Raw genomic sequence first — 105,742 nt, forward strand, 5'->3', positions numbered from 1 at the left:
AATCATATTTGTGAGAAAATTTCTTCATCATAAACAATTTTTACCCCCACATTATGTAGAAGCTGCTCATATACGACGTCACAAATAAAATAATAAAATTCTAATAATTTTTCATTTTCTGGTGGAGTTCACTAACTTTTGAGCACCACATGTAGGCCTATACATTGCTATTTTTACAATAAACTTTTCGTCAGGGTGCATAGGAAAAGATTCTTTGAGGATTTTATCTATACATCCCACATGTTTACGATTTTTTTTTCTCCAATAGACTGAACATTTATTGAACATTAATTCTCACTTTGGTAAGTGATTATTATTCATTATGTTATAAGGGACCATTATCTTGATGACATAGGCCTGATCACATTTTTTTGGAAAAAATGTGGACTACTTTATTCCTTTCTCTCCGTCTCCTACCAGTGAGTAGGTGAGTATTTCTATATCAAAACGTTTTAATCCTCATTTGATCGCTATTACGTGGCACATGTTTATTCCTTTCTTTTCTAAAATGGCATTTTGCTATCAAGTTATCAACAACAAAAACATTCATGGTATTAACACAAAGTATTGTTGCCCTTCATAAAGATTTGACAATGAGATACAAGTTGTTAATATGGATTCAAAAATTACAAAACTGCACTTCCAACAAATTTACGAAAAATGGGGGGGGGGGGCCACTTCCATTCCCGAGTGGATACCATGCGCGACCATGGGGTCTCGAAATGCACCCTAAACACGTAATTTCCATATTCTGAAAAAGCACCGGCCCTTAACAAGTATTGGCGTGTGAAACCCTACCCTTAACAAGTATTGGAAACAAAACGATACTCTTGGCAAATATTCCCTGAAATGAACCCCTAAACAAGTACAGGAATGTTTTATTGTTACGGGTCCTTCGGTTGTCGGCTTTACCTTATTTGGTTTAGTACGACCCATCTACACCTCGCGCAAATCGGACTCTAAACACGAAGTGTTGGGGCAAAATGGACATCCTTTATAAAACATTTTAATTTTGTTTTATCATTCCCGCAAATTCGACCCTAAACACGTAATTTTCCTAGCAAAATAGACACCCTTTTTTCATTATTTTTGTGTTTTTGACACCCTTATCACGTTACGTACGTAACGTGCCCTATCGTGAAAAGGACATCCTTTTTACGTGTTTTTTTGGTCGCGCATGGTATCCACTCGTCAATGTAAGTGGCCCCCCCGGGCGAAAAATACATCTCCCTCGGGGCTCTGGGAACGATTCTTTTAAAGAGGGGTGCGGGTTAACCCCTCCCTCAAACTGAAGGTTTCATTCCTAAGAAGAGGTGATCATTGGCGGCGGAAGCCAACAAATTTAGGGGGGTCCACCTGAAATTTTTGGATGGACACAGGTAAAAAATTGGACAAGCAAGAAAAAATCATCAACATTTTTAGGGGGACCACAAAAATTTAGGGGGGGGGGGGAACCAGAAAACAAAATTGACAAGCAAGCAAAAAAAAAGGTTATCAACATAAATTTTAGGGGGGGTCCATCCCCCCCCCCCCTCAAATTTAGGGGGGACAGGACCCCCCCCCCCCCCCACTTCCGTCGCCTATGGAGGTGATTACGGTGATTTTGGGTTAGATCTCCCTTCTTTTTCGCACATCGACCTGATTTGCAGAGGGTTCTGCCTATCCCCTGCAACCCCGGTTCCCAGGACCATGCCCCCTCCTCATCCTCCCGAGGTGCGACACAACAATGCGATCCCACCCCCCCCCCCAAAAAAAAAAAAAAAAAAAAAAAAATGAACCGACGTCATAAATATTCCGATTCTTGAGGACGGTAGATGGCGCCAGAACAGTTAATAAGGTCAATTCATTAATATCCTAAGGTCAAAACCCAAGCGGACAACCCGTGGGGTCGTTAATATACCCATACTGAGAAGAAAATAGATTGAGTAAACACTTCCCGTTTGCTTGTCACGTTATCATATGCTACATTTGTTACTCGTTATGTTATATTTTTGGAAAACAGACCATAATAAGCCGAGGTATTTCATTTGTCCTATTGTAGTCAGTAATGATAGGGATGATGGTAATCACGAAAAAAAAATTGAAAAGTCCTCATGAGCTAAACACAAAATTGAATATTTGCACATCAATTCCACTCAACCAAAGAGTCAGTTTGAATGAAAATACAAAACTTTAATAAATATGACTATCTAATCAAAATCGGATTTGAAATAAAACTTTAACATTTCAAAGTTTCGCCTTATTTCGGAAATTGGTTTTATACTACTAAAAAAGATGACTTCACATGTACTTCTTTTGTACCAAGAACTAAAACATTTGGATTGACATATCATAAGTGCTTTAGTTATTTTTTGCTGCAACTTATTTCATCATAATGGAGACACATCATTTACATATTTATGAAAAAATGAAACAATTATGATTTCATGTAATAACATAAAAAAAGGAAAGTGGAGAGTGACATCATCAGCCCAACTAATGAATATTCAATAAGACATGCCTAGAACTGTTTCACCAGAATAATGCAAATCTTTGACTGTTTAAAATTCAATAACTTCATTATTTGTTATAAGACTTTGATGAAATGTTTAGCAGTTTGCTCTGTGAATTTTACTCTATTCATTTAGATATAAATATATTCAGCCTGGAGCATCCCTTAAAAGTTGCGGTTTAACTATGGATAGCAACACCCCCTTGCCATTCTGAGATAGACGATGGGGCCTCTTCGTCAATTTATTGTTCCATTCAAAATATTACATTATCAGGAGTAGGGGATTGGTGAACATGAAATAGCCTAGAAAATGACATAGAATTCATTGTACTATAATATCCATGCCATTTTTTTCCGCCCTCAACTAAACTTGAAGTTTAGAAGTACAGGAATCATGCGAGTTTTCGTGGTCATTTTGTTCGTGGCTCTAGCTTCCGGCACCCCAGTGTTTCGTGCTCGAGAACCAATCCCGAACAGCTACATCGTTAAATTAAATGTAAGAATCATTTTTAAAGACATAACACAGAGGATTACTGGGGAGGGGGGGGGGGGTGGAAAAATGTTAAATTTCCCACTCTGGAAAGTAGGGGCGGATCCAGGAATTTTCCAGGGTATTGATTTGGTTATTGAGGCCATATTACGCTATCATACTCTGTTAATTTTTCTCTAACTATTGTCTGGATTTGTTTTGAAAACATCTCTGACTTTGAATTTAAATGAGTTATTAGTTTTTATATAATTTTGGTTGAAGGTGCATGACGTTGCGATATATATGACTAGAATTAAGCTAGAATTAAAGGAGGGGGGAGTGGGGGTCCGCAGTAGAACGGCAGAGGGGGGGGGGGGAGCAGGGGGAAAGTGATCCCTGACAAATTTATTGAAAATTTCTCCTCTTTTCTTATTTGCAGAAAATGTTTTGACTAGGAAGCCGTTAGCTTTTATTTTCCTTATCACTGAGATAATGTTTGCCTCCACCGCCCTTCCCTGGCAAGATTAGACTTCAGTGTATTACAAGAGGTCTACTTTGTCAAACTTTACAAATAATTCAAACTTTACAAATAATTCAAACTTTACAAATAATTCTCGACTTACTGGGAGACAAAGCTAAATCTATAATGTGACAACCGTAGGCCTGCAATGTATGTTGTCGATCGGAACTCAATATATCATTGACTTTCGCCATCTGAAAGATACTGGCAGTATATTGGTTTACCTCATATTAGGGAGTCGAAATTTGAAGTAGATTTTTAAAACTATTTTTTTTAATGCAAAACTTGTTTGCAATCAATCCTGCTATAGGATGGGGTGGACCTGGAGAAAACGATTTCGACCGTAAAACGAGCAGGGGGCAATATCGGTATTGTCTTTAGAAGGGCAATCAAAGGATTCCAGGCTAAACTTTCCGACAAAGCTCTTGAGCTGGTAAGATGAATTCAATTATTAGGGTGATCATGATGACGATGACAATGGTGACGACGATAATGATGATGACGGTAATAATGATGATGAAGATAATGGTGATGATAATGGTAATAATGATAATGACGATACTGGTGATGATAATGGTGATGATGATGATGACGATACTGGTGATGATAATGGTAATAATGATGATGACGATACTGGTGATGATAATGGTAATAATGGTGATGACGATACTGGTGATGATAATGGTAATGGTGATGATGACGATACTGGTGATGATAATGGTAATGATGATGATGACGATACTGGTGATGATAATGGTAATGATGATGATGACGATACTGGTGATGATAATGGTAATAATGATGATGACGATACTGGTGATGATAATGGTAATAATGATGATGACGATAATGGTGATGATAATGGTAATAATGGTGATGACGATACTGGTGATGATAATAGTAATAATGATGATGACGATACTGGTGATGATAATGGTAATGATGATGATGACGATACTGGTGATGATAATGGTGATGATGGTGATGACGATACTGGTGATGATAATGGTAATAATGATGATGACGATACTGGTGATGATAATGGTAATAATGATGATGACGATAATGGTGATGATAATGGTAATAATGGTGATGACGATACTGGTGATGATAATAGTAATGATGATGATGACGATACTGGTGATGATAATGGTAATGATGATGATGACGATACTGGTGATGATAATGGTAATAATGATGATGACGATAATGGTGATGATAATGGTAATAATGGTGATGACGATACTGGTGATGATAATGGTAATGATGATGATGACGATACTGGTGATGATAATGGTAATGATGATGATGACGATACTGGTGATGATAATGGTAATGATGATGATGACGATACTGGTGATGATAATGGTGATGATGATGATGACGATACTGGTGATGATAATGGTAATAATGATGATGACGATAATGGTGATGATAATGGTAATAATGGTGATGACGATACTGGTGATGATAATGGTAATGATGATGATGACGATACTGGTGATGATAATGGTAATGATGATGATGACGATACTGGTGATGATAATGGTGATAATGATGATGACGATAATGGTGATGATAATGATGATGATGATGATAATGTTGATGATAATGGTAATAATGATGATGACGATAATGGTGATGCTAATGGTAATGATGGTGATGGCGATAATGGTGGTGATAATGATGATGACGATAATGGTGATGATAATGGTAATGAAGATGATGAAGATAATGGTGATGATAATGGTAATAACGATGATGACGATAATGGTGATGATAATGGTGACGAAGACTGTGATGGTGATGTTACTCAGGCTGATGATGAGCCAGAGCCTACTAGGAATTTTTTTTTTAAGTACGATACGGCGATGGACGAAAATGATGTCGTGGATGATGTCGATGATGATTATGCATTATGATTCTACCCATAATGGTGTGGTGATGATGATGATGATGAATATATGCCACACTAAACATGTATGCCAGTAAAGAAATCTGGAATAGAAGTTTTTTTTCAGTATTTCCGAAAATGGGTTTCAAGTTGGTTGGGTGACACCGTTGAGGGCGAGTTTCATGCCTCAATGACATCTTGTGAATCTCTCTCTCTCTCTCTCTTCATCACGCTCTCTCACCCCATTTCTGTTTAATACGATGCTAATTAAACATCGTGTTATAAACTTGTTTTCTTGCTTTTTTAACCTCTCTAGGTCGGAAAGCTCCCAGGAGTTGAGTACATCGAGGAGAATGGTGAAGTTCGATCTCAGTCTGCCGGATCATGGGGCCTTGATCGTATCGATGCCCACAGTACACTATACGGCCCAGTTTTAGATAATAACTATTCGCCTTTTTGTAAGTTGGACTAGTTTCAAAGTTAAGTCACTATGTAGGTCTTTTATAGTGGTAGCACAAAAGGAAGGGGGTTAGGGGCACATCCCATAATTTACCCATATATTTTTGAAACATGAAGGAGAAAATGTTGAGTAATCCTCACTTGTCCCCTAATATTTTCATTCACAGTACACTCCTTGCACCGCCACTGTGTCACTGGGTCTGTGATTTCAAGTCCGGTGTTGGCCTTGGTGTTAGTGTTGGTGTTGGAATTTGGATTGCTTCCCCTAGCTCCAAAATATATTCTGAGTTTGTAAAACTCATCCAGATAACATTATTGACATCTCAAAAACTAGTGAGTGACTTTTCAGGACCATCTTCATTTTATGTTTGGTGTTATACTCGTGTAAAAATTGACCTAACACCAACACCAATAGGTCAACACTGAACTCGAAATCACCCAATGTGTATAGGAAGATGGAAAAAAATAGCATGCTTAAAATTCGCGATGATTAGCTTTATCGCCATTTGGACCCCCCCCAAAAAAAAAAAAAAAAAAATTATGTAGTCAGTCACAACACTGAGTCAGAACCATAGAGTTATATAAATTAGTACGTATTTAACTCTATGTTCAGAACCCAATCATGCAGAGGCTTGGTCCCACTGCACTTACGGATGCAGAGGGGATGTAAAACGGGAAATTATCATGCCATCCGTTGGGAAACGTTATATATCCGTTGTGTACTCTTTGCATACGTGTTTCATACGCTCTACATCCATCGAGCATCCGTCCACTGCACATGATTTCAATGTTCGCCCATTTTGTCCATTGTATGGAGCGGATGAAAACGGATGGAGCCACCCCGAAATTTTGCTTTTCTGCTGTATCTGTTATGCATACGTTTTGAGTCCGTCAGCCAGTGGGACCAGCCTTTACCCTTCTGAAAAGAACATACTTAGTATATCACACTGTAAAAATTGTGGTGTTAGAACTGGCACCAGTTGGTGTTAATAGAGGACCACAACCTGAGGTGCTAACATTTCACCTTAGACATTGAACATAACACCAAAGAGTGTAAATGTAACAACCAAAAAAGTTGTAATAACAGCTATAGGTGTTAAACTACCACTGTCAATTTAACACCGGTGTAAAATAACTAATGTGGTCCTCTATGTACACCGGTTAACACCATATGTGCACAGTGTGCGCCACAGTAGAGAGTTTTCGCAATCACGACTCTCTACAACGTACCAAGTCCTTTGAAGATGCAAGTCAATTCGCAATGGAGAGCTTGGAGGCTTTTTGTTGATGTTGGTGGACCGGGACAGCATATCATCCGAAGATTTGCACCGGACGAACAATTGCAAATATATCATTGTCCAGAGTCACGAGACGACGTTGCTGTCTCGGTCCACCAACTTTCGACAAAAGCTTCTCGGCTCTCCATTGTGATTTGACATGCATTTTCAAAGGAATTGGTGCGTAATTGTAAAGAGCGGCTGCGTAGTCATGGTAGTGACTACAACTCTCTATTGTGTTCACAGTGTGAAATCACCCTCACAGTGAGTATTTTAACAGTGTGAATCACATCTTCACATAGTCAACCATGTAAACACGCTATGAACAGTCACACTGTCGTGGTGTCCACAGGGTGAAAATATATTCACACTCACTGTTGAATTTGAGCATTTTAACAGTGTGAATAGGCTACTAGTCCACTATGTCATGTATGAGAATACACTGTGTGACAAGCCCCTCCAGCAATCGGCCTGGAGTCGGCAATGTTGATTTCATAGACAGCGATCGGACAGAGTAAAACTTCTTCTCATTGGTGCCAGTGTTCTTCTATCAAGGAGCTCATTGATTCTACTTGACGAAGAGATTATCTTTCATCTTGTTATACCTATACTTTAGTTTAGATAAATTCTCCCAAAATGCTCCTGTCACCATTCCAATTTACTGCATGTACCTTCTCCTGTGATCAGAGGATATGGGATAAAAATATGCTAAGCAATCAATTTTATTGGTCGAAATGGCGACATGGGATATGTTGTGAAGTCCAATTCTAAAATGAATGTAATGTCATTTTGCCATTGGCGAGATGTCCTGACCGATTTTGATAATGTCATACGAGCTTGCCGAAAGAAGAAATTATGCAAATACTTTGATATCCGATCCTCTTTTTCACAAGAAACCTAAGGTATGGTCCATGTCTATCTTGTATCCCTTTTTGTTGCTTTATCCTTTGTAGTGACTGGAGCTGGTGTAGATGTGTATGTGATTGATTCAGGAATCTTAGACACCCACGAGGACTTCGGTGATCGAGCAACTCAAGGCTTCTGTGCTTCCGATCTCTTTGACTTTTTGGGTGGTGGAAACGTAATGACACTTGTTTTTTTTATTACGATAACACCTATTACTTTTACCATTTATATCTTATTATACTTTTAAAACATTATTTTGATGTTCTAATATGATAAACACAGAAAAACATACAATAGCAAATTCACGGTCTTCGTTTTCATTACGGACTTTAATTGTCGCATTTCTCATCAATTCATTTATTAATGTTTTCATAATGGTGTCTCTAAATTGAAATCCTGACTAATGTATCTTTGTAGGTGGACTGCTATGGTCACGGAACCCACTGCGCGGGTACTGTCGGCTCCAAAACTTACGGTGTAGCTACTGGTGTGAATCTTATAGGGGTCAAGGTCATTGGTTGTTTAGGTTCCGGGTCAATTGCGGGAGCTATTGAAGGTGAGTTGTGATGTCACTTCCGTTTGCGATAGGTGCTAGCTGGGGCAGGGGATGGATGTACATGTATATAAATAAATCGGTGCGTAGGTCTTCGATTATTCTTCGGGTCAAAGAACCAATTACCGAACAAGTCAAGGTGGGTCAAGTTTTGGAGGTAGGGGCCTATGTAGTAGCGTTATTAGACAGTCGTAGTGGTATCGTTCAGCACATTTACCAGGGGTCAGGATTCATGCGTTGGAGAGAGCACATCGAGACGAAGTTTGGCTTACTCTAAGAAAAGACATGCCTCACACCCCAGCTATAGCAAAAATTTTACACATATTTGTAATATTAGATCGTTATGCCATTAATACTTGACATTCGACAAGGCAGATATGTGGTTTATCTTCTTGATGAAACATGCTAACCTATTTTTACGTGTCGGTCTATTTTCATCTACAGGAGTGAACTGGGTTATCGAACAAGCTACCCGCTTGAAAGCTCTCCGACGGCCATCTATCGCAGCCATGCCTTTAGCCATGTTTTACTCCAGAGCTTTGAACGATGCCGTGGACGCCATGGTCGATGCTGGAATCGAAACCGCGGTCGCTGCCGGCAACGATCAAGTAGATGCGTGCGACTACTCACCAGGCAGTTCTACGAAAGTAAGACGTCTAATTGGAGAGTGGGAGGCGGAGTAAGGGTGCGAAGATATGATTGTGATAGCCTTGATGATGTCGATGAAAATGATGATGATTGGCCAATGCTATGACGATAACGCTGACGATCGCAAGATTGGAGAGGGGGGAGGTGGTGGAAGAGTGTGACGATGCGATTGTGAAATGACGTTTATGATGTCAATGATGATGATTGGGCCAGTGATGACGATGACGATCGCAAATTATTGAGGATGAGGATGAAGGTGGTGATTACGAGGAAGAAAGTTAACAAGGAGGATGTTGCTCTTGATCGCAGTCAAATAAAAATAAAGAGCGTATTGCATTAAGGTAGATTGGATCTGATAGATAGATGGAAAGTAATACAGTATAGAGAGTAGGAGAGTAATTATCTTACGAATACTGATACTTCGATAAATCTACAATCGATCCATGTTAAACCCTCATTCCACAGAAAGCAAGACTAATGGAAAACCACTAAATATCATGGAACTTGCTTGATCATTTCGATTTTCTTTCAATTAACTTACATTGATCTCCAAGGTCTTGCACAATCCTGACTGGTATTTCAGTGGTCTTTGATCAGCAATATTTAGCGGTCTCGATATAGGTCATTAGGTAATCAATGGTCCTTCGGCAATCTTTCATTATTCAGGAAGTACTTCTCAAAAAGCTGTGCGCACCAGAATCGGTAGACTAGCTTATCCGGGGTAATATCATGAATATAGGAGCGCCTTGAGCACCTAGCAAGGTGGATACGTGCGCTATACAAGTCCTATATTATTATTGTTATCATTATTATTACTTTCTTGAAAGGAGATCACTTGAGATCACTGAAGGACTGCTGAGAGATCATTATCACATAGGCCTAGAATCGATGAAAGACCTGTAAAAGACATGCATGGAGATCACTAAAAGATTTTGTTGAATATAAGATATCCCGAAAGACCACTTAAAGAATATTAAAAGAATCTGCCATGACTGTATGGGATGAGGGTAAATTCAAGAAGACAATAAAATAAATATTAATCAGTCTAGACTGATCTTCCAAAAGATCTTTGGCAATATGCCAGATGATCTTTCAACGAACCTTTAATGGTCTTATTAGTCTCTCATTAAACTTTCAGCTGTCCCCACTCTTCAAGGTCCCTTCAGTGATCTTGCTGGAAAATTATTGATCTTGCACAGGTTTTCGGAGCCATTCCAGAAAAAACAGGAAATTTGGCTGAACTTGGACATGTTGGAGACTACTGAAAAACCTTTGCCAATCTTTAGCCTTTTGATGTTCTTTCAAGGGTCTTGGTTCTGTGGAGTGGAGACCGAATGCCAAAACTCTTTCACGTTTCAGATATGCCTCTTACTTTCAATCAATGCTTCGAACAAACTGTTTCATATCCGTCTTATTGATTAGGTAATAACTGTAGGCTCAACCTATGATGATACAGATGTCCGTATGGTCACATCCAATTACGGTAAATGCGTCAACATCTTCGCCCCTGGCGCCTTCACCAAGTCAACATGGATTGGTAGTAGCAACAAAGCAACCGAAACTCTGAGTGGTACCTCTATGGCTTGTGCTCACGTTGCGGGTATGTTTATTTCACTTGATACCAGAAAAGTTTTCTCCTCCTGACATGCCTGATATGTCTCACAAGCTCTGCCTAATCCCATTTCTACCATTCTTCCCCGGGGAGCATTTTGTTGTTACCCTTTAGTTGGGAATATTCCCGAATATTGATGTAAGGAACCAATTTCTTGAATCAATATGCTTCTTCTCACGAATAAAGGAACTTTGGCCTCATTGACCATGTTGAATTAAATCACATTCTGCCTCTAACATCGCACCTTAAACTAATTTTCGTCATTTCCATCATCGTGATCATCGGAAGCCTTGTGCAGAGATAGATTCGATGTGAAAACTCTAATTAGACGAATGTTTTAATCATTTGTCTTTCATCTGCAATACAGAAACACAACCAAAAATAATAATAATAAAAAAAGATTATGTTTATCACAAACTAGCATTCGTCTCGTTGGTAACATCACAGGCCAGTGATTAATGAGTTTCGACCAATCCCAGCTTTAGAATCTTTTCTGTCTTTATCAAAGCCCAACGAGTGGATCGAGGTAATCTGCATGAGAAAGATTTTTTCCAGTATGAATTGATGAAAATATTTAGAAATAAACATACAACGGGAATGATAATATAAGAAGAAGAAAAAAAAAACGAAGGAGAAGAAAACTAAGAAGAAGGGGATAAAAAAGAGGAAGAAGTAGAAGAATAAGGGGGAAAAAAAGAATAGAAGAAGAAGAATAAAAAACGAAGGAGAACAAAGAAGAAGAATGGGAAGTAGTAGTATTAGCAGTAGAAGAAGAAGAGAGAGAAAAGGCAAGAATGTATTCTTCAGGAGAAAAAGTCGCTTTCACGTGTCTTTTGGTACCGAGGTAGATGATAATTACGTGGTGATGATGACGATAATGATGTCGATTTCGATGGACGATGAAGATGATAATGACCATGGTGAGGACGACGATGAAAATGATGATTTTGATGATGATAAAGATGACAATGATCATAACGACGATGACGATAATGGCAATGACCCTTTTCCTCAGGTGCCCTGGCTCTTTACCTTACTGAAGAGGAACTAATGCATCAGAGTACAGCTAGTGTAGTGGGAGATGCAGGTCTTGGGTCGCCAAACAGATTCCTGTATGTCCATAAGAAAAGGTAAGACGAATTTAGGTTTGGTAGAAAATTTTAAGGACCATGCTGGAAGTGGGATGGGAAGGGGGCTCTAATTCTTTTTATGAATTTACATGCAATTATCAATCCCTTTGCACTGACTCCCTATTATACAACGAATTATTTTTAAGCTACTTTTTGTGATATAGAAATCACTTAATTACACAGCCCCATAATATTTTTCTGATTGTTTAGAAATATAATTATGTCCCAGGTAGAAGAACTAGATCATCTGAAGACCCACTTAAGTTGGCATATCTAACTAAACGAAAACAAACCGGAAATACAACCTTCACTGTTGCATCCTCAATAAAATGAAACAAACTCCCTTTCACATTAAGACAATCCCCAACAATCGAATCATTCAAGAAGTCTTTATTTCTTTTTTTAGGCATATGTTTGTCACTGTGTATTTGTTTTTATATATATTAGGTAAATTGAGGTTATGAGCGCACTTGACCTTTTTGTAAAAGCGCCGCGTTTTGATTGTTCGGTAATATTATAAAAAAATCTAGTCAGGTCCGTTAAGCATTCGTCAATTACGAGCATATGACAATCACATGTACTAAAATTAAATGAACCTTCTATTTTTCTATTCTTTCATCTTCTCATTTCCTTCTTCGTCGTTCGCACCCTCCGCCTTTTCCTCTATTCTGCACATTATTCTTATTTATTATTATTATCATTATTATTATTATTTTTATTATTACTCTTTCGTAAGGCAGCTCGACAAATTCAACAAGTATTTCTGTACATTTTTACAAACCAAGCGAAGTAAAGTTATTATTCTGATTGCAGTGTCCTATATTTTTTTGCCATTCAATAGAAAGTTCGGTGAATTTTGTAATTGATTACCAAATCATTGAGTGCAGCAATATTTAAGCAATTGTATTTCTGAAATATGTTGGCAAATCTCTTTCACTTTTGTTTGTATCTATCCCATTCTCCAATTCTTTTCTATTTTTATACAGATGAGGAACTTTACAAGACAAGACTTTGTAACTTCAAAAGTATCCGCAATAATAGTAGAATGATGGAGCATTGTAGAAAAGAAAACAAAAAAACTAAACTAAACTATAAAAAAAACAAAAAAACCCGTTGTTGAAGTGAGAAATATTTAATTCCGCATAGTGTATATATATGATAGACCGATATGATTCATATTATCACCATTTTTATGTAAAGCTCAAGGGAATGTGGAGGGGGAGGGGGATTTACATGACACAATGACACCCGTTCGATTGGTTTGGAATATGAGTTTCATCAATCATTTTTTTTCTTCTCTTAGTAATTATCAATGCATATGTGATACTTCATAAAATAGCGAAGAAAGCAAAATTAATGGACTGTATTTTGAAGTATTAGTTCTGCACTGAATAGTTGAAAGTAGAATAAACAGGCTAAAGAATATTTCATTTTTTTATGTCTTTCTTTCTCAACTGAGCCATGAAATTGCGACATTTTCTTACATTTCATTTACAGAACGGGGACGTCCCTAGTCCAGGCAACAAGGGACTTGAGACTACCATCCACAGTTTGTCTCATTTTAAACCGTTTGATGATTTGTAACCAGATTTGTGACCGTTTAGTGAGTCAGGTGGAAAAATTCTAATACTTAAGATTTCATTACACCGCACACACGCGTCCCCGCTTTGCGGATTAATGATAATCAGGCCCCAGTTATCAAATTGGGTGAGTGTGTCTCTCTCTCCACAAACGCACCCAAGTGCATCCGTTGTCCTGGGTTATTACAGCTCTTTTAACCGTCCACGGTTGACGCCGTAGCAATATGTGTGTGTGTGAGGGTGGGTAAGTGGGGTGGATGGGTGTGTGTAATTTAGAGAGAGATAAATTAAGAGAGAGAGAGAGATAAAGGTGTTGCTTTTGTTTTCAGTCGAGTCCAGTCTGGACCATCCAGATGAGTGTTTTGATGCGAGTCTAGTGTTGAATGTCTCCCTCTATATTTGGCTTCGGGAAAATAGATTCTTGCTCGAAGATTCCTGACTGGACCACTTCAACAGGGTCCTGGGAACGATATTTTGACTGGGGGTGCTGTAGATTTGAAAAGAAAGGGAAAAAGGTCTTCACTACAAAACGAAGGTCTTTTTTTTTAATATATATTTTACACATCTTCCAAAATACCTAGGGGTGCTTCCTATCATGCCTATGGAGAATAATACACGCAGCACCCCCGCTTCCAAGGGCCTCTTATATGTGCATTTCATCTTCCTGGTCATGTGTTTTAACAAAAGTGGGCATCCTATATTGATAAAGAACATATCTTCCAAAATACCTAAGAATGACGGAAGAAGGCGGGAAGGAGGGGTCGGCGGGCGTGGAGGTAATCAGAAAAAAACAAACAAGCATAACACTGAAAATTTCATCAAAATCGGATGTAAAATAAGAAAATTATGACATTTTTAAGTTTTGCTTAATTTCACAAAACAATTATATGCACATCCTGGTCGGTATGCAAAATGAGGTGACTGATGACGATATCCACTCACGATTTCGTTAGTATTTTATTACATGAAATATGAAATATTCTAATTTTTCTCCTCATTGTCAAGTGAAACAATGATTAATTCCTCTCTGAACTTTTGGAAATAGCATTGTTTAATACTATATGGTTAAGTCAAGTAGGTCCCTATTGTCAAATATGTAAAAATTGAAATATTGTATAATTAAAATAATAAAAAAGAAATTGTGAGTGAAGGACATCATTGACTGTCTCATTTACCTGTCCCTGAATTGTGCATATCACTGTTTTGAGAAAAATAGGCGAAATTTTAAAATGTCATAACTTCTTCATTTCACATCTGATTTTGAGGAAATTTTCAGTGTTATGCTATTTTTCATTTTTCTCTATTTATTCAAATCAAAATTTTTCTGGGGTGGACTTGACCTTTAAGTTATAATTCCCAGACAATTGTGAACAATTTGAGTGTCATAAGAGTTTCATAAATTGGATGTGACTGTACTGTTATGGATTTGTGCCCCAAATGGCTATCCATAGACAAACCACAACTTTAAATCATGGTGTCATTTAAACATTTAAATATGGGCCGTTATTTCCTTGCATCCTCACTATGTAATATCTCTCAATATTTTTATATAATAACGACGCCCTTGATTGAATCGTGATAACTTAACAATTGATATTCCACACGTTCTAGAAGAAAAACAAGGCCTTTTCATATAATGTCAAATCATGCACCTCTTATCATGCATAATTATAGAAATGATAGATAATATTGACTTGACGATCGAACCCTCGGGCAAATTGTCGTAGAATGCAACAATATAATCCTGATAATTGTATGACATATCAATTTGCTCTCTTATTAATCTCATTACCTGATTACCATTTAGTATGGCCCACTAGCGTACCTAAGGGGGGGGGGGCAGGGGGGCAGACTGCCCCCCTGACGAGTCACAACTCATGCAAATGTCATTTATATGTGGATGAAGACCTTTTTTTTTTTTTGCTTGTCAAATTTTTTTCTGGTACGAAATCCTTTATTTGCGGTTGAAGACCTTTTTTTTTATTTTGCTTGCCAATTTCTTTTCTGTTACGAAATCCGTTATTTGTGGTTGAAGATCATTTTTTTTTTTTTTGCTCGTCAAATTTTTTCGCGGACGAAATATCCTCCAAAAACTTTACCCCCCCCCCTTTTGGAAAATCCGGGGTACGCCACTGCTATGGCCCGTTAAATCTTCAGGTTTAATCGCTCGAAGCAAGATCAGCCTTTATCTTGATAATAATCTTTCTTTGCATACACAAGATTTTGTGCCTTCGTCGTCAACAGGGCCGTCTGTACACATAGTCATTTTTTCTTGGAGGGTGGAGGCAAGACGCCCCTCTAAAAAGGTAACATAAACTCGAAAGTGATAAAGCGAAGCGACAAAGCTTGGCATGGAGTGATTTTGCATTTTCTATAGTTAAATAATTGAAGGATATCGTGCACACTTTTGTGAAAAATTCTCAGTAGAGAAATTTGGATGGGGGGGGGGGGTAACTGTCCCCTAGCCCCCTTGCTGCCAACGGCCATGTTCGTCAACACTGCAAGCCCTCTTCACGTGTAATGATAGGTTCTTCCAATAGAATGATAAAAGGGAAAACGAAATGGAATGCTGAAGAATACAAACAAATATTTGGATTGTATAACTTTATCACATCCAAAGTCTGGTAATAAAAATGCTGTTAGATTTTCAGTATTGTTGCTCCCCTACCCTTATATTTATTTACTTTCCAGCCGCCCTGGATTTCATCTTTAACTGGGCATAGTAGATCGCCCGTCTCATGAACGGGAAGTCGTGGGTTCGATCCCTAACCGAATCATACCAAAACCGAATCATACCAAAGACACGCTGCAAGTGGAACAAGTGCAGTCTTTGCCTGCAACACGCGATTCAAAATATAGCAGCAGTGCTGACTTTGAAAACAACTACTGAATTTTTTTTTCTCACAAAAACACCATTTAAATTATGATTATAAAATTTTATGTTCATTGACCCTGAATGACCTTTGACCTTGATCATGCGATCTCAGACTCGTGCAAGACGATCAGTGATACTTGATTACTCTTATAGCCACGTTTCATAAACTAGAATCAATAAACTTTCAAAGTTATGATGGTCATTCAACAAATACCCCCAGCATGTCCAAAGATCATAGACCTTAAATTACCTCTGATCTTGGTTATGTGACCCGAAACTTAGGCTGGCTATTTATTGATACCTGATTAAATTTGTGTGCAAGTTTCATGAGCTAGATCCATATACCTTCAAAGTTATGACGAAATTTCAAAACTTAACCTGGGTTAAGATTTCATTGTTGATTCCTCGACATGGTCTATGAAGTTCATCATTGACCCTAAATAAATTTTGATCTAGGTTATGTGACCTGAAACTCTTGCAGGCTATTCAGTAATCCTTGATTGACCTTATTTCTACGTTGTGATGATTTTTCAAAAACTTAACCCGGGTTAAGTTTTCAATGTTGACGATGCCGCCAATGCCGTCGCCGCCATCGGAAAAGCGGCGCCTAAAGTCTCACTCTGCTATGCAGGCGACACAAAAAATATGGGACCTTTTCCCTTCATGCTAGGCGCTCAGCATTTGTATTGGAGAAGGGTAATAATAACATATGTTATGCAGACCCCGCTGGTAGAGCATTTTTTTAACTTAAGAGGTTACCTTTGGTGAATAAAATCGTTATTAGTGTCACATGGAGACTCAAATGATAAATATTCAACACGTGCCATTAAGCATAAAGAACAATCATCAGTGTTTATTTAGCACAATTAGCATTAAGTGAATATATTGTCTCACTATCCATACATATACCTCACTCCAACAATGATGGGATTAGGCCCTGAATTAGCCTATCTATCCTTCACCATTTGGCATATAAGTCTTGTACTTATAGGAATGTTTAGATTGTCAGTCAACTCTCAATTCGAATATAATGAGCTCTCTACACCGGTTAAACGAGTTGAAACGGACACCAGAACTGTGTCGAGTTTTAACTCCTACAATCAACTTCTACAATTTGTTCAGTGCACGAACTCGAATACATAGGTCTGCTGGCCTGGGCCACTCGCCCTTCAACAATGAAAACATCGACGAAAAAAACATTAAAAATATTGTCTTAACTGACAATCGAAACAGAGTTATAACGTCTCAGTTCAGGTTTTCTTCATAAAATTGACATCTTTTTTCTGTATAACAGTTTCATTTCAAGCATTATCTGGTTTTGTGATACAGATCACCAGTTCAACGATTGATGACAGTCTGCCTTTAAATCGAAGGTTTGGAACTGCCGTGCGGGTGACTTGAATTCGATGTAGTTCAAACCGCCAACTCAGTCATCCAGATCATGTATTTCATCCAAAGTTCAAAGATCACGTGCCATCGATGGCTTGAGTTTCACAGGCTTGAAAAATTGTTAAGTATTTACACTGATGTAACCGTGCCTGAGGCTAACTCTTCTGCATTTGGATTAGAAAAATAAGTAGTTCTTGCATAATATTAGCAAGTTCAAGAAAAAAGACAAATTATCTTCAACTGTGTTTTCAGAGCAGCCAGAACCAACTCTCCTTTCCTCATGGCGTTCAAGTTGAGGTGTCCACTCTCTGTACACTAGCAATTCACATACGATGTATAAAACCCAAATAGATGCATTGCTATGCCTCCTATTCAAAAGACACAATGCTAGGCCAAGACAGTTATGTCTTGCACAGCTGAATATACTCCTCACCATCAATGGCACACTCAATAGATAACTTTCTCTCTCCCTCTCTCTCACTGACTTTGATTCAACTTACACTTTTGTAAAAGTAATTAATAGATTTTAGCCATTTAAATCAAAGATATCGCATTTTCAACGTGACAATTAGTATTATCATCATTAGCAATCATTAAGATAATTATTGATTAATCATCATCATCATCATCATCATCAGTATTGTCATTTATTATTTCTATTGTTATTCTATTGTTATTCTATTATCATTATCATTTATTATTATTTTTTATTCAATTTATTAATAATCTTTTTTTTTTTTTGGGGGGGGGGTTTGGTTGGGTACTGATTTCCTTAGATATGTACATGCATTTTACAGATTTCTTGTCCGGAAATTTATCAATATTGACAAAATAGCCCCACCCCTTCCTACTTTTACTCCATATTTGCCATAGTTACCACACTGTTCAAAGGGCTTCTGATATCTGCATCAATATTTAAATCATATTTGATATACGATGCTATTGACACGTAAACAGTTATGTACATACACCTTTGACATTCATAAGATTGTACGTAGCTAAATGAATTGTCAGCAAATTTAAGTCAAACTCCGGACGCACGGCTGGATTGGTAAAGCTAGTGCGCCATGTTGTCAAGTATCTGAGTTTTACAAGCCTCATTGATCTTTTGACAGTTGTTGGACGGTCTAATTGGTCACCATTTTAGATTGAATTTATCATACAAAGGTAAGACAAAATCTTTATCATTGGTGTAATTAATGTGTACAAAAGGCCTTTATGAACATGATGAAGAACATATAATTGTAAAACCAGTTTGAGCATGTTTAGGCTCTCTCTGCTATTATACAAATGATGCATGCACTTGAGTTCATTAGGCGATCTATCCTCACGCGAGTTGAGGCTCTGTTCAATCCACTGCACGAAGCCGTTAGACTGAGTGCAATGGGGTGAACACAGCCTCAACGAGAGTGGATAGGTCGCATAATGGACAAATGAAAGCATGCATCATTTGGTTTATACGACGAATTTTCTAGATTTTGTAATTTGACATTAGATAAGAAAAAACCAACAAAAGCAGATGGAATTAAAACATATTTTACCTTTGTCTGACACTTCCTTTTCTCTGAAAATATTTTTGTTTTCCCGTATTATGAAAGCAGTTAATTGTTTGTGTTATGTTTACCGTGTTTACACTTAATCGGCATTTGAATCGGCTCGCGGTTCTGAACCGCGAGCTGTAACAACGTGTAAACGCAATCCAAATGCCGATTCTGCATCGGCATTTGGTTCAGAACCAATTGCCGATTAAGTGTAAACACGGTATTTGTGACGCACTTTGATTCATGAATCTCAGTGCGCACAGCCAGCCTTGTTGATGCGCTTACTTCGATGCGCACAAACACACACATACAAAATGTACGTATACACACATGCTTAGTGGTACACACTCAAGGAGAGAGCTCAACCGTGCAATGGAAAAATACAAAATGCACGGTCGCCGTGCAATGGAAAATAAAATTTGCATGCAGCACAAAATGGATCAAATATTGAATGGCTTTCAACCAATCAAATTACAAGAAACTTTGTATGAGTTGTATAATATACAAATAATGAATGTGTATGCGTGCAATGGGAAGAATATTTTCATGAGATGAAAGATGTAAAGTTCCATTCAACGAGGCGTTAGCCGAGTTGAATGGAACTTTTAATCTTTCATCGAATGTAAATATTCTTTCCATTGCACAAATATTTACATTCATTATTTGTTTTATATAACTCATATAAGTTACAAAGTTTTTAAAAATGTAAAAAAAAGGAATAAAAAGATAAAGATTAGGTTGGCCTATTTCCAGCAACTAATTTTTCTCTGATAATTGCTAGTCGGTGGATAACACCATGTATCGACAGCTCATCAGCCCTTTGCTTTCATGTTTGTGACGCGCATTGCTTTATGGAGCTGAGTCGAGTGCGCACAGTCAGTTTGATCTGCGCTAACTTCATGCGCGCGAACACACACACACACACACATACACAATAAGTAGACATACACATGATTATACTGAGGGAGCGCTAGCGCGCGTACCGTGCAATGGGAAAATAAAAAATGCACGGTCACCGTGCAATGGAAAATTACAAAATGCACGCAGTAAAAAGTGGACCAAATATTGAACACCTTTCAACCAATCAGATGGCAAGAATCTTCGTTTGAGTTATATAATGTGTATTGCCATTGCCATGATTGTATTGAATAGTAATAAAAGGATACTACTATCTCATCCCACACCTTAGGAAGAAGATAATAATTTTTACTTATATTTTTTCATATTGTTCTTAAAATTATGAAAAGTGGGGAAATGTTTATGACTGGCACATAATAAACCATAATTAAATAATGTGACAATAGCAATTAGATGGAATAGGCAGTCAACCTAAACCAATTATAGCCAGGGACCGAAACTACTTGTTCCTGGGAATAAAACAGGGTGTCCCCCTTCACAGCCCGTGAAGATGGAAGCTAGGATTGCCATCCCCAGAGGGAGCCCAGTCAGCTAGAAGCCAAGCTAGACAAGCTAGTTAGTTACTTTGACTTCTAAACCCCCCCCCCCTATTTAATTCAATCCTCAATATTTGATGGGAACTTTAAAAAGGCCCGAATCGCATCGGGAAGCCCAGAGAATTATATTCATGATATTTTTCATCACAGATGAAGGGAAATCGGTATGAAATAAAATAATGGCCGAGACAAACCGTGATCAATTCATCTATATATGGAAATTGCAAATCTCTTGTTCGTGAATTTAAGGATTTGGCAAAATTCAACTGAATCTATTAGGACAAGAAAATGCCACCCTTTCTCTTCGTTCGTCTGTCCTTCCACTCCCAACAAAATTATACCCATCTTAGCGAAATAAATCTGAGTAATATAGCCAAGTCTCTGAAAGCAAAGAGCATTTATAGAAACAGAAGAGAACGTTTTCATAGAAAATGAAAGCAAAGTCTAAAAAATCAATTAGTGGCATATTTGGTGGTAGTAGCAAAAAGAAAAAAATTAGTGGCATATTTTGTTATAAATAGTACGAATGTTCTGATGATAATAGTTATATAAGACGTAATGTGTATAGCGTATGTAAAAACATTTTGGTTCAGGCATGTTTTTGCTGTGATGATCAGGGGAGCGTTTCATCAACATTTCTGTCCGACAAGTTGTCAGATCTGACAACTTTCCTTGATTTTGATTGGCTGACAAACACTGTTACTATGGTAACTGTCAGATAAAACAGGACATGTCGGATAAAACGTCTGACAAGTGCTTTCATGAAACGCTCCCCTGGTCACTGATTACAGTAGGCCTACTATGAAGATAAGCCGAAATAATAAATAAAACTGCAAAGGTATTTGATACAAAGTTTGCAAGCATCAGCAACAGAAAAATAAATATATCAATACAGGCAATATGCCTCTTCAAGTTTAAAAAGAACACGTCGTCACATATGTGGATAGAAAGAACAAGGCAGAAAATGGTCAGTTAGCAATCCGTAAAAATACCATAATGTAAATGGTTTACAGATATTCAAAGTCTTCCTCAACTTGTTTTTTCCTTCTCAACAGTGCTATCATACCACCATCCATGCAACAAGCCGATTTGATCTTCTCATGTTCTTGTTTCAACAATACATGACATAGATGCTACTCGTATGATCCATGGTTTCAGTAAGTCGTGACTTCTATTAGTCAAAACTTCCACTAGATACCATCTGTTGTTTTCCTTTGACATGTTTGAGGTGACTTATCACGATGGCATGTGAATTCAGCTCAATAGAGGGCGTCGTTTGTGAAGAAGCCGGCTGTGAATCAATTACTGACGTCACGTTCTTTGTGACGGAGAAGAAGAAGCTCTGTCATGACTGTGCCTTGAAGAAAGAATGCATCGGATTAGAAAGAAGAGGTCGGCTTGCTCTGTATTGCGAAAAACATGATAAAACCATGGACTTGTATTGTAAGACGCATGGCGAAGCTTTATGTGTTTCATGCGCTATGATAGATCATCGCCAACAACAATGCAAGCAACAGGGTATAAAGGACGCACTCCTAGAAAACAAAGCGAAGCTCAGCATCCTCAAGGAATATACGGTGGACAAATTAGAGCTATTCCAAGACTATGGAAATGAGATTCATCAGATTAAACCAGTTGCCGACGACCATCTTCAGACTATTAGGAATGAGGTTGGTTCCGAAGTAGAAAGGGCTATTGAAAGAGACAGAGCCAGGCAAGGGGAAGACTCTGATAAAATTGACCAGGAGATCAATGATAAAAATGAACAACTTCAAGAAGAGATTCAAAAGCTCCAGAATAAAATTCAAAAGAACAACGACGAAAGAGAGAAGCGGCATGAAGAAAATCGTTCGAATTCAGAGAAAAGACGAGAAACAATCAAGGATAAACAACGCATTCTTCATGCTGACATTCAGAACATCGCTCAAGAGATCGAGATAAAGATTGGAGAGCTTGAAAAAGCATGGCAAGACGACACAAATGCAAGAAAAAAAGCAAAAGAGACACTGGACAAGATTCTTGAAGACGATATAAGTATTGTGAAAGATGGACATCGTGTGAATGCATCAGTGAGTGAGAAACTGAAAGAGCAACTGAACGGGGGTGAGGTGAAAGAACTGATTCGTGTTATATCAGGTGTGAAGTTTGTGAAGGGTGTTGGGCGAGAGAAGTATGATGGAAGAATTGATGGGTATGATGGAGAGTGGAAGCTCATTGATACAATCGATGTCAGAGATACAATCAAATACCCACGCCTTGTTGGATGTATAAGTAAAGATCATGTGATGATCACAAATGGACCGACTAGTGAAGAACATTGCAATACCTACACATTAGATTTGAACAGTAAAAATACCCAGAGAGTGATCATCGGTAATCGAATGTCTTGGGTTATTACTTGTGCAGTGCTGAATGGTGGCACGGTGGTATGTGGTAGATACATCAAAGGTTGTAGAGGACGCAGTTTACCTGGATGTATCAGTGTATACGACAGACAGTGGAATCACATCAATGACGTCACAATACCAAGGAACACAATGCACGATAGTACATGGGTGTGTGTTGAAGCTGATCAGGATGGAACGATCATCGCAGCCGAGGGGAATCAGCCTAAGATATATGCCATCAACCTAGCTGATGCTACCATTATCAATACGATCACGTGTCAAGAGGATATGAGAATGAGCTGTGTGCTGTCATCAGGTCACATCATCACTCGAAAAACACCATTTGATCGTAGGGTGCGCATCATTAACAGGGGCGGTGATCATACGGAAATCTCCCACACTGACATCATTTACAATGTGTGCGTTGATCGTATGACAGACGACCTCTACGTCGTGACATCTGATGATGAGTACAAGACGTGTGTAATTGATCAGGTGACGAGTGGGGGTGATGTAATAAAGAGAAGAGTAACATAATTTCCTTTATCAATTAGACTCACACTGGCTACGAGATCCGCTCACATTGTCGCGTCTCGAGTGACGATGACGTCATCGGGAAATATGCTTGCATGTGATGGCGATACTATTCTCATATTCAAAAAGCGCTTTATCCTTTAGATCGATGGTATCACAATTATGATATTACTGAACATGTATGGTTTAATTTGGGAGAACCACTAGGAAGAATGATTATGATTTAACTTTGTTTTTTTGTCGATCATTATACATAATACTTAACAATATTCAAACCTAAGCTCTTACATCCAGGAACCTAGATATTTGTGAGGGATAGTGAATGGCATGGTATTGTGTGCGACATCAAAAATTGTTAACACCAATACAAGTAAGAAGAGGAAGAGGTAGAAGGAGTGTGATATGTATTAATTTGATAGTATTACCAATGATAATGGGCTTGACAATATTCTACCTTGAGAAGCTTGAAGACGTTTTGTTCTAGACTCACGTGCTGGCATAGGCAAGTCGGGACTGCGTCACTCGAAACAGTATTCCATTGTTTCAACAATTTTAAAACCAAACTATACCGGAATACTTTCTTTGTTTCAGTTAAAATTAATCAAAATGACTGCCGAATAGGATGATCATCGCATTTCATCGTGTATTATTCAATTTATTTTATACCTTTGTATGACTACTTGCGTTCCTCATTAAACAGTTCATTTTGTATCATACTGCATTATTATTTTACCCTTTATACTCTACCACGTGATGATTAAATGAAGCATTTCTTTCTTTTTAAAATTGATTTCAGTGTTATCTTTATATAGTAGTGAAAATGTAAAATACAAAAACTATAAATAACATAACTATAGTATAGGACTTTCGATGACATTTATTCATTGAAACTTACTTTTACAAGCATGAAAATAATTTATCTTCTGTATCTACAGTATATCAAAGAAAGATAAAGCGGTTTGAAAATTTGAGAGTTTTGTAAGGTATACATGGTAAAGAGAATATACGGTATATTACATTTACGCATTTAACATGTCTGATGATTAATTTCAATGATATCTTAAGTTGTGAACTTAAGTGAGATTAAAGGCTACAATTACTGTCTATTATTCTTTCTTTCTTATTACTTGTATATTTGTTTGTTTATATTCATGAATTTTGATAAAATATTATTACAAACAAACGAACTGTACCGTTGGTTAAAAGGTACAACATAATATCTGACCATGGAGTTGCATAGTTGCTTGTTGCAAAGAACATAAACGTATTTTTGGGTATAATAATTAAATTTTCAACGATTGACTTTAGGCATGGCTGGTGAAACTTTCTTGTTCGCAAAACTTTACGAACTGCCTCTCGAAACGTCCGCTGTTCTGCTAATGGCAACTAACACTGTTTTCTTCTTTTAAAATATATATTGTAATCGCTCAATCAGTTGGAAATATGTAATCGATATAGCAATCAATTCGCTTTTGCAAAGATCTTTTAACTTTTTATCTTGCTTTAACTTTTACGAATTGTATATAGGTCCTATACAAGTTCAGAAATTCATAAAGGCTTGCGTTATCATTAGCTATGTAAACCAAAAGTGGGATACCAAGATTTTAAACGGTTTCACTTTCATGATCGTCATCAATATTCATTGCTCATTGACATCTTCCCAATTGCGAAACTATTCACTAATTCTTGTTTAAAAAATGCACGATTTTGTATTTTGAATAGTGTTGGAATACGAAGAGGGGCGGATCCATGATTCCAGATGAGGGCAAAAAGAATGCCTAAAGAATGTGACAATTCCCCCAGAAGCGAGGGGAAAATGATTATTCCAAAATATATACTATTTCCTCTCTATCTGTCTGTCTGTCTCTCTCCCACTCTCTACAAAAAATGACAAGCAAAGAAAGAAAGAAAGAAAGAAAAAAAATGGTAAGGTCTATCACTGTTTTCATTCTCACTTCCAACGACAGCAAGGGGGGGGTGCTCCTTTATGTGCCCCAACATGGATCCGCGCCTGACGAAAAAGTTGACACTGTTGAATAGGCCTAAATCTTGGTAAAAAAAAAGATGTATTGCTCGTTCTCGTCAGTTTCGTGTATTATTTGTACAACAGTCTTGATCCATTTAGTCTCCGACAACATAAATTCATAGACTTTGCATGGTGCAAGTTACACTCAAAATCAATATATTATATAAAATCCTCTCTGCGTGCTTAGTATGTGTTTTCATTTTCAATAAAGGTATTCCCCATTCCATAATATAAGCTGTATAGTCTCGTGATTTCTTGGAGTAACAATAATTGTGAATGAATGACGTCAGTGTCGACCAAAATAAGAGAAAAAAGAAAGGGGGTATATTTTGTGGCAGAGAGAGAGAGAGATGGGGGGGGGGGCTTTGGAGATTTTAGGCTGTAAAATCAGAAACTCGATTACATACCTTATTGTAAGACACCAAGAGGAAAGGGGAGTGAGAGAGAAAGAGAATTGGTAGGTTTGCGAAGGTGGGTGTGTGGGTTATCCTCTGTGCGCGCACTGGGCGGGTGTGTTGGGGTGACTGCGTGTCAGGGTGTGTTTATGAACTAATTATGTGAGAGGGAGAAACAGTGTGTGGTTTGGCAAGGATGTGGGTGTTCCCGGGTGCGCGCACGTGTGTGTGTGTGTGTGGGTGTGTTTGGGGTCGTCTGTGTGCGTTTGTGAGGTAATAATGATTATGTGAGAGAGTGTGTGTATGTTTGGGTAAGGATGTGGGCGTACCTTTGGGGCGCTCACGCGTGTGTGCACTGTAAAAAATATTGGGTAAAATTTCAACCAGCACGAAGGTAGGTATGTGTCCAATTAAGTTGGGCTAGTATTTTACCCAATGCGGGAAGAATATTGTCCAGTAAGGTTAAAAAAAATAAGCAGCAATTACTTTAGAATGGGCACAATTTTCATCACACAGAATGAATAACAATGCCCAAAAGAAATGCTCAATGTTGGTTGTAGTAGGTCCATGGTTGGACACATATAAATTACCCCCATGGAGCATTTTTACCCAATATTTTTAGAGTGTGTGGGGCGGGTGTCTGGTTGTGGAGGTGTGTTTATCGTTCGTTGCTACTATGTTATGCTTAAGTTATATTATTTTTTTCTTATGTTTCTTTGTTTTGATGATGATCCTTCAATGTCACGATTTTATATCAATAAACTTTTGAATTTGAATTTGTGTTTATGTTGGTGAGGGGGCACGTGTGTGTATGTATGTGGCGAAGAAAGTTGCCTGAGGTTGAGGATATGCGTTGACTTGGAAGGAAGATGAAGAGAGAGCGAGGAAGGATACGTACTTTTGCTGCCATATTGTGTGCTTTGTTGTCTTTACGAAAATGATCCGTATCACTTATTAAACAGGACACAAAGAGATTTCAGATGCATTTTTTTAGGTATCTAGCACCCTCTGTGGGCAGTGTTTCTTTTATTTTGTTTCTGCTCGAGTACCTTTATGTTTCATCGTCAGTGTATGAATATCGGAAAGCTAGTAAATAGCTTGCTGATATTGTCAGCACACTCGATGCTTCAGTGGTTTTGTACAATAAGTCATTATAGATTATCCACGCTATTGTTTTCAGGAATTGTGTGGGGTTTATTTTTAAAATAAAACTTTGAGTTTAATTTTTGTTAAATAAATCAGATTGCATATCAATCCAATTATTGGCGTTGGTTTCTCTTATTGTATTGTCCATTTAAAAAGAAATAATTTATTATCAAAAGAAGGCGGTTTGAGGAGCGAAGGGGGAGGGGTAATTGCTTGCGAGACGTGTGTACGTGTGGAGCTACGAATATGATTAAATCCCCCCCACTCAGGGTGTGAACCATACACGTACTATGATTGTTCCTGTCGTGTTGAAATTAATTAGGTAAGGGAAGCTGCGTGAATATTACCCTTTATTACAGATTTTTGAAGGGGGAGCTAGCAAAATAACCCCCTTTTCACAGGCTTTTGGACCATATTCGGGACCCTACCTCGAGATTTGGCCCGCAAAAACGTAAAAAGTATCCCCTAATAAAAAGAAAGCTTTCCCCTAACCCCCTTGCTGCCATTGGCCATGTTAGTCACCATTGATTTCCACGCCCTCTTCACGTGTAATGAAAGGTTCTTTTAATAGAATGATAGAAGGGAAAACGAAATGGAATGCTGAAGAATACAAAAAAAATAGGTGGACTGTATAACTTTTTTTTTCTTTTAAACCCTTCCACAGGGTTCCTCTATTGAAATCACTATAATACATATTTTTCGACAATACATAATTGAATGACACAAAATTTAAGTATGTACAATACAATATTCCATGAAATTGTCGTGACATTTGTATAAAAAAAGAAAAATCAAAGTGCAAAGGAAAGGAAAAAATCCATGCAATATATATATAAAATATATACATGTGTGAAGTTATACATGTACAAGAATTAATCTTGGCGATGTACGTGTACGGGTCTCCTTCATAATTATATTTGAGATCAAGAGTATGAATACATAATAATATAATAATGTTATTATTTCAGTTCTTGTCTCTGTGAGCTTTATTGTATCCCTGAGGAAGACGTATGTTTAACGTCGAAAATTTGGAATTCAAAATAAACTGTTGGAACTAAGTACAATGCATTACCACTTTGCCTCATTAATATATATATATATATATATATATATATATATATATATATAAATAATATATAAATGTGTGAAATTATACATGTACAACAGCTTTGGCAACTCTTCTTTTATTTAAATATTTTGTGAAAGAAATGGTCTAGTGGTTAAGGCACCGGCATTCAAAACTGGGGGCCCGGGTTCGATTCCCGGCAGAGACATTTTTTCGGCATCACCAATTTTTCCAAAGGGTAGATAGCTCTGGGGAACCTTGATTTTAACTACGCCTACCATTGTTCTCTTCATCCATTTCTTTCACAAAATATTTAAATAAAAAGAGTTGCCAAAGCTGTTGTACATGTATAATTTCACACATTTTTATACTTTCTCCCATACGTGTACTGTATCAAAGCAATAGCTTTGATCCAGCTGAGGCATGGCGGCTTGTCATTGTTCAAAACCCACGTACACCCGACAAAGGAAATTATAATTGGTATAGTGTCGAAAATCTGTCTATCTGACGGTCAATCGGATCGGGGTCGCCCTAGCCACTAACCCGTCTCTGTGGTCTAGTGGTTAAGGCACCGGCGTTCAATATAAAAAAAAACAGCCCCCACCCCTTCCTAATTTTACCCCATAATTGTCATGGTTACCGCATTGTTCAACTGTAGGGCTTCTGATATCTGTATCAATATGTAAATCATATTTGTTATACGATGCTATTGATACGTGAACAGTTATGTACACACACCTTTGACATTTATATGATTGTACGTAGCTAAATGAATTGTGTGCAAATTTAAGTCAAACAAACTCCGGAAGCACGGCGGGGCTGTAACAGTTATGATGCGCCATGTTGTTTTGTATCTGAGTTTTGCAAGCCTCATTGATCTTTTGACAATTGTTGGACGGTCTAATTTTAGATTGAACTTATCATACAAAGGTAAGAAAAGAATCTCTATCATTGGTGTCATTGATGCGTGTATGAGGTCTTTATGAAGAACATATAATTGTACAACCAGTTTAAGCATGTTTGGGCTCTACGTTTCATCTGCAAATGTATATTGCCATTGTATTGAATAGTAATAAAAAGAAAACCCCATGCACTATCTCATCCCCTACTTCAGAAATGGGATATTATTTTTATTCATTTTTTTCAGATTGTTCTTTGGGCCTGATATTGCCATCATAAAATGATGAAAAGTGGAAAAAAAATATGAATGCCACATAATAAACCATAATTAAATAATGTGACAATAGTATTTAGATGGAATGGGCAGTCAACGCAAACCGATTATAACCAGGAGTATTAGTAGACTTGTTAACTGCAAAAAAAGGGATGAACGCTGCATTTTTTAGTACAAATGTCCCACTTGGCACAAATGTTCCTTGAGTCAAAAGAAAAAGATTCATCCAAAGAGACACGCTGTATCTATGCAAATAAGCAAGTAATTTGCATAAATTTGCATATTATGTCGATATAGTGAAAACAAGTATTTAAGAATATACATTTAACCAGAACTGCCCTAAAATTGGAAGTAAAGACTAAGGGTAAGAAAGGGAAGAAAATTGTCATAAAATGATTGAGATATCCTTGTTTATTATTACCTAATTTGCATAAATTATGCAAATTATAATTCAAAACAGAGTATTTTTTCATGAATCCTCAACTGTTTTATAAATAACAGCAATTAATACACAATGTCAACATTCTACATGAAAGAGAATATATTAGCGAAAACATCGATATGCTTCATGACAGTATTGGTGTCTTAATTTGCTTAGAAAGAGGGCAGATATGTCAAAATGTATGACGTGATATTGTGCTAAAACGAGACCAAAGCAACCTCTATGTCCAGTCACACTCACGAATCCGACAATAAAGCGATCAATGGTATGTCGTTCGAAATAACACAATCCCAACACAATAGCTTCCATCTGCTTCTCGTATCGCTTTTGTTGGGTGTGTCTGCCACACCGTAATCTATGATATATACGGGCAAAATGCATTTCGGTATCACCATTTGTTTTATTTGTTTCTAATCTGTTCCCCTTGGAAAATTAACAGGAGACATTGCTTTGCAGGTTACTGCTTTAATGAAGCTCTGGACCATGAATCATGACGAATGTACCCCCACCTCAATCCATATTTTAACTTTATTGAAATATATATCTTTTGGAGACCCCGAGGTGGCAAAACTGCATTCCTCCGGCATTCCCGCTACTTTACAAAACCAGTTTGACTTGTATCATCGACTTGGAAAAGAAAGATCTATGAGACACCAGTCAACATGTTTCCTGAAGAAAATTTTTGTGTTTATTTCAGCCTACGCCCACGGGAGCCCTCTGAATTTAGCCCATCCCTTCTCCTTATTTCGACACTAAATAAAAAATATCGTGTTTTAAAGCCATCGGCAACGCAACTTGCGTTTATTGGTATAATAAAGCAACTTTTTATGTCTATATTTTATATTTATCAAAATTAATATTATTATTATGATTATTATAATTATTATTATTAATATTATTATTATTATTATTATTACTATTATTATTATTATTATAATTATTATTATTAATATTATTATTATTATTATTACTATTATTATTATTATTATAATTATTGTTATTATTGTTCTGCAGTTTGTAATAATGCTCTAGCACAGTAAAGGCTATAACACAACAGAAGCATGCCTATGATACCCTTTCCCCTTTTGGTTGTATGCATTCAAAAATAGTTTATTGTCTTTAGAACTCTTAAAAGATTACTTTTGTTTGTATTGATATCTTGGAATAGATTAAGTAGAAAATACTGTACAATTGACATGTAGAGGAGCTGTGGTACATTGAAGAAAAGCCACACGTAAGCTCCAAACTACTCAAAGCCCTTTATTGATTCCACTCTATGTTAAATTCAAATATTTTTAGAGCCCAATCGGAAGAAAGATGCATTTCTATAAACTGCACAGTAAAGCCGCTTTACGTTCTCCTCTTGGAAAGAAAAATAGAAGGCATTGTTTTATATCGCATAAAATAAGTTCGTGTATATGACCATGATGACGGTGGCCTGTCGAAGTTGCCCAATCCTTTATTTTGTTTTGACAATATATATTTAGAATATCGTCTAAATGAAGCCCTCATTCTGGAAAAGGGCACTTATTAAAGGCAGCATCTACATTACAGGCCCTAGCACTGGGAAGCGGGGGCTGAAGGGCAGTTTATAATCACTCGCGTCGCGTTCTGGTTCGTAATCACTCGCGTTTTGGATTTTTGGCGATTTTTTTTTAACGGTGTCTTCAATGAAACAGACATGCAGGGAAATTTGAGTTTCGTTTTAAGCCGGCAATTAAGTGCCTTAAAATAAAATGTACTCGACTACTGTTTTAAGTACCAAGAATAGATAACAAGCTTGATCCGCCCCAGACAGCTGGCAGCAGTCTGTTTTGAGGAGTTTTTTTCAAACATTTTTAATTTTTTTTAAATTTCTCTGAATTTGTTCTTTTAAATTTCTCTGTATTTCTCTGTATTTGTTTTTTTAAATTTCTCTGTATTTGTCCTTATTGTTCATCTCCCTTCTCACTTCTTCCTTTTCTCTTCTCAGTCTTCCCCTTATTTTATATTCTCTTTCTCTTCTTCTACATCCTCTCCTCAATTTTCTCTTTTTAATTTTATTTTTACCCCCTTATGTCCTCCATCTTCTTTTTTCTTCTTCTACTTCTCCTCCTCCTTCTTGCTTTTCTTCTTCAGCACTTTTTTCCTCCCTGATTTTTACGTTAGTGTAGAATAATTCACAAAGAAAGGAAGAAGCAAATAAATAGTGATATTATGAAATTGTAGCACCTCACTATGCTTTATAAAGAATACCACAGACTTCAGGAAAATCCTCCAAAGGCAAAGCTAAATCGAGAGTAGCCTTTCCTCCTTTTTCTTCTTTATTCCTTTTCTCCTTTCTTTCTCCTTTTTTCCTTGCTTCTTTCTTTCTGTCTGTCTTTTTTCTTTCTTTCTCTTTTCTCCCTCTTTCCCTTCCTTTCTCCCCCCCCCCTCTCTCTTTTTTTAGGGGGAGCCCCCCCCGCTTCCGCTGCCTATGGCTCTAAGATTTAAGATGTGGAATGTGATTATGTTAAAACAGTAGTCAAAATTTGCTTGTTATCTTAAAACAGTGGTCGAGAACGTTTTATTTAAGGCACTTACCAGCTTAAAATAAAACGAAACTCGAATTTCAATTTCATTTTATTTTTCCAGTACGTTTGTCCCATTGAAGACACCGTTAGAAAAAAAAATCGCCAAAAATAAAAAACGCGTGTGATTACCAACCCGACGCGAGTGATTACGAACGCGAGTGAATATAATAAGCCGGCTGAAGCACCCGCAAGATTTTCGGGGGGGGGGGGGGGTGTGCTACGTGTATTATTCTCCATAGACATCACCCCCTGGAATTCCGGCAGATGTGACAAAACGAAAAAAAAAGAAACGTTACCAAAATTTGTAGTGCAATCCTTTTTGTATATTTGTTTGTTAAATTTCTTGATGTAAATTTGAAATGCAAATAAGGTTCATTGTAAAATTTTGGTCCCAGGAAATTTAACAACCAAATAAATAAAAAGGATTGCACTACAAAATGAAGGTTATTTTGGTAACGTTTTTTTTCTCGGTTTTGTCACATTAGCCGGAATTCCAGGGGGTGCTGTCTATGGAAAATAATACATGCAGCACACCCCCCCCCCGGAAAATATTGTGGGTGCTTCAGCCCCCGCTTCCAAGTGCCAGGGCCTCCTCTATATAATGTAGATGCTGCCATTAATAAGTGCCCTTTTCCAGATGAGGGCTTCATTTAGACGATCGACATTCCAAATATATATTGTCAAAACAAAATAAAGGGTTGAGCAACTTCGACAGGCCACCTCATGTACACGAACTTATTGTATGCGATATAAAACAATGCCTTCTATGTTTTTTTTTTTGTTTTTTTTTGGGGGGGGGTTATGGGAGAACGTAAAGCGGCTTTACTGTGTAGTAGAAATGCATCTTTCTTCCGATTGGGTTCTACAAATATTTAAATTTAACATAGAGTGGAATCAATAAAGGGCTTTGAGTAGTTTAGAGCTTACGTGTGGCTGTTCTTCAATGTACCACAGCTCCTCTACATGTCAATTGTAGAGTATTTTCTACTCAATCTATTCCAAGATATCAATACAAACAAAAGTAATCTTTTAAGAGTTCTAAAGACAATAAACTATCTTTGAATACATAAAACCAAAAGGGGAAAAGGTATCCTAGGCAAGCTTCTGTTGGGTTATAGCCTTTACTGTGCTAGAGCATTATTACAAACTGCAGAACAATAATAATAATAATAACAATAACAATAATAATGATTATAATAATGATAATAATGATGAATATAGATTTAAAAATGTATAGATATAAAAGTTGCTTTATTATACCAAAAAACACAGTTTGCCTTAATTGCTGATGGCTTTAAAACATGATATTTTTAATTTAGTGTCGAAATACGGAGAGGGAATGGGGTAAATTGGGAGGGCTCCCATGGGCGTAGGCTTAAATAAACAAAAATCTTTCTTCAGGAAACATGTTGACTGATGTGTCATACATCTGTCTTTTCCAAGTCGATAATACAAGTCAAACTGGTTTTGTAAAGTAGCGGGAATGCAGTTTTGCCACTTCGGGGTCTCCAAAAGATATATATTTTAATAAAGTTAAAATATGGATTGAGGTAGGGTACATTCATCATGATTCATGAATTCATGGTCCAGAGCTTCATTAAAGCAGTAACCTGCAAAGCAATGTCTCCTGGAGATTTTCCAAGAGAAACAAATTAGAAACAAATAAAACAAATGGTGTTTTACCGATACCGAAATGCATTTTCCCGCATATATCATATATTACGGTGTGGCAGACACACCAACAAAACGATACGAGAAGCCGATGGAAGCTATTGTGTCGGGATTGTGTTATCTCGAATGACATACCATTGATCGCTTTATTGTCGGATTCGTGAGTGTGACTGTGACATAGAGGTTGTTTTGGTCTCGTTTTAGCGCAATATCACGTCATACATTTTGACACATTTGCCCTCTTTCTAAGCAAAATATGACACCAATACTGTCATGAAGCATATCGATGTTTTCGCTAATATATTCTCTTTCATGTAGAATGTTGACATTGTATATTAATTGCTGTTGTTTATAAAACAGTTGAGGATTCATGAAAAAATACTCTGTTTTGAATTATAATTTGCATAATTTATGTAAATTAGGTAATAATAAACAAGGATATCTCAATCATTTTATGACAATTTTCTTCCCTTTCTTACCCTAAGTCTTTATTTCCAATATTAGGGCAGTTCTGGTTAAATATATAATCTTAAATACTTGTTTTCACTATATCGACATAATATGCAAATTTATGCAAATTACTTGCTTATTTGCATAGATACAGCGTGTCTCTTTGGATAATTTTTTTTCTTTTGACTCAAGGAACATTTGTGCCAAGTGGGACATTTGTACTAAAAAAATGCAGCGTTTAACATCTTAACAAGTCTACTATATAACCAGAAGCCGAAGCCACTTGTTCCTGGGACTAAAACAGGGTTTCCCCCTTCACAGCCACTAAAGACATGAAAGATGCAAGCTAGGGTTGCCATCCCCAAAGGGAGCCCGGTCAGCTAGAAATCAAGCTAGACAAGCTAGTTACCTTGATTTCTAACCTCCCCTATTCAATTCAATCCTCAATATTTGATGGAAACTTTTAAAAAAGGTCCGAATCGCATCGGGCAGCCCATAGAATTATATTCATGATATTTTTCATCACAGATGAAGTGAAATCGGTATGAAATAAAGTAATGACCGAGACAAACCGTGATCAATTCATCATAGATCTATGGAAATTGTAAATGTCTTGTTCCTGAATTTTAAGGATTGGGCAAAATTCAACTGAATCTACTAAGACAAGATAAATGCCACTCTTTCTCTTCCTTCGTCTGTCCTTCCACTCCCAATAAAAGTATACCCATCAAAGCTAAATGAATCTGGGCAATAAAGCCAAGTCTCTGAAAGCAAAAATCAATTATAGAAACAGAAGAGAACGTCCTACAAAGAAGATAAGATGAAAGCAAAGTAAAAAAAAAAACAATTAGTGACATATTTTGTTACACCCTTTTAAATCGTACAAATGTTCTCATTATACTGTTATAATACTCAGATAAGACGTAATGTGCATCACGTTTTGGTTTCGGCATGTTTGGGCTGTGAAAATCAGGACTCCGTTGAGCGCAGTACTAAAGATAAGCCGAAAGTACAAATAAAACTACACGGGTATTTGATACAAAGTTAGCAAGCATCAGCAAAAGAAAAATAAATATAACAATATAGGCAGTAGGCCTATATAAAAACAACACGTCATCATATACGTGGATAGAACATGTAGAAAGAACAAGTCAGAAAATGGTAAGTTGGCAATCCGTAAAGCTACCATAATGTTATTATATAAATGGTTTACAGATATTCGAAGTCTTACTCAACTTGTTTTTTTCCTTCTCAACAGTGCTCTCATACCACCATCCATGCAACAAGCCGATTTGATCTTCTCATGTTCTTGTTTCAACAATACATGACATAGATGCTACTCGTATGATCCATGGTTTCAGTAAGTCGTGACTTCTATTAGTCAAAACTTCCACTTGATATCATCTGTTGTTTTCCTTTGAGGTGACTTATCACGATGGCATGTGAATTCTGCTCAATAGAGGGCGTCGTTTGTGAAGAAGCCGGCTGCGAATCGATTGCTGATGTGACGTTCTATGTGAAGGAGAAGAAAATGCTCTGTCATAACTGTGCCTTGAAGAAAGGATGCATCGGAACAGAAAGAAGAGGACGGCTTGCTCTCTATTGCGAAAAACATGATAAAACCATGGACCTGTATTGTAAGACTCATGGCGAAGCCTTATGTGTTTCATGCGCTATGATAGATCATCGCCAACAACAATGCAAACAACAGGGTATAAAATACGCACTCCTAGAAAACAAAGCAAAGCTCAGCATCCTAAAGAAATCTACGGTGGACAAATTAGAGCTATTCCAAGTCTATGGAAATGAGATTCGTCAGATTAAAACAGTTGCCGACCACCATATCCAGACTATTAAGAAAGAGGTTGGTTCCGAAGTAGAATGGGCTATTGAAAGAGACAGGGCCAGGGAAAAACAAGATGCTGATGGAGTCGACCAGGAGATCGATGTGAGAAGCCAAACACTCCAAGAGGAGTTTCAAGAGATTCAGGAGATCCAAAACAACAACGAAGAGGGAGAGAAGCGACATGAAAAAAATAATTCAAATGCAGAGAGAAGACGACAACTGATCCGTGATAAACAACGGATTCTCCAGCTAGAGAAATCAAGGCAAGACGACACAAATGCAAGAGAAAAAGCAAAAGAGATAGTGGACAGAATTCTTGAAGACGATATAAGTATTGTGAAAGATGGACATCGTGTGAATCCATCAGTGAGTGAGGAACTAAAGAAGCAACTGAACGGGGGTGAGTTGGAAGAACTTATTCGTGTTATATCAGATGTGAGGTTTATGAAGGGTGTTGGGCGAGAGTTGTATGATGGAAGAATTGATGGGTATGATGGAGAGTGGAAGCTCATTGATACAATCGATGTCACAGATACAATCAAATTCCCACGCCTTGTTGGATGTATAAATAAAGATCAGGTGATGATCACAAATGGACCGGCTAGTGAACAACACTGCAATACCTACATATTAGATTTGAACAGTAAAAACATCCAGAGAGTGATCAACGGTAATCAAATGTCTTGGGTTATTACTTGTGCAGTGCTGAATGACGGCACGGTGGTATGTGGTAGATACGTCAAAGGCTGTAGAGGAGGCAGTTTACCTAAGTGCATCAGTGTATACGATAGACAGTGGAATCACATCAATGACGTCACAATACCAAGGAACACGGTGAATAATGGCACATGGGTGGGTGTTGAAGCTGATCAGGATGGGATGATCATCGCAGCCGAGGGGAGTCAGTCTAAGATTTATGCCATCAACATGGACAACCCAGCTGATGCTACCATTATCAATACGATCACGTGTCAAGAGAAGATGAGAATGAGCTGTGTGCTGTCATCAGGTCACATCATCGCTCGAACCACACCATTTGATCGTAGGGTGCGCATCATTAACGGGGGCGGTGATCATAGGAAAATCTCCCACACTGACATCATTTACAATGTGTGCGTTGATCGTATGACAGACGACCTCTACGTCGTGACATCAGATGATGAGTACAAGACGTGTGTGATTGATCAGGTGACGAGTGGGGGTGATGTAATAAAGAGAAGAGTAGCATCATTCCCTTTATCAATTAGACTCACACGGGCTACTAGACCCGCTCACATTATCGCGTCTCGAGTGACGATGACGTCATCGGGAAATCTGCTTGCATGTGATGGCGATAATATTCTCATTTTCAAAAAGTGCTTTATCCTTTAGATCAATTGTAGATTAATCACAACCATGATATTACTGAACATGTATGGTTCACTTAGGAAAATCACGAGGAAGAATGATTATGATTTATTTCAAACTTTGGCGCTTCATTTTGTCGATTATTATACACAATCCTTAACAATATTAAAAACCTAAGCTCTTACATCCAAGAACCGAGATATTTAAGAGGGATAGGGGACTGGGAAATGGCATGGCATTGTGCGCGACATTTTAGCACCAATACAAGGAAGAAGAGGGAGAGGTAGAAGGATGCGACATACATTCATTTGAAAGTATGTTACTATAAACTATAGTAGCAGGGACAATGGGCTTGACAATGTTTGGAGACATTTATATTTTATGCTATGCTTGGGCCCCTGGTGATAAGCTCTTAGATTTTAAGGGGCCCACACCTTATGCATCAATGCTTGATTTAATTGTACACATTGTAAATATACATTTTTATTATTTTTACACATGAAGGTGGAATAAATGAAAATAAAATTTATTTCAAAACTCCCAAGCTGGTATGGGCTTAGTCCAGATTGGACCTTGGTGTTTGGAAGTTCTCTTTCCCAAAGCTAACATAGAGGGCACATGACTCCCACTCTCGAATCAGCGCCAATCCACTCATCTTCCCTCTTCAGATGAGTGTATTGGCGCTGATTAGAGAGTGGGAATCATGTGCCCTCTATGTTAGCTTTGGGAAAGAGAACTTAGAGAGTGGGAATCATGTGCCCTCTATGTTAGCTTTGGGAAAGAGAACTTAGAGAGTGGGAATCATGTGCCCTCTATGTTAGCTTTGGGAAAGAGAACTTAGAGAGTGGGAATCATGTGCCCTCTATGTTAGCTTTGGGAAAGAGAACTTAGAGAGTGGGAATCATGTGCCCTCTATGTTAGCTTTGGGAAAGAGAACTTAGAGAGTGGGAATCATGTGCCCTCTATGTTAGCTTTGGGAAAGAGAACTTAGAGAGTGGGAATCATGTGCCCTCTATGTTAGCTTTGGGAAAGAGAACTTAGAGAGTGGGAATCATGTGCCCTCTATGTTAGCTTTGGGAAAGAGAACTTAGAGAGTGGGAATCATGTGCCCTCTATGTTAGCTTTGGGAAAGAGAACTTCCAAACTCCAAGGTCCAATTTGGACTAGTATAGGCTTGTCCTGTGCCACTCAATCCAGTATTACATTGTATCAAGATTTTTTTAAACCAAGCTATACCGGAATACTTTCTTTGTTTTAGTTAAAATTAATCAAACATGTGATTTGCAGACTGCTGAATAGGTTGATCATCGCGTTTCATCGTGTATTATTCAGTTCATCTTATACCTTTGTATGACTACTTGCGTTCCTCATTGACCAGTTCATTAATTTGTATCATACTGGTTTTAAACATTATTATTTTACCCTTTATACTCTGCCACGTGGTGATAAAATGAAACATTTCTTCTTTTTTTTTAAATTGGTTTGAGTGTTATCTTAATTTAGTAGTGTAAATGTAAAATAAAAAAACTATAAAATAAATAACATAACAGTAGCATAGGACTTTCGATTACATTTATTCCTTAAAACTTACCTTTACAAGCTTGAAAACAATATATCTTCTGTCTCTGTATCACATAAAGGTAAAGTGGTTTTAACATTTGAGAGTTTTGTAAGGTATACATGGTAAGAGAATATAATAAATATGGTATATTACATTTACGCATTTAACATGTCTGATAATTAATTTCAATGATATTTTGACACTTTAAGTTATGAACTTAAGTGAGATTAACGGCTACAATTACTGTCTATTATTGTTTGATAATATTACTTGTATGTTTTTTTGTTTATATTCATGAATTTCGATAAAATATTATTACAAAAGAACTATACCGTTGGTTAAATGGTACAACAAAATAACTGACCATGGAGTTTCATAGTTGCCTGTTGCAGAGAACATAAATGTATGTTTTGGTATACTGATTAAATTTTAACAAAATCGAAGCCGCTTGGGACTTTACTCCTGCCACAACGCTTGTAGTGAAGCAGAATTCTATTTTAAGTATTCCAAGCATTTTCTTTCAACTTTCAAATATAATATAAACCACAATTCGAAAAAAAAAAAATGCGTCGAATCGGAATATGTAGTGGCTCCTGACGTGTATCTTGATTGGTGTCCCAGTGTCCTCTGTAAACAAAGGACCTAAAATATTAACTCTTGCGAGTAGCTTTATGAAATATTGTGATGTATATCTGATGGGTGTTTCAAAAAGCAGTACGTAAGTTACGATTGATTGACTTTAGGCATGGCTGGTGAGACTTTCTTGTGGCACATGACATATTTCCACTGATAAGAACATGTTCCAGTTGAGTACGCAAAACTTTCCGAATAGCCTCTCGAAACGCCCCTTGTTCTGCTAATTGCAACTGACAGTGTTTTCTCCTTTCAAAATATATATTGCAATCGATCAAGTATTTGGAAATATGTAATCGATATAGCAATCAATTCGCTTTTGCAAAGATCTTTTAACTTTTTATCTTGCTTTTACTTTTATGAATTGTATATAGGTCCTAAACAAGTTCAGGAATACATAACGGCTTGCGTTATCATTAGCTATATAAACCAAATAAAAAGTGGGATACCAAGATTTTAAGCGGTTTCACTTTCATGATCGTCATCAGTCCATTGCTCGTTGACATATTCTCAATCGTGAGACTTTCCACTAATTCTTGTTGTTTACAAAATGCATGATTTGGTATTTTGAAAAGTGTTGGAATACGAAAAGGGGGGAGGATCCATGATTCCAGATGAGGGCACAAAGAATGCTTAAAGAATGTGACAATTCCCCCATAAGCGAGGGGAAAATGATAATTCCAAAATAGATACCATTTCCTCTTTATCTGTCTGTCTGTCTCTCCCACTCTTTTTACATAAAATGACAAGCCAAAGAAAGAAAGAAAGAAAGAAAGAAAGAAAGAAAGAAAGAATGAAAGAAAGAAAGAAAGAAAGAAAGAAAGAAAGAAAGAAAAGAAAGAAAATGTTAGGTCTATCACTGTTTTCATCCTCACTTCCAAGGATAGCAGCGGGGGGGAGGTGCTACTTTATGTGCCCCAACATGGATCCCGCCTGGCAAATGAGAACGAAAAATTTACACTTTTGAATAGGCCTAAATCTTGCAAAAAAAAAAGATGCATTGCTCGTTCTCGTCGATTTCATGTATTATTTGTACAACAGTATTGATCAATTTAATCTCCGACAACATAAATGCATAGGCTTTTGCATGGTGCAAGTTACACTCAAAATCAATATATTATATAAAATACTCTATGCGTGCTTAGTATGTGTTTTCATTTTCAATAAAGTTATTCCTCATTCCATAATATAAGCTGTATAGTCTCGTGATTTCCTGAAGTGAACAATACTTATGATTTCAGTGTCGACCAGAGAAAGAGAAGGGGGGGCGGGCGGGTCGAGGGGTTTGGAGGGGTCTTAATGGAGCATTGCAAGAAACTTGCGATCAATCGCAAGTCTATTTTCATTCCTGAAATCAAGCACATGCCGTGCAATTAATTGCAAAGTTGCGATATATTGCTATTCTGCTCCATGAAACAAGGAGTGTAATCTGATTTGCTAAAGTTAAAAGTGATCAATCAACTGTAAAATTGCAACAGAATATTTGCGATTGATCGCAAATATTTTCTTGCAACACCTCCTTAGGCTGTTAAATCAGAAACTCATTTATATACAGTCAGTCCGCAAGCCCCTGAGTTAATGAGCAAATGAGCAAGATTTATCCAAGTCCTCTCGTGGCTGAATTCATGTCCCTGCAAAATCTCGTGAATTGTGAGACTTTCTTTCTCAAAGAATTTAACCACTTTCTTCTTGAGTAATATTGATTATTTTTGTACCATGGGCAAGAGTAAATGTTACCCTTTTATATTGGTCATTTCTTTTGAATGAAATATTTTTATAAATAAGTGAATTTTTTACCTGAAAAGATGCATCAAACATAATTTTCTTCCTCTGTTTTCACTTGCAAATTGTGCAACATTTTGTGTTTTAGGCACCAACATTATTTATATCATCAGAAAGCTCAAACTCTATACTTTCTTACATTGTCACTCTTGATATGTGGCATCTTTTAGATGGGTCAGCAGCCAGTTATTTCCATCAAGATGCAAGACGAGGTTTCTGAAATTTCTGAGTAACATAAAATCCAGAGTTCTGATTGGCTGAATACTGTTTTCAAAACAAACAGGCGCGGGTAATTTGAAGAGATTACCACATGGTGAGTGTGACCTTGCAGAGGCCCAGTGTGGGGAACATTGGAATTTGCGTGGGTGTGTGGAGTCTATAACCAATCAGAGCGCAGTATTCTTGTTTTTGAGCTGCAAAATGTACTTGGCCTACGAAAAGCTGGCTGCTGACCCATCTAAAATATATCTTCTTATAAAAATTATATCATATTAAAGCTTAGATCTTCAGCTTTATCATGATTTAAAAATCATTTGTGCCCAAACAGAAATTAAGTGTGAAAACAACAACTTTTGTTGCATGAAAAAAAAATATTTTGTTTCATGTTTTAGATCAAAAGTTTTTCCTATATTACAACATTCTTTTAAAAATCCAAACACATGACCTAAAAGAATGATTCTTCTTCTTTACAAAGATACCAAAAACATGAAATTTGGTCGATATTTAGAGCAGCAATGGCCGAATAAAAAGAGGGGTTTTGGTTCGCACCAAGCTTATTAACTATGCAAAAACCCTCTTGTCATGAATATCACTTGGATAAAAGAAGCTACTCTTTCAGGGCTTGCGGACTGACTGTATACCTTATTGTAAGAGGTCAACAAGAGAGAAAGAGAGAGAGATAGAAGGGGTAGGTGTGCGAAGGTGGGTGTGTGGGTTTTTCTCTGTGCGCGTACTGGGTGGATGTGTTGGGGGCAGGCCCCCGAAGCTCCGCCATTTTGTCGGAGACATTTGGGCAAATCCTAAGCCCCCATTTGCATATACATGAATAATTCATCAGTTCGCTGCTCCACACATCCCAATAGACTCATTATATGACGAAGCAGAAAGTGGAGATCAGCGTCACGCATGCGCATTGAGCGAGGTCAACTTTGCGTTAATTATTCATGAAATTTAATATATTCATCACGTGATTAATCTACTTCTTACTACTATTGACCAATCAGCGTTCTTCACTACAATGAGTCATCATGCATGCATCGTTTTTCAATCCGGCCGTGCATAGAATGCAGTTTACATGCAACGTACACTAGCACCGCAGCCTGACACTTTTCTTAATCTTGTTTAACCTGGAGATGGGGGGGGGGGGGGGGTGAATCAGCCTGTTTTTATCTTCTTTTTAACATCGGTGTAAACGAAAGGGGAAGATATTTACGAACTAGTTTATTTCACAATAACAATACGCCAATATAAATAATAACAATGTATTTCAGTTTGAACGTTTCACTTACTGGTTTTGTAATTTGGTTCTTTCATTTAAAAAAAATACGACCTTTCTCTGCTGTTCTCCAGATCAGAATCACTAGAGGCATGTTTCACATCGCAGTGTATGTTAGTAATGATATAGTAAAAACAAATTCTGAATCCAAAATTTCTTTAGAAAATAGGATTGGATTTAATTAGAACCTATTTATTTTCTGTAATTAATTAATAGTGTGTTTTTTACGCTAAGCCTTTCCAATTATTGATAATGATCATTTAATTCTTTTTTTGCAGGGGGGGGGGTAATCTAATTTCTTTGTGTTCACTCTTTTTAAGAGCACAGATAAGTGACATGTCATTACCAAACTTCATCAGTTTCAGGCAGGGCGGATCTAGGATTTTTCCAAAGGGGGGCACATTTTCTCAAGGAAAAATTTGAAAAACAAAAAAAAGGGGGGGTCTTCACTTTCAGAAGGGGGACACACTTTACATTACAATTTTTAATTGAGCCTGTCAAATTGGGGGGGCGCACTGATCGGCTTTGCCCCCCCCCCCCCACACACACACACTCTGATTGGCCTAATTTTTGTCTTTAAAAGTCATCTCTATTCATCTTATTCCTCTTCCCCACTCTTTATAAATTGTTTCTCCCTCATTTATCCCCGCCTCCTCTCAAAATAAATAAAGAATAAAATGGCCCTTTATGGTTTCTCCTTGTGGGTAAATTGTCAATTGGCTCTGTCCACTCTCTTGTGCACCCTATGCCCCTTCACATTATCATTATAATACATTATCTATTCTTTTAATCTCTCTTCAGCTCTCTCTTTGCCATATCGCACTCTCATTATTAAACCACACACACAACTCTTTCTCTTATATTTTCCACCTCTCAGCTCTTCTCGCAATTCATTAAAAAAAGAAAATACACTGGGTGATTCTAACTTTGGCGTTGGTGTTCGTAGCACAATTTAGTTCTTCCTTCCTCCAAAACCCAATGTGAGTTTACAAAAATAATCCAAATCACATTAATAGCTCAACATCAAGTGAGATGAATCTATGAATCAATTTGATTGTAATTTTGGTGCTGTGATGATGATGTAAAACTTGTAAGACGCCACACCAAAAGTTCAACAGCAAACTTGAAATCACCCATGTATCTTTCTCATTAAAAAAAAATATATATTTAGAAATTCTCTATCACATCTACATAACAGCCATGGATCAAAAATTCTTTAAGGGGGGGGGGGGTCTTTTGCCCTCCACCTTAAAGGTCCTGGTTCTCAAAAGGATTGTTTTCTATTTTATTTTCAAATTTATTCATTTTTTAAAAATATCTTTATATATTATTTGTTATGTTTTTTAATGGGGGTGATTTTTACAGAGAAAACCTGCAACTACCACCCCCTCCAACCTTGATCCATGGCTGCAAAATGTAGGTCTCATTACTCTTAAATTTATGCTGCTTGTTCACTATTGCTCGTCCATTAATTCTACTAGTACTTCCAGTGTCTCCTCAAATAACTTGATTCACCTAAACTCTCAGCTAAAAAGAATTATAGAAGACTTGTTAATTCAGTGACAATGACAAAATTATTATTTCAATTCATTTTATTCCAAATACATAAATCAGGTAACAATTATTTTCCTCTTGAGTTTAAAGATCAAATTTTGATCAGAGCTCGTTCCCATCTGCTTAAGATGAAATGGTGTGAAAGAGACTACTGTCCTCACAAACACAGATGCAATGTCACATGCCCCCCCCCCCCCCGAATTCATTTATCATTATTTTTGTTAAAAATTCTTCATTGCCAAAATTGTTACACAATTTCATGTACATATTATAGTGCTGAATTATCATATTTATTCATCATTACTGTTATGTCATCGTAATGAATTTATTATTCTAAGTATTATTATCATAAACATCATCATTAACTACATCCATATTTGTAAAAACTACTGCTACAATCAGCAAGGATAATTACCCCTAAAATAACCCTATCCCTCTTAAATTGTTTGTGGGTTTTGTTTGGTCAGTGGTGAGGGGGAAGCAGTTACAATACTCTATTGTAAATACATGCAGTAATTCAGTTTGATATAGGATGTTTGGCATATTGTCAATGCATTATTCCCTAATTCTTCCACCAGAAAATTATTATTGGAATTAAAAAAACAAACCCTTAATTTGGTCTTGTATTTCTTGAGTCTCTAAAACAAAGGATGTGAAGCAGAGTCATGTTCCATGTCTGTTGAAAAAAAAAAAAAAAAAAAAGACAGAAATGTTAGCAATTCAATCAAGCCATCATCAAAATAAAAAGAAATAAAAAAATATATAAAAGCTTAATGAAATCACAAGCCGAATGAGTCGCCTTTACAAAATCTGGGGTGGATTGAAGAATTCATGAGTGGGTAGGAAGCAAATAAATTGATTACAAATGACTTTCCACTTGCTTAGCCTATAGTATAGTATATTCTGATTTTCTTATTTAATTTTGACAAGCTAGATCTACCGGTAGGTGATATTAATTGTCCCGTGAAAATATGACAGGTGAAAATGAAAATGGAGCCTGTCAAAACGACTCCAGCCTAGTCTCTGAGCTGATTTTCTTTTCATTTACTCAATAAAACTTAGATCTTGGTCTACCGTGTGAGCCCCCCCTCCCCCCCCCCAAAAAAAAAGGGACACCTCACAAAACCCCAATTTAAGGTAAAAATATGTCATGAACGCATATTATACCACTAGAAAGAGTATATTCTCCCAAATAATTTGATATCATATTCATGGTTGGATAGTCAGTATGTATTCTTTGCAGAGATGTAGATTTTGATTTGCACCGAAATAAGGCATGGCTAAAATTAATGACTCCAGATGCCAATGATGTCAAAATCTATGAGTTAGCAAAATTTCAAAGAAATTAATTTGTGTATTGACACTAAAAAGAATTTACTAAACAATTATCTTGTAAATTATTGAACATGGGTATTGAAATTTGAAATGGGTTTTAATATAACCATTGTAGGATTATGAAATCATTGACATCTGGAATCATTCTTGGATAAAGTCGTTTGGTATGTAAATACATGAAGTCATTCAGTTTGATATATAGGATGATTATTGTTTTTTTTACCTTTTTGAATCAGGAGGGTCCTGCAGCTTAATTTGGTCTTGTAATTCTTGAGTCTTTAAAAGAGGATGTGAAGCAGCATCATGTTCTATGTCTGTTGATTAAAACAATACACAGACAGAAATGTTAGCAATACAAGCTATTGTAAAAAAAAAAAACATAACACTTGGACTATAGCGTATATATCTAGATCTAGTCATAGACTCTGACGTACATAGATCTGGAACTAAATGTAAGTAGATCTAGATCTACATCAAAAGTAGATCTAAATTTCATATTTGTTAAACCTACTATTCTGCGAACTTTCAATGTTATTGAATCATACAAGTGTTAGATCTAGACTAAAGCTGTCTTGACCTAGTGTCTTTAAAATAGTTTCATGACATTTGCTCTGATGACAAGTGCTCCGATGGAAAATCTGCACGTTAGGCCAAACAAAAGCTAACCTCCAAAATTAAATAAACCCTTTGGCCTTAACTTAAGACCCTGACTGAAATAATACTAAGCCTATATAGATTCTACAGGTCGCTTTGACTTTGTTGTAGGCCTAGATCCAAGTCTAGTCTAGGTCTATAACAAGTTAGACCTAAGCTAGATAGGCTGGGAGGTAGAAATGTTTTCTTTTAGCTTTAGCCAAGACCTGTAATCAGATCTACCGATGAATTAGGCCCAACTTAGACTAGATCTCTACTCCCCATTAGATCTATGTTGCCGAGTCCGAGGCTGTCCGAAGTGGCGACGTTCAGACCCCGGGGTAGGCCATACGTCTAACTCTAAGTTAGATTAACTTAGACTTGGTCTAGATCTAGATCAAGGCGGTAGGCCCAACTTTCAAGTTTAAAAAAATAAAAGGAAACATAAGAACTAGTGACTTAGACTTAGTGTAGTACCGTATTATTAGTAGAAATAAGTTTGGGAAAAACATCTTTTTTTACAAAATGATCGAGGACTAGACTCTAGATCTACTCTAGACTCGAGGCTACGCGGTCCTATTGTCTTGATATGTGAATTCAAAGGGACGGGTTAATGGAGTGAATGTCTTTCTAAACTCAATATGTCTAGCCTAAACGTTATCTAGATTCTAGTTCTTTTCATGCCTGCTGAGATCTTCGGTAGGAATCGAAATTTCAGAGAAACTCTCGCCCGAAAGTCTGGCGTGAATTGAATATACGGTACGAGGTCTCAAATGGTAGCAGATGGAGATTTACATCAAGTAATATAGGCTTTATAGCCACCATTTTTAGCTCACGACGATGGAAATAGTTTTGAGTTTTCGCAAGTCGTTTGCTTCCTAATTGTTCACTTTTTATAAACAAAAATTAATTCACGTTGTACCCAGACATCTAAAGATCCCATATAACATCAGATCTTTTGATTTATTTTTGTAAATGAATTAAAATTCAGCGTTAATCTGACAGTACTCACCGAAAATCTTTCAAGGAAATAACCTTCTTCTGTGCGGGTGACGTCACCTTTCAGCCCTTGATTAAGCCGAAGTGACGATAGGGGTCAAATTATGACGTACGAATTTCAATAGAAAAATACATTATTCATGAGGTAATGTCCAATCAAATCACAGTATCTTGCGAATACGCAAAGAAAAAATAAATGATCCATTCGCAATATGCAAATGGGGGCTTAGGATTCGGTTCAAATGTCTCCCAGGAGGTGTGGCCAAAAGTGGTACAAAATACGCTTATCACCATGGAGCTTCTATGGAGTATCTGTACGTTATATGCAAATGTTATTTAAATGAGGCTTTTCCGCGGGTGCTACCTTTCCGTCTATACGTATTTATTAGTCTATGGTGCAAGCCCCCGAAGCTACCGCCATTTTGTTTAATCCATTAGAAGCTAAAATAAGCCCTCATTAATATTAATTTCGTAAGATGCTCCCTCGTCAACTGTGGTTTTGTACGTGTATTAGACAATACGCACATCAGCGCAAATCCAAAGGTCAACTTTCATAATGATATGGATGCGCGTTAATGTATTCATCTATATACGCAATGACGAAAAAGGCGACTCGGCCAATCAGCTTCTCAATTTCAATTGATCACATATCCGTGTCTACAAAATATCGATATCTCCATGATCGAATATCCATTTCATTGATAACTGGGAAACCCGTCACACCAATGATCAATCATTACATGCCCAAGCTGCGATGTGCTGCTGCGAGATCTCTTGTTTCGCCAAAGATTTTGCACATCACAAATACTAACAATTATTGTTAAAAATTTTCACATGCCTAAGCTTTTACATTGGCCACACTGAAATTAGACTACATGGGCCTTGTAAATCTGAAACAACGAAATAAAAATGATGTCATAATAATAATGAATAAAACCGTTCTCATTTACATTAACAGTTACATGTCGTAAAAAAAACCGGTTTGGGAAATTCCAATTTTGTTGTGATTACGTCACGATCAGCTGTTCGACAGCTGATTGATTAATTATTGGGGACTGTCCCCGATTTACTTTGGATATATTCGGGGAAAAGGGCAATCATGCCAATGAATTGCGCCGTGAGGGGATGCGAGTCTCGTATTACATACGAGACTCGGGCTTATTTGAGTCTCCATCGGTAAGTGAATAAATTACGGGCCGTCCGCAACCGGATACGGTTCAATGGTTTCTCGGTGACCGTTCGGTGAGTTGCGGGCAGGTTGCGGGTCAAATGATCATGGGTGGGCGCTGGGTGGGTCGCTCATTGGGCGCGGTCGAAAAAAAAATTGATCTCTCACAGGGAGGGATATGGAAAGTGAGAATGAGGTCGAGGGAAGACGAGATGAGGGGCAACAGTGAAAAGGGAAGGAGAAAAATAACTTTAGAAGACAAAAAGGCTTTAATTTTAAAACGAAGAGCGGGGAAATGAGAGAATATAAAATAATGGAGAGGATGAGGTGAAAGAACAGAAAAAAGGGAAGTGAATTAGATATTTTGTATATAAAGAGGAAGACTTGGAAGGGTAGGGGTAAGAGAAAAGAGGAAAATTGAGATGGGGAGGAGAGAAATCAGAGAAGAGAGGGATAATTGTTTGTGGGGGTGGATAAAGGAATAGAATGACCCCCCCCCCCTCCCCCCGAAAAAAAATGAAAGAGCAGACTTTTCTTTCGTTCGTCCAATGAGGGATTGTTCAAGGTTATATTTAATAAAAGAAAAATTGGTACCCCTGATCGGAATCCCCCCCCCCCCCCCACAAAAAAATAACTTTTTCAATTACATGCATGAATCTTTCCCAGAAAAATATAATTGCGACCAAATATTACCACGGTTGCCAGCCATAATTGTGAAAAACTCCTTTATTTCTTTAAAAATATTTTTCAAGCATAAAATCTTATTTTTCTTTATTAAAATTTTGAAGAAAAAATATACCATAAATCATTATTCCTAAAAGTTTCTTTATCTAGAAGGTGAATTCTTATTTACTTGTGTCACCTTTCCCTTCATAACGTTCTAAATAGGATAAAATCTACTACTGGGTAGTTCTATATTATTTGGTTTTCATGAAAATATTCACTTTATTTGAAATAATTTATTGATTAAAGGGGAATCCTGGCTGAAAATTATTTCATGTCAGTAATTAAAAACATTCCCTTTCACTCAATTCAAGAACGACATTATACCAAAAAAAATCCTCATTTACAAAATAGAATTGTTTACTTAAATAATGCACAAAGTAGTCTTAGAGTTATAAAATCATATTCAATAATTTATTATCCATATCTATATAATTCAAGATTTCAAACATTAATAATTGTTTAATGGTTCAGTAACAGTTGCAATGTTTGCTATCACCATATATATTTTATAATGAATTTTATCAGAAGGGGGATGGAGTCCACATCATGAATGATACAATATTCCCTTTTTTTTGGGGGGGGGGGGTAATTTACCAAAACTATAATGACCTCTAAATAGATCACTGTCATTTAGGTAAACACGATAAATTTTGAAGTGGAGAAAGATAGTTTTGGACATATGACCTCTAGGACTTTTGACCTCAGGAACCTAAAATCTAATCACTCCTAGTATATGGATATGGAAAATTGCCAATTCGTCCACTCGCCACATACCTTCATATAGCCTAATGCCATCCCATCTATCAACATTTCGTCTAACAACCATTTTGACTTTTAATTAGCATGTTTTTGCTCAGCTGTTTCTTAAATGCAGCTAGATCGGGTGCATTTTTAGTAGTGGGAGAAAGGGAACTCCACTCTACAATTGTACGAGGGTAGAGGGAATATTTGTAGCAATCCTTATTTGCTCTGATTACATTGAAGTTTAAGTCATGAGACTGTCTGGTTATTCTGGTTGTTGGTTTAAAGGATGCTTTACATGGAGTTATATTGTGTATTTCTTTGGAGGATGCTTTACATGGAGTTATATTGTGTATTTCTTTAAACAAAAATATAGGCCGGCTACTTGTTCTCCTGTCTTGGAAAGTATCCCATTTTAGAATACTCATCATTTTGGTAACACTACTTATGCGTAATACTTGTTAGATACAAATCGTGCTGCCTTGTCTTGTAAATACTGCACTTGAACACCTCAAAGAGGCTATATATAGACGTGCAGGCCATTCATGCAATCGCTACCGCTATATACAATAACCAGTTGGTCATTTCGTCTAATCATCGGTTGGTCTATGACCACATAACCAGCTTATGTAATACTTATTTTATTTTCATTAATTTTGCCCAATGAACACTTAATCTAATTACACGAAATGGTATATGGAAGAAATGGCAATTAGACCATGTGGATGTAGGACAAACTGTTGGTAGACCAAATGATAGTAGACGAGCTGGCATTGGACCAAATGAAAATAAACCATGGATACATGCACTAGGAACAAGTTGATCTATCCAACAACAAAAAATCCTTAGTTATCATGGTTGATGAAGAAAAAAAGTCAGATGCACTTGTTGTATTCTAGTGTAGATAAATCTTGATGTTTAATACTACATTACTAGTTAAAGAACTATGTTTTTCCAAAGCCTACCTACTAAGCCCAGCATCCGCGAACAATGGCTTAACATCATAGGACGCACGGATGACCCAGTAACACGATTATGTGTTTGCTCAAAGCACTTTAAGAAGGAAGATTACTCCGTTACAGAGAAAAGAAGATCCTTGCTACCTACAGCAGTACCTTCATTACAGGTGCATGTAAGTATTTACTACATTCATTGCCCCCACCCCCCCTCTCCCTGAAAAAATGTTGTTTTGTAATATTAACATTAGAATTTTAAAAATGCGCAAAATGCAGAAATATTTAAAACAAATCAAAGGGAGAACACAACTTTGAATATATCAGGAATGCAAAAGAAGTGATTACCCAAGTAATGCATGTTTGCCAAATGTTTTTCAATTTCAATAGAGCAACTTTAGGCATCTACCACCTTCAGGGATGAATGATGAAATAAGTGTTTCATATTATGCATGTCATGTACAGGTTAAATTTTCTTTAAACAAAATAATTTTACTTTAGATCATTGGTGATAGACTTCAGTAAAATAATGAATGCAGACTTTGCATTGCCCTATAACGATGACTTTGCTATCTGTAAATACAAATGAATTGGTACATATTCAGCATTTGATTCTACTTTTCAAAAAATTTGTGCAAATTTTAACCCAAGTGCCATGGCTAGAAACCTGGGGCCTGTTACATAAAACTTTTTACCTGAGAAAACTCTGGTAAAAACTTAAAACTAAGGTTAGTCTGATTTCTGCCATTGACTTTAACACAGGGCAAAATCTCCGGTAAAAACATGAGTTTTCTCAGGTAAAAAGTTTTATGCAATGGGCCCCTGGTGTGTCATAAAGCTGTTTGTACGGTTTACACACAGGTGAATATCACATAGCACAAGATTCACCTTACAAAAATCTCTCCACCTGATCAGTACATATTTCTGGCATTTTAAATGCTGTAACTGAAATAATTTGCAAAAGTTCAAATTTAATCATATCTCCACCCCAATATACATTGATTGCAAACTCTTGGCTAAAGATGCAATCCTACTAGGTGAAGATTTCTTAAATTCTTTCCCCTGTTTGGACAGCCAAATAATAGACTAATACACAGCAAATAACTTTCTGCTTAGGCTGCCATTTGATCAAAATATTTCAACAGTCTTCAAGATCAGGGTCCGGTCTTACAAAGATTTGCAATTGATTTGACTTTTGTTCAAAATATTTTCTGGATTCATTCATCTTTCTCTTAAAAATCTAAGGGATCTTTGACAGATAAATCTCAAAATCTCTGAAAGGTCAAAGTACGACCCTACATTAGCAAAATTTCACCCTTTCCTTACGACTGTCAAATTCAAACTTTACATTAATTCAGGTACCATCCACAAATGAAATTCAACTTCCCAACACACCTCCAGTTCGTCCTTGCATATCTGCAGTAGACCACACATATGCATACAGTCCTGGGTCAACAAAAAGAAAACTTGAATTTGCACTTCAGATAGAGAAAGCAAAGAAACGGAAGGCGCAGATGGAAAGTGTTAATAAATCCATGAAGATTCGGTCGTTGAAAGTAAGTTAAAATTAACACCTCTTAAAGGCGTACTCCAGGCTGAAAATTCATGTAGGATTATTTGAACAGATCAATTTAGTAAAATCTGACAAACAAAACACTACAAGTCTAATCATTTTGGATATAATAAGGCATAACAAACTTTCAAGTTATGAAACAGTTCTATGCACGTCCTTAAGGCATATATCCCAACTTATTCTCTTGAAAAATTTCATAATATGAATTGAAATTATATTTATTCAGAATTATCTTCCAAGAATGAAAAAAAAATTGACTCATGATTTAGTATGCAACACTGCTGGAACATATTTTGTTACACTTTCCCCTTTTCATCGTCCCACCTACATGCATTGCAAATTTATCAATCATAATTATGTGCATATAACTGGTGTTTCAAAATTGGCTAAACTTAAAAATTATTCAGTTAATTTTTCTTAGATTATTTTTCAGCCAGGAGTTCCCTTTAATACAAGTTACTTTTAATCAGAGTATTCATTTATACTGTCTATGATACAAAGTCCCCACTTTTTCATACCCCCTCCAATCATGACGGTCAACTACATAGGGACAGTGATTTTCCGTTTTACCGGTAAATAAAACAGAAATTCTGTTTCGTTCTTATACTTTACATGTAAAAATTAATGGAATTCACCTTTGCAAAACAAAATACAGGTTTTTGTTGTGTACATTTTGAGTGACAATATCGAATATCCATTTTTAGATCAAGTTGAAACAGAATTGCAGATTTTCAGAAACGGAAAAGACCATTTTTTGAAATGGAAAATCAGTCGCTAATTACTTTCTCAGTTTTTAACCATATCTAGGCCAGGGGGGCATGGTAATGGCATAGGGCGAGATATTAATTATCATCAGTGATATTTCTTGTTTTGACATATCAAAGATATCATAAAATGCATTGTCAAGTACTTAAAATTTAGAACATTACATATAAACAGTTCTTTCCCCACATTAAACTGAAGGCATCATATATTGCAGTCAAAGACTAAAGTGCACTTTCACACTTTCAATTTTTTCCTTTTTATGGGTAGCTGCATTAAAAAAAAAACTGCTCTATTTTCTCATTGAATTATCAGGACCTTAAGACAACATTGGAAAACTACGGAGTGAAAAAGAGTGTAATCGAAACAACCCTTGATGAGATTCCTGGGGATTCATATGACCTATTGGTGAACAATGAGGAGAAGAACAGAGGAAGAGATTCGGGACGCAGGTATTCTCCAGAACTGTTGAACCTCTGCCTTACACTCCATTATCTTTCACCTAAATGTTATAAGTACCTTAGAACGATATTCAGTATCCCGTCAGACGTTACTCTGAGAAAGATGCTGGCTAGCGTTGATGGTCTACCTGGCTTTACTGAAGAATCAATTAACACACTGAAATACATTAATGAAAGTTCCTCAAGAAAATTGCACTGGTCGCTGATGCTCGATGCCATGTCCATAAAGAAACAGATCCAATACGACAAGATCAATGATGTCAACAATGGCTTCACGTCGATTGGGAATGCCAAATGTGAAGGAGAAACCCCAACACCAGCAACACAAGCCCTTGCTTTTATGATAGTTGCTATGAACTGCCACATCAAACTTACAGTTGGCTATTTCTTAATCAACAAGCTCACTGCATCTCTACAGGCAGCGCTTATACAGGAATGTCTGATCCGTTTGTATGAAAATGGCATTCAGGTAGATGCCATCGTTTGCGATGGAGCTGCCGTCAATAAATCAACCATGACTATGCTGGGAACAAACTTAGACCCGAAGAACCTCAAAGGTGAATTCCCGCATCCAGCCAATGGTCATCCTGTCACATACATTCCTGATGTTTGCCACAATTTGAAGCTTTTGAGGAATCTACTTGGTGAGAAAGAGGAGCTCATATTCAATGGTACAGAAAAGGTTGGTGTTGTTTTCAATGGTTGCTATTTTCACATTTATGTTGTCAATATAACCTATAGAGCATCGCTAACGTTGATTTACCAATAGTAGATGTCTAGATGATGATACCATAGATCGCTCCATGCCGTTGTTACTCTTCTTTTCTTCCCAATCAAGATTCCTCATCTGTATGATAAAAATAAATAGCATAATTGACAGTTTATTGTTTTTTAATACAGCAAATTGATGAATATGTATTTTCAAAACATTACCACCTAGTCTCCTTCCAGGGGAGTGCTCAGTGGTGAAGGAATTACAAATAATATGTGCAAGGGCAAAAATAGGTCTATGAATAGCGAAATAAAGGCATCCACATTGCTTTGTCTCAATTTAAGGTCCATTGGAACCATATCAAGAAGGCTTATGAAATCCAACAGAAAGAGGGAATGAGGGCAGCCAACAAGTTGACAGCAGAACACATCAACTTCTCCAAGTCAAAGATGAAGGTATTAAAATAATATTCATTTTAGTACCACTTGCTTTTCCTGGAAGAGCTTAACCCTAAATAAACGGGGTATTTCGATGCCTTAGACTGAAGGGGTAGGTATGCAAATATGATCTCAGCAGTCGATTGCGACGAAAATTGGCACGCGCGTTACCCATGGCATAGTCTACAAAACTACAATATCAAATTCTGCGATTTATGCTAATTTATGCATAAAATAAAAAGTTTGCTCTAATTAACCAAATAATGCCCCTAAAATGCTAATTTTTGGTACACAGACACTTTATATGAATCTGACCAAATGTACTAAAACAAATTTCATAATCACATATATTTTCTAATGTATTTCATTGCTTTCTAAATTTCTAATGAATTTCTTTGATTTTCTACTATTTCTTATGGTTTTTTCAATGGAAATTGTCAGTAAATTCTCATTGTACAGAATGTAAACGCTACCATTACTTTAAAAATCCAAAATAAATATAATTGTCCATTAAAATGTATACATTAATGATTTTCACTCATCTTATCTGTAAAAATCTAATTTCACAAGGATGTTCATCCTGTTCCTGGGCTTCAATCATCAACACCGAACTTCAAATCACGATTTTCCCAATCCCTGGGGTTCGGTGTTGGTGAATGGGGAAATTACACGTAGATCGCCAACACCAGCTGTGATGCTCGGTTCAGTAGAGGACATTCTACACCAGCACTCAACACAAACTGCAGGAAATACGTCACATTTTCCGAGGTCAATCCCAACACCAGCATCATTTCAAGTACAGTGTTGTGACTGGTATTCTCACATCACCAACACCAGATTTCAACACCCTACTTGAATCACCCAATGATTTGAAATTCAGGTTAAATATATTTTTTCAATCTCAAATCTTTCAAATTTACTGTAGGTAAAGTTAGCAGCGCAGGTATTTAGTTATTCAGTTGCCGCAACGATCGACATTCTAAGACAACTCCAATACAACGGTTTTGGAAATTCAAAGAGCACTGCAGACTTCTTACGAAGGATTGATAGGTAAATACGGCATGAAATTGTCCCACAAAAATGCCACTTTATATGAGTATCTGTGCATAATCAGTCATGTGGAGGACAGCTTGATGGATAATTTTTGTCCCGACTATAATACAAAACTTGGTTTGTGAGGGTTTCTGTACAGATCAGTTCGTAGTTACTTCATGGGCAATTTTGGTCAAATGATATTTCATTTCTGTCATTTTGATAGACAGATTTTAAAGCAAGATATTATGCAAGCATGCCTTTACATAGCATGATGAAGAAATTGAGTAGACCAGGTGACTAGAAAAATAAACACACTATGAAGGCATTTGTTGCATTAGTTTTGAATACATTAACTTGGTCAAATGTGAAGTATCAGTTACTGGTGGATGTACTGTTGTTTTTTGTGGATCTAACAAACAAAATTCAAAAGAGTATATATAAACAATCAAGACATCAAATTTGGTGCTTATCTCCATATCAAAATTAGTTGTTGTCCAACACGTTATCAGCCTAGACCAGTTAAAATTGGACTAATTTTGATTTAAATTCACAACTTTAAAAGATATTTATACTTTCAAGCTCAATTACAAGTCATATAATGTGAAAATATAATGAAATGAAATTTATCCTATTTTTTGTTTAGGACACCTTTATTAACGCATGTAAGAACATTTTCATTTCATTTAAATACAACAGATTATTTGACATGTTAAATGGTCGGAACAGATTTCAGAAAGGGTATAAAGCCCCTTTGTTCAAGTCCACACGTAACACTTGGGTAGCTTTTTTTCGTGAGACCAAGGAACTGTTACTTACAATGAAGTTAATAGATGGCACTTCCGTCGCATCTAGTAACCGTGGAACGCCTATCATTGGACTGTGTCTGGCGATGGATGGATTTATCTCGCTGGCAGAGCGATTCTTTGACGATCCTGAATCTGGAATGACGTAAGAATTAATTTATGTAATTAATTTGTTTGTTAATTTGATTTTTTTTTTCAAAGTAATCAATAACATGAGCCATTTTTCTCTTTAAGTTTTGACATCGTCAGTCAATAAACACAGAAAAATGTTTGACAACCTGTAAAGAACTTCCATCAAATTTCTAAAATAGAACGGTGGAAATATTTTCTTTCAATATTTGAGATGTGGATTATGTGTGAAAAATAAAAGGACACACATTCCTCCTATTGCTGAATGTTAATGATACGATGAACATGTTCCATTTCAGGTACTTCCTTCCATACCGTCTTAGTCAAGACCACCTAGAACTGCACTTCGCCAAAATTCGTGGCAGAGGTGGATGGAATAATAATCCAACCACTGCACAATTCCAGGCAGCATACAGGTAATACTCTGCCAAAATTACATACACCATTAATCTGGTAACTGAATTGTACTCCCCCGTTAATCAAAAGCTGAAGATGATACTTTCAGATTTGAATAATTACCATTATCATCTATATAGAGTGTTTTAGCCATACATTAAAAACGCGTATTTTGGTCTGCATCAACTGTCTGTGCAGTATCAGAGCGTATCCCTAGAATAACCGAAATCCCAAGATTATCCCGTAGGCTCCTGTACAAAATTTGCTATTGAATATGAGAGCATATTCAACAGTATTGTGCAAATGCGCGAAATATACAACGCGTACAACAATGAAAGCAATGTGATGCGCAGCATAAGAGCACAACGACGCTCAATTACGTCATAATGAACTACACACAAGTCGCATGTCAACGGCCAAATTTGATCTTAATTATGTGATAAGTGGATATGACTTGTTCAATCAAATTTCTCTCTCTTTTTGATTGCTAGGGGTGGGATGATAATAAATATTTTGGATGGCTTTATTTCATGGAATACCAGAAATTTCTGGTATTCCATTCAGAGCCATCCAATATAATATAAATATTAAAGCTAAGTAGATCCATGTACATAATTTACGTGAAACTTTTTATTAAAGTCTTGATCTTTTGTCCCAATTGAAGACATTACCAAAGGTGCATAGCATGAACAATATCCTCTAATTCCTTGCAATAATACTGGGTATTGGTGATTATGCCCATCTATGTTGACATCATTCCTAATAACAGTCAACAGAATTCTTTGCACATTTGATATGATCTATGCAACAGGGCTCTTCTCATCAATGAGCATGTACCTACCAGTGATTCTGGAAACGCAACTTCCTTTCTTGAGGCCATGGGGACACAAGTAAAAGTAGATGCAGAATTACATGAAGATGAACATGACCCAACAGGGGATAACATCAGTGACAGCACATACATTGATTCTTCAGATGAAGACGAGAACGAAACCACGGACAACACCGACGCTGGACTTAGTACATTCCAAGAAAACATTTCAGCATATATCGCAGGGTTTGCTGTGAAGAAGATCCAAAGTAAATGTAATGTAAGTGGATGAAAATATCAAGCATCATAATTTTGAGATTACAATTAGTTTCCATAAAGACAAATTTTGTGACGAAGCCAACAAAGGAATGGTCCCAACCATAAATCCTACTATCAAACAATTTGGGGCAGAAAAGATAGATTTAAGCACAATTCCATGTTAATACTACAAATTTGGAACATATACAACTTTTTCTAAAAATTCACATTATGGAATTTAAACTGTAAGTTGCTTTGAACAAAATTTGCACATACTTATGGAGATTAATGAGTAAAGTCGATAGTTCAAATCATGGATGCATATTTTTTTTAATTTAATTTAAATAAATTTGAAATATCTTGGTTGGATTTCACATCTAATAGTACTCACAAATTTCTTTTTATATTGTATCACCAGTACTGTGAAGAATGCAAAGCAGCATTGGTCGATAAGGAGAAACAGTACCAAGACCAGCGTCTTCAACTAATCCGCATCAAGGACAATGGAGGCCTGATTTGTCCATCAGAGTCAGTGCTGGCCATAGCACTTGTAGCCGAGATGGTCATTCGGAAAGGAGGAAGCAAACCTTCAACTGGAAAAAAAATAAGAGAAAAAATAAGTACAAAAGTAGTCAACCTCCTGAATCACAGAATTTTTTTCCCTGACCACAATAATCATGTATTAGAGCTAATTACTGATGTGATTAAGTATTATCTGATTACAAGGTTGAAGTATGTTGCTGCATCATTCTCAATGGATATTCGTGGTCAAAAAATCAGAAATCACCTGTCCAGAATGGCAACATTTCAGAATCAGTGAAATGTGAAGTTTTGTAAGGCTTTGTACAGTAATGGTCAGCTAGTCCCGGGGGGGCCACTTACATTGACGAGTGGATACCATGCGCGACCAAAAAAACACGTAAAAAGGATGTCTTTTTCACGATAAGGCACGTTACGTACGTAACGTGATAAGGGTGTCAAAAACACAAAAATAATGAAAAAAGGGTATCTATTTCGCTAGGAAAGTTACGTGTTTAGGGTCAAATTTGCGTGGATGATAAAACAAAATTAAAATGTTTTATAAAGGATGTCCTTTTTGCCCCAACACTACGTGTTTAGAGTCCGATTTGCGCGAGGTGTAGAAGGTAGGGTCGTACTTAACCAAATGATGTGTATAAAGGTAAAACCGACGACCGAAGGGCCCGTGACATAACAATAAAATATACTTGTTTAGGGGTTCATTTCAGGGAATACTTGCCAAGAGTATCGTTTTGTTTCCAATACTTGTTAAGGGTAGGATTTCACACGCCAATACTTGTTAAGGGGTGCATTTTCAGAATATGGAAATTACGTGTTTAGGGTGCTTTTCGAGACCCCATGGTCGCGCATGGTATCCACTCGTCAATGGAAGTGGCCCCCCCGGGCAGCTAGTGCACTAGTGCAGATACTAAAATACATGTACATGTATATGTAATTGGTGCAGAGCTGCCAACCTGAACCAAAACATTTTATTATTATAAAAGCTTTCTGAAAATTAGTATTTTGGTGAGGAAATTATTTTCAAAGCAATATCAAAGAACAAAACATAAAACTGGAATTTAAAAATCAATATTTTGCATAAAACCAAAAGTATTCTTTCAGGACTAAAATCTGCTCTACTTGGCAGCTTATATTTTCATACATTGTACATGTACTCTGATGGGTATACTGTATATTTGACAATGAATGTCATGAGGCTAAAAATTCATATACATTATTTTTTTCATACCGCTGGACAAACACAGCGTGTAATTATCAGTTGTAAACATAATTTTTGAATCAACAGAAATACTAAGTCTTTTTTTTGTAAAATTCTTTCACCTTCTGGCTTAGTTGACGACAAAGCCATACTGTGAGAATTGAGCTTAACAGAAGGAGTGCTTCTGAATGATCATGCCTACATGTACATGTATTGTACATGTGCAGTATTTCTCCAGCACATGGTAGAATTACCCATTGAATGCTAGGTGATGGGTGAAGGATGAAACAGAGGGCCTGTCGATGATTCTGACGAGTTTGATTTCACCCTTTTCATGAAAAGGGCACAAAATTGCTGAATTTTTCAATTCACACTCAGCTGGGTTGATAACAATGCCAGTTTGAGAGTACAATGTATCTGGAGTAGTGCCCTTCCTCAATGACACCTAGTTTCAGCATGTTGATGAATTGAATTCCTTAAATTTTGAAGAATATTTGAGTTTACAAAGTGGCTTGATTTATCACACGATTTCCTACTTTATACAAAATCACAAGATTTCATAAATCTAACTTGGCCCAGCACAAGTGGTACTTGAATTTTTCCATCAAAGAAAATCAAAGACAAAAGTATGACTAAAAAACAATAGTTTTAACTTTGGCTTTCTCCAGATACTATGAAGGAAAAAAAAAAAGTGATAATTTTACTTCCCAAATTCGATTAGCATTTCTTGTTAGAGAAAAGCTTTCATCTATGTTCTGTACAGTTCACTGTTAAGAAATAATGTTAAGCAACGCAGCAGTTGTAAAAAACAATATGGAGAAAGTGATATGTATGATCTTGTAAAAAACAATATGGAGAAATCCTGTAAATAGCGATATGTATGATATTGTAAAAAACAAATATTGAGAAATAGCGATATGTATGATCTACAACTATAAGCTGGACTGGTTGAGATATAGGTTGGATGACTTGGATCCAAGTTTCATGAGCTAGGTCTTCTCCTAGAGTTTGTGGTTTTGGGGGCAGTAATCTACATATACCAAGGTAGTATTGTTTTATGTCCTCATGAAAGAAAATATAATTTGAAGTACTGTACATAACTTTTGAAAAAATGACACTTTAGCCATTTTATGTATTGGATAAGTATGATTTTCACTGAAAAAAAAACAATGAAAAACAAAAGGTCAGAAAACAAAAAAAAAGAGAATTTTTAGAAAATAGACTACACATAAGGAAATTTTTTTGTGATAACCAAGTTTTCTTAAAAGTAGGCCGATATCTGAACAGAATCCTACAGAGCCTGTGAATATAAAATTAGCAGTTTGAGGTCCATAATCCATATTTTGTTAGTTAGATCAATTTTAACCCCCTGCAGACCTTAGGTCATACATAGGCCTACTGCCACCAATTTTTATTGTGAGCCCCCTTTGAAATAATATTATTCACACTATAGGAGTATTAGCTATATTATAAAGCTTTTAATAATAGATAACTATGCTGATAGGATATGGGGTTGGTGATCTACATCTTTTCGCTGTCAACATTTTGAAAAATGTAACTCCACCACCCTTTTTGGGGGTACCAGCTCATGACATGTGACCTTATGTTTTTAATAAATCTTGAATCCTGAATCTCTACTGTATATCTGTAGAGCTACATGTAGATAAAGGTAATTTACAATGTATATATTTAGTCATGGTCAAATGTTTGCAAAATTCCATCTTACATACTAAACTCCTCCAAAGAAGTTTGGAAATCTGATTTTAATCGATAATCTCTCCTCAGTTTTGTTTTAAATATCAATGTGTAATTGATACCAATGAATTGATCATTTAATTTTCTTTAAAATTATACCCTACATGTACATGATTATGGTTATGGTTCACATGGGAGTGCAGTGCCTTGAAATGTGGGGCAAGGTCAAAATTCAAAAGTTGCAAAATGAAACAATATTGAAAGTCACTGTTCTTTGTCTCCATGGTGATGAGTGAGTTTCTCTGCAGTTTCTTTTGTTTTGATGCACCTTAACATCAACACGGAATCGAACACACCTCTGTACAAGCAAACACATAACAAACAAACATGCATGGGTATTCAGTCAGTCTGCAAGCCCGTGTTAATGGGCAAATGAGCAAGACTTATCCAAGTCCTCTCGTGGCTGAATTCATGTCCCTGCAAAATCTCGTGAATTGTGAGACTTTCTTTCTCAAAGAATTTAGCCACTTTCTCCTTGAGTAATATTGATTATTTTTGTACCATGGGAAAGAGTGAATGTTATTGGTTATTTCTTTTGAATAAAATATTTTGATAAATAAGTGATTTTTTAACCTAAAAAGATGCATCAAACAGAATTTTCTTCCTCTGTTTTCACTTGCAAATTGTGCAACATTTTGTGTTTTGGGCACAAACATTATTTATATCATCAGAAAGCTCAAACTCTATACTTTCTTACAATGTCACTCTTGATATGTGGCATCTTTTAGATGGGTCAGCAACCAGCTTTTTCCATCAAGATGCAAGACGAGATTTCTGAAATTTCTGAGTAACATAAAATCCAGAGTTCTGATTGGCTGAATGTTTTCAAAACAGGCGCGGGTAATTTGGCCAGATACGCAATGGGTATGTCTACGCAGGCACTGTTCTGTTGCGTATCATCTATAGATATGCAAGATAAAATTTATATGCAAGACAAAATTTTTTATTTTACCTGAAAGATAAAATGTCATCTCAGAATACCAATTTAAGAGATCAAATAAAATATTTTAAAGATAAAATGACCTCAGAATACCGCCTAAGCATGTTATCATTTTAAAGAGAAGTAAATGATCTTTTGAACGATATCGAAATATGCATTGCGTAAAATTGGGAGTAAAGCAAAAAAATTGTCCAAACTCAGATTTCCAAACTTTTTTGAGGGGTTTATATGTATGGGTGGAGAATGCAAATATCTGAAATGTATTTGTTCATAACACTGGAACTGCCCCCATGTATATGTTTTTTTTATGTCAATTATTTATTAAAATATATGTGTCAATGTATTGACCAGTGAATGTTCCTACAGAGAGATGTCTATTCTTGTACTTCTTTACGTAATACCGGTGTAGTCTTTACATTTTGTGATATCAAGAGGAAGAGGTATCATCTACATGTAGGCTAGATCTGGGAAAGGAAAAGCTGGCTTGGAAATATTGGAGATGACAGGCGAAAAGATATAAATGAATGTGAGATTGAACTGGACAAAGATGGAAAGTAAAGTAAAGAGAAGGAACAGTGTGAGGTTGGGCAAAAACAGATGTGTTTTATATTTTTATTTCAATTACAAGAAAGCTCACGGTCACCCTAATTATACCAATCAAGCAAATGACTCTTTATCAAGAGCTTGATTCCAAAAGGGGCTAAATCAAATTTGTGACCAATATTTCTTTTATACAAATATAGATCTAGAGGGTCTAGAGGTCTACATGTACATGTATGTATCTTAGAAGTGGGAAATAATCGCATTTGAAAATATGGTATGGTAGTGGATCGTATTACCGAACACTTTTCATGAATTCAATCATATCAAACACATTATTCTCATAAAATTCACCAAACTTTCACCATAAATACACAATTACCTACAAAATATAAATATGTAAAAATTTTGCCGAAATCGTTAGTCCTTTTTACGATATTAGCTTCCAATCGGACCCCTCTTCGCATGTGAAATATTTTGGTCACATGAAAAGGTATCGTATTAACGAACATGTGTTTTCTATGGGAAAAGTTGAAAAAACAACAAAATCACTGATGAGCTATTTTGACCATATTTTTGTTATTTTTAGAATATTAAGACTTTGATAATGTGTTTTTTACAACTTTTCCTCATCTTTCTATTCAAGTTCTCTTTGGAAGGATGTTGCAAAATTTTGAGCGTATAAAATTATTTTCTGATGCGTATGATGCGCGCGTTCGGTAATACAAGGCCGGTCGGTAATACAATCACTCACTATACCAGTATTTCCCTTTGGGGAATGTTGGCAAAAATTGATTGCAAATATGAGATTATAATCAGAATATTGTATGTGAAGAACAATGAAAAATTTACAATTTCACATGTTTAAGAGTTCTTCAAATTTACATAAAATTAGAACACTGCTTCATCAAACTTGGCTCCAGCAAATCAAAAACAGCTAATTTTATTTAAACTTGATTGTTTGGCCACGCATTAGTTGCTAAGGGAGGCCGTAACTTAGCAACCATTTGACCTTGGGGCAAAATATTTCAGAATATTCAGTCAGACATTTGGGGGCAAATTTGGTGGGAGTTTAAAGAAAATCGGAGGGGGTCGGGTGACAAGCATTGGTTGATTCGATATGGATTGACCCATGTAGCCGGTTTCAAGCTACACCGACTGCCTCCTTCAATCCTGAAGATTCTTGCAGTATTGTAGTAACGGGGACTGGCAAGTGCAATACACCGGGTGAACACCTTACTCTTTTACGAATAATGTATTGGTTTTAACGTGCATAGGTTGTGACTCTCCATTTGCGTCCTTTCCAATGCCAATGGACGGATTGTTTTCCAACTGCATTCACAGTCCTGCACTGAATACAGTCATGACAGTGGTGAATTGAAGCACGCTTACACACAACGCTATATAGCATCAGATTTTTTGTTAGACGTATTAGGCCTACAGAATAGTAAGATTACGCAACCGTCTTTTGTCCACAAAAAGCCGTTTTTGTATCACAAAGTCAAAGATGACAAAAAGTTAAAAACTTGATTTCTAGAAGTCGGAATTCAAACAGTACTTTTGTGAATCGTACTCGTAGACGTAGATATTGAGCCTCAGTCATAAATGTGAGCATAAAAAACATGCTGGAACTTGGTCTTGGAAGTGCAGTATTACAGTAATTTTGCACACAGAGAAAAATTCGTTAGGCCTACTGTTTAGTGTTAGCCTGTCGTTTGGAAATTTCTTGGACCTGGACCCCCCCCCCCCCCCCCCCCCGGATTCTAGATCTAGTCTCTACTCTCGACTCTAGATCTATTTGAATTGAGGGTCAGCGGAATTTTGATTCATATTGGTTGGTACTCCAATAACTGAATAAGATCTTAGTAGGCAAGATCTAACTGTTAATATTAATACTATACTATTACTAAATAGGCCAAGAATGTCTGACTCTGAGTACCGTACCAGAACTTAGAGGGAAACAGAAAGTAAATAACTCTAACGTTAAGTCTAACTGAGTAACTCAAGTGACTCTAAGACTAGAGTCTAAGTTAAGTCTAAATCAAATGACTAAATTGTAAAAAAGGAAAAAGTCAAACAAAGACAAGTCAAGCATGTCAAGACTCAAGACAAGTTCAGTCACTTCAACTTCAAGTTGTACTCACTAAAAGTAAAATCGATATTTGTGCAGACTGCAGACAGTGTCATCGATAAGGTCAAACTCCCGTAAAATGAAAAGAATGATGAAATGTTGTTGTTGTTGTTGTTCTTCGTTTTGGGCCTGTTTCACGCCCTAGTAGTCTCCTCGGTAGACACTTAGTGATGAAACTGAAAGGACTCCCAGTCACTCAGTAGTACCACCATGCCCATGGCCCACGGTCCACATGCAGGAGACAGCCTGCGGCAAGCGAGGGCTAGGCGCCAGGCCGGCCGGCCCAGTGCTCGAAAGCCCGTGTAGTCTTTTGGGATGCACGTGCACAGCATGATCGAGGCTTGGGTTTGGTCGACATCGTTGACGGAAAATTCAAGTTAGATTCTCAAAACAATGTACGGCTAGGTTGAGAAGGATAGACGAATGAGTACGTTGTATTATAAAGACGGGATGAGTTCACGACTGTCCATATATTCCGTATTTTCAAGGTAAAAACTTAGCCAAATAGGTACTCTCCGCTCAGATCTCTCCATTTTCGCAGAGTCTTCCCGCGGCAAACTTGAGCGCGACTGGTTTTTGCATTAGCTTTGCATGCAGTTCGCGTACACTGATATAATTTGCATAATCGGAAATGACGTTCGAAAGGTCAAATGGTTTACAGAAAGCTTACCCGATAATATCGTGGAAATCGCGTATTAATGACGCTCTTATCCAATGAAAAGGCCGGATTATGAATATAATTACGCTCATGAATGTCAATGAGGGCTTATTTTTGTCTTCAAATGATCGCGGTAGGCGGAGCCTAATCTCATTTGTTTTGTGCTGAACGCGCGCGCAGCTTTCGGTCTAGTAATATAAGGTCTTTGGTTGGGGGTGTATGCGTGTCTATGACCCCTGTTACACATACGTTTGCAAGTGGACTGAGGCCGGCCCCGGAGGCGGCTCGACGTATGTGTAACATCAACTTTTTTTGAAAAGCCGGACTGAGGCCAGGTGGACTCAGTCCACCTCTGGATGTGGTTTGAGGCCGGCCCGAGTCCGGACTCAGTCCCGCAATCGGTAGGTGTAACACCAAAGTGGACTCGGCGCCGGCTTATAAGCGGAAGTGACGCGACCTGTCATCATCAACAATGCATCGGCCGGGCGCGCTTTTGCCATTTGGACCAGGCATGCAGTATATATTATAGGTAAGCCTCGCCCCGAGCGTAAAATTACATTGTTTTTCATCATTTATTGCTTTAAATTTTAATTTCCTCATATCCAGCAGCCTGCACTAATAAGACACGACATATTCTGTACTGGTGGGCTAAAAGTTTAAACCGTTTATTCCTGGTATTTTCTCCGAACAGAACTGATGAGTGATGGTGACTTGTAATTCAGTCCCATCCCTATATTTCTGTGGGTTTGGGAATTATGATTTTCGATCGTCTGATCATTTCCTGTTTATTTCGATGTTTTTAAATACATCGCTACTGTGATTGCACCATCTGAAGAATGATCATTATTTTTTTGTTGGCGATGATAATTTATCAATACTAATAGACAGACTAAAAACAATAGCCTGGACAGGAGTGCCATACATCATGAGCCGTCATAATTTTTCTCATATGATTATGAAATTATGACTCATCATCATCAGACTCGGAGTCAGACTGTCAGAGTTAATACATCATCTTATGCCTCAAACAAAGTCATCATGATCATGAGGCATGAACTTGATGAAGTATTTAACTTTGATTTTGAAGGCATGGCCAGGGGCAGGCCAGGCCATGAGACATGAAACTAGACAATTGCCATTAATTATTTCAAATGCCAATAATCCACTCAGTCGGAGTCGCACATAGTCAGAAATTGGACATGAAATATGTCGCTAGACATTGAAACAAATGAGTAGGGTCTAGATCTACATATAAAATAGTGTCTGCCTGTAAAATCCCCACAAAAAAGAAGTAGACTAAAATAAGTAGATTCTAGCGGTGAGTGCATAAAACAATGTTAATACAGATTACAGTACAATAATATACACAACTCTAACTTCGAAGTCCTATCCCTAACCAACCAAAGTCATCAGGAGGCCGCGTACTCTAGGATGGACGCCGGGGTCTGCGAACCCTAACCCTAGCTGTAACAGACTCTGCGTACCTTACTATTATAGTATTAACTGTCTCTATAATTAACACTCTAGGCCTACCATCTCTAAATGATCATTAAACCGTCTCTAAAATTATCACTAGAAGCAAATTGTATTAAAAATTGTATACATTAACAGATTAACACGTGATATGATAACAAAAGAAACTTGTAAATAAAGTATGAATAAGTTCTTCTTCCACCGGTATTCAGAGATCAGCGGCTGGCCACGTGTTAGTTGCCGAGCTGTAGGAGTTTATCTTGATGGACTTGATAGATTTTTAGAATATTATTTCCCATATTTTGTATACTATATGGATTTCTAGATAGTTATTTTAGAAAGTGATTTCCCATATTTTGTATACTTTATTTATATTAGTTATGTCATTCTAAGTCATACCCATATTTTTCAATTGTTTTATTCAATTTTAGTGATGGGTACATATGGAACTTTAGCGGAATAATTTGTCCATCGATCATCAAATGTTACATAGCAGGGGGAGAAGGGCCTTCATATATCTAGGTGGTCGATCAATCTGAATCATTAAATTTGAATTTTTGATGATATTCATGTCAACTGTCCCCTGACAAGAGAAGTTGTTGACAAGATCAAAAATCCTAAAAGGTGATTAATAGATGTTACACATAATTTTATATAATAATTTTACCACATCGTAATCTTTGTGGTTACCATTATTAATTTGTATTTGTATTTGTTCTCTCATTTTAGATCAAAATGGCACCAACAGGGAGAGGGAGTCTGTGGGAAGATGTGGAGACGCTGTGCCTCCTGAATATTTGGCGGGAGAAAAACATTCAAGAACAGATGGATGGCACAGTAAGGAACAAAACGGTATTTCGTAAGATATGCCAATTGATGAAAGAAAGGGGGTTCGAAAGGGCAGAGGACCAAATCAAGCGGAAAATTAAACAACTAAGAGCGTCCTTCCGAAAGACGGAGGACAATAACAATCGATCAGGCAGGGGGAGAATTACATGTAAATTCTATAGCGAACTGCAGGAGATCTTTGGGGGCAGACCAGAGACTGCACCAGTTGCCATTCTGGCGTCGCAACCAGAGGAGGAGGATCAATCTGAGTCGCTAGACTCGGTGGACTCTGATTCACTGCCGAGAGAGGAGGAGGAGGATGGAGCCGAAGAAGATAGAAGTATAACGGATGATGAACTGGAGGAAAATGATGTGGAAGCACCAACAGAATTGGGTAAAGGATTCCTCTTCCTTTTTTCATTTGTAATCACATATACATGTTTATTTGTATATACATGTGTAATTATAAAGACTAATCCTTTTTGGCTCTTACCCTCTCAGTGTGAGCATTTAAAATAAACATTATTGGTATCATTATATTGTCTTGATGTATCATTTTATACTGAGTAATATGAAAGGAACTGATTTGAATTTAATAAAATAAAAATGTATTGAAAGTTAGCCTTTGTTTTAAAATGTTTTTACTTCAGTGACACATAACAACATAAAAATTAGTTCCCCTTCATTTTATGCATAAAAATGAAATGTTTATTATTGTAGTCACTTATTGTAATCGCTTTTCTATCCCTCATTTTCTTTAGTTGGCAATTTTCCACCGGAGGATCTAGAGGGACCTTCAACATCATCTGCTAATGGACGTAAGGCAACTGGTAATATAAACAGATTGTTTCCATACATTTGCTTATTTATAGTTCATATGATATTTGAATTCGATTCAGCAAATTTTCAAGAAAAGGGGCCTTTTACATCCCGTTGATGTTGCTTTCATGCAGTATGATTTTTTTTTGCAACTCAAGGTTTTCTCACTTGATTTGTTGTATTAGCTATTAGAAGTGTGATATTGCATGCCTTATGTCAAATACAGAAAAGTATGTGTGTAACAAGTTGAAAGAAATAAAATGATTGTATACCTTTCTTACCGCTATCACATTTGATTGATTTTTTTTTATTTACGATGTATTTTATACTACCTACTTCATAACAGGGGAAAAGCGGAAGAAATCAAAGCTGCAGGAGTCCTTCGGACTGATAGCCAAGGAGATAAAGACACTGGAGGAGGACAGTACAAATGCCTTCAATGCTAGGGAGGATCGGTTCATGCAGCGCCAAATGGAGTGGGAGCGTGAGCTCCTAATGAAGGCACAGCGTACTGAAGAAAAAAAACTAGAGGAGAAGGAGAGGAGGAGAAGAGAAGAGAGGGAGCATAGAGAGCAAGAAAAAGAACGTGATAGACAGCATCAACTCCAAATGCTTCAGGCCTTAATGGCTGGTATGCGGCAGTCGTCAACTTCAATGTGGCAGCAACAGGGAAACAACTCCCAGTCCGGTCCAGAGCGGTCTCCAAATTCCTGGCCCTACAATCACGATTACACTCCACTGTAATTGTTACAAACATAATGCATTCTTCAAGTGGAGGAGTGTGTGTGTTTGGAATTCCCACGGTGGTAAACATGTATTTGTCATATGAGATGACACTTTTCAGGATTTTTGTTCATCACAATTTCTTTCCTCAGTACTTGTTGCTGCATATCATTCACCTGTACTCTTGCCATGCTGAAACCCTTGTTTTTACTTAGCCATCCATCTCAGTGCTGCCAGAATCATTGCCAAGGGCAAGGGAATTTACATGTAAATTGTAGATGTTAGTACTTTTTGTTCTTAGCACTTATAGATTTTTATAAACATATAACTTTGTTTTTATGTAGTTCTTTTTTACATCAAGTAACCATTTACTTGCTATTGGAACTTTTGTACATCTGTATATAAACATTCATTTTTATTTTTTCTTCTATTCTATGCATAACTTTTGAATGGACTATGTTTTATTGTTGTTCTTAAATAAGATCTATATCAACCGCTGCCAACCCTCATTTTGTACCAATTTGATATTGCCAAAGAAAGTTGAGTCACAACTTGAAAGTGTAAAGTATTATATCTTTTTACTGCTCATTTTTGTCAGTACCTGTTATCTTGCAATTACTGTACATGTATAAAACAGGTTATATACATATGCATTCACACAAAGTTACAAAGTCTATTTGCTATTTAAGCACACATTTCTACATGTGAACTTTTGTACATCTACAGTATATATAAACATTCCATTTTTATTTTGTCTTCTATTATATACATACCTTTTCGAATGACTGTTTTATTGTTCTTAAATAAGATCTATATCAAATGCTGCCAGCCCTCATTTTGTACCAATTTGATATTGCCAAAGAAAGTTGAGTCACAACTTGAAAGTGTAAAGTATTATATTTTTTAACTGCTCTTTTTGTTAGTACTTGTTATCTTGCAATTTCTGTACATGTATAAAACAGGTATATGCATTCACACAAAGTTACAAAGTCTGTTTGCTATTTAAGCACACATTTCTACATGTGAACTTTTGTACATATACAGTATATATATATAAACATTCCATTTTTATTTTGATCTTCTATTATATACATACCTTTCAAATGACTATGTTTTATTGTTCTTAAATAAGATCTATATCAAACGCTGCCAACCCTCATTTTGTACCAATGTGATATTGCCAAAGAAAGTTGAGTCACAACTTGAAAGTGTAAAGTATTATATTTTTTAACTGTTTGTTTTTGTCAGTACTTGTTATCTTGCAATTACATGTATAAGATGGGTTATATACATATGCATTCACACAAAGTTTCAAAGTCTATTTGCTATTTTATCACACATGTCTACATTTTTGTTTGTCATCATTGCATTTGCAGTACTTTTCAAAAACTTTTCCCCCCTTTTCTTTGTATTTATTAAGAAAGAAACTGTATATTGGCAATAAAACGTTACCAAAGTCTGCCTTTCGATAGTGCCAACTAATTTAAACTCAGGACATAATTGTGGTATATTTTATAACTTTTCAGTTACTATGTAAAGAAAATTGCACTTTGTGAATGCATTATGCAAATATTGCACTTTTATGTTTTACTTTTTATGTACGTGTTCATTATTCTCTGAATAATAAATAATTTGTTTGGTATATTTCCAGTCTTCTTGCCTGATTGCATGTGTGACCTAACCCTATACCTTTACCTCTGTTAATACATTGTCTACCTAGATCCAGTCAAATGATTGGCTGAGCATGCTTTTCATGGGGATTTGCGAAACAATGCAAACAAAATATGGATGTTATTTTGATCGTTCAAAGCAAATCGGCTCTTTAACAAAAAAGACTATCTTATATATACATGTATTTGCAAAGCTTATAGAGTCAAGGAAAGTGTGATTTAATCCTAAGAGAATATAATAATAGAGGTGCCATATGTCATCTTGCAAGAGTTGAAAGATAACATATCTTGGCATCTCGGGTATTAATTTCTCCTCTTTGGAAAACATCACATTTTCCAAACACTACATGCTTTGCAGAAAAATAGTCCCTCTTGGAATATTTAAGCATTTACAGGCCCAACAAAATTCTATATTACACCCCATGTCAGTCAAAATAATGTTGTAATATAGTGACCTAAATTGCCTTTTTGGTACATGTACTATGAAACTTTTTGTTTAAATTCTGTATCTTTATACTTCATAATTTGTTTAAATTTTTTTTAAATAAAAAATATTACCTTTTGATTCTACAATGTTAAATGGACAATGATACATGTTCCAGCCCCCCCCCCCCCAGAAAAAATGGACATCAACAAGACAAACTATAACACCTGGGGTACCCCCCCCCCCCCAAGATTTCTGTGTCTGCCACTGACATGTACTTAATGTGTTTTCTAAACAAACTAATCAAATATGAATAGGAATCAAATGGGGACATATTAGTTTCTATTCAAATTCTCAGAATTGAAGAGAATCTGAAGGAAAAAGATGAATAGAATCTATTCTAAATAAGAATAGAAACAAATATGTCCCCATTTGATTCCAATTTAGATTGGTTTGCTTTTAGAGTGTTATAATACAGAAATAATAGGATAGACCCTTAGCTGAATTCTTGATGTTTTTTCTTCTTTTTATTCATTATCGGAGGCATGTTGTATTTAACATATACACAGAAAATACCTAACAATTTTGAACTAAAAGTGGTTAGAGAAGAAAAAACGACATATATGTACAAAACAGCTATTTCATAGTGGTTGAATACAATCCAATATAATCACATAGCTAAAGAGATAATGACCACTTGCGCCTGCCCCCAAGCAATTACTACTTATCCACATGGGTTTGAAGATAAATCATGTTTATCTGGTATTGTTTTATATACATTATACATTTACCTCTGTAACCTTTGTTTGAAATTCCTCTCCAAATGAATACTTGTTAGCACATTGAATACAAGAAGCAAATAGTACAAGATATTATGATAAAAGAACTACAAATAGGTAATGTTTCATGTGTATTAACCTCTGTGTCCTTTGACCTACATAACCCTAAACAAAATTAATTCATCTTCCCATGATGAGGCATGCTGGTGTCAAGTTTAAAGTGCATCTTTTAAGATTAATGATTGATATAAATTATCGCATTGATGAAATAGCAAGAAAGTCACATGGACAACAAGAAAAAAAATAATGCTTCTGGCACTATATTTGCTTGAAAAAATAACAATACAACTGCATTTTACCTCAAATGAAATAACATAACACAAAACTGGCTTTTGAATGGGCACAGGATAAGATGGTTAAAATGTGTTCATCACTTGTAGATCATATAGGCAAATGAATTTGAATTTGAATATTCGGTTTTAAAACACTTAAACTTATGTCAGTCATAACAGGGAAGAAACACAAGATGAAAAGAAGATTGCAGTGTGCTATGCTACTGGTCAGATGCATTGCTATGTCAGTGCATACATTAACCTCTGCTATGCATACCTAAAGCCCCCAGCTATGGTTGACAATAACATAAACCCAGTCTTACTGTATCCATGGATTGGGAAAGAGACTGATACAAAGAAGAAAAAAAAATCATTCTAATTAATTGACAATCTTCTGGCCCTGATAATCTTATCTGCCATAGGCCTACCTTAAATTTACTACTTTTTCATCACTCTGTATAGTAAAATATGAAACAAATGACTTGGTGAAATAAAAGCATATTATTAAAAAAAAAAAAGATTATTCATTACAAAAAGGCCAACCATCTACTTTAAAATGGATTATAAAAAAATAACAGATTTGCATTTTCTCAATAGTCTATTATGAATGATTAACATAAATTAATAATTAAAAAGGAAAAACAAAGAGAAATGTCCAAGAGAGAAAACTCTATTCTTGATAACTGTTTTACATTACAAAACAGAGGCTACATAACATTTTCAATCATGAGGGCGGGGGTTGGGGGGGGGGGGGGGGGGTCATTGACTAACCGAATGAATGAGTTCATTTGAGGCTCTGTTTACACCTGTGGAATATCATTAACAGTGGTTGAAGAAATGCATAAAAAAAGTTACCTAACATACTGAACAAGAGCATCACGCACTACAGATGCTGATGGTGCAGGCCTTTGATTTGGCAAAGGACAAGGTGGCTGAAACTCTCGTAATTCATGAGCAACATCAAGCCACTCGTCATCTGGCTCATCGGACTGCATCTGACAAAGGTTATGCAAGGTACAACACGCTCCAACAATATTAGTTACGTTCTCAAGAGCGCTGTCATTGCGCTTCAATAAGCATCTCCATCGCCCCTTCAGTCTACCAAAACTACCTTCGATGACCATTCTCGCCCTGCTGAGCCTGTAGTTAAAGTTAGTCTGATCTTCAGTCAGACGACCATTATCGGCAAAACCTTTCATTAGCCATGGCAGCAGTGGGTAGGCAGGGTCCCCAAGTATCATCAGCGGAACATCTTGGCCATTGATGTTTCTTGTCATCTGGTCAAAAACAATGTATTGAAAATGATAATAATGAAATATAATCATTTAATAATATTAATAACATCAATACTAAGTAGAGGTCTATTTTAATATCATGAAGATGTTTAGAAAAATATATATTAAAATTAATTCATTAAAATACACATTGATCATGCTGATGAACATGCAGGCCCGTAGCCAGGGGGGGGGGGGCACGTGCCCCCCCCCCCCCAAGATCACACACCCATCCTTATAGACCCCTCCCCAGGACGTTGATCAATTACATGTATGTGCCCCCCAAACATCAAACACTGGCTATGGCCCTGCTGATGAAATATCAAAATCACACAAACCTCAGTGTTTTTAGATGAATAGGTGGAGCAAACTAATGGTAGCCTATTATTACTTATGAAATTTTAAAAGAAGATCTACCCTTATTCTAGGCTTGATTTCTCTAGGTTTATTTATTGTTTTAAATCCTTTGTTTATATTATCCCTTTAAAAAAATGAAATGTGCATGTTACTATTGACTTGTAGATCTATGAGATTTTAAATGATTGTAGTCTATCATAATCTTTTGTGGCTTAAATCTTTAATAATAAAATGAAATTTAATTCAAGTTTTATAAATTAGATTTAAAAGTAAACGTACATTTGGAAGCAGTTCTCCATTTTCCGCTCTTCGGTGAAAAGAAGAGTTTGCCAGCACCCGGGCATCGTGGCAGCGTCCTGGCCATCCTACCATGATATCTGTGAACATGTACTTATGGTCACAAACTGCCTGGAGAATGACAGAGTACCATCCCTTTCGATTATGATAATCAGCATGGTAATTAACAGGTCCAATTATAGGGATATGGGTTCCATCAATGGCACCTGCAACTTGGGGAAACCCCATGTCCTCGAACCCCTGAACAGTTGCCCGTAATCTATCTCCAGAAGGAAAGGTAATATATCTTCTCATTAGTTCTTGTACAATTACAAGGCAGGTGTCGTTGACGATGACATTGGCGGTACATCTCGCTACCCCAAAAAGATGCCCGATTGTTCGATACTCGCAGTTTGTGGATAAACGCCACAGAGTTATGGCAACTCTCTTTCTGACACAAACTGCTTTACGCCATCGTGTGTTTTGGCGACGAATAGCCGGTGCTAGCTCACCACACAGAAAATCAAATGTCGACTTGTTCACACGGAAATTTTCACGAAAATCTCTTGCCGTGAATCTCCCTTCCACTATCCTCTCCCAGAAATGTCCAGATCGCTCCTTCATCCACACACTCCTTTCCACGGTGCAGGCAAACGTTATAGCACATAACAAAAAATAGTACCGTACTCGCCGACGACGTGCTTCAAACTCCCGGAATCGCCTTTTTTGAGCACGTCGAAATTCCCTCCTTCGATCAGAAATAATAGTTACGATATTCTTAACCTTCATAATGCAATTATATAAACAAAATATGGAGGTAAGATATGTGTACGGATCGGTCGCGATGTCGATGAGATCCAATGCAATTAAAAAGACCTGCAAACCGCGCGAAAATATTAAGCGTTTGTTTACATGAAGTGCGCCCCAACGTCAGCTCGTGAAAAGGCGACGTGAGGCCGGCCTATGTGTAGACGCAAAATTGCGGGCCCGAGACTATGTGTAACAGGGGTTTGATGATTTTGAGGCGGCTTCAAATTGCAGGCGTGAGGCCGCCTCCGGGGCCGGCTTTGAAAGCCGACGCATGTGTAACAGGGGTCATAGTGCGTTTTTTGTGAGGAGGAGAGAGAGTGTTACCGTGTTTACACTTAATCGGCATTTGAATCGGCTCGCGGTTCTGAACCGCGAGCCGATTCAGCATCGGCTTTTTCATAGCGTGTAAACGCGAGCAACTTGAATCGGCTCGCGGTTCAGAACCGGCAATTTGCACCACCAAAGTAGTAGGTTCTGAACCGCGAGCCGATGCAGAATCGGCTTTTTTACTACGTGTAAACAGAAAGCCGATTCTGCACCGGCAATTTGTGCGCATTTCAATTACTTTACCATTGTGACGTAATTGTAAGCGCACTGATCCAGCGTTGTCTTTATTATGACGTATATTGTAGGTATGCGTATAATTTCAGGTTTTTGCATCGGCTCGCGGTTCTGAACCGCGAGCTGTAACAACGTGTAAACGCAATCCAAATGCCGATTCTGCATCGGCATTTGGTTCAGAACCAATTGCCGATTAAGTGTAAACACGGTATGTGTGGTTTGGCAAGGATGTGGGTGCTCTTCTGTGCGCGCACGTGTGTTGAGGTGTTTGGTTGTGTGTGTGCGTTTGTTAGCTAATCATGTGAGTGGGAGAGAGATATTGGCATTCCTCTGGGGCACGCACGCGTGTGTATGGGGTGGGTGTCTGGTTTTGGAGGTGTGTTTCTGTCTGTGAGGGGCGCGTGTGTGTTTGTATGTGGCGAAGAAAGATGTCCGAGCGGGAACAACATAAGGGGATTGTGTTTTAGGTTGAGGGTGTGCGTTGATTTGGAAGGAAGAAGAAAAGAGGGCGAGAGAGCGAGGAAGGAGACGTACTTCTGCTGCCATATTGAGTGTTCAGTTTTGGACCTGTATTAACGAAAATGATGCGTTTCATTTAGCAAACAGGGCAATAATTTCAGTTGATTTTTTTCAAGGTATCTGGCACCCTCTGAGAGTAATGTTTTTTTCCCCGCTTGAGTACCTATCTTATATAGCCAGTATATGAATATCGCAAAGCTAGTAAATGGATTGCTGAAATTGTCAGCACACTCCATGCTTGGTGGTTTTATATCCAAAAGAAATAGAACCCAGATATTTGAGTTCTATCGGGCATCCGATGAAAATAAACCTAACATGTATATCGCAAAATATATATAATAAATTTATTTTGTATTTCATAGGACACTATACTTTGATATCATGTAGTAATGAATGGAATGGTTTTTAAAAAATCTTTTTCTTCCTTTTATTTTCTCCCTTTTTTCTTGTTCTTGTTTCCCTCCCCCCCCTTTTTTTTTTTGGGTTTGTTTGGGGGGGGGGGGAATTATCCTTACTATAAGCTCCACTGGCATACTGATGGAAATGATTAAGGGGGTCATGGACCCCCTCCCCCCCCCCCCCCCCAAAAAAAAAAAAAAAGATCAACAAGAAAAAGGGAAAAAAGGAAGAAAAAGAAAAAGAAAAAAAATTGCATGAAAAAGTAAAAAAAACAAACAAATTATTGCTTGTACACGTATCTCTCGCTCGCAACCTTTTATGGTTTTGACCCTACAAGCCATGTCTGCCCCCTCAAAATTTTCAGCTCTTTACGCCACTATTAAGCTATATATAATAGATGGCTTTAATATTTTAAAACACGAAAACTGCCTAAACGCATGACAAAATAAAAATAATTAAAAAAATAAATGAACCCGAGCCAAAAGAAATATCAAACACAAAACTAGGCAAGCAAAACACTACGAGGTTGATCAAAAACAAACATATCAAATTTGTGACATTTCAAATCTTTCAGCCAGTTTCGCATTTCCGTTACACCTTGTATAACAGATGCCTATATCATATCACACACTCATTATTTAATTTGTATTTATTTTCTTCGTTATATTAAGCTTTTGTATACTGGATAATTAAAAAAGTTATGAAAATCATGAAAATTGATAAACCATATCAACCAAGAAGGAGATTGCTTTTTATAGAATATAGAATTGAACATCTCATATTTCACTGAATTATTTATCGTTTGAGCTTCTTATGCCTCCTCTTACGTGTATATATACACACAACAAAGAAAAGTAAGTACCCCCTTAAACAAACATCCATAATTTTTTAACCAATGCAAGTTTTAATATATTTTTACATGAGCGTGTATAGGTAATTCTATAAGCTACCCTCTGAGTAAATGTTATGGACGTATGCTATGTCATGCTTCAGTGAGCATCGCCAGAAGGCAAAATTATAACTTTTCAAAAGTCACAAGCCAAATATCATGATTTGATTCCAATTTATTGGAACGAATTCCACATTCTCATGAAAAATAGTCAGAAGGCTTGTAATAGGTACTTTCGAAAAGACGATACGATTTTTTTTGGGACTAAATTTCACGGTTGAATAAACGCAAGTTAAAATTTGCTATTGTATTTTTTTACACATTTCTATCGATAAAAGTGATCGAATATGATGACATTTATTTTTGGGAAGAGTATCTTAAACATTAATGCAAACAAAAAATACCAATTTTAAATATCATAGGCAAGTATTGTTTCATTTTGGTAACTGAAATGATCTTTTCTCAACTTTTTTTCGTTATGTTTATGACCAATTAACATGCTTCTATGATTCAAATGCGTTTAATTAAACATTCACGCTTGAATGAACATGTGGAATGTGATTAGCTCTTTTTTACGTTATTGGAAAAAAATGCAATCGCTAACTATGGATATTTTTCACAATCCTCCTTGCATAGTTCAATTTGATTTGATTTTTATGAAAATCCCGATTTCTGATGTTTCAGTGAGCACACAATATTCGAAAATTATGCAAATGAGAAGAAAGTTTAAGGCCTTGCCCCCACTGTCTGCCGTATCGAATGATTATTTTGGTGTGCGCGCCTTTTGGATAGTGTTAATTCGAAGCCATGTGCGAAGTATCATGAAAAAATTGTTCTCAGAAGTAACAAAAACCGTCCATGAAACAAACCCTCATTTCATTTTTGTTAAAATTTTGACTCCCTCTCTCATAGACATTGTGTACATTATGAGTACATATGTTTAAGAATAAGTAAGGCGTGTTGTCAAAAGTGTGCGTGCGTCTTTACCTTTATATTCTACGGCGAACCCGCTCAGCGTGCCATTGTCCATTTTTCTTTCCTACGGGTCAGTGCTCTTGCCATTCAAGACGCCAGCGTGCCCTTTTGCAGCGAAAACGGAAGCGTTCGCTTTTATCTTTTCTTCTGACATGCTTCGGTTGGCTCTCCGATAATATGTTTTTGCATTAGCGCCCTCTATGTTCACGATATCGGCGTTTTAGGCAAACTATTGAACGCCCGATCTCTAGTCACTGATCTGAATATCATTGTGTCCTTGTATCGGTGTGCCTAGTCCATTGGGGGTACATTTTTCAAAGTTACGCTTTCACAATTTCTTTTGATAGTTTTTCGTTTCAGGTTTCAGTAGTGACAAAGTTCAATTAGATTTAGATTTGATTTTTTTTAAATAGAACGAGTTGTTTTATTTTGAAGAATATACCGTTAAGACACTGACTTTCTAAAAGTAAATGTTCAGGTGCGGGTAAATTTTTTTTTCATCACACTGAGCCCACACAGTCAGCATTGTCGGGTGAAAAGGAAAAATATGGAATTGTCCTTAACTTCTTTGTAAACGAAATGCAAAACCCTTTGCAAAAGATGCAATATAAATCATACCTGGGTCCCAAAATGATGGCATTTAAGTATCTACATTGAAACGCTATACTGTGACAAAAAATAATAAACTCATAAAATGCAAGCGTTTTTGTGGGAAAATGGACAAGGGCATCGTTGAAATTCATATTTGAGCTAAACATAGGCCTATATCTAATTTAGCCAAAGTGCACAACAATTTTATTCTTATTATACATTATGTTTAAACATTAACATGCTAGAAACTTATATATTCACACATAATACAGATGTCGTGCAAAACAAACGAATAAAATATCATTAATTTGAACTTTTAAAAATCAAATTGGATGCTCAAGCAGTCATATCGGTCATTGTTGATTAAATGCACAATTCTTGAATTTCATTGCCCGAAATTTAGAACAAAAAGTATTTTCGTTACTTTGTAAGACCATTACAAACATCTTTACCTTCAAACGAAATCAAAAGCACTTAACAATTTAGTATAAAAATTATCAAACTTGACCATGAATTGAGTTGAATGTTTATAAAGGAATTATAGCGTATTTTAATGAATCCCATTCTAAACTTTGAATGACCGATGTCTCCGGGGAAAAAATATCGCGTGAATTAAAATGCAAATTAACACATTTAAGTGACTCTGACATGAAATTGGACATGAAAACCTATATTATCTTTTTACCTGGGATCCGTCTTTATTCTCTTATCAATTTCCCCTGTGATCTAGAGTACTAAGTGACCAAGTGTTCTTGATTACCATCCAGCAGACACAGAACCGAAGGGGGTCTGGGCTGAAGCCTCCACACTCTTTTTCCTCCAAATAGCGTACAAAACGTAAAAAGTACCATGATTTTATGCATGGTGATCCCCTTCAAAACCGTTCGGCGGTTGGGGAAGGCTTAATTATCTTTTTCAATTTTTCAGTTCTACTCACAATATTTAATTTTGTCAACTTAATTTTAATGGCTTCTTTTTTTTCATCCAACTTCATTTCTTCCTTTGAATTTTTCTAAACCTTTTCTATACTTATTTTTTTAACCTTCACGTTTGACTTATACAGTAGTGCATATTGCCGTTGATTTATTCTTCCTATCAAATATCTGAATTTATCTGCAATATGTGTGTGTCAAATTATTGCAAATTAGATTCCCAGTGTCTAAGGTAAACATAATTTACCGACGTAAAGTTTGTAATACGAAAGCCTCTTTGGCCTAGTTTTCCTTCCAACTTTGTACTTCACCTCTTAATCGTATAGCTAGTATTCTGTATAGCTTGCAAATTTAAATACTTTTACACCAAAAAAAAAAATCAATAAACGTTCAGGAAATGGTAATGCCTCGGTCACATTTGCTATCCGGCGGCCGTACGGCGAGTCGAAAACAGCCGTTTTATTCATTTTTATTCAAACCACCTATATTTAGCTGGTACAAAAACTGTTGAAACGACTGTTTTCGACTCGCCGTACGGCCGCCGTAGAACAAATGTGACCGAGGTATTAGGCATACTAGATCAAGAAGGATGGAGTGTATGCTGGCGCAGATCCTGCCGAATTAACACAATACAATCTAATAGGCGCCGTATTTATTTTGAACAATAGTTGGCCTCTCAAAAGTATTGTGGTCTATTCTGTGACCTCTACTATTGTAAGCGCTTTGGGCCTAATGGGAAAAGCGCAGTACAAATAATAAGTAATAATAATAATAATAATAATACTAAAAGAAGTCAGTGGGTCTATATTCTGCACCTGGAGGGTACAGTAGTGATACCGGGGGGGGGGTGGCATCAGGCCCTTGCGCCCTCCCTCTTTGAGAGCCATTATCAATTGCTAATGTAAATATGCAATTTTTACACAAGTGTGCCCCCCTTTGAAACTCACAGCATGTATTTTAATGAGGATATGTCGTTCATGCACAAGTGAGGACCTTCACTTTCGCCTGGTAAACACCCCTTTTCCAAATATATTTGATTATTAAAATACACGGAGAGATGATAGGCAAAGAATATAACTCGAATGTTAATATTAAGAGTAGACCTATAAGGAGGGAAGTTACATGGTTAATTAAAAATGTGTTGATAAAATATCAGTGGAACGTTATGTTATAATTTGCTGCGCCAAACAGGTTTTATGTAATATTGCTCTTTATAAAGACAAGTATTAAACTACATTAAATGTCGAAATGCTGAGATGTATAATGGAAACCATATTAAAATGCACATTACGAAAAGAACCAAAATCAAGGCTCTAGTATGGGGACAAAACGAGAACAAGAAAACTACCCATTTGATGCTCATTTTAATTCCCAGAAAGCCGGACGTTGAAAATGACCTGGGCCAGTGCATTGCTAGCTGTATTTAATGGGAGAGCTCGGCTTACCCTATTGTCAAGGTAGATTTAAATTACCCCATTCTTGATTGGGGAGATTACCCTATTGTTGAACATAGAGGTGGTCTGACTGGTGGCGGATTTCAATAGAAGGATGACCCCTTGATTGGTGGGGGTATTTCAATGGGAGATTACCACTTTGTCAGCGCGGGTGACTGTCTTAATACTTTGATGTGTCCCCGATGTGTCTTTTAATCGAACACCGTGTTTGCAACTAATCCCAATTAATTAACTTCCATCCTTTTCATAGATTTCGTTTGAAAATACTTACAGTGTACGTTTATAAGGTAAACTTGAAATATGAGAAGGCGCTTTATAATATGTAAACCAAATATGATTTGTTCATAAGTATCTTTATAATAAATGTTTTCAAAATCGAGTTTCATAGAACAGATGTATAATACTCGATTTAATAACAACCATAATATTTCAAAGTCATCGAGAGGGTAAGTATCAGACTAAATAATGCAAGCGTGATTTGTTCAGGCGCTGGTAAGATTTTTCTTTTCAATCCCACTGAGCCTGATCTCTTTTTTTTTCATACAAAAGCCGGGATAGACATGTGGTTAAATAATTAAGCATTAATTGGATTCGTGCTTTCGGGAAAACAGTATTTATTTACGAGCAAGAACATTGAAGTGTTCAGTGTTGGCACCGGTTGGCACCACTGCGATGAAGTTAATTCGAATTGTGTTTTTGAACAGGATCAAAATAGTAGAAGTAAAAACGTTAAGCTTATTATATATATATGTATTAATCATTCGGATTTATGCATTATTCTGAACTACACGTGTCTATAATTGAATGATTTATATGTATTCAATCAGTGGCAGATTTTCAGGTGGGGGCACATTTTCCCTTGAAAACTTTTTAGACAAAAAAGTTGTCACTAAAATAGGGCATTTCGACCCGTTTAAAACGTGACGTTAAAAAATTAAGGTCTTTACTTGTGTTTGAACAACATATTCATATTACAGATATTTGCTGTGACTCTCAAAAAGTGAGTACACTTGCAGGGGCGGAACCATCCTTCGCCAAAGGGGGGGGGGGGGGTCTTTTTAACCACATACCCCCGATCAGCCGCTCAAATATGATTTTTGTTTGTTTAAATGAATGTAAAATAATCTCATAAGCCTTATTTAAATAGTGCGAGCGCGAAGCGCGAGCTATTGTTTAAATTATTATTCCATGTATTCTGTCCTAAAATGGCATTCTGGCAATGCTTGTGATCCTAAACGAGATGAGTAAATTTAATATACGCTTTGATCATTCTGATAAAAAAAGATATGTTAACGGCTGATTGCAGTTAGCCATGAAGACGTTACATATTTCAACAGTCAAATAACGCGAGCGCGAAGCGCGAGCTGAAAATTTTGATCTTTCTACCTGAAGAATTGAAATTCTAAGCAATTTTTGTAATCATGAAAAAGTTGAATATATAACAAAGCAATTGATGCGAGCGCGAAGCGCAAGCGGAAAATTCGAGATTTGTAGGAAAATTGTGAGTGGATATGGATCACAGTTAAAAAGGAGCTAATATGTTTCATTATTATTACTTTGAGTTTGACATACATGTAGGACCGGGACATTATAAGAACATTATTCCATCGTATGAAAATTATGACTGTCTTCCTATTTCTCTTCCTATCAATGCGCTAGATGAAACTTGTCGATATTCCATTCTGAAAAAGGAACAATTTAAAGCGCTTTTGTAATAATGAATAAGATGCATAAGTTAATATATTTTTAACAATCAATGTGCGCGCATATCGCCAGCCGAAAATTGTTGATAAACTGTCATAAAATGGAGATTTTAAGTAGTTTGTTATAGAATTAATATTTAAATTTTTATAACTTACCAATCAAAATGCAAGCATGCAGCGCTAGCTGATACGTTTTTTACAATCTGACATGAATAGGGATATTTTTATAAGTACATGTATATGGAATACAGGAAAATAATAGGTACCTGGAAATCAAATTTTGTGAGCGCGCAGCGCAAGCAGAAAATGTTTATATTCAGACAATAAAAAAGAAATTTTTACAGAACACTTTTTTAAAATGAAAGTTCAATTTCCGAGCTGAAATATGTTATGTATATTGACTTCAAAATTTGATATTTAAAGTTCCATATATGTAAATCACCTAAAAGGTAATGCGAGCGCAAAGCACGAGCGAAATTTTTATATAATGACATGAAAGATTTTGTTTTATTGTTTTCGAAGTCTTCCCCTCATCTTATTTATTCACTCGTTTTCCTCCTCTCATGTTTACCATTTTTTCTCCCCTCTTTTCCCTTTTTTGGTCTTTCTTTCCCCCTTTTTTTGCTCCGCCAATAGGGGGAGGAGGGAGGGCGGACCCCTTGCCCCACCCCTGGATCCAACTCTGGAACAATCTACCAAAAAGTATTAAACAAGCAGATTCAAGAGAGAAATTCAAATCCGTGTTAAAACCTTTTTTGTTAAATATAGCTTTCCCTCCGCATGTGAAGCCCCTCAATTGTTTACAGCCTACTGTGAACTGTACAACTACTTTATTTTTTGGTGAAATTCCTTCTCTCTATATATTTTTTCCTTAGCGTTTAGATAAATGTTTTGTTCTAAGTGGTATACAAATAATGTAAATTAGTGGCGTGCGTTTCCCGATCTCCGTATCGAAATCAATATTAATGAGAGAGCGCAATTTCATTGTTTTCGCTCTAATGGGGGAGGGGAGGGGGAGAGGGTCAGTGTTCAATCAAGCAAAAGACGTAGGCCTATATGTGCATAAGTCCATGTCATTGGTGTAATGATAAAGATGATGAATCTGATGAATTCTGTTTGTCGACGTTATACTAAAGTTAATACAATCAATGTGATTCAGGCGTACACCGCTTTAACTGCATGGTATCATGCATCCAGAAATCGAAATAGCCGATGTATTCAAAACGTACGTAGCCGGGATGGCATGCAGTTCGGATGTTACAGTACTCTAACATTAGAATAATCTCGTATTACAAATGTTAATTTTGCGAAAATGCACACAAATTCATAACTTGATAGACTCTGGGGGATGATGTCGATATAAAAATCGCATCGACCTCGATATGCAAGCATGTTTGATACTGCGTCGGACTTGACAACCCGCAAAATCTTTTCCAAAATTAGATGAAGGCCATCCATTCTCATTCTTTTTAATCTAAATATAATCTATGTGTTTCAGGATCATGATATGAAAACCTTTTATAACAAACATGATAAAGGAAAAACGCGTCTCAAGTTATACATGGTTCATTGCCGCAAAATATACCAATCATCTTCATTTGTTATCATTTAATCATCAACATTATCACTGATATTATTATTCGTATTATCATGTCCGTTAATATCACTTCAAAGTTATAATTATCATTATATCATCATCACTGTTATCATCATCACCATCATCATTCATTCAGTATCTATTTCCAATCGTTCTCCAATATCAATTTTATATTTTATATAATTAAGAATATATGAAAGGTAATAGTAATGATAATGGTGATGCTGGTAATCATGAACATTAGATCCGTTTTGTGAGATAATTTATGCAATTTTACACGCTAATCGCTACTCGATGATGGTGAAAGAAAGAAGTCGGGACGGTAGTTACTGTATACACGTACTTTATTACACTATAGTACAAAAGATTCCCCATCGGACGGGCCAACGGTCTTTTGAAATAGGTTCATCTATTGAAATTATGACAATAATCACGACAGCGGATATGGGGAACTATTCTCTGAGCGCCTCTCCCATTCATTGTTGTCTGTGGCGAACCCGCTGAGCATGCCATTGTCAATGATTCTCTACACGGGTGAGTGATCTTGCCTTTTCATGATCATAGGCCTGGGCAATGACTAAGAACAGTTCGATGAGTATCAATGCCAAGTAATCCTGAAAGGTCAATAATGTTAAATTCTCTTGCTGGAGAAGACTATATCATGGCACTATTTGCTTTTGCTGTAGGCCAGTTGTGTACAACCTGATATAGATGATAAATAATAATTATCTTTCATCTATTTTAGAGTAATGATCTAATGTTAATATCATTCTACATAATCACCCTGAAGCTTACGGCCCCATATCTTCACCCGTGAAGTATTGAAATTTGAAGTTTAAATTATTGAACATCATGGCATCCTAGTATTGTACTGATTTTTACCATCACTGCAATATAGATAAAAACATAGAGTTAATTCTACTCACATTGATTTTACTTTAGAGCAAATTCAACCCCCCCCCCTTCCCTTCCCGCTACAACCTTTCTTTCATTCCCTTTCATTATTTCCTTACAAAAAATGATCCTAATTTCAATCACTATGATAATGACATAGATGATTTGCTGTTGACGATAATGATGCTGCTGATGATAGTGATGATAATCAAAACTGATGATGATGATGGTGGTGGTGGTGGCGGTGATGGTGAATGTGGTAGTGGTAGCCTTGGTGATTATGACAAATAAAAATACTGAAAGTTACGAAAGTCACACATTCAATGAATAATACCTAGACACATACTTTTAGATGAAATAAAAATCACACACAATTTGTGCAACTTGTAAGCCTCCCATTTAGTTTATTCTTATTTTTTTAACTGAATTGTGTCCGCTTATATTCCTTCTTGATGATGATTTAAAGCTTTTAAGTTTATAATCATATTGGTAAATCCCGGTCAGAAAAGTTCATGTCACCATTCCATTCCTGAGTACTATATAATATCAAGGAGATGATATCTCCTTGATTATATGAGCATGGCCCTAAAGTGATTGTGATGTGATAGGTATGAAATCAAATGTGTTTTATTGGAAAATTTAGCCCTTTTCACACATTCTTTTTTTTCCAGCGATTTGGCGACCGATCAAAATGTCTGTGTATTTTGAATTGGAAACCATCTATCGGGACAGACTTCAAGATGTAGGTCTGAATAACATTGCAACATACTTCGTTTGGTGCTCAAAAGGTTATTTCTAAAATAGAACATCATCGAGAAATGGTGCTTGATTCATGACATCTGAAGAAAAAAATCCGATGACCACTGCACTTTTGTAAACATTTTAAAATGCTTGTTAATACTCGACAAAATTAAAAAGACAAAATTACGTATTATTTACCAAAGTTAATCGAAGAGTTTTAACATGACAATTAGAACAATAAATTAAACACTACTCATGCAGAGAACGATCGAGATGAGAATAAAAACTTGATCAGATGATGTAATATACTGATAAGCTTTTTCTTTATCTTCCTTTTTCCTCTTCGTATTCTTCCTCATCTCTCATTATTATTCTCATCCCTTTTTACTGCTCCTTCATTCTACATGTACGTCTGCTTCTCCTTGGTAATTCTTCTTCTCCTCCTCCTTCTCCCACCTCATCGATTTATGAAGATAAAGTTATAATGAAATAATAGAAATGTTTATGAAGATAATACTTATAATAGAGAAATGAAGATGATTGCGATTGTAACAGCGGTGATGACGATATCGATAATTATGAGAGGTCATAAACCATGTACAGCACAAAGTATCAGACGCAATTTCAAATATGATTACATGACGATTTCGATACGAAATATTAATCATAAATCTAGATCTAGTACATTAATATACACTTATTTTTGTAGAATAATGAAATCGCCGCTCAATATCGATAATTCTGATGATGACTAAAACAGAAAAGCATACGTGGGACAGTGTATTATAATATTGCCTCGAAAAATACCTGACACTTGATGGAATTCCGTGCTTATATCGCTCATTTCGCAGCACGAATTTCTTTCACAGGGCTATTTGGCAAATATTTTTCATTTATACAAACAAACACTCCGTTGGTAAATTTCATTGGATTTTGATCGAACTAATTTTCAGATCGTTACCACATTTGGTATTCATCTTCAATTCCGAACATTACGTTTAATACGTTAAACCAATTAAATAAAGTTACATACTTTAGTCTGTTATAAGTTGTTTATATGTACTCTCATACCCCGAGAGGGGATCGATGGGGGTGAATAAAATGTAAATCTAAATCAGGGGCGGATCCAGCCTCCGCCACTGCATGTCTTCCCCTCTGTTCCCCTTTCACTCTTTCCCTTTTTCCCCTTTATTTCTCCCCCCATCGTCCACCAGATCTCTCTTCTTCTTTCCCCTTATTTTCTGTCTCTATCCATTTCCATATTCCAATTTGTCCCCCCTCTCCCGTTGATTCGATCCTAAATTTCTTCCCCTCTCAAAATTCCAATTTTTTTTCTCTTTCAACTGTTTTTCCTCCATTTTTTTTTCACCCTTCCTCTTCCTCCATCCCAATGTTTTTTTCTTATTTTCTCTCTGTTTCCCCTTCCTTTTCTCTCCCTATCCTTAGTTTTCTTCTTCCTCGTTTCATCTTCTCTTTTGGTCCCGCTTCTTTAAAACAAGGAGATAATTATGTTATCCTGTGGAAATGGTTGCCCGTCCAAAAATTGAACAAACTATTTTTAACAGTTTCTAATAAATCTTTGATCTATCTATGCCTTATAGTGCCAAGCTGTTCCGGTCATATTCATTTCATCTTTCCATTTCCTTCTCTTTATTTTTTTTTTATTTTATTTTTTTTTTTGGGGGGGGGGCTCCCGACACTTGTTTCAGATGCGAGTAATAATAAATATTCCAAGTTGACGTGAATTGTACGAATGGCTTGGGCCTACGAAACGAAAATGTGTGGAATCTTATTTTCCCACCTAAAACATCATAAATTGACCCTCTTCCAATGCGAAAAAGGAGGTTTTCATGGTTATTGCAGCAAATTCGAAAGATCAGTAACGATTTATGACACGTGCGTGATTTTTGATTAAGCTACTGTGGCTTTATGAATGCACCCGAACTTCCATTATAGATGCGAACCATAGTTCAGAACAGTGACCCGAACTCTCCGATCCGACAATAAATATGAAGGCACGCCTTTGTTTTGGTCGTAGAGGGAGCTATTTAGAATAGATTCTCCGGTTTTTCGACAGAAATTAAGACTTGCAGGAAAGACGAACAAAAGAACGGTGGCATCAATGGGCCTTTGATGGCGGCCGTTCCTTTGAAGAGAAGGGAACGTTGGGCAGGAAAGCCGAAGCGAAAACCCGGATGCAGTAAAGACGGTATAGAACGGTGCATGGACTTTTGACAAGCTCCCTAACCCCTTATTCAATATGGTGGAACTTTTTTCCAAGGCTGTCTTTAGCAATGTCATTTGGCAGTAATGTTTATCAACCTATGGGCAGAATTCTGTGCAAAAATGAAATCGACTTGTTTATTTATGGATGAGTGAGCACGCATCAAAGTGGGAAAAGGGGCATTTTCAATGCCAAAGACTCATTTTGAGGGGTAATAAAGTGAATAATGGGGGCAACTTCGGTTTCAAATGTGACTTAATTGCTGTTGTTTTTATCATCCATCAGTTTTATCACCACACTCTTTCCGAACTTTTCTACTTTTTCATGGTTGAGCGAGCACATTCGAAAACTTGGGAATGAATACTCTTTGTACTGCATATATGTATTCTTTCCCTAACAATTTCTCAGGATAAGTTAAATTTATGGACAAATGAGTGGTGGATTCAGAATTTTAAAAATCGGGTGGGCCGAGTAATTGGGGGAGCCACCAACATTTTCAAATTTTTTACATATTTTAACAAGTTGTAGGGGATACTGCCGTAAACCCCTATGATGATACGTCACAAAACATTGTGCTCACTCAACCATAAACATACGATATCAAAATTTTGTGTGAGATGGCTAAATGATAGATAGTAAAACAGCATTAACACCATGAAATTTACCTAAAAACAACCTTTGCCCAGGTTTGTATTCACACAATCTGAAAAACGACTCTTGTGACTTTCAAAAATTTTCATTTTTAATTAAATCTTTGATTACTCATGCATGACTCAACCGATCAATCTAATTTTTCCCCAGAAGTTGCGTAATGAATGTAAAAAACCACCTACGAAATATCATATTTCAAAATTATTTCGTTCAAAAGTTACAGCAATTTAATTTAGGTGGGACTTACTTTTTTGTTGTGTATATAGATATATATATATGTGTGTGTCTACACTGAAGATCCAACCCGGAAGATCAAGAGCCAATAAGAAGGCTTGAAGCCCACAGCTTGGTAAAATAAATTTGTGGTCTATATCAGCAACGTCGTCTTCCAGTTTTTTTTTCGTATATATATATATATATATATATATATATTCTTCAAAGTATCATCTCATCATCACAAATCTGTGGACCTGCCCGCTCCTTTCCCTATAGGCGAAATAAAGCTCGTAATCACTATGTAGGTATCGACATACTCCCTAAAATCTGGTGTAAGATCCATGATAAAACCAATTAAGTCTCTTCAATCATTTTAGTTAAATTGATGTTGTTCTAAAGAAGATATGTTTACCTTTTTGCGCTTGTCAGAAAATATTGTATAAGAGAATGTATTTCCTTACAGGGGCATAGGAACGAGTTTCTAAGAGGGGGTGTTGATTCGTGAAGAAAAATTTACAAGCAATATATATATATATGTATATATATATATATATCACCGTTTATATATCAGTAGTTTATTATTTTTCTTTTTCGATTATTTTGAATAGATAAATTATAATACAAATTATAATGAATGACAACTCTGAATGAAACTAGAAGATCAACAGTACAAGGGAGTGTTGAAGTTAAACCTAACAATGCATTAATCAACATGATCAAGAAGGTTAAACAAACATTGAGCACGAAGGGTCGAAGTATACGATATAATATATCAAACTTTTGTAATCAGTATACTCATACAAAAACATTTACTGAATCATATACAATATTTACAAATAATTAATAAGACAGCGAATGGTGTATCATAGCGTTATAGTTCTTAACATATAGCTTCATTAATATATTCACACTATGATTAATGGCGATGTTCACCCTGACAAAAAATTTTGTTGCAAAAATAGCAACAAATTTTTTTTTCCTGCTATCTCTACAACAAACTTTTTGTCAGGGTGAACTTCCCATTTAAAACGTCAACTTGCTCAAACAAGATTTATAGAACACATCTCCTTTCTTATCAAATTTGACGACATCTTTAAACACTCAATACAAATAACATATCAACAAAATGTAACTTATTCATTAATTTTTTTTCTCAAACAAACATTGATTTTTTTTCCTGTTTTATATACATGAACCCGTCAACCGGTTTCTTAGATTTCATTCCTTCAAAAATTTTGAGCATTTCCTCAATATTTTTTGTCTGAAAGCTGTCAGATTTGACGACTTTCCTTGATTTTTATTGGTTGAGAGCACAGTTCATGTGGTAATTGTCAGATAAAACAGGACTTGTCGGAAAAAAAGTCCGAAAAGACCTTTCATGAATTGCTGACCAGGGCTCCGTAACACAAAGATTAGCGATCAATCGCTAAATGAACTGACCAATCAAAATCAATATTACACGCGCATTTGGCGCAAAATACTGACCAGGAACCAATCGAAGTGTTCTCTCATATTTGCTATTCATGGCTAAGCTTTGTGTTACGGGGCCCAGGAGTTCCTGGAGCCAGTACAACGTCACAATGCAAATTTTTTTATCCATGTCCCTTCCGCTAGCTGCCCAGACATTCCTGAAAAAATAATCACAAGCTGTCTTTTTCGTTCCTTAACCCTTCAGGGACCTGTTGCGTGAAAGAAAAACTATGACAACTTTTTTGCCAGAGTTTTTCAATGTGTTAAGTATCAATGGCATAGTTTTGTTTGCCAGAGTTGTTTTAGGGCAAAAGTCTTATGCAACAGGCCCTAGGGCAAAAATTTCCGCATCCAAATTTGGGTTTCTATTAACAATTGGACGCCTCTGGTGCGGACGGAACTCCAAAAAGTCAGTACTTTCACAGCCCTTCCTAGTCTCGTCCTATCTCTATGGACGTCCGACCAATGCAAATATATTAAAGGGGAATCCAGCCTTGGTCATATTATGTTGTGTTTGACAGGAGAAAAATAAATAAAACAGAATGGTGAAGGTTTGAAAGAAATTGGACAAACAATAAAAAAGTTATGGCTGTTTTAAAATTGATATCCTTAAGACTATGTAGATTTCAAATTGGCAACTGAGTAAGTAAATTATGACTATGGGCAAGGACAACTTTTCCATAGACCAGGTACTTTTTTATCAGTAATTGTGGTTTTCTCCTAAGTACCCATTCCCCTGTGGCTGTAATCTAAATATAGCCTAGGTAGTATATTGTTTTATGTCCTCATGAAAGAAAAATATATTTTGAAGTAAAATTGGTGAATAAAATATAATTTTAGCCCTTTTATATATTGGAGTACATGGAAGAGTAGTCCTTGCCCTACATCACTATGACATCACATTTGTGGTCAATTTGAGATCTCCATAGGTATAGTGATTACCAATATTCAAAACTTTAAAAAATTCATAACTTTCTTATTATTTGTCCAATATTATTAAAACTTTCACCCATCATCTTGTCTGATTTTCCCTTTTCCTCTAAAAGCAAGTTTTTATTTGGGTTGGATTCCCCTTTAAATGTGAACATATTCTGTTAGAGAGAAAACGTTTTGCCAATTATTTCACTACTCAAACCAAATTGGTGTTAAACTGGGCTTTACTTGACTTAAAGCAGATATAAATCAGCAGCCTTAATAACAACATCTCACATTTGGCCAGATTTGTAACCCATAATGAAACATTCTGAGCAATGTAGTTTTGTATTAAACTAAGGCCCACTTGACTGATAATTCACTCCTTAATACAATGTAGCAAAACAGGTACTTTCCTCTTAAAAATATTTCGGATTTTCTTTGCAAAAATATCATAGGTTTGTTCATTCTCTGTATAAATATTACTAATCTCAAAAGACATATTTTAAGACCAGCTATTTATTGCAAACACTCAATGAGAGTCCACACACAGTGTTGATGAGTTCGCTCCCTTTCAAGATAAAAAAAAGTTTTCTTTCTATCGAATTGTGAGTCGATGCAACATCCTTGATGGCTCTGGGACATCTCTTAATCTGCAGGTGACCATGACCTTCATAACAGTGTTGAACACTGGGTGCTTGGTGGCGTAGATGATCGGGTTGATACAGGCATTGCAGAGAACGATCGCACTTGCATAAGGTACGAACGGATCGCTGTCGTCGAAGAAGAGACAAACTGTGAAAGGCGCTGTGCACAAAAAGAAAGCGCAGACGACCACGAACATGTTTTTAGTGATCTGCAGTTGGCGACGGTTAAGACTGCGTCCTTGTCGTAACCTGAGTTCGGTGGATGAATCTCTGGCTGTGATGCTTACTTTGCTGTTATTGGTGTTGGTGTTGGCGTCAGTCTTTTCGTTACCGTTGGCGTTGAGGGTTTTGTTGCCACCGTTCTCCGAGATGTCGCTCAGAGCGGACGACATCTTTGACTTTCCCTGGTGCTCTGCAGAAGTTGGAGGCTGATCATTGTTCTGTGGTTTAACAGTTTGACTGAGAGAGTGTGGGTGAAGATAAAGAGTCGGAAGGGGAGGAGGGAGAGGGGGAAACAAAGAGACAAAGTGATAGAAAAATTAATCAGCACAAGACATTTGACCATTGCTTTGAATATCAGGTATCATAAGATATATGTATAAGATGAGTGGATCGTAATTACGTGATTGGTTTCCCAGGTCCGCGTGACGGAATGATTATTATGCCCAACGTTTTGGTTTACTCATGGCAGGTGAAAAGCGGATTAAGTAAAATAAAATGACAGGTCATGGTTTTGAGATGAGGGTATTTTATAAAGATAACCTTTGGAATTAAAATCAAAATATCAAACAAAGGTAGGAATACGATGACATGTATCCAGATTAATTGACCAACCAGGTGGTGTATTTAAATATATTGATACAGGATTAAAAACATGATCATGCAGCAACAGCTGTTTAACATGATGGTTCTGATACGTACAAAAAATCATCATAATTAGCAATACGACATAATGGTCATAAAATATACGTATATACCAATCAAATATATATTTTTGATATCGTCACATCAGAATTAGAAATGGCCCAAGGTGTCATTGCAAATATTTTGTTAGGACTGAAAAGGAAATAAATAGTGTACAGGGCCCTGGGAATGATTTTATAGGTGGGGTTGCTGATGTAAATTTGAAAAGAAAAAAAAAAGGTTTTCAATACAAAGTGGAAGTCAAATTGATCCCGAGAAATTTGAAAAGCAAAAAATAAAATAAAAAAGGGGTTTTACTACAAAATGAAGGTATTAACTTTGTTACATTTTTCATTTTTCACGTCTTTCTGAATACCTGGGGGTGCTTCACCCCCAATTACATTTTTGGGGTGCTTCAGCACCCCCCCCCCCACATCCCCGCTTCCCAGGGCCATGAACATCCAATCGTCTCTTTTCACTAAGAGATAAGTAGCATGTCTTCGATCAAATAAAATATACGTATATACCAATCAAATATATATTTTTGATATCGTCACATCAGAATTAGAAATGGCCCAAGGTGTCATTGCAAATATTTTGTTAGGACTGAAAAGGAAATAAATACTGTACAGGGCCCTAGATACGATTTCATAGGTGGGGTTGCTGATGTAAATTTGAAAAGAAAAAGAAATGTTTTCAATACAAAATGGAAGTCAAATTGATCCCGAGAAATTTCAAAAGCAAAAAAAAAGAGAAAAAAGGGGGTCTCACTACAAAATAAAGGTCATTTTTGTTACATTTTCATTTTTTCACGTCTTCCTGAATACCTGGGGGTGCTTTTTTTTTTGGGGGGGGGGGGGTGCTACAGCACCCCCCTCCCCCCCCCCCCCCCCCGCATCCCCGCTTCTGAGGGCCATGATACTGTATGATTTGGCTTTCAGACAAATTTGCATCTGTCTTGATAATTTTACAGGTATTTTTAAATAGTGGATTATGATGGATGGTCTCACCATTAAGTCAAACATACACACACTATTTTCCATCATGTACACAACCAAGTCAGGAAGATAATTATGCGATATGCCCGAAGAATGGGTAGCATAATACCCGGGACCTCGGAAAATAAAACCCAATGCAAATCAAAAAGGTTGAATTATCAATAACACGCTAATTAGCAAACACGTAACCTCTATACATACAATGACATCCCAATATTGACAGGTCACGGAAACCCATTTCCTTTCTTTACACTCGTTATTACTGAGATAATTGTTTCCACCAACAATTTGATTTCATCACCAGTGTTGTTCGTGAATCGAATAGCTACATTTTGAGAGCCACTGCGACACAAATCAATTACATGGGGTCTAATACTGGAAATGGAAGATTATGACATCAAAAAAGCAACAACAATATGTTTATGATAATGTATACTCCCAATCTTACCCTTACTACTCTTACTACTACTAGTATATAGTAGTAGTACTTCTACTACTACTACTACTACTATACTACTACTACTATTACTACTACTACTGCTACTTACTACTACTACTACTACTAATACTACTACTACTACTACTACTACTACTACTACTACTACTACTATTACTACTACTACTGCTACTACTACTACTACTAATACTACTACTACTACTACTTCTACTACTACTACTTATAGCAATGTTAATAATGATAACTGTAATTAATATAATAATAATATTAAAAATAATAACAATAAAATATAAACAAAAAGAAATTGAAACAAACAAATACAAAGAAATGAATAAATAAAAGCAAATTGAAAGTTGATAACAATAAAGAATAAAAATGAAAATAGGAATAATGAATGGATTTAATGAATTTTTGATAAAAATCTTTGGCTCTAGCTTCATCGTATCCTGGATCGTCAGCTTAGATTATCCATTTACCTTATGGATTGTCTATACCCTTCTTATCCGGTTAAGCTGGCAGAAGATTCATATCAAATCTTTATCCTCCATTTTGAGGTGGTTTAAAAACTTTCTTGATTATTCGTTCAAAATGTGTAAACGAGTAAAAGGTCATACTGACATAAAAATACAACCATCTGTCATCATTATTCAGTTAAATCGTGGAAAATATTAGAAAAACCCAATTTAAATGAAAATAATCACCTCTAATTTTGGATGTCGATTTTGATGTATAATCGTCGTGATCAAAATTACTCATCAATTAAACAATCTTTCCTTTAATAAACGCAACAAAATGTTTCAATAACGCCCCCAAGGAAAACAAAGCAAAAGGCAAAGTGAATTTGAAAAAAAAAAATACATTAAAATATCTTATTGTGAATTATGAATTTCTCGAATGGGCAAGAACTTTTAAGCGTTTTCTAAATATGATTTAAAATTTCCTGTTGACTAACTTTTGCGTAAATCTAACCTGTGTTTTTTGTTTAACTGATCTTAGTTTATTACCATACATAAAATCATCAGGCCTATGCATGAACATTCCGACGTGGTAAAACATCAATGCCATACCTGTTGACCTAAGTTTAGCTCTCCCTTTTCGCGTTCTCTTTTCATTCACCATTCTTTAAAATTTTCTTCATTTCTAATACCCCTTTCATAAACCCAATAAAACCCAATTATGCGGCTAATAGCAGCATAATTTGGTCGTAAAATCAGAGGAGGACAAGAGTTATCCGCATTATTCTGATGCTGCTGTTATCCGCATAATAGCGGCATCGGGATAAGATTTTGAGTTTATGAACGTATTTCCAAATAATACGGATAATTGCCATGGTGCCGTCACAAGGTCACCCTTTTCCAACACAACCGCATCGGAGGGGGCGTGTCCAGTTGTCATGACGATTATCCGCCTTTTTCAGGACGGGCGCTCGTAAAAATAATGCGGATAATTTTCGGAGTTTGTGAACGCAATTTTTATTGAATTATCCGCATTACTCTTAGGCGGCTAATTGGAGGATAAGTTTTATTGGGTTTCAACCCATCTCCCTCATCCCTCTTTTCTCATCAACCAAGGGTAGATCCGGGTTTCACCCGGGCGTATCCCCTAACGAGGTTGTAACCAATCACAGGGAGTATTTATTTATTACAAAGGATAAATAAGGTGGAGGATAGTCCGGTTCAGTTATAACGAATGTTTTACAACAGAATCTCTTACCTTTACAAACATATATAGAACATAAACATGATAATATATGCATAAATATAAATGAAAATGAACATAAAGTAAATCAAGTCATTTTTTGTTCTATAGAATAAACATAAAAACAAACAAATGAAAAGACATCAACAAAACAAGTTACACAATGTTTTGACAATACATGTAGTGTGAACAAATAAATAGATACAGAGAAAAATAAATGAATTTATAAATTACCAATTAATTAATCAATTGATTAATTGAAAGATGAATATATGAATAAGTTATCTACAAATCTATAATGAAAAGAATGATTAATAAAATAAATAGAAATGATTAGAAAAAAGTTTTCACCACCAATTCATAGAATTTTCTTTTCAACTTTGCCCTTTATATCTTTCATATTGAAACTACTGATCCATCATTCTAGTCCCATGGTCCATATCGGAAATTTACTTTGACAGGAAATACCTTGGGCTTGTAAATGATTATGATGATATACTTTGGTTCAAACCAGGGGTTGAACCAGGAAGGGGATGGGAACATCCCCCCCCCTAAAAAAAAAAGCTGCGTCATAAAAGCGGTTGTCACTACTCGTAGGAAGTAATCCTTCTATGACGTATACAGATGGAGGCTATTGGATTATATCCCCCCCCCCCACACACACACACACAAAACCCCGTTCCACAAACAAGCTAAAAAAAGAGGGCAAAGATAAAGTAAAAACGGATGAAATGTGATAATATTGTTGAATATCACATCTACAACTATCACAAAATTCGATTTTTACTTTAGAAAGGCCCAAACTTTTTCTCGCTCGCTTCACTCTCTCATGACTCTAACAAATCCCCCATCCCCTTGATCCGCGCAGGGTTTAAGGTGCATGATTGGGGTGACGGCCGTAAATTTAGCAAAGTATGAATAAGACAGTTCGTTTTTTTTTCAAGGAAATTATCTACTCATAACCTTTGTCCTTTTTTTTTTGAGAAAAGGAATCCCAGACATTGTATAAACATGCAATATGTTGATAAGTTACTCTACCATAATCGAAACAGATATATCGTACGTTTAGGTCCCTTGCCGTGAAACCAACGCCTTGATTATAGCAATGGGTAGTCCACTGTACATGGTAGGGAGATATCATATTCAGTATCGTATTGTAAATTTCTCACATGATTAATTTTACGTATATAGATTGCTAAGACTGCTAATCATGAACGCTTCAAATTTGGTAGCACTTATTGTATCGATTCCATAACTCGTTTAATAATAATAATAATATTCCGCATTTATATAGCGCTTAACACATCGGAACGACGTCTCTAAGCGCTTTACAGATATATTATTACCCCGGTCTTCGGATCCTTGCATGCCCGCATACAATGTATTCACCTTCTCCACTCCCTGGGGAGCATTCCAACAAGAGTTCCAAGACTCAATTGCTAGGCATACTACATATAGGCTTTCGCATCCTACCGGGTACCCATTTAACACCTGGGTGGAGAGTGGCAAATTGTGGATTGACGCCTTGCCAAAGGACGCTAGGCCATGGTGGGATTCGAACACACGACCCTCTGATTACAAGGCGAGAGTCAGAACCGCTACACCACAGCGCTTCCACTTAGGCAAGAGGGAATGTCTTATTTAGTCCGTTATTAGGCTCGAGGTGATAATTCTTTACCAACTGAATAAACGAAAATATTTGTGATATAGTATGTGCTTATCATATTGATATATCCCGCGAATTATTTGATTTGGTCTAGTTATTAATCTATTGTTGTTTAGCTGGGAGAGGGTGGGCAAGATTTAAAGGTAAATTCCAGTTCTGGTAACGATCTCAAAATGACTTTTTACAGAATCTAATATAATGACCACCCAAGTGTCTGTTTGTATGAATAAAAAATATGTGCCAAAGGATTCTGGAAGAGATTGTGTAATTGCTGAGAAATAAGCTAAATAAGCGCGGATTCGGTCACTTCCGTCGGGTCTTTATTCCAGCAATAATAATACACTGTCCCACGTGTGCCTATCTGTGTTGGCGATCTTCAGTGTGATCGTAATTCAGCTTAGATTTTATGATTTCACAAAGTTCAGTTTATGTAACTGTACCAGATCTAGATCCACGATGATAAAGTCATACTTAACCTTGGTTTTACAGACTTTCTCACGAAATTAGTGTTTTACTGCAACTACTGTAATTTAGCTTTAATTGATATTGTTTAATACGAAATATTTATGTAGTATCTTTAATATTAAAATCATTACTGATATCATTACAAACATATACAAAGGGGGAGTTCTTACCCTTCACTCGATGTTGTATGTGATATGGACTCTACCGCGGTACTATCCGTTTGGTGAGATTCCGGCATGTGTGTGCTCATCACTTTCATGTGACTTCTCACATGGAGAAAGATCTTGATGTAGGAGTAGCAGATGATGATGAGTGGAATTGGGAAAGATCCAATGGCCTGGACCAGTTGGTAGATGTCGTCCTTCGGGTGCGACGACGACTGGCCGCATATGCTGTACTTCTCGTTATACCCGAGCCCGCCGACGTCGACGATCGGGAGGAAGACGACAAGGACAAAGGACACCACCCAGATCAGGATGATCCAGATGACGAGATTAAGCTTGGTGAAGATCTTCTGGTAGATACGGTGCTTCTTGGTGACAAGAATGAAGCGGTTGATGGCGATGGATGCGAGAGAATAAAGGCTCGCCACGATACACAGGTACGTGATGCCACCGGCTAGTGTACATATATACGGATGAAGAGGCCATCCATTCTTACTGATAAGTGCAACAGCGTTCCAAGGGATGGACAACGACGTCAAGAGATCGGCCACGGCCAGATTGACAACGAATACATTCGTGATCGTACGAAGCTTCCTCGAGATCGCAACGGCTGTGATGACCAGTGTGTTGCCGACGGTACCGAGTATGGATACGATGATGAATGTAATCGCCACCACGAGACGCTGGGCGCGGTCGTCGAACTTGAAGCTATCTCCCGAAGTCGGCATCGAAGTCAGGTTCATGGTTTGACTTAGCATTGTAGTATCACCAGTGCTCTCCATTTTCTTCACTTTTGTTCTAACCTCGATGTATATTTACTTATCCAAATCAAACGACTGTAATCATAACTTATCAATGTTTCGATGAAATATAAATAAGGCGCATCAATCATTCCAATACGAATTATATTCAACTTCTCAACGGCGAGGAAACGAAATGACCTTGTTCAAATTATCTTGAAGTTTAACGCTAATCATGAATAGCATGCTTGATCGATTGGTGTAATTGCACAGAAACTCGCTATGCCAATTGACTAAAATCATTAATTGCTCCTTTTCTACACCTTCTTCTCACAGTAACTTTCCAAACGTAGACTAGGTTTGCTGTTCTGAAAATGAAACAGTCAGTGTCACTCGTACGAAATAAATTCATTCAGATCAGTGAGGTATCCAATGTTTTTGCAATGAAGCGATTTTTTGTTATTGCAACCGCGAATCTTTGGTTTTGATTCTACGGAAATTAATCAAGGGTAAATTTGGCGTAGGTGATGTTCGTGATGCACATGAACAGTGTCATATTTCGACAACCTTGGAGGAGAACAATTTCAAAACCTTTAAAAATAGAAATCCCAACAAAGTTTGTTTCGCCAATGAGCTGTCCAAGACTGATTTGAAGGTCGGTTGCTGTCCTCTTATCATTGTTGAACTAAACTGGTTAGTATTTCCAACTTCCACACTAATCAACGAACCAGAAGATGAATTAACCATGAAGAATTATCAATTTCAAAATATTGATCGCACCGTCAGAGAGCACAAACTTATAACTGACGATAACGTTATAACATCGTGAACTAAACGACTACCTCTAAAATTCAAAATAGTTTGCCTCTAAATGAATATGTTGAGGCAATAACTTTTCAGTGAGTGTAACGAGGAAAAGTTAATATGACAGGTTTGTTCCACAATCACTTTGTTGCTGGTTTTCCCCGTTAAAGATGTTTCCTCTTACCAATTTACCTCTTACTCTTTTAGAGACAATAAGCAATTCGGGTAAGGAAAACAGTCAGGTCGAATTACGATGCCATAAAGTTATGAACATCTTCAGAAATCTTTCATTTTCTGATAGAGCGTAAAATAGATCATAGGCGGAAATCTCTCCCCAAGGTAGGAGGAACCAGGGGCGGATCCAGGACTTTCCAAGAGGGGGGGGGGGCATATTTTCCCACGGATAATTGAACAAGCAAAACAAAAAAAGGGTTATCACTTTCAAAGGGGAAGGGGGCACATTTGGGAAAAACTTTTTGTTTCTATTACAAATTTTGAATTATGTATAATAGACCACAAATATTAGGGGGGACATTTAATATTGTGCCCCCCACAATGGTAGGGGGACGCGTCCCTGTCCCCCCCCCCTGTGATTTCCGCCCATGGAGAAGATACATGGCCCAGTCATTAATAACGACATATCTCAAAGAGTGTGATGAGGTGATAATATGATTTATTATTTCAGTTTTGAAAGGGTGGTGGTACACAATATCAAATGTCCCCCCCCTACTATATGTGGTCTATTATACATCATTCAAAATTTATGGTAGCAAATTCTATACTACTTTGTAAGGTACAAATTAAAAAAAGGGAAGGCATCTATTTCTTGCAGAGTTTCTGTTATTAATTATGTTCTGTTGTATCTTATTCTGGTTATTAAAAGTGTGTCATTCATTTTGTCAAGTGCATGGAAACTGAAAATGAGCGGTAGTACTATGAATACAACAATTTCCCTCATAGTTGCCTAATCACAAGCATAATCATTCTCTTTTAATTGTGTTGTTCAACGCTACTCGATACTACTACTGAGCCCAATGAAATGTAAACGAGACAAAAAGGAACATAACGCAATCTGGGGTTTTATTTGGGAGATGTTTGCATGCATATGCTTCCTCTTCGTAAAAGCAAATCACACCTGAAAAATAGTGTCCAACACAACAGTCCGCTTTCGAACCTGTCGTTAGAAAATTGATTTAGCCCCACACACTACTAATATTATTTTCCTTCTCTATACCACCAAAAGCGGATGAATGATCGGAAGTGCGTGTATAGGTTATCACTCAATAAGTTGAGATTGGGATCATTATATTGGCGGCAGCGTGGGATTTTTTTTTTATCATCAGCAATCCTTTTTTCATCATTTCGAATACTTTCTTCATCGGAAATAACATCAGCGTCAATGACTGGCTTCATCATCCTGTCTTCATTGTTTGGAAAGATTATCATTAATTGCTTAATCACACAGTAGATTGTTCTGTTCCTCTACATAGAAGACAGTTAGTGAGGGTCTTTTTTATAGGATTTTACTTCAATCCAAAACGTTGCGAACAGTTATAAATCCTCCATGGATTATCGTTTAGAGAAGCTCTCGATATATCTTTGAGTACATGTATCGTATTGGGTAGTTTTCGCAACCACTACGCAGACGCTTCCTGGAACGTAGAGAATCTATTGTCAATAGCCCTTCATGACAAAGCAGTCTTTGTCGTGAATCAGTTAATTAAAACAGCAGGGTCGTCTTGACTCTGGACAAGCGACGTATTTGCAATTTTTCGTCAGCTCAGAATCTGAGGACTATCCGCTGTCCGGTTCACCGTAATTCTCGACAAAGACCTCTAAGCTGTCCATTTTGATTTGACGGGCATTTTCAAAAGATTTTGATTAGAATCCTTCAACCTTGTAATGGCGAAATGCCTCTGATATTGACCAAACCAATAGAAAGAGTTATTACACAGCTCTAAATATAAAACCACTTGGTTTCTATACCCTGATTTGATTTATATTAATACAATTTGATTCTCCTTCTCAACAATAAGTGCGTAGGTTCTAAGGGGAAGTGGTCCCACTAATATAGGCCTACCTAATTTTTAACCTATACGTCAACTGATATTCATTCATGAACCGAATAAATAGTAAGGTCTTGTTTTTATTTTGTTTCCGTTTGTTTGCTGTCTGTCTAACGTTGGAGTACTTATGCAATAGAAGTGTAATATAAACATAATTGTACTATTGATCTGACCTTCTTATCTAGAAAAGGTTAATAGTGACCATTTCATCCCTCTTCATTGTCTGATTCTTTGGAAAATTGTGATTTTTTTATCATATAGGCCACAATTACACGAGCCGATGATGGTTCGTGTATATGTATATATATATATATATATAATGTATATATTTATATATATATATATTGTGAAAGAAATGGATGAAGAGAACAATGGTAGGCGTAGCTTAAATCAGGGTTCCCCAAAGCTATCTACCCTTAGGAGTTAGGACAGCTATTCGATCGTATACGACCAACACCCGACTACTTACGATTCCTTCTCGACAACCACATCGACTTTTACTCGAACGAACCGATCTATACACGAGCTTTGCATGGTCAATACCCGACCTCTGCACAACCGCGTAGACAAACTAGACCTAAACACGATCTCTACAAGATCCTCACCCGAGCATATTGGAATATTGGTTGGCGGGAGCCATTTTCATTGCAGGCAAAGGCTCCCTATTTTTCCGAATGATTTCAAGATATAGTAAAATAAATGAATGAATATTGGGGTAGGCCAATATGGCAGATCCAGGTAGGAGGGTGGGACACCCAACCCGCGTACCCCACCCCCATCGAATCTTAAAAAATAAAAAAAACGGAAAGAAAGGGAAGAGAGAGTAAGGGAAGAAAATTATTATAGAAAAGGGGATAGGGAAATAAAGGGAAGGACCGAGACAAGAAGATGAAAGGAAAGGGACAGACGATATGAAAGAAGGGGGAAAGAGGGAAAAGGAGAAGAGAAAAGGAGGAAGGAAACGGAAGAGAAAAAGAGGCGAAATAAAGGGAAAGGGAGAGAGTAAATATTGAAAAGAGAGAAGTAGAAGAAAGAAAATGTGAGAAAGAGAATAACAAGAACGGAATGGAGAGGAAATAAATGAATGAAAGAGAGAGCAACAGAAGCAAGAGGAGGAAACGGAGAGGGCCGGGGAAAGAATAGAAAACTGGAGAACAAAGGTTCAAAAGGACAGCCTTTGTCCTTGGGCGTAGTTTGATAATATAAAAGGCAGGGCTCACTGAGATTTTTTAAAACTCCGAAAAGTCTATTCTGCTATTATTCTTTCTCATTTTTCCACCAAGTATTGGAAGACAAAAAGAAGGAGAGAAAAAAAATCCCTGTGAAGTACGAGTTAGAAAGGACCTTTCTTTTGGATCCAGGAGCCTTGTAAAAAGGGGGCTAAGTAAGAAGGAAAAGTGGAAAAGTAAAAACAAAACCCAAAACAAAAAATGAAGGGTGGAAGAAAGAAATAGTGACAGAATGGCCCTGTAACCGTGTAAACATGGTACAAATGAGAAAACGACTACAGCTATCTGTTTTCTTCGATTAAAAAAAAACCAGCTGATTAACGATATAAAAACCAAAATGTGTTTTATTTGATGAATTTGCCGACTTTTAAATCAAGATTTAATTGCATTGGGTTCCCTAGAAAAATATTGTATATGTGTAGTTTTGTCTTGTTTACAAAGAAGGCTGATCTTGTCAAGCACATTAAACATGTAGGGCTCACAGGCCTAATTCATTTCCCATAGACTCGTGTGTTAAATTGGCACTTAAAAAGAATTCATAAAAAATAAGGAGGAAATTCGAGGGTTGAATGTTTACTACCAGTGGATAGGATAAATGTCTGACATTCCATATCTGACCAGAAAAGGGTACCTCGACCGGCTCATTTTGAAAATAAATCCGCATTTATGAAGACTACACCTACCGGGACCAAATTCATCACTTGAGAGAGTAAAATGACCCTAATTCTTCCGCCAGTAAAAATATAGTTCCATAATGGTGATATATCTTTCCAATTTGGAAAAAGTAAGTTCAGTAGGAACCCTCCCTAGAATCAGTGTTAGATTGTCAGTCATATTCATTCATTTTTGTCAATCAGCA

General features: G+C 36.7%; 5 protein-coding genes and 3 long non-coding RNA genes across 11 annotated transcripts; 4 read left to right on the plus strand and 4 right to left on the minus strand.

Annotated features, from left to right (window-relative positions):
- The first annotated feature begins 2,872 nt into the window (after positions 1-2,872).
- Positions 2,873-13,027, plus strand: LOC129274764 (aqualysin-1-like). The gene is made up of 9 exons (XM_054911515.2): positions 2,873-2,987; positions 3,791-3,913; positions 5,691-5,832; positions 8,064-8,191; positions 8,434-8,572; positions 9,014-9,216; positions 10,640-10,817; positions 11,845-11,959; positions 12,946-13,027. Exons 1-9 carry the CDS (start codon positions 2,886-2,888, stop codon positions 12,947-12,949), a joined length of 1,134 nt encoding a protein of 377 aa, XP_054767490.2. The 5' UTR covers positions 2,873-2,885; the 3' UTR covers positions 12,950-13,027.
- Positions 13,028-18,818: 5,791 nt separating this feature from the next.
- On the plus strand, positions 18,819-25,967 carry LOC135156341 (uncharacterized). Its single transcript, XM_064108490.1, has 2 exons — positions 18,819-18,970; positions 21,854-25,967. Exon 2 carries the CDS (start codon positions 22,040-22,042, stop codon positions 23,720-23,722), a length of 1,683 nt encoding a protein of 560 aa, XP_063964560.1. The 5' UTR covers positions 18,819-18,970; positions 21,854-22,039; the 3' UTR covers positions 23,723-25,967.
- Positions 25,968-29,145: 3,178 nt separating this feature from the next.
- Positions 29,146-41,213, plus strand: LOC135156403 (uncharacterized). 3 transcript variants are annotated; one of them, XM_064108796.1, is made up of 3 exons: positions 29,146-29,282; positions 35,900-38,393; positions 38,986-41,213. In XM_064108796.1, the coding sequence occupies exon 2, from the start codon at positions 36,077-36,079 to the stop codon at positions 37,856-37,858; it is 1,782 nt and encodes a 593-aa protein (XP_063964866.1). In that variant the 5' UTR covers positions 29,146-29,282; positions 35,900-36,076; the 3' UTR covers positions 37,859-38,393; positions 38,986-41,213. The 3 variants fall into 3 exon arrangements, with proteins under 3 accessions (XP_063964866.1, XP_063964868.1, XP_063964867.1); XM_064108798.1 differs by having other exon boundaries at positions 35,900-38,382; XM_064108797.1 differs by having other exon boundaries at positions 35,900-38,412; positions 38,556-40,780.
- A 3,666-nt stretch (positions 41,214-44,879) lies between these two features.
- LOC135156355 (uncharacterized) lies at positions 44,880-48,198 on the minus strand. Its single transcript, XR_010295477.1, has 3 exons — positions 47,840-48,198; positions 46,418-46,508; positions 44,880-45,535 (listed from the first exon to the last, which is right to left on the minus strand). It is a non-coding gene; the product is annotated as an uncharacterized LOC135156355 (long non-coding RNA).
- Positions 48,199-50,109: 1,911 nt separating this feature from the next.
- Positions 50,110-66,478, minus strand: LOC135156297 (uncharacterized). Its single transcript, XR_010295410.1, has 5 exons — positions 65,909-66,478; positions 59,183-59,384; positions 58,564-58,784; positions 57,211-57,332; positions 50,110-55,057 (listed from the first exon to the last, which is right to left on the minus strand). It is a non-coding gene; the product is annotated as an uncharacterized LOC135156297 (long non-coding RNA).
- Positions 66,479-66,790: 312 nt separating this feature from the next.
- On the plus strand, positions 66,791-72,040 carry LOC135153099 (trichohyalin-like). 2 transcript variants are annotated; one of them, XM_064108226.1, is made up of 4 exons: positions 66,795-67,082; positions 68,756-69,248; positions 69,616-69,684; positions 70,020-72,040. In XM_064108226.1, exons 2-4 carry the CDS (start codon positions 68,762-68,764, stop codon positions 70,415-70,417), a joined length of 954 nt encoding a protein of 317 aa, XP_063964296.1. In that variant the 5' UTR covers positions 66,795-67,082; positions 68,756-68,761; the 3' UTR covers positions 70,418-72,040. The 2 variants fall into 2 exon arrangements, with proteins under 2 accessions (XP_063964297.1, XP_063964296.1); XM_064108227.1 differs by having other exon boundaries at positions 66,791-69,248.
- Positions 72,041-72,995: 955 nt separating this feature from the next.
- On the minus strand, positions 72,996-76,296 carry LOC135156401 (uncharacterized). Its single transcript, XR_010295528.1, has 2 exons — positions 75,512-76,296; positions 72,996-74,878 (listed from the first exon to the last, which is right to left on the minus strand). It is a non-coding gene; the product is annotated as an uncharacterized LOC135156401 (long non-coding RNA).
- Positions 76,297-91,429: 15,133 nt separating this feature from the next.
- Positions 91,430-103,727, minus strand: LOC129274833 (melatonin receptor type 1A-like). The gene is made up of 2 exons (XM_054911576.2): positions 100,051-103,727; positions 91,430-94,152 (listed from the first exon to the last, which is right to left on the minus strand). The coding sequence occupies exons 1-2, from the start codon at positions 100,824-100,826 to the stop codon at positions 93,645-93,647; spliced, it is 1,284 nt and encodes a 427-aa protein (XP_054767551.2). The 5' UTR covers positions 100,827-103,727; the 3' UTR covers positions 91,430-93,644.
- Between the last annotated feature and the right edge of the window lie 2,015 nt (positions 103,728-105,742).

Source organism: Lytechinus pictus, chromosome 13 (genome assembly GCF_037042905.1).
Source record: "Lytechinus pictus isolate F3 Inbred chromosome 13, Lp3.0, whole genome shotgun sequence".
NCBI lineage: Eukaryota > Metazoa > Echinodermata > Echinoidea > Temnopleuroida > Toxopneustidae > Lytechinus > Lytechinus pictus.

Excerpts from the sequence above, each read along its gene's own strand:
- LOC129274764 (XM_054911515.2), top strand. The coding sequence starts at position 2,886 with ATGCGAGTTTTCGTGGTCATTTTGTTCGTGGCTCTAGCTTCCGGCACC. Across the intron at positions 9,217-10,639 it reads CACCAGGCAGTTCTACGAAA|GTAATAACTGTAGGCTCAAC; the intron begins GTAAGACGTCTA and ends CTTATTGATTAG. Across the intron at positions 10,818-11,844 it reads GGCTTGTGCTCACGTTGCGG|GTGCCCTGGCTCTTTACCTT; the intron begins GTATGTTTATTT and ends CCTTTTCCTCAG.
- LOC135156341 (XM_064108490.1), top strand. The coding sequence starts at position 22,040 with ATGGCATGTGAATTCAGCTCAATAGAGGGCGTCGTTTGTGAAGAAGCC.
- LOC135156403 (XM_064108796.1), top strand. The coding sequence starts at position 36,077 with ATGGCATGTGAATTCTGCTCAATAGAGGGCGTCGTTTGTGAAGAAGCC.
- LOC135153099 (XM_064108227.1), top strand. The coding sequence starts at position 68,762 with ATGGCACCAACAGGGAGAGGGAGTCTGTGGGAAGATGTGGAGACGCTG. Across the intron at positions 69,249-69,615 it reads GGAAGCACCAACAGAATTGG|TTGGCAATTTTCCACCGGAG; the intron begins GTAAAGGATTCC and ends CATTTTCTTTAG. Across the intron at positions 69,685-70,019 it reads TAATGGACGTAAGGCAACTG|GGGAAAAGCGGAAGAAATCA; the intron begins GTAATATAAACA and ends ACTTCATAACAG.
- LOC129274833 (XM_054911576.2), bottom strand. The coding sequence starts at position 100,826 with ATGGAGAGCACTGGTGATACTACAATGCTAAGTCAAACCATGAACCTG. Across the intron at positions 94,153-100,050 it reads CATACAACATCGAGTGAAGG|TCAAACTGTTAAACCACAGA; the intron begins GTAAGAACTCCC and ends ACACTCTCTCAG.